General features: G+C 42.8%; 1 protein-coding gene across 1 annotated transcript; it reads right to left on the reverse strand.

The window, feature by feature from the left end:
- Positions 1-9,533: 9,533 nt before the first annotated feature.
- On the reverse strand, positions 9,534-106,858 carry LOC126412952 (juvenile hormone esterase-like). The gene is made up of 8 exons (XM_050082844.1): positions 106,775-106,858; positions 105,745-105,879; positions 93,752-94,037; positions 84,982-85,167; positions 66,824-67,044; positions 53,672-53,837; positions 51,399-51,577; positions 9,534-9,641 (listed from the first exon to the last, which is right to left on the reverse strand). Exons 1-8 carry the CDS (start codon positions 106,856-106,858, stop codon positions 9,534-9,536), a joined length of 1,365 nt encoding a protein of 454 aa, XP_049938801.1.
- Positions 106,859-144,179: the final 37,321 nt, after the last annotated feature.

The following is a 144,179-nucleotide window of genomic DNA, read 5'->3' on the forward strand; positions in this document are numbered from 1 at the left end:
GGCGTGAAGTCTGGAACAGTTAAAGGAATAGAGACTAGCAAAAAAAGGTATGTAGCTTCTGGAATACTTAACTTTAATCCGCAGTTGGTGAACATCGGTCTGACGGTACATGCATCACAAGATAAATAGCAAATGATAATGGCGCCTTGGTAGGTCGTAGCAAATGACGTAGCTGAAGGCTATGCTAACTATCTTCTCGGCAAATGAGAGCGTAATTTGTCAGTGAACCATCGCTAGCAAAGTCGGCTGTACAACTGGGGCGAGTGCTAGGAAGTCTCTCTAGACCTGCTGTGTGGCGGCGCTCGGTCTGCAATCACTGATAGTGGCGACACGCGGGTCCGACGTATACTACCGGACCGCGGCCGATCTAAAGGCTACCACCTAGCTAGTGTAGTGTCTGGCGGTGACACCACAACATCACACTTCATGTCATATATTGTCACATATTCCGGTAGGAACTGCAATGCAAATGTAAACAAAGACGTTTTCTGGGGTATGTCGTTCGTCATTTCTAAATTACTGATTCTGGTCATCATTCTGCGTACATGGTTGACTGTAATTGTAGCTTGAATAGTGTCCTTGAGCTCTAACTCTGTTAATTCGAGATCTCCATTCCTAATAACTCCCTGCCAATGTGTTTTGTGGTTTGGCATGTATGCTGCCATCTGTTTATGATGTAGCAGGTTGTCCTCCACAAATCTGTTCGCAGCCTCCTTCGTTGAGAAATTAGTACATATTCTGTTTTTCCCCACAACCGTTAGATTTGGGATTTTTGACTTGTACTCAGAGTCAGAGGTAAATAGTATCTTTATTAAGGCCACAGGGCGGTATTTACCTACATCCCAATTAAGTCCCTCAATAAATACATAAAATGGACCTACTGCATCACTGTGATATCTATTACCTTTGTTTTGACAATATATTAGCTGTAAATTTGTTTGTGAAGGAGTTTCCTTTGGTACACTACCATTTTCTTGTGTAAGTTGTGTGCTAAATGAAAGACTATTCAGTGCCAACCTCAAAGTCCCCCTGCAAGGAAGGGAACTTGATCCTTCATTTAAATTGAAAGATTCAGAGATACCTCTATTGAGTGTTGTCACACTCGTTACCTCCTTTGTATTTGTTGCTGGTGTTGAATGGTGACAGCTTGTCTCTTCTTTTTAATTCTTCCTTCCAATCCAGTGTGGATTTTGCTGCAGAGTTCGTTATTTGCTCGACATCCATACTCATGTGCAGGTGAGCTGCCTGCAATTCTCGATGAGGGGGGGGGGGGCTACTCTCTTCCCAAATGAGCCAGTGTCCACATTTACTGTACCACTAGTTCTGCTTGTGCAGCGTCTTGGTCTTTATTTATTTATCTAACACGCTCAACTTGTGTGTGTGCTATTACATTTTTCCTGCTTTTGTTCCCCAAAAAATCAAGCAATGAAGTATTGCAATCCTATTTACTGTGTTGCTAACCAAAGATCCTCAAAGAATCACTTTATCCTAAGACATATTTACACTGAGTTCAAAACATGTTCTTCAACATTGTTCACAGCTAGTACTAGACTACAGTTAGTAGCAACATGTTGGCAACACAAAATCAGTGTTCCATGACTGTGTTGGTACAGGTCAAGGGAACACCATTCGTGGCCCAATACCACTAAATGCCGATCTCTTCATCACCCACGTGGGTACCTGGAACACCATCTCTCACGTGGGATCTGCCTGGACCTCACATATATTTTTGGCGTAATCGCATTGGACGGGTCTCAAAACATCATAGAATGAATTCAGGGGTACTTACGAATATAATCTCAAAATTTTAAGCTCCAGGAAGCAAAAGTGCTGCTTGTAGGTCTGAAAATACATGGAAAAAGTGTTTCGTCATTGAAGAAAATCAATAATGCAAATAAATGGTGCTGAAGTGGGTACATCGTTGAATACCAAATGAAAAAAAAAAATGGTAAATATTTTATTGATACCAGAAAGAGATATAAACTTGAGTGAACACTGAATATGAGAACATGCGTATTTCTTGTACAAAAGAGATACCTGTCAAACTTCACATATTTTCATCGTTAATTCAGACTTGAGGCATGAAATACAGAAATTTCTTGAAAATTGCCTTCAAAAAGGAATTATAACCAACCAATTACATTCATTACGAAATCAGATCTAGAACAATATTCAAACTCAAAGTATTGTAGGCTTACTGAAGTTCAAAATATATGCAAACTCGAAGACACTTTGAATGAACCTGGAAGTATTTTGCAAATTGTCTTTTCAGAAATGAAGCAAAAACAACTTATATTACTGACTATACCAAAATCAGATTTAGAAAAATGTATAAACTTGAATGGTCCATAAACTTTGAAAATAGGAGTAATGAATTAATTTTCACCTGCCAAGATCGCTAAAATCATTTATTCATATAGATTACCAGTTTCGGCGCCTCTCTGTTTCCATCTTCAGATCTGTAAAATGTAGGACTGGAAATTCTAGGATACAGCAGCTAACATACTAACACGCATCATTATGTCCAAGATTTGCAGTACACAGAGTAACAAAATATCTAGGTTTACATCATTACACAGCCTTCTCTTTTAGTACAGTGAATGGTACTATACTATACATGTCCATGTTGGTATTATTAGCTGTACTAGAAGTTGGCGTGTCAAATTTGAAAATAACAACAATGTACACAGGTATACAAAACCACAATCAATGTGACAACCTACAGCTAAAGATATAATGAATAGATTAATTTTAATACATCCAGGAATAGCTCAATATCTACAGATACAGATCTGATGTTTCATCAAGAATACATTCAAAGTATATCTACCAACAAGGGAGCTATTTGGTGTTTGTGCTTTTGTTGTCAATTACAGTGTTTACATGACCTTATCCGTGACATCACATCGCTTGAAATCTAAGTGAGATCTTGTCATCTGACACCTGTGTGCAATCTGATCACCTGTTATCTAGGTGAACAGTCTTACAATGTTTAATACAACCAATGTATAGTTATTAGACCATGTGGGATTGCAATCGCTCCTAACCTGAGCCCATGGTCTAGCATTAGCAGCTCACTCTTACATGTACCTGTGCAAGAACAAATATGTTGATAAGATATTCACTTTAGGCGACTAATGTCAAAAATGCCATCATCTAACAGCATATCGTCAGTGTCAAAAATATCATAATTTAAAAAATGTTTATAACATTAGCTGTACTTAGAGAGCTTTTAAGTGGCTTTAGGTTATCACATTGATTGTGATTTCATATAAAAGGAAATTTTGTAAGGAATTATTAAGAATTTTTTATAATTTTTTTGAATAATTTCTGACATGACACAAAAAGGTTTATGTATAAATTATGTTTTATAAATGGTGCACATGATTTTATAGAGTTTTTGGAAAATGTAGAATACTGACTTAGCTTGTGCATTATGATAATAATTTAGGCACATGTAGTTATATGGAATTGATGGTGTAGGAGATCCATGCCTTAATCTAATGTGAGATGATAATATTGATTCGTACTACCTCTGCACCACCTGATCTACTTATGTGTCACTAAGAATGTTTACACTGGGATCTGTCAGTTGTAAAGTGTTGATGAATGCTACCACTTGTAATTGACGCAATAAAATGTGTGTGCACAGCTGTTATTTTAAAACTAATGTGCCAACTTCCAGTACAGCTCACAATACCAACATGGACATACATTGTGTAGCACCACTTGCTGTGCTGGAGGAGAAGTCTATGTGAAGATGTAAACATACATATATTGTTATTCCATGTGTTGCAAATCTTGGATATAAATGTGCGTTCTGTTATGTTACGTGCTGTATCCTAGCGTTTTCAGTCTCACCTTTTGCAGATCTGAAAATGGTAACAAATAATTGCCAAAACTACTAATTTATGTGAATAAATTATTTTAGCGGTCGTAGCAGTTGCATACTTATTCAATACTCATAATACTACAGATTATACTACTCTGTCAATGTAGAAGTGTATACTTGAAAATAAAAATGGAACGAATAAATACTGCAAACTCCCATCACAGAATTTCTCTTCTCTGGATTCACTTGTGAATCATTTGCATCAGTCAGCAGCTCATGGTCTCTCGATCGTGCACTCGCTTCCCGAGCACGGGGTCCCTGGTTTGATTGCCGGCGGGGTCAGGGATTTTCACCTGCCTCAAGATGACTGGGTGTTTGTGTTGTACTCATCGTTTCATCATCATTGATGAAAGTGGCGAGATTGGACTGAGTAAAGGCGCTGATAACAACGCAGTTGAGCGCCCCATAATCTGAAACATCATCATCATCATAATCATCATTTCCATCACACATCAGACATGACCAACTCAATTTTTCATGTTCTATGGAAATTGGATGGTTAAATTTGGCATATGTTTAGCATGATTTCTTCTATTTCATTTGCCATCTAATTTTCTTGAGGGGACAGGCCAGATACTGGGCCATTGTATCTTCTTTAGTTCCAACAACAACTCCTGTTTTGAGACATGGGGTTTCCCTAATCCTTACATCAGCTTGCCTATGCTTTATATGAGTATCTCTCAAAAAATCTTGTCCAGACAATTTAGTTCCAATGAAGGTGAATAAAACACAGCTGGTTGCTTCCATTATATCAAATAAGCCATAAAAATATTGCGAGGGCCAATGACAAGCATACCTCTTGGTTGTGTAAGAGTGACACATTCTGTTGAAACAATCAACTCAACCTTTTGCCAGATTATAGCATTCAATGACATCAGGTTCCGAAGTACCCGGATTTATGGTTCCTGAATCGTGTATGACGTTCTTGTTCTTTTTTTTCAGCGCAGAGGATGAGCATTATGACAGGCTGGTTATCAAATATGGATGTAGTAGGATCTAATTCATTCACAACGAGCATTCCAGGAGATATTTCTCTCGTTTTTCTGCATGGTGCCAACAAAAGTGAGTTTATGTTTAGTAAGCTCCTCAGCCAATTTGTACAATGCAAAACAGTTTTCGGCTGTTACAGTGCGATGGTATTTTTTATGTTTTCACACAAGTGATGAACGTAGCATGTTTGCAAAAGAAGGGAGCCATCCATCTGAAAGGTATTTTTACCTGTGTAGGGTATCCCACCACAAAAATAAAATGTGTGAGAGTTGCAAAGTGACAACCTTAAATTCATATTATCGTTTTTTAAGGATATGCATTTTGAAGGGACACTTCTGACTGAATCTAAGAAGAGTTTCATCAGTATCCACGTATTTGGAAGTGGTATAATATGTCCCACAGTTTGCACTGAAAATGTCCTACACTTTGCGAATGGCAGCTAATTTTTCATTTCTTCTTCTCTCATTATGTCTTTGTTTAGAACCATATCTCAAATGTGGAAGAAGGCATTTGAATCAGTTTTTGGACACTACACATATGAAAATGGACGACCAAATTTTTGAGAAGAAAGACCATTAAGACTCACATCAGAGATATTAGCAGTACCACAAAGAAAGGTAAATCAAGTAAGTTCTTTCAGCTTTACGTCATCAGTGGGCCCAGTGTATCTTTCTAACTTTGGGAGCAAAGTTTCTGTTTATCGTTTACTTCATTAGCGTGAAGTATAATTTTCTTAATAATATCTTCACTCACGAATAATTAAAAGAAGAAGAGAGCAGTTTTGGCTAATCTAGTGACCCCTTTTGCGTTAGGAAGGTGAGTAAGGGAGTTTTCGTTGCTGAATTTCTCAAAGTTGTCCAAATTGTCTCTCCATCCTTCCGCAAAACTAAGTCTAAATGTTCACAGTCGTCTAAATCTGGCTGTTGCAAGGGATCTAAGTTTCTTCAGGAGCAATGAAGAACTCATCAGACACTGTACCATAGTTTAGCAAAATTTCGCCCTCCACTTCACAGTCTATTTCTTCAATATTATCTTCTTGAAGTGAATTTTCTCTCTCCTTTCACTCCCAGTCTGCTATGATTTGCTCCTCACCGACGAACCAAGGACCTATCCAACGATTTGACATCTTCTCAACAAAGAAAAGTCTGAATGAGCAAAACGTTCCATTCAGATCATCTCAGTTTGATCAATGACGCAGAGAGTGAAAATAACCCTTAAGTAGCTCAAATAATTGAAAATCGAAGAGGAAAAATTATTTTTGCATGTGCCAAATTTTTCTACACACACCCCCACATGGGCTCTGCTCAGACACCAACCACGTTTTTTAGCAAAACAATCGAAAAAATAAGAGTTACTGACCTATAGGACCGATGTTGTCCTGTCAGCTTCTCAAGCACTACTGAGGAGAGAGCAGTGAAGGATGAGATGGGGATTGGGCAGGGAAAAAAAGTGTGTTTGGGTCCGCCAGGAACCCACATGGGCTTTGGAGGGTTAAGTCATTGATTTCTCAATATCACAGCAAGAGCAATGACAGCAGGATTCTTTTTGAGACTTTGGAAAAATTTGTCCTCAGCAAGAATGTGAGATGCCGCCCTACGAAAGGATGGCGACAAAAAAAAGACGTTTTATATGTGACAGAAATGAATGTATCTAGGAGGCAGCAGTGTTAAATGTTGATATGGCAGCGGAATCATAGACTGAAGATTCCCCTGTCACATTCACTAGACGTGTGAGTGAACTGAGGCTGAAGAAATTTTCTTTATTGAAAATAATAATTAGGGTTAATTACAATATGAAAATAAAAATAAATGTATGGTCAAATAAATTGATGTTACAATGCTAGTAACATAAAAGAATTATATTTACATAGTCCTTGAATCCTTCAACCAAAGCTTCACAAACTATAGTAACTATTGATTTGTGACATGGCTGGTTTTGAAATGTGGAATAAATATGCATGGCTTTGATAGGAACCTCCTGCTGTCAAAAAAAAAAAAAAAAAAAAAAAAAAAAAGCCGGATGTAACAGCAGTTGTTGCTTCACAGGAATTGCTTTTCTGAAATATATGGCTTTCTTTGGAACTACTGGTCCTGTAAAATTCATTATAATTTCAAAATCGGATGACAAGATCCGAGTGAAGTTACGGAAACCAGAACTGTCTTCAAAATTCCACTCACACAGCATGTAATTCCTGCCACATCTTCTGTAGCACCATATGTTTTTATCCACCAATGACAAATAAGTTGTGTTGTTTGTCTGCTTATTTAAAAAATGATTCAAATGGCTCTGAGCACTATGGGACTTAACATCTGAGGTCATCAGTCCCATAGATTTAGAACTACTTAAATATAACTAACCTAAGGACATCACACACATCCATGCCCGAGGCAGGATTTGAACCTGTGACTGTAGCAGCAGCGCAGTTTCGGACTGAAGCGTCTAGAACTTATACCATCCCCAGTGAAATACCAAGAAAAGACTTAAAAACATTATTTATAAAGAAGAGACATTTAAAAATTGAATAATAAGTGGACGCTAGCTGCTCAGGCGAACATACATCTTTCTCATGTATCCGTATTATAATACTTTCTCTGTGTAAGTTTCGAAGGCAGAGAAATATAACAAAATGATCTAAAGGGACTGCAAGATACGCTCTTTTGTTAATTTTTTTAGTCGTCTTCACTTCTTGTCTTGTCTTGGTTGTGTGTAGACAGACATCTTGCGAGTGCTGGCAAATGTAAGAATATTTGTACTAATTAAGTAGGTAATATATTGATTTAATATTATTGTTCACTTTCAATTTGTAAGAGGTGATCCCAATTTCATGTCCACCTTCCTTGAATTAACATGCATTCGATTAATTTACAGTGCAACAATCGCAGCGGCCGATGCAGCCAACGACGCCATTATGTAGCGGAAGTGAAAAACTCGCCCACTATTAACATAATATACTTTTTTCTCTACAGCCACCTGACGTTGCAGAAAATACGTAGCTTTAAGATTCTTACTTTCAGTGTAACAGCCGAGAGCCAGAGCCAGGACTGCAGCTACAATGCAATGGTTAATGGAGGTAAGGAAAAAATACTCTCATGCGTATGTGGGCCGCAATTGTAATTAATAAATAAAGATTTTTTGCTTTAAAGTGAACTGACTAGCTGAGGAAATTAATATACTGTAAATCAAAATTGAATGAAATATCATTTTGATTAAGGCCCACCACGTAAGTCGGCAACAGTCACCACTACCAATCTATTTCTGTAGTAAATAATAAAGTAAATTACGACGGCCGACGGACGCGAGAAACTGCTCGGCCACGACGGCCGGCTCTGCTTATTTCGTTGAGTATTATTAATACAGGATCACATATCATCAGTTCTTCCTCTTCAATTGTCATAGCACAGCTCTTGACGTGAATATACAGTGTAAAAGTTTCCTGTTGGTTGAGTGTTGTAGATGTTGTGAATTCATATGTAGAAATGTTTGTCGCTGGTGTGGATGGGGATGAGAAAAACGATAACGTAGCAACATGTTGCAGGAAAGGCTGCAAACAGTGTTGTAAACTGAAGCATGTTTCTAAATTCATTGTAAATGTGGCTTTACATGCATGGATATCTGAAAGAGTGAACACTGTTGACAATCCACAAGTTTACAAAATAATTCTAAATTAATTTCCTCAACTCGGATACCTAGGCTAGGTATGGATCTACTTTATACACGCCAGGGATGCTTGAGTTCACTCTATGCTTGAGCTCACATTTCAGTACATGTGTTGGTTAAGTTTCATGAGGAATGGGTGCAGTGGATAACAACAACTTGACAATGTCCTGTGTAAGACATGGGACACACCTTCTTGTGTTATAACCAGTTGTTGCTTAGTTCTGTACAAATGTTAAGTAATTCTAGAATGTGTGACATTACGCTCAAACGAAAAATTCAGTTGTTTTTCTCTTGCAATTCTCTGTCTATTCGATGTATCAGAAGTCCCTCATTCCATTCAAAAATTGCGAGTTGTTGGAAGATGGCGGTCTTCCAAATGGCCACCAAGTTGCTAACGTAACCTCATAAGTTTTCTCCTCTCCCATCTTACACTGCATTAAATTTCTATTCATCCACTTCTTTTTGTTTCAGAAAGGTGGCTCTACAGCTGCGGACCATCATTGCATACGAAAATTCGAGTTTCCCTGTCCATTTGAGTTCTTCGTATCTTCTCTAATCATATATCAAACAGTGATTCTCTAACTAGGAGGTATAACATGTTGTAAAGCGTTGGAGCAGACCCAGTTTGCAGTTAAACGTGTAACTTAACATTTTTATAAGGGAAATATTGATTTCTATAAACATTTATTTACAGTAAAATTGCTTAAATAGCTATGTGATTTTTGTATTGTCGACTGCAGACGCAACAAAGGTAACTACATAAAAAATCAGAGATGTTTGTGCTCTTCATTGAGTGTAGTAGTTTGCAATATTTTAAAAGATAAATTGTAAGTAAGAACCTTAAATGGAATTAAGGCTGATATTGTAAGGATATACTGTTCTATAAATTAAGCAGATGAAAGTTTATTTAGCACTGTGTATTGTGTGACAGAGATTCTTACAACATACAAATCATCAGGTAGATAGTATATCCCTCCAGAAATCCATCCGTTCCTTAAGCAAGTCTTGACGGGTCACAAATTCCAATTCCATATCCAGATAGTTGGAAGCATTCTCCGTCAACTTCTCCCACACCACTGGACTTCCAGACGGCGCTGGATCCCTGGAAAACGAAAGACCGGTCTGTGATCTAGCCTGTGTACCTACAGGAAGTATAACCAACAGTTAATGGAACGTTGCTTTATAATAACTTCAATATATGCAATTAACTTTTATGTGTGTGGGAATTGAAAATACACTTTTTACATACAGGAAAATATATTGAAGGGAGAAAGAAACTGGTATACCTGCCTAATATGGTGTGGGCCACCACGAGTACGCAGAAGTGCCGCAACACGACGTGGCATGGACTCGACTAATGTATGAAGTAGTATTGGAGGGAACTGACGCCATGAACCCTGGAGTGCTGTCCATAAATCCGTAGGAGTACGAGGGGTGGAGATCTCTTATGAGCAGTACATTGCAAGGCATCACAGTTTGGTGACCAGCGGAAGTGTTTAAATTGAAAAGAGTGTTGCTGGAGCCAGTCTGTAGCAATTCTGGACGTGGTTGGTGTCTCATTATCCTGCTGGAACTGGCGAAGTCCATTGAAACGCATCCTAAGAGCATGATCACTGTTCAAACAAATTTCGGACTTGCAGCCGGCCATCGTTTAATTCATTGCACGATATTTCTACTGGGCACCTGCCAGTCATCTTCACGTGAGCCATCGAAGACTGACGAAGACTTGCTCTGTTCCGCCTTTTTGTAGACCGTTGCGAGTATTATGCGCAAAAGTCAAAATTGGCAAGACAGACCACACTACCCGACTGCAGTGCCCTCGCTGGTGGAACTGCGTGACTCAGCTGTCCTCTGTGTTACCGCTCGCCGCGGCCATTGGCGCACTCTGTCGTTTTCGACTGGAACAAATCGTGGATATGATGGGGTGCCAAGCACTGTCCATCTGCTAACCGCTATCACGGTTCATCAGATTTTCCACCAGACGTATTTCCAAGGATTCTTTAATAATGGAGTCCCAAAAGTTGTTGCTGTGGTCAGTGTTGTGACTTGACAAGACAGCCAAGTCACTATGAGGTGAAGCCGAAATGCACGCTTTTAGCTCACGCAGACTGGCGTGAGGTCTGGAACAGTTAAGGGAATTTATAGTAGCAAATAAAGTACGATGTAATACTTAACTTTAATGCATAATTGGAGAACATCGGTCTGATGGTACAGGCATCACAAGTTAAATATCTATTGATAATGGCGCCTTGCTAGGTCGTAGCAAATGACGTAGCTGAAGGCTATGCTAACTATCGTCTCGGCAAATGAGAGCGTGTTTGTCAGTGAACCTTTCCTAGCAAAGTCGGCTGTACAACTGGGGCGAGTGCTAGGAAGTCTCTCTAGACGTGCCGTGTGGTGATGCTCGGTCTGCAATTACTGACAGTGGCGGCACGCGGGTCCGACGTATACTAATGGACCGCGGCCGATTTAAAGGCTACCACCCAGCAAGTGTGGTGTCTGGTGGTGACACCACAGTCAGAATCATAGTTCTATCGTACATCATTGAATGTCCAGTGGAAATAGTGTTCGGCAATAGCGGACTTGCAAGAGGTCAATGCAACGTTCATGTTCAGTTTAGCAGTCTTTCACAGAGCATGTAGTCTGTCTTATGTAAACTATACCACACTGACAAGATATTTTGTAAATTACCACCTTCCACAACAACAAGTTGTCCTTCATCGATCCCAAAAGATCTGAGATCTTAGATGGTGGACGGAAAATCACTTTCACTTGAAATTTGCAGAGGGTTCTTGATATTTTAAACGAAATATAGGCCACAAAAGGAAGAAAAGCAAAAGATTTTGCTGGCGTGTTCTCCTCTTTATCCACTTCCTGATTATTGATTTTAACTGAGAGTCTCCTGTTAATCTGCTGGGTGGAATACCCACTTTTTTCTGACCACTGTCATTAGTTGGACGACCTTTTTAGTCAAACTATCTAAATCTGAGACAGAATGAGCTCTGTTTATGGGTGTTTTAAACATGCTTACAGTTTGCGACTGGTGATAACTTACCGCTTGCAAATTCCGATCAGTATGAGTCGACTTACAGTAGTCTGAATGCTGCAGATAGCCATCATTCTTTCGTCTAACCAAGACATCCAAGAAAGACAAAACAACCATCCTTCCCTACTTTCAGGGTGAACCGAATGTTATTATAAATGGAGCTGACGTGGCGAAGAAACTCCATCAATTTATCTTCTCTATGAGGCCACACTATGAAAGTATCGTCCACAAACCTCCAAAGTACATTTGGTTTAAGGGCAGCTGATTAAAGCGCTCCCTCCTCGAAATCCTCCACGGATCAGTTGCAGTTAATAACAGAGGCACGTGTTCTTCAACATACTAATGTAGGTTGGTTAAATTTCTTATTTCTCAAGGCAGTGTAGGGTATGGACAGATGTCTGATGGGTCTAAAAAAATGCAGCACTAATGTAATTTGCAAGAAATTTATTCTTCTCCAGATAGCCTGTAAGTAATTTAGTCCATTCCTCTTATATTGCTCATTTTAACTGGAAGCCAATACATCATCTCAACGTTGTATCAGTTGTTGTCTATGTTTTAGATTCGTCTCTTAAACTACACATGTTTAAAGAAGTATTGGAAAACTAATACTAATACTCTGTTGGTAGCTACGGCTCCATCTGCTACCTTATCTCAAGAAGTGTGATGTGTAGCCAACAGTAGTTTCTGATTTTCTAAATTTTGCCTTGAAATTCTCGTCTCTTTCATTGCTGCCGTGTTACACTTGAATTTTTTGTATTTGGGCTTTCTACGTATCTGTAACATCTTTTTATGTCTGCATAAGTAGCTTTGTTAAAATAATGTGCACATTCATCTGCACCTGCAAAATCTGCATTTTCTTTAATCTACAATACCTTTTGATCTTTAAACAAATCTTCTTAATATTCATTTCTGAGTTGGTAGCTGATAAGGCTGATTCGTACTAGATTTCGTATTTATTTTTGTTCTGGAGCTTTTGAGTTTCAGATCACTTACAACTGTAAAATGGTTTAGGATTGTCACATTCTGCACAATTACTTTATTGTCTGATAAAATATAATTTCATTTCAATTCCATTTTGTCCCGATCTTGGTCAGTTTCTACAGGTTTCATTGTCGAAGAAATGATAACGACAAATATGCTCTTCTTTGCAAATTTTACGAACGTATGACCTCTGTCGACTGTAATATATATAAAGTTTTCAACAAAATAGTCGCTATTTAATATATGTCGTACTTTCTTATTAAGTTTCAATTTTCAACTCATAATGGAATTTCCCATCTTGGCTTCCATTTCCTGGTGAGAATGTAAACATCTTCGTGGAAACACTTGAATAATTTACATGGCATTTCTTTTGTTTACTTTTCAAACAAGTATTGCTATCTTGGCTGAAAGTCCTTCATTATGAATAATTTTAATTTTCAGTTTTGGAATCATACCTAGACCTTAATTTCCTCTTTTCTCTGTGTGACAGTAATAAACAGTATGTCCTAATTTAGGTTTTATTTTATCTTCATTTTATCTTCAGGTTGTATACATGGAAGAATCCTGGAGATACTAGAAGGTATCAGATAGATTATATAATGGTAAGACAGAGATTTAGGAACCAGTTTTCAAATTGTAGGACATTTCCAGGGGCAGATGTGGACTCTGACCACAATCTGTTCGTTATGAACTACAGATTAAATCTGAAGAAATTGCAAAAAGGTGGGAATTCAGGGAGATGGGACCTGGATAAACTGAGTAAACCAGAGGTTGAACAGAGTTTCAGGGACAGCATAAGGGAACAATTGACAGGAATGGCGGAAAGAAATACAGTAGAAGACGAATGGGTAGCTCTGGGGGATGAAGTAGTGAAGGCAGCAGAGGATCAAGTAGGTAAAAAGACGAGGGCTAGTAGAAATCCTTGGGTAACAGATGAAATATTGAATTTAATTGATGAAAGGAGAAAATATAAAAATGCAGTAAATGAAGCAGGGAAAAAGGAATACAAACGCCTCAAAAATGAGATCGACAGGAAGTGCAAAGTGGCTAAGCAGGTATGGCTAGAGGACAAATGTAAGGATGTAGAGGCTTATCTCACTAGGGGTAAAATAGATACAGCCTACAGGAAAATTAAAGAGACCTTTGGAGAAAAGAGAGCCACTTGTATGAATATCAAGAGCCCAGATGGAAACCCAGTTCTAAGCAAAGAAGGGAAAGCAGAGAGGTGGAAGGAGTATATAGAGAGTTTATACAAGGGCAATGTACTTGAGGACAATATTATGGAAATGGAAGAGGATGTAGATGAAGATGAAATGGGAGATACGATACTGCGTGAAGAGTTTGACAGAGCACTGAAAGACCCAAGTTGAAACAAGTCCTCGGGAGTAGACAACATTCCATTAGAACTACTGACAGCCTTGGGAGGGCCATTCCTGACAAAACTCTACTATCTGGTGAGCAAGATGTATGAGACAGGTGAAATACCCTCAGACTTCTAGAAGAATATAATAATTCCAATCCCAAAGAAAGCAGGTGTTGACAGATGTGAAAATTACTGGACTACCAGTTTAATAAGCCACGGCTGCAAAATACTAAAACGAATTCCTTAGAGATGAATGGAAATACTGGTAGAAGCCAACATCGGGGAAGATCAGTTTGGATGCCGTAGAAATGTTGGAACACGTGAGGCAATACTGACTTTGCGACTTATCTTAGAAGAAAGATTAAGGAAAGGCAAACCTACATTTCTAGCATTTGTTGACTTAGTGAAAGCTTTTGACAATGTTGACTGGAATACTCTCTTTCAAATTCCTAAGGTAGCAGGGGTAAAATACAGGGAGCGAAAGGCTATTTACAATTTGTACAGAAACCAGATGGCAGTTATAAGAGTCGAGGGGCATGAAAGGGAAGCAGTGGTTGGGAAGGGAGTGAGACAGGGTTGTAGCCTCTCCCCGATGTTATTCAATCTGTATATTGAGCAAGCAGTAAAGGAAACAAAAGAAAAATTCGGAGTAGGTATTAAAATCCACGGAGAAGAAATAAAAAATTTGAGGTTCGCCGATGACATTGTAATTCTGTCAGAGACAGCAAAGGACTTGGAAGAGCAGTTGAACGGAATGGACAGTGTCATGAAAGGAGGGTATAAGATGAACATCAACAAAAGCAAAACGAGGATAATGGAATGTAGTCAAATTAAGTCGGGTGATGCTGAGTGAATTAGATTAGGAAATGAGACACTTAAAGTAGTAAAGGAGTTTTGCTATTTGGGGAGCAAAATAACTGATGATGGTCGAAGTAGAGAGGATATCAAATGTAGACTGGCAATGGCAAGGAAAGTATTTCTGAAGAAGAGAAATTTGTTAACATCGAGTATACATTTAAGTGTCAGGAAGTCGTTTCTGAAAGTATTTGTATGGAGTGTAGCCATGTATGGAAGTGAAACATGAACAATAAATAGTTGGGAGAAGAAGAGAATAGAAGCTTTCGAAATGTGGTGCTACAGAAGAATGTTGAAGATTAGATGGATAGATTACGTAACTAATGAGGAGGTATTGAATAGGACTGGGGAGAAGCGGAGTTTGTGGCACAACTTGACTAGAAGAAGGGATCGGTTGGTAGGACATGTTGTGAGGCATCAAGGGATCACAAATTTAGCATTGGAGGGCAGCGTGGAGGGTAAAAATCGTAGAGGGAGACCAAGAGATGAATACACTAAGCAGATTCAGGATGATGTAGGTTGCAGTAGGTACTGGGAGATGAAGGAGGTTGCACAGGATAGAGTAGCATGGAGAGCTGCATCAAACCAGTCTCAGGACTGAAGACCACAACAACAACAACATTTATCTTCATTTTCGTCCTCATTTCAGGCGTCTGTATCCCATCTGATGTCAATTGATTTCTCTTCCCACGGCACTAAGTTATCTTTATATCTTATGGTTAAACAATTTATGGTCCCTAAAAGAAGAGTGACTGAACATGCGTTTTTCTTAGGGACATGTGATACTCATGTCAGGCGCAGCTTTAGCCGGTTTTGCGCCGTTGCGCGAATCTCTCAATCTACTATCAACCATCTCTCACTCGGGCGACGACTGTACCTACGGGTACGCTAGCCTGCCTGCCAGGGCGCGAGGAGTTTGGAGAGAGACTCACACTACTGTTGGCAGAGTTCCGCACACTGCAGTTACAGATCAGCCGTTAAGTGCCCCTAAACTCCAGAGCCCCTTCTTGCGATGTAGTGTTCGTCACTGATGATAGATTATCAGAAACGATCAGATATTGACAATTTGATAAATAGGAGACGCTGGATGAATTATGGATGAACATTATTCAGATTTCTGGGTTTAATTATTTTCTTGGCTTATGTAATACAGATACTTTTGTTGCTTTGTTGCCAGGCTCATGCAGTGTGAGTGTGTGTGTGTGTGTGTGTGTGTGTGTGTGTGTGTGTGTGTAGTGGGGTGGATCTGCCAAATATCACTACCTTTGTAGCCGAGATCGCTTACGCGCGTCATTGTTTCGGCATTCGACTCGGAGGTGACTATTTTGAATCCAGGGCGATGGATTGTCTGACCTAAGAAGAAAAATTCCTGATCACCACATTTTACTTCGATGTCTTGAGTCAAATTCGCCACTCATTGGTGGTGTTACGCTATTTGGTGCCGTTTGTGCCATTTGGGATGAGAAAGTTGCGTGCCAACGCTATCTTGCAACCTCTTCCTTCTCTTTCAACTCGATCAACAACACAAACACTACGTTATACACGCAGTCTGCCAGCCACCTACACGAAACAGCTGCACTTATGCGCCTTACACTTAAGGCTCCAACGTGGTGTCAAGTAAGGAAAAATAATGTTGGACCTAGGTCCTGAGACAGGCGAGTGAATAAAATTACTTGTATGAATGTTACCCCCTCTCTCTAGGATGTATCACACATTCAGTTCAGCAAAGACAGTTGAAGACGTCAATTGAATGCAAGTTGATAATACAAACACCAGTTCGCAATTGACTGTCGGGCTGTCCTCTACAAGATCTGACTGCATCAACGGCTATTGCAATAGCCAACGTTTTGTTTTCAGTGACCAAACATTATTATTTGTGATTATTCTGTAGTATCTGATATAGCCTTTACGACTTGTTCGGTGTAACGTTATAAATGCGACTGACTGACGCTCTTTTTAAGTGATTAATGATCCAGGGCACTATTAACAAACAAAATAAAAAAATCAGAATCATTATTGATGGGTCTTACCCGTATTTGGGGAAATTGGTCCACAGTGTTGCCAACTGACTTGCCACCTTTCCGTCGTTGGAGTTAGGATTCGTGATTGGTCCCGATGAGTTGCTCGGAAACAGATACAGAAGTTCCCCTGCATGAACCATACCTGAAAAGTATTTGTACATCAGACATAGTTGGGAATGTCTCAAGCTATACGAGGCGTAAATATACTTTCGTCAAAAGTACTACAAGAGTTAAGCAACTATGTAGTACTTTTGACGAAAAGTATATTTTCGCCTCAGGTAGTTTGAGACGCATTTTTAGTGTCGCTGCTGCAAATGTAGTGGAATGTACAACAATTACTCTAGCTGAGACTAACTGTTAAACCATCTAGTTCAGTTAACAACTTATATCGTGTTAAAGCTGCGGTTGGTAACGGATGGAACCGCAACGTAATTGTTTCTTATTGGCTGAATAAGTACCAAGGAGGATGATTCGATTACTGACGCAGATTATGTTGCCCACAGCTAAAAAAAGGGAAAATTGACATCTCTAACTCTTGTGGTAGGAATAATTTTACATTACGCTTGCAAAAGGTGATACGACGTGCAGGGGCAACAGCGACCGCTAGATGTGTAAGAAAAAACGATACGGCGTCACATGCAACTGCTGCTTACAGATACGTGTGGTGAGGGATTTAGTCAATAGTGAGTCCTCTAAATTTTTCACAGAAGCGTTCGGATTAAAGTCACACAATTAATTTCACTTGTGAAAAGTGCTATAGGGATGCAATAATTCGTACAGAAAGTGACTAAAACTAGACATAAATAAGAGCGAAATTTTAAATTTCAAATGCAATATACACCGGTAAGGTGGAGAGATACCAACAGTTGCGAAATATTCATTTACATGAAAAATTCAACACTGACTGATGAGATATAAGTAGAGTCAAAATGCCAGGTAATCTGGTTGAAGACAGGCGTTAAATATAGAACATAACACAGGAAAAGGATATCGAAATGGCGGCAGCGGACACTTTACATAAACTTTGAAAAATATAACATATAATGTTCTTCATCCGGATGAGTGTTTAACGTCCCGTCGACAACGAGGGCATTATAGACGGAGCACAAGCTCGGATTAGGGAAGGATGGGAGAGGAAAGAGGCTGTACCCTTTCGAAAGAATCATTCCGGTCTTGATCCGAGGGGGAGGGGGGGGGGGTTGTTCTGTTCCCCTACCGGGCGCAGGTGACGAACAGGGAAAGGCTCTGCAGACACACAGGATAGGTGGGAAATAAAATATCAGTCGCGGACCAACACAGAAATCGAAATCCAAAGGCAGCTGTCCCTAGACTCGGTGGCCCGTTGTCAGCGCCTGTTCCCCTGGTTAAGGGTGGCTGAAAAATACCTCCAGGGTTAACAACAGTGGTCGTAAACTAGAGCCTCTAACAATAAGAGCCATCCTATACATAATATTATCAGTCATGGAAGACTTTGATGTGAAAAAAATTACCCCAGGTGGACAATTCACTGCATCAAAGTGCACAAAAGCTAACAATCGGATTCTGTCGAGTCTGCAGCATTACACAAAGACGAGTCGGAGAGTCCTGGAACCTCAAGCAAGATGAAGTTACATAGGTACTTTGAGCGAAAATTCTCTTCTAAAAACTGGAAAATTAGAACATCTTACATACACTTTCAAGAATCACAAGATTCTCATAACGGCCCTACAATAAACCAGATTTATGATGAAAACAATTTTGATTCTGGAGGCTTCAGAATATACAAGGGGAAAGGTAGGCAAAAAATTATGGTAAACAGACCACAGCATGGAATTAGCTTCGCAATATTTTGCACTCCTTCTTCAACCTTGAATCACAATCTGAAGGACTCCCACACTTCTTTAAAATCTGCTGACAAAGCATACACCATCGTTACTGCACAAGCTCCCATAAATGAAGACAACAAAAAGGACAAAGAAAGGATGAAACGGTTTTTGGGACTAACTCGATTTTTTGCAAAAAATCCTGAAAAGCACAATGTCGTTTTATCAGGGACTTCAATGCCCAGAGAGAAAATAAAACTCCGTCCGAACAGGCCTTGGAAGGCCCAACGGTATGGACCGGCCGCCGTGTCATCTTCACCCCACAGGCGTTACTGGATGCGGATATGGAGGGGCATGTGGTCAGCACGCCGCTCTCCCGGCTGTGTGTCAGTTTACGAGACCGGAGCCACTACTTCTCAATCAAGCAGCTCCTCAGTTTGCCTCACAAGGGCTGAGTGCACCCCGTTTGCCAACAGCGCTCGGCAGACCGGCTGGTCACCCATCCAAGTGCTAGCCCAGCCCGACAGCGCTTAACTTCAGTGATATGACTGGAACCGGTGTTACCACTGCGGCAAGGCCGTATGCCCAGAGAGAAAAGGAGAAGAAATACAAAAAGAAAGAAAAAGTGGAAGCTACCCAGCACGTAACAGAACTAACCAAAATGGCGTCAGATGAGAGAATTATGCCAAGCACATGATCCTGAAATTCACATCCTTTAAGAAGCTATCTCGAAAACAGAAAACATGTGTCCCAACAAACCCACACCTAGGTGAATTTCAACTCTATCACGAGACAATCGAACTGAAGTTCCTCAAAGAAATACAAAATGTCAAAGTTCTTCGAGGAGCCGACCTAGATTCTGATCACTACTTTTCTAAAATAAAATTCAAAATTATCCCCAAAAGGAACAACGGAACCAACAACCCCAAAAGAAGGAAAAATCCGATCTAGAAAAGATAAATTCCTGGGATTAAAGACATGCAAAACAAAAACAGGGAAGAAAAGTATGACAACAGCGGTAATCACAAAAAAGTGATCACAACATACAAACCTTCTTAAACATGAGAAGATTAATGAACAAAAATATCAAAAGAATCTTCTCTTACAGATCAACGAAGACTTAATCAAAAACAAGACAAGGAACTCTCGTAAGACTTTTAAACAAGAACTAATCAAATATAGCCCACCGGCCCTACAGCTCCGAAACAAAAACGGAAATATTGCCCGCAACAACAGCGCTAATTGCAAAATATTTCAGAAACAATCTCAACTGTGAAGAACCCACAAAAAAAATGGACTTTAAGACCTCAACAACAATCAGACCTACCTAACTCTGAACTACCGTCCACCGAGGAACTATAGACAGTCATTTCAAATCTCAAAAAACTTTATAGCCTGAGGAGAAAACCAAATAGCAGCTGAAATTTGGAAAAATGTCAAAAAAATGCCATAGACTCTCTCCAAAACATCTTCGAAGACATCTGAATAACTGAAAGAATCCCAGATGAATGGAAGATGTCTCTCATGCAACCATTCCATAAGATATTCTCTAAAGTCGCACTACACTGGGCAGAACCCCAATCAACTTGGAGAATACCAAGCGGGTTTCAACAAAGGAAGATCCTGTCCAGGACAAAATCTAAACCTCGAAAACCTCGTAGCCTATCAAAAATCAAGAGCAAAATCATATGTTATCACTTTCATAGGCTTTCAGAAAGCACACGATCCAATAGGCCGGGGAATCCCTCATCTCTAGATAAAAAGAAGCAAACCACACATACACCTAATTAGAGAAACCATTACGAACGCGTGCTCCAAAGTAAAATTCATGTGAGAACTCTCCTATGCTTTTGAGATAAAAACTGTGGTACGCCAATGAGATGGACTCTGCCCATTGCTATTTAACTGCCCCCTAGAAAAAGTAATCGGAGAGTGGAATATGAAGATACATAGTGGAACTCGACTAGGAACATAAGACAAAGGCATCAAAGTTAATTGTCTAGCCTTTGCAGATAACATGGCCCTACTAGCCCGAGACCTACAAAATCAAGCTCAAGGTCTCAAGCAAAAGGTCTCAAAATCTCCTTTAAAAGACCAAGATAATGAAAAACATAAAAACCCACCAAAATGTTTTAAAGTGGGAGAACAAAAAAATAGAGATCGTAAAAGAATTCAAAGATCTTGCAGAATGAATCAGCTGGAATGCCCTCGAGAAAGAGGCAATGGAACCTAGAAGAAGTTACGTTGAACTGGCCTTCGAACTCACCAAAAACACATATAACAAACAGTCCCTCCCATGGGATGTAAAAATAAGGTATTATAGTACAGTAATCAAACCAGAGTCATTATGTAACCGAAACATTGTCCATCACCAACCATGGCCTAGCTGAGAGGCTGGAGATCAAAGAAAGGAAGATATTAAGAAAAATCCGTGGCCCCAGATTCCAAAAACTGGTTCAAATGGCTCTGAGCACTATGAGACTTAACGTCTGAGGTCATCAGTCCCCTGGAACTTAGAACTACTTAAACCGAACTAACCTAAGGACATCACACATATCCATGCCCGAGGCAGGATTCAAACCTGCGACCGTAGCGGTCGCGCGGCTCCAGACTGTAGCGCCTAGAACTACTCGGCCACCCCGGCCGGCCCCAGATTCCACAATAACAAACTAATTCACATAAAAATGAGACCCTTTACCAAACTACCGAGAAACTTCCATACACAAAGAGGAAAAGAGGAATTGATTTTTATGGACACATTCTCAGAACGAACTTAAATAGATTAATAATAACATTTGACTGCTTCCGCAAAAAACAACCAAATTGGTTTAATGAAACAGAGATAGACGTAAGAGAACTCTAAATCACAAAATATGCTCATAGATAAAACTGGAAAAAAGAACCACAGACAAGAAAGAGAGGTTCCAAGTCAAAGTGAAAACCAAACGAACAATGTAAGTCTCTGAAGAAGAAAGGAAAGCAATATAAGGAAGAATGAAACAATACCAGGCTAATCGAAAGGCAGAGAACGTTAAAAATTAATTGATTTAACATACCCCAAAGTAGGGCGCAACGAAAGAAGAAGAATGTTCTTGATCACGTGGAAGGGGCAGGGAGGATATTTTAGTCTGTCAGCTACAGATTGTTAGAAACACACATTTAGAGTACCTTTTAAAGTGTCTTGGTTAGGTATCTACTCAAGAGCTAAACAAATTAGATAGTATGGAAACTTTTCTGTTCACTGGAGGTAGTGATAAGAAACCACAGAGCTACTATAACGTTGCATTGCGTGTTCGGGGCCAGGCGTTGATTTAATTTCGAATAATACTAATCAGCACTGGTGGCGGCAGAATTTCGGTATAAGGAGTCATCCGCGAGGTCGGAGGAGTCGACAGTCTCAGGACAACCCATTGCCTTTGCGATGGGAGACTGTCCCTAAAAGGTGGAAGTATCAGGAACGATCTACGGCATGAGGATGCAGAAGGCAATGGGGACAACACATTAAAGACACACACTCTATTTCCACGCAACGTAAGACTAATCACAGAAAATGCCGATGCCAGACTGTGATTCATTGGCAGAATCCTCAGGAAATCTAGTGCATCAGCGAAGGAGGTAGCTTACAAAACCCTCGTTCGACAAATACTTGAATGTTGCTCTTCAGTATGGGACCTGTACCAAATAGGATTGATAAAGGAAATAGAGGCGATCCAAAGAAGAGCAGCGTGTTTCATCAGAGGTACATTTAGTAATCACGAAAGCATCACGAAGATAATCAACGAACTCCAGTGGCAGGCGCCACAAGAGAGGCGTTTTGCATCACTGTGTGATTTACTTTAAAAGTTCCGAAAATGTACGTTCCTAGAAGAATCAAGCAATATACAGGGCGTTCCAGAAATATATGAACAGACTTCGAGGGGTTGTAGAGGGTATCTTGAGGAACAAATCGAGGGTAGGAATCCGTGTCCGGAAACGTCATCCAAAGACGCTACAGAACGTCGAAGTTACATTTGCCTGAGCCTGCCATCAGACCACCCTTTCGGCAAGAAACGTGACTTCGTACACTGACGGACGGTTGGCGGAATGTCTCGCAATGTTGTTTGTTGTTCAGTGATCGTGGCTGGTTGACACGATCGCCAGTGGAGAAGATGAAGCTAGTTGCTGCGTAGAACAGCCTTGTCTCCTTTGAATGTGATGCTCTGTTGCCTCGATGGATGACGGTTTTGGACACGAGTTTCCACCTGCAGTTTTTTCTCCTGTATACCGAGAAACATTCGAGGTTTTAGAGGGTTCCTGGAGAAAAATAAACTGCAGATGGATACCCGTGTTCAGAACCGTCATCTATCGAGGTAACAGGGCATTGTGCTCATAGGAGACAAGGACTCTCTAAACAACAACTAACTCCATGTCTCCATTGGCGATTGTGGCAATCAGTTGCAACAACACCTCGAAGTTTGTCGCAACATTTCTTGGACACCTTGTATTGCTTCCTCCTACGTATATTTCGCGAAAAGAAAAAAATGGTTCAAATGGCTCTGAGCACTATGGGACTTAACATCTGAGGTCTTCAGTCCCCTAGAACTTAGAACTACTTAAACCTAACTAACCTAAGGACATCACACACATCCATGCCCGAGCCAGGATTCGAACCTGCGACCGTAGCGGTCACGCGGTTCCAAACTTCGCGAAAAGACCATGAAGATAAAAGAGATTTGAGACGACTGCTTACTGGCAGTCGTTCTTCTTGCGAATCACTTGTAACTGGAACAGGAAGGAGGGGAAGTGACAGTGATGCATAAAGTACCCTATGCCACACACAGCGGGGCTTGCGGAGTATAGATGTATATGAAAATATGTAGCCTTTATTTCACTAAGTGTCATGATGATCTCACCACTGGCAAATAATTCAAGATTAGTTCTCCATTCACATTTACAGAAGGAGACTGTAAAGGAAGATGTAACCAACGAGTCGAAGCGTGTAATGTCAGATGTTTTTATGTGGACGAGAAGCTAGAAAATCTTAACAGACAAATGCAAACGTCCATTAAAGATATAGGTGGTTTCAGTGTAGCGAAATGGAATGAAGCAAGGATTTATCGTCAGACAAATATAGGGTTATTGAAATAGCAGCAGCCAGCGGTATAACTAGAGTAAAATTCATCACAAATATGAAGATAGGGCAGAGAGTGAGTTACTGTGCACAGCTCACTGATGGTATTATCCTCGTCAGAATCGACAGCAAACTAACGCCAACAATAGTTCAGCCACTGCGAGATGATGATGGCACTGAAACAGAGGATGACACGCGTAAAGCTGAAATACTAAACACCTTTTTCCAAAGCTGTTTCACAGAGGAAGACCGCACTGCAGTTCCTTCTCTAAATCCTCGGACAAACGAAAAAATGGCTGACATCGAAATAAGTGTCCAAGGAATAGGAAAGCAACTGAAATCAATCAACAGAGCAAAGTCCACTGGACCTGACGGGATACCAATTCGATTCTACACAGAGTACGCGAAAGAACTTGGCCCCCTTCTAACAGCCGTGTACCGCAAGTCTCTAGAGGAACGGAAGGTTCCAAATGATTGGAAAAGAGCACAGGTAGTCCCAGTCTTCAAGAAGGGTCGTCGAGCAGATGCGCAAAACTATAGACCTATATCTCTGACGTCGATCTGTTGTAGAATTTTAGAACATGTTTTTTGCTCGCGTATCATGTTGTTTCTGGAAACCCAGAATCTACTCTGTAGGAATCAACATGGATTCCAGAAACAGCGATCGTGTGAGACCCAACTCGCTTTATTTGTTCATGAGACCCAGAAAATATTAGATACAAGCACCCAGGTAGATGCCATTTTCCTTCCGGAAGGCGTTCGATACAGTTCCGCACTGTCGCCTGATAAACAAAGTAAGAGCCTACGGAATATCAGATCAGCTGTGTGGCTGGATAGAAGAGTTTTTAGCAAATAGAACACAGCATGTTGTTCTCAATGGAGAGACGTCTACAGACGTTAAAGTAATCTCTGGCGTGCCACAGGCGAGTGTTATGGGGCTATTGCTTTTCACAATATATATAAATGAGCTAGTAGATAGTGTCGGAAGTTCCATACGGCTTTTCGCGGATGATGCTGTAGTATACAGAGAAGTTTCAGCATTAGAAAATTGCAGCGAAATGCAGGAAGATCTGCAACGGATAGGCACTTGGTGCAGGGAGTGGCAACTGACCCTTAGCATAGACAAATGTAATATATTGCGAATACATTGAAAGAAGGGTCCTTTATTGTATGATTATATGATAGCGGACCAAACACTGGTAGCAGTTTCCTCTGTAAAATATCTGGGAGTATGCGTGCGGAACGATTTGAAGTGGAATGATCATATAAAATTAATTGTTGGTAGGGCGGGTACCAGGTTTCGATTCATTGGGAGAGTCCTTAGAAAATGTAGTCCATCAACAAAGGAGGTGGCTTACAAAACACTCGTTCGACCTATACTTGAGTATTGCTCATCAGTGTGGGATCAGTGCCAGGTCGGGTTGACAGAGGAGATAGAGAAGATCCAAAGAAGAGCGGCGCGTTTCGTCACAGGGTTATTTGGTTAATCGTGATAGCGTTACGGAGATGTTTAGAAAACTCAAGTGGCAGACTCTGCAAGAGAGGCGCTCTGCATCGCGGTGTAACTTGCTGTCCAGGTTTCGAGAGGGTGCGTTTCTGGATGAGGTATCGAATATATTGCTTCCCCCTACTTATACCTCACGAATGTAAAATTAGAGAGATTCGAGCGGCACGGAGGCTTTCCGGCAGTCGTTCTTCCAGCGAACCATACGCGACTCGAACAGGAAAGGGAGGTAATGACAGTGGCACGTGAAGTGCCCTCCACCACACACCGTTGGGTGGCTTGCGGAGTATAAATGTAGATGTAGATGTAGAGGTATATATGTCGAAGACACAAGCAGAGGACGAAGGGTCAGAAGAAGTATATCAGGATGCACAACGTCTAATTCAGTATGTAAACTCTGTAGTAGGGGAAGGAACTGAAAATGGTGTTAAGGGAGAATATAGATTTGATAATAGGAATGAGGGAGGAGGAAGACAGTAAAGTTCTACATTAAATTTCATCTTGTAATAGCTAATACATTGCTGAAAGTGAGGAGGTGTACTGGGAAGAGCCCTGGAAACACGGAAAGTTCCCATCTGGACTAGATCACGGCCAAACAGTGATTCTGAAATGAAATAGTGAATTGTAAAGTGTACCCAGGAGCGCATATAGTCTCAGACTGCAATTTAGTAATAACGAATACTAAGCCAAAATTTAAGAGAACCACCGGGAACACTTGAAGTAAGTGGAATACTGAATTATTGAGGAACGATGGGGTGCATTTGAAGTTCTCCAAGGGTGCAGGTACCGCTATAATGAATAACAAAGTAGGCAGTTCAGTTGAAGAAGAATAAACATCTCTAAATAAATTATTTGATGAAATAGATTAGAGAAACATTACTTGCACCTTTAAGTGATGCTCGAAGTATGTATAGCAGCGGAGATGCTATTACGTTAGTGAGGTGAAGGAGACCGCTGAGTGAAATTCCACCAGACACATAGCATCTAGTGTTGTTTAAAATTCTAAGATCATAAGTTAAACACTGAACTTCAAATTGTCATTTGGCACCTCATTTGCTGTACATAACTTCGAGCAGACTGAAAGACACGTCAAATGTTTCCCTAATCTATTTTATTTCGTTGTTTCAGACAAATCGTTTCACAAAATAATTGATTCCTTTTTCAATTTTTGTATTTGCTAATTGTATTCCGAAAACATGAAATATAAGATATTTAAATATAAATCGGTAATGTATTATTGTTAAGAGTCCACAGATCACAAGAAAGTAGAGAAGTTTAAATTCATGCTGTGATTTGTTATCTTTGACACTTTACAGCACACAGTAGCTGTTTGTGAAATATTTCAGTTTTCACTCAAATCGCTATTTAAGTTTTTATTAATTACCATGATTGGTTCACGAAGTTAACCTTCTTATTCGGAATTAGGCTTCACGCTGGTCAATTTGATAGCCCAATTGCCCATTCCTCAGAGTTAGTTTGGCTATGAAAATTCGGACAAAAGTTTTAACTCAAATTATTAATGTTTTTCTTAATCACCCTGATTACTTGCAACCAAATAAGTTTTTTTTCGGAACTAGATGCATCAATAATCAGTTAGATGCGCTATTTGTCCATATCCCACTCTATATATGGCTACGAAAATTGCCCAAAAATTCTCCTTCAAATCATTAATTAAATTTTTTAATTATCGTGATTACTTTCAAACGATTGAAGCTTTTCTTGCAATACTAAACCTTACGCTGGTCAATTTGGTACCCTATTTGTCCACATGCCAAATTTCATTTGGCTATGTGTAATCGGACAGTAACCCGTTGTGTAATCTCTGGGAAATCCTTTATTTTCGATCCGCTCGAATGTTTTATCAAAAAAGACAGTCACAAAATTTGGTCAGAAAATTTAAGTACAAGGTAGGCAACTGTGAATAAATCATTGGGTAGCACAAGAAAGGCTTCAATCGATCGACTAAAAAGCAAGTACAAAAATGTTTATGAAAAGATTTGAATACTGAAACCCTAAATCGAAATGTCTGATGGAAAAAAGGGAGGAAATTGAGAAAGACATTATCGTCTAATGGACTCATTTAGCGTACAGAAAATGCAAAACAACTTTCGGAGAAATTAAAGCCAGAGGTGTCAATATTAAGAGTGCAAGAGGACCTCCACTATTAAACGCACAGCAGATAGGTGGAAATAATATCCTAAAAGCATCTACGAGTAGGAGGAACATCTAGGACGTAATGGAAGATGAAATGCTAGGTAATCCAGTATGAGAGTGGTTGTTGTTGTTGTCGTCTTCAGTCCTGAGACTGGTTTGATGCAGCTCTCCATGCTACTCTATCCTGTGCAAGCTTCTTCATCTCCCAGTACCTACTGCAACCTACATCCTTCTGAATCTGCTTAGTGTATTCATCTCTTGGTCTCCCTCTACGATTTTTACCCTCCACGCTGCCCTCCAATACTAAATTGGTGATCCCTCGATGTCTCAGAACATGTCCTACCAACCAATCCCTTCTTCTAGTCAAGTTGTGCCACAAGCTCCTCTTCTCCCCAATTCTATTCAGTACCTCCTCATTAGTTATGTGATCTACCCACGTGATCTACGTGAGAGTTAGACAGAAGAATGAACAACTTGAAATCAAATAAGTCAGTGGCACAGACATTTCTTCGGAATTTCTGAAATTACCAGGGGAAGTGGCAACCAAACGACCACTGAAGTTGGTGACTAGAGTCTGTTGAGACTGGGGCATGCCATCAGACTTCCTGAAAATTACTAGCCATACAATCCTGAACACAGAAAAGGTAGATAAGTGCGAAAACTATCGTACAATCAGCTTAAGAGCTCATGCATCGACGTATGTAGAATGAATAATATACACAAGAATGGAAAAGAAAATTGAGGATCTGTTAGATGATCAGTGGGGCCTTAGGAAAGGTAAAGTCACCAAAGAAGCAGTTGTGACGTTACGCCTGATAATGGAAGCAAGAAAAATCAAGACACCTTCTCTAGGATTTGACGAACTGGAATAATCTTTCGACATGTAAAATGATGAAAGATGTTCGAAATGTTCAGATAAATGCGTGCAAGATATAGGGAAAGACAGGTAATGTAAAATATGTACAAAAACTAAGAGGGAACAGTAAGAACTGAAAAACTACAGTACAATGGTCACATTAAAAAGGATGTAAGACAGGAATGCAGTCTTTCTCCTCTAACGTTCAAAATATACGTCGAAGAAGCTACGATGGATATAAAAGAAAATTTCAGAAAGAGAAGATTCGCTGACGACACTACCATCCTCAATGAGAGTCAATAATTATTGTAGGCGCTGTTCATGGGATGAGCCATCTAATGAGTACAGAGTATCGGTTGAGAGCAAACCGAAGAAAGACGAAGATAATAAAGAGTAGCACAAATGAAATTAAGCTTATCCATTACGGATATTTTAGAACCCGTGACTGCCAATTGAATGTAAATACATAAAACTGGAACCAGGCACTTTTTTGAATAGTTATTTATTATTCCATAAACCGGTTTTCGAAACTTTTCAGGTTCATCTTCAGATGGTTTTTGGATGTCACATCAGTGTTTCTAGCATAATGCTTGGTGCTAGCTTGCGACAGTATGGGCGGCTTTTTGTTTGTGTGTGAAGTGATTTACCAACTGGCCATCAAAATGGAAGCAGACACACGGGCATTAACGGAAAAAAGCCGCCCATACTATCGCAAGCCAGCACCCAGCATTATGCTAGAAATAGTGATGTAACATGCAGAAAACCATCTGTAGAGGAACCTGAAAAGGTTCGAAAACCGGTTCAAAAAATCATAAATAACTATTCAAAAAAGTAACTGGTTGCTGTTTCATGCATTTACAATTACAAATGAAATTAGTGATGAATATAACATCAAAATTGGGAACGAAGATGAAGATATTCGCTCCTTTCGAAACAAAATAATACAGGGACAAGAAAAGGACATAGACAGCGGACTAGTACAGGCAAAGAGGGCAATCCTGGCCAGAAGATGTCTTTAGTATCAAAACATCGGCCTTAAGCCATACATATTACAAAACTAGATGTATGTGTATACGTACGTAGTTACGTATGCATGTTCCATATCTCCTCCTAAATCGCTGCAGCGATTTCAACCAAACTTGGTACGCATCTTACTCCCTGTTTGGAAATCATCGCTGTGGGTTAAGAACTACCTACCTATCAAAGGGATGGGGATGGTGGTGAAAAAACACTGTAGCCCAGGACGAGCGAATATCCGTACTTTAGTCATCCAATATTTGAGAATGAGAACATTTAGTGACTCGCAACAAACTTAACACATAATTTCAAAACCTAAAGACACTTTTTCTCGCTGAGAACCCCACAAAGCAACAAAAGAAAAAAAGGTTTATCGGTTACATTTTCGCTGTTCATTCAGTAATACTTCTGCATCATGCATGACGTTTTTATTTATTACTCCTTTGCCACTAACTTTATTCGCAACACGTTTCACAGATAGTATCCACATACGACGCTGAATGTACCTAGAGAAATATTTCAGCGTACGGCATATTCACAATACACTTGAAACTTCCTGGCAGATTAAAACTGTGTGGCGGACCGAGATTCGAACTCGGGACCTTTGCCTTTCGCGGCCAACTGCTCTACCAACTGAGCTACCCAAGCACGACTGACGCCCCCTCCTCACAGTTTTACTTCTGCCAGTACCTCGTCTCCTACCTTCCAAACTTTACAGAAGCTCTCCTGCGGATGTTACAGAACTAGCACTCCTGAAAGAAAGGATATTGCGGAGACATGGCTTAGCCACAGCCTGGAGGATGTTTCCAGAATGAGATTTTCACTCTGCAGCGTAGTGTGCGCTGATATGAAACTTCCTGGCAGATTAAAACTGTGTGCACACAGGCTGTGGCTAAAGGCCATGTCTCTGCAATATCCTTTCTTTCAGGAGTGCTAGTTCTGCAAGGTTCGCAGGAGAGCTTCTCTAAAGTTTGGAAGGTAGGAGACGAGGTACTGGCAGAAGTAAAACTATGAGGACGGGGCGTGAGTCGTGCTTGGGTAGCTCAGTTGGTAGAGCACTTGCCCGCGAAATGCAAAGGTCCCGAGTTCGAGTCTTGGTCCGGCACAAAGTTTTAATCTGCCAGGAAGTTCCACATCAGCGCACACCCCACTGCAGAGTGAAAATCTCATTCCACGATACATTTCACAGACATATACCACACTGTTCAGCTGCGTGAAAATGTAACTACTCGGCAAAATTAACTAGAGGTACAGGTGAAATATATGGACAAGTAAGTATGAGATATTTTAAATATATGTGACGTGCATATGCACGCATAGCCACAGGTAGAAAGCTCATCCTAAACTCCTGCGAAGATTTCAGCAAATTTGGAAAACACGAGTTACGAGCTGTAAAGAAATATTGTGGGCTTTAGAATCACCAGTGTCCTGTTGGGGTGAGCACGATAACTTGAAGAGAGAAGGGGGGGAAGAAGAGGTGGACAGACAGCGAGGGGGGAGGAGGTGTATGGACATGAATAGTGTGAAGGAGGATACAGACACAGAGAGGGGGGGGGGAGAAGATGGACAGAGACCAGGGGAGGAGGGGATGAAAAAAGAGAGGGCGAGGAGGAAATGGACAGAGAAAGGGAAGAGGAGAAGACGAACAGGGAGAGAGGCAGGAAGAGATGGACGGAGAGAGGGGTGAGAAGTAGATGGACAGAGAGAAGGGAGGAGGAGATGGACAAAGATAGGGGAGGATGAGCTGGACGAAGATACGGGCAGGAGGAGTCGGACAGAGACTGGAAGGGGGGAGGGGGAGAGGCGGAGGAATACATACCCAGTCAATGCCACGTATTCAGCTGGTCCGTACATAAGAATGGATATACTTATTGTATGTATATCTGTATGGGCATTCCACATCTCTCCTAAATCAATTGACCAATTTCAACCAAACTTGGTACACTTATCGCTTACTATCTGGAAAGAATCGCTGTCAGGTTAAGAACCATTTACCTATGAAGGCGCTGGGATGACGGGGTGAGAAAGTAGTGTAGCCCATGACACGCGAATAGTCAGACTCTATTCATCCAGTATTTGAAAATAAGAGCATTTAGTGCCACGTAGTAAATTTTACACATAATTCCAAGAGTTTACGAAACTTTTTCTCGCTGAGAATCCTCAAATAAGGAGGAAACATAAAAGTTTATCGCTTACATTTTCAGTGTTCATGCAGTAAAACTGCCACATCATTCTTTGCTGCTATCTCTATACGCAACACGTTTTGCAGACAGATCCAAATATGCCGTCCAGTGTACCCACAAAATTATACCATTTTACGACACATCGTTCAGGAGATACTGTGTCATAAACACTGAGCTGCGTCAAAACGGAACTGCAGGAAGAAATTCGCAAGATATATAGGCTAACTCTGAGTACAAATATGTGTGAACTACGCGTCAAATGTGCGTAAGCGATAAAAGTCACGTGTAGAAAGCTTCTCCAAAACCACTGGGTTGATTTCAGCTGAACTCGGTATGCAAACTACTTACTACCTGGAAAGAGATACCATAGGGTTAAGAACCAGGGTAGAAGTGATAACGTAGAGAGATATGGGGGTAGGAGGAGATGGACATAAACTCTTGACCTTATCAGTTAAGTCCTATAAGATTTCACACACATCTGAACATTTTTTTTGAACACAGACAGGGGTGGAGCATATGGGCAGAGAGAGGGGAAGGGAAGAACTGAGAGAAAGGGAAGGGTGGAGATGGACAGAGAGGGGAGAGAGGAGGAGAAAAGAAAGAGGAGATGGACAGAGACAGGAAGGAGGAAGAGATGTAGAGAGAGAGGGGAAGGGTGAGATGGACAGAGAGAGGGCAGGAGGAGATCGCCTACAAAAGTCTGTTATAAATACATACCTAGGCAATGCCGAGTACTTAGCTAGTTAGTGCAATAAATTCCTGGGAATGTACATCCGAGGGAAGCATTGTACGTATGGAAATTAACCAAGGATTTGGAGAAAACTGGAATAGAAGAGGAGTAAAGTATTTGAGATGTGGTGCTGCAGAAGGATGTAGAGCATTCGTTGGAATGACACGAAATGAGAAGGTTGCTGACAAAAAACGCTGTAGTCATTATCAAGGGAACAGTTTCAGATAAAGAAGTTAGTGGAAGGACTAAGTCGTTTTAATAATTTTATGGCTGTTTCTAATGTACTAAATGTGATGATTGCGCTGCTCAGGAACACGTACATGTATGCAAAAGCAACGCTCTTGGCGAACACTTACCGTAATCTGAAGATCCGGTTCCATTGTACCCGAAGTAATAGAAGTGAATAGGTAGATTGCTGGAGTTAGCTACGGCCCTAGCGAAGGAGTCCGCTGGATGTATGAAGTACAAGTCGGAAAACAGCTGCAAATAAACAAGTACATTAGGGAAGTACATTGGAGACATTAGTAACGCGCATCAACAGATAAACAGTAGAACTTCAGAAGGATGTCTTAATCGTTTCTCGCAACAAGCACATAAAATGTTTCCCGATTGAACTCTCTCGCAACAACACTATTGGAAGAACAGTGTTTAGTCGCAGTGCTTAGACCACGAGATATGCGTTCGAGGGGAGAGGGGCTCAAATTTCTATTCTGTCATTCACATTTAGGTTTTCTGTGGTTTCCCAAAATGGTTAAAGATGGATACCGGAATGGCTCTTTTGCAAAGGACGCAACCGATTTCCTCCCCAGACTGCAGAATTCTAGGTTATGGCCGCCTGTAATGATATTCTCGTCGACGGATCGCTAAACACTTATCTTCCTCTCTTCCGATGAAGAGTTTAGTCGACAGCAGATAAATATTTTGCAGACCTTCTAGAATCACACACCATGGAAACTGCATGGACAACTTGCGTTCAGCTAAAAGACAGCTCAGTCAAAAAAATAAGTGCACTTTCGACTTATTAATTTTTGGGGGGGTGGGATTTTAGGGTGCAAAACGTCTAAGGTCATAAGCGCCCAGTATAGAACCATAGAATGCTGGGACCGCGAGGGTAAAAAACCGTTGCGAGGTCCAATACAGAAGGAAGAAAAAACAAATCTAAAACGTCAAGACGTTACGGCAGAGTATCTAAGAGACGTCTACAAGACACCGGAGTCTCCAGATAGAAATTAAATCTCTTTTGTCATATTACTGCTTTTTAAAAAACTTAAAACGCGAGCCACAGCTCGCACATCATCCGCGAAAATGTCCGACAAAGCGGGCGGCAGCCCGATCTTGAGACGTAAGTGGCTAAAATAGGGACAGAGGATCAGGAAATGTCTGACTGTTAATGGCTGGATACAGAAAGGACAGCTGGGTGCAGGATCGCTGCTCAACAAGAGGCGGTGACTAAAGCGGTAGTGCCCTACTCGCAACCCGGCTAACATTACTTCCTCATGGCGAGACGGCCGGGAGGAAGTCGACCAGACTTCTGGGAGAGGTTTGACTTCTCTGAGTTTGTTCCCATGAAGGGAGCACCAATGATCTTGCAAAAGTGACGTCATACACCGAGAGAGAATAGTACAAATATCTTGCGAGGGGCAGCGTCATTCGCAGGCACACCAACATGGCCACGAAGCCACATGAACTTCACTTAGGCTCCTCCATTTGGGAACAAATGGAGGCAGTCCTGAGTCCGTCGAACGCTGGGGTGGACTGGATCTGGATCATCCAGACTCTGAAGGGCACTGAGGGAGATAGAGCAGATCACACAGCGAGTGAACTGGTGCCTCTGGACGCAGTGAATAGCCTGATAGAGGGCAAAAAGCTCTGCGGTAAAAAATGCACTGGTCGAGAAACCGGTATTGAAACTTATCCGTCCCGACAACAGAAGCATAGCCAACACCATGGGAGGACTTGGATCCATCAGTGTACAAAAATATGCCATCGGCAAGTTGTGAGCGAAGTTCGAGAAATTTGCAGCGATAGGTCAGCTCGGGAGTCGAATCCTTCGGGAACGAGCTGAGATCAAAATTAACACAAACCTGTGCCTGAAGCCAAGGTGGTGAAGGGCTCTCCCCCATTTGGAAAGTGGCACGAAGTGTGAACTGCAGCTGCTGAAGCAGGTGACGAAAGCGGATGTCGGGAGGCGATAGAGAAGAAACGTGCATCTCGTATTGGCGGTCAAGAATGTCATAAAAAAAAGGGTCAAAAGTTGGGTGGCCTGGCATGGAAGAAAGCCGACACGCATCCTACTGAGTAGGATGTCGTGCTGGTATGGCAGTGGTAGTTCACTGGTTTCTGCGTAGAGACTCTCAACTGGGCTAGTATGGTAGGCACCAGTGGCGAGACGGATCCCCAAATGTGTATTGTATTTGGACGGCGTAAGATAGACGGCCGTGCAGAGGAGTAGACAATGCATCCATAATCCAACTTGGAGCAGACAAGAGATCGATAGAGGTGGAGGAGGACAGTCTGGTCAGCTCCCCAAGAGGTACCACTCAATACACGAAGGATATTGAGGGACCGGGTGCAGCGTGCAGCCAGGTAGGACACGTGGGGAGACCAACTGAGTTTCCTATCGAACGTAAGCCCTAAGAACTTCGTTGCATCCACGAACGGGAGACCATTTTGGCACAGTCGCCAGATGTTGACGCAAAACGGATTTGGTAGCAGAAAAGCGGAAGCCAGTTGTAACATCCACGAATAGAGACGGTCCAGACAACGCTGAAGACAGCGTTGCAGGGGGCACGTCCGATGGAAGGTGCAATAAATAGTAAAGTCGTCAACGAAAAAGAGAGCCGAAAGTGCCAGCTGGAAGGCAATCCATAATTGGGTTGATGGTTATGGCGAAGAGGACGACACTCAGTGCGTAGCACTGACGCACCCCGTTCTCGTGTGAAAAGGTGTGGGATAAGGAGGAACCCACACGTACCCGGAAAACTCGGTCTGTTAAAAATTCCCGTATTAAAGTGGGAAGACGACCACGAAGGCCCCATGTGTGCATAGTAGGTAGAATGCCTGTCCGACAACAGGTACCATAGGCTTTCTCCAAATCAAATAAAACGGCCACTGTTTGTCGCTTCTGAAGAAAATTATTCATGATGAACGTCGACAGGGTGACGAGATGATCAACTGCTGAGCGGCGCTTTCGGAATCCTCACTGAGCATTAGTGAGAAGATATTGTGACTCCAGCCACCACACTAATCGAGCATTGATCATGCGTCCTATCACCTTACAAACGCTTCTCGTAAGGAAAATTGGACGATAGCTGGAAGGAAGAGATTTATCTTTACCAGGATTAGGTAGGGGAACAATAATAGCTTCACGCCAAAGCGTGGGAAATACATCGTCAGTCCAAAGACGGTTGTAGGTATCGAGAAGAAAGCGTTTTCCCGCAGGAGAAAGGTTCTGCAGCATGAGGACATCGGGCCCAGGAGTAGAAGATCTGGATGAGGAGAGAGCACGCTCGAGCTCCCTCATAGTAAAAGGAGTGTTGTAGCATTCTCGATTCAAAGAGAGAAAAGAGATTGCACGAGCCTCCTCCGCCTGTTTCCGAGGAAGGAAGGCAGGATGGTAGTGGATGGAACTTGTAACCTCCGCAAAGTACTTGCCCAAAGCGTTGGAAACATCGACAGGGTCGACTATGACGTTTCCCGCCAAAGTCAGACCAGGGATCGGGGAGTGGGCGGTAGTCCCGGATGCTAGCGCAGGCCACCCCAAACGAGAGAGGACGATCTGCTGAACGATCTGGTGAAGGAAACCTAGCAGGCATTCTTGCTTTACTTAATAGTGCGACGGCACTGTGCTAGTAGTTGCTTGTAACGGATGCAGTTCGGTAACGTGGGATGACGGTGAAAGACATGAAGCGCACGTCGTCGGGCACGAATCACATTGCCGCACTTCATAGTCCACCTTGGGACCGAGACCCGATGGGGAGAAGTAGTAGTACGAGGGATAGAGGATTCGGCAGCTGAGAGAATAACGTCCACGAGGTGCTCGACCTGATCATCACAGCTGGGAAACGGCCGGTCGTCAAAGACTGCCATGGAGGAATATAGCCTCCAGTCAGGAAGAGAGAATTTCCAATGAGCGGGCCACTGTGGAGGGGTATGAATGCACAGGCGAGTCACACCAGAGAAGTGGTCACACGAGTAAGTATAGGAAAGAGCACACCACTCGAGATGTCGAGCGAGCTGGGCAGAGCAGATCGAGAGGTCTCAGTGGGAATAAGTGTATGTGGAATCAGGGAGAAACGTAGCTTCACCGGGGCTAAGGCACAAAAGATTAAGATGATTAAGAAGTCCGCCAAAGGAGAACCTCTCGGGCAGGCGACAGGCGAGCCCCAAAGAGGATGAAGGGCACTGGTGTCAAAATGGTTCAAATGGCTTTGAGCACTATGGGACCTAACTTCTAAGGTCATCAGTCCCCTAGAACTTAGAACTACTTAAACCTAACTAGCCTAAGGACATCACACACATCAATGCCCAAGGCAGGATTCGAACCTGCAACCGTAGCGGTTGCGCGGTTCCAGACCGTAGTGCCGGCGTCATTTTGTCACCGAGGAGCAGAAAGGGTGGAGGAAGCTGAGCAACAAGCTGCATCAGGTCCGCCATAGTGACAGCCAATGTAAGGGCGCACAGAGATGACTTCATAGCCTGCCTTTATCTTGGTAGGAACCATTAACCAATGGAAAGTCAGGAACGATGTGCGAGTGGGCACCAAATCGGCAGCTTCCTTCTTCATAACTCGATGAACAGCAGTAACGCCCTGATCCGATAGATAACTAGTTATTTCTTCCTCCGTCAAACCATCCAACAGCAGGGTGTAGATAACACTGTGCGACGAGTTAAGTGTCCTATGAGCCTCCACTTTTATAGGCTATTCGTGGAGGGTTTGGGCCTTGAGTAGCTTCTGGGCCTGGAGAGCACTATCAATTTCCAAAAGCAGAGTACCATTGCGGAGACGACAGCATGACTTCACAGGGCCGACAATGCCATCCACGCCTTTCTGTATAACAAAGCGGTTAACAATAGCAAAAGTCTGGTTTTCGTCTAAACGTGAGACTACTAGATATCGAGGTTCAACAGGAAGAGACACTGAGGTAGGAGCCTCATTTCACTTTCTTTTATGTGAAACACTCGGAGAAAGAGAAGGAAAATCAGTCATTGGGGAGATTGCCAGCGTCTCCGATGGTGCGCTCCTTCCAGCCAGGGGCCCTCCAAAGGGGAGCCCCCCGCCTTGGGTGATTGTCGTCACCTTAGGTCACATCTCCCTAATGACAGACGGAGGGACCAATCGACAGGGGAGGAAGGTAATAGCCCAGGCAATCACCCCTCCCTGGGCCTGGCCTGTACCAGGGGGTACGTGCAGGCCATACATACCAACCTGGGGCTGGGAATTATCCGTTACCCAAACGCCTGGGTGGCCGTCAGGCACACACAGGGAGGAGAAGAAGAGATAAGAAGAAAAGAAAGAAAGAAAGAATGGCCTCAAACGCCGCAGTGGAGGAAAAAGAGAACAGAACAAGGGAAGAGCAGAACAAGGAAAGAAAGGAACAAAGAAAGAGCAGAACAGGGAAAAAATTGAACAGAGAAAGAGCAAAATGAGGAAAAAGTAGTACAGGGAAAGGGCAGTACAGGAAAAGAGCAGTAAAGGGAAAGAGCAGTACAGGGAAAGAGCAGTACAGGGAAAGAGCAGTACAAGAGATAATATTGCTACAAGTAAACCAAAGCAAATGAGCTTCAAGAGCCCATGGAGGCACGAGACATCTCCCCAAGAGAGGGGAAAAGGACAGGAGAAGCACCAAAAGAGAAGGGTGCTGCGAGGGCAGGGCCCCTGAGGTCGCCAAGCACGTACTCAACAAGAGCGGTGAGCCCCCTGGGGGGACTTTCGACTTACATTACATTGCATATCAGAACTAAAAATTTGATCCTAGTCTTTGTAACATATTTTCGTTAGTAAGTGTAGGGGATAAACTACTATGTTTCAATTCCCGGCACCTCTCACTATTTTCGAATCTCAAATATTAGTCGAGGCTGATTCTAAGTCAGTCAGTCGTTATTTAGCTGATTTCACTTCCTATATGGTAGGCACCTAGATCTAAGACTGTGTCAGCGTGGTTAATAATATCATTTATAGTTCTTAACTGCGATGAATGAAAGCGTTGTACAGTTTGGTATTGAAGTTCTTACAGTAACTGGAAACTGTATTCGTGAACAGAAGGCGAAGATTATTACGTGAGATGAATGGTGCTTTGACCATGCTATAGTATCTTACTACACGGTTTTGACGAAAAGTGTTTTTGTATCACCAGTATCCGATATATCATTTTAGAATGTGTATCCTTTTTTGATTTGTTATTAATTTGACAACCCTACAGCTATTTCTAATACTGTACGGTTACTATTATTATTTACAGTATACAGGGCAAGACAGTTAAGATAGACTACCTCAGATATTGTATGTCCAGAATGAATAAATATATAGAGGTGTGGTTTTCGCCAGGTTATAGCGGACAATATGGAGAATTTCCTGACGTTCTCAAGTAATTTTTATAGTTTGTAGTCGCCGAATTACGACACCGATTTTTTTTCCTAGTGGAACTAGTCAACGACATAACATGTGCGGGACACGATCAAATAGTATTAAGGTAACAGCGCCGCCAGCCACTGTCTGACCTTCAGGAGAAGAGGTTCCACAAATGCCAAAGATAAGCAAACAGGTAACTCAGGTACAGTTCATGTCTTTATTATAACGGCTGTCATACCAAGTGCTCAAAATGTGCACCTCGAGTTTGCTACACGCTATAAAGTTATACTGAAGAAGCAATATTGCGCGTTAAATTTCATCTATAGTTAACGGCAGTACAGGTCCGTGTTATAAGGAATTTCATGCCTTCGTTAGTCGTTGGTGTTAACCTGGTATAACTCTGTTTCAATTTTTGCCACAGTTGAAATTCCAATGCTCTCAATATATTATCTTAAGGCATATGTCATTACATGCGCGGAATGGAACGGCCATCCGTCATTTTGGTACCACACTAATAGTCTTCTGTCCAGTGGGATGTTTTCCAACAACTGCGGCAGCAGCATATCTTAAGAACTCGAGATACTCGAGTATATTTAGATTGTCATCACTAATATAAAGACCAACGATGTGGGTCTTGAAAAACACGCTGCAAACGTTGACAGACCAAGAGTGTTGTTTTTAAACACTTCTTTGAATCAACGTGGATTTTCAACTAGTCAGTTATTGCATATTGCGAAGATTCACTTGCCCATGATTTGTAAACTATGCTTCGTCCTTAAGAAAATATTTGCGGAGATATGTCGCATCACTTTGCACTTTTTACGGATAACATTCGGACAACTGTAACCAATTTCGGAAATAATTGCCATGAAGCTGTAGATGCAACGAAATGCGAAGAGAATGAAATGCAATGGACTGCAGTGTTCGGAGAACTCTCGTTTGGTTGATCTCTCTCGTACTTCCGAGATGCCTCTAGTGACATTTGCATTGTATGTTACTGCTGCTAAAATGCTAATTTCGTTTCTTTCATCACTTGCTCTTCTTTTTCCTCGGTATTTCATTCTCCACCTCCAGTTTCTGGAACTTTTTCTCAATAATGTTTGTGAAGACAGATTGTGAGTGCTTGGCACGATTTGGACACTTTTCAATATACAACCAAACAGCTGCTCTAATAGTTTAGCGACATTCGCCATAAACGATATTCACGTCTTCGACTGTCTTGCGTACAGTGAATGTTTCAATAGCTTTGCGAGCAAGTTGTGTGATTGCTACAACAGCGGAACACAGACTGATGCGCCTCAAGCGTACAGATAAACGCAAGAACAATATCTGATTTCGTGTTTGTTTACCTTTGGCATAATAGGGCAGGCGTTTGTGGAACATCATCTCCCGACGGCGTTACAGTGGTTTGCGACGCTGTTGCCTTGATACTATTTGATCTAGTGCCACAAGTCTTATGTCGTTGAAATTCTCTTAGAAGCTTCTGTCAAATGGCACAGAAAAAAAGCATATAGCTCCAATAGAAAAAAAAACAAAGTCAGTGTCGTAATTCGGCGACTATAAACAATAAAAATGACTTTCGAACGTCAAGAGATTCCCAATATTGTCCGCTATAACTCGGCGAAAACCGAACCTCAATATGTTTATTCATTTAGGATATATTTGGGGTGGCCAGTCTTTGCTGTATATTGACAGTTGGGTAGCAGCTACTGAAAAGTCCATTAATAAAATAAATAGTAAATTTGACGACCAAGTAACAGATGTTCGTCTTCTACTATCTTTCGCAGTGAAAAGCTACTTTTTCTCTAAATGTATCTAAAAAGCAAACCACAATTGAGACACATGAAGAAATAGCGGAAATAACGAATGTGAACACAAATACAGAAATAAGAAAACACATAACTTAAGAAGTGCAGAGAGATTTGCAAAATTAAGGTTAGGTTTGGATAGGATGAAACACAAGGATTAAACTTTGTTTCTACGATATTGTCGAACTGTTGATTTTAATTGTCTGTTATGGTTTTATGATGATTTGCTATGCCCAGTTATTAGTTATTGCAGTATTGAGTGAACCATTCATCCCCGGCGTCGTTTCACACCACTGAAGCGAGGAAAAATTCATTTGCGGTTCAGTATCAGTAGTTGTTGTTACGCTGCTAGGCAAAATTGTTCACTACGGCACGACGCAAATCCAGAGATAATCTATAATGCTATCTTGCTTTCGTGCGTCGTAATATTATTTCGGGAAAACACTCCTTTCAGTGGTCAATGTTCATCAAGTAACTCTTTCAATTAAAATGTTCACAGATAATTAATTTTGATCATCAACTATCACGCAGTTCAATTAATGATGGAGCCAACACGTGAGATTTCCATTACTGATGAAAAGTTTTTATTGTTCCTTCTTAGGATCAGATCAATTACGATTCTTTCAAGTTCGGTGATCGTGACAATTACAACTTTTACAATCGGCGTATTTGTATTATCTTCGTGTGGTCGTATTAATGTTTCCTACTCAAGGCTAATCAGGTATTGCAGTCTTCGATACTATGTCCATTCTTCGTTGTAACTGTTCACTTTGATGAAGGCTGAGTCCAACAATAATATCTCCAATAATTAAAGTTCATTAACTCGTCGTACACTGTCAGAACATCACTACAGTTCAAGTTCTCATGTCAGAATAACTGAGAACAAAGTCCACGCATCTCTATCACGCAATGGTATTTTTTTTTTTAAATAGGAACAATCTCATAGCGTTCCATTTGTAGTACTGTAACAAACGGTACTCTCTCTCTTGATACCAAGCAAGCTAGCAAGCGACTAACATTTCCATGATCGAGCATTGTAGACGCATTGAATTTCCTTTTCGCAGCGTTTACAACTCTCTTTCACAATAAATATTATCTCTGACCGACACATTACTTTGGACCTAACTTTCGTCGTACTGATTTGCAGTTATTACTGAGATGTTTGATAGTGTAGTGTCCTATTTCTGACAATCGATCCCTACATGTGTACAGTGCTTCATAAACATTCCGTGAAGTGTTAATTTACGTGCAGTGATATAGTTATTCTTTGACTTAGCTTTAGCTAGTTATTCCGTGCTGTTCATGTCTACACAATTCATTCATGTGTGTAGTGTTCAGTTATTGCTAAATGTATGTGGGAATAAAGGAATTGTTTTCTCCAACATCCACATTTGGTGACACCCGACGAACTACGTTAACATACGCGTCGGCTTCAGCGTTTAACGAAGTTCCGCAACGTTAATTTTTGTAACTTCCGCGCTAGCTGCGTCGCGCTCGTTTCAGCACGATCATGACCGATTCGCCAGTCTCAATTCAACCTGAAGCCAGCAGTGCAATTAACAGGGTGACAATAAAACCTCCACCATTCTGGTTACATACTCCTCTATTGTGGTTTGCCCAGTTAGAAAGCCAGTTCGTCCTCGCACAAATATCGGCGGACGAAACTAAGTACAGCTATGTGGTTGCAGCACTTACAGAAGATCTAGCAGCAGAAGTACAAGATATCCTAGCCGCACCACTGGATACCGATCGTTATGCATCTATTAAAAACGCATTAATAACGCGTTTGTCACAATCAGAGGCAAATGGTTCAAATGGCTCTGAGCACTATGGGACTTAACTTCTGAGGTCATCAGTCCCCTAGAACTTAGAACTACTCAAACCTAACTAACCTAAGGAGATCACACACATCCATGCCCGAGGCAGGATTCGAACCTGCGACAGTAGCGGTCGCGCGGTTCCAGACTGTAGCGCCTAGAACCGCTCGGCTACACTGGCCGGCCAATCAGAGGCAAAACGGCTAGAGAAACTACTGCGCACTGAAGAACTCGGAGATCGCACTGCATCACAACTCTTACGATGTTTGCGCACACTGGCAAGTAACACTGTAACTGATGATGTGCTACGAAATATATGGTTGTCTCGGTTGCCGTCGGATACTCAAAAAATACTCACGGTATGCGCAGGCGATTTAAACGCACTGGCACAAACGGCCGACAGGTTAACTGAAGTGTATCCCAAATCCAGTGTCTCAACATTAACGCCACAACAAGAAAATTCGCCCACAGTGACGTTAGTCTCCCTACAATCACAACTGGCAGAGTTGACCGCACAGGTAGCTGCATTACAAACAACGCACAACCACCAACGGCCACGCCGCTGACGGTCACGAAGTCGCAATCGATCACAATCACTACAGAACTTATGCTGGTACCACAAGACATTTGGTAATGATGCACGAAAGTGTACGCCACCTTGCAAGTGGAAACATGAGGCAGACACCGTAGCAGCGATAACTTCCAGTGCAAACACTCGCCGACTTTTTGTGACAGGCCGCGAAACAAAACTACAGTTTCTCATCGATACAGGCGCAGAAGAGTCCGTATATCCAGCAAACCGCCTATCACGCCGGAGCTGCGACGACTGTTATCTATACGCCGCCAATGACTCAAAAATTAGAACATACGGTCGAGTAACATTATTCCTTAACTTGGGGCTATGCCGTGTGTTTGAATGGCAATTTACAGTGGCAGATATATCACAGCCTATTATCGGAGCAGATTTTTTGTCCTTCTACGACTTACTGCCAGATCTGCGACGTCAGCGACTAATAGATTTGACTACTAGTCTGCATACAACAGGAAAAGTCCGTTGTATCACACCACTAGAGTTACGCACAGTCACAGGCGACACACCATATATACGATTACTGAGAGGATACCCCGAGATCACACAGCAATCGCCTACTCTCCCACCAGTCAAGCATACAACCATCCACCACATTTTGACCACGCCAGGGCCGCCAACTCACGCTCGGCCTAGACGTTTAACGGCCGAAAAGCTAAAAGTGGTAAAGCAGGAATTTCGCAGCATGCTGTCACAAGGTATCTGCAGAGTTTCTAGTAGCAGTTGGGCATCCCCAATCCACATCGGGCCTAAAAAGAAGAATGGATGGCGCCCCTGCGGTGACTATCGCCATCTCAATGCAAGGACCATTCCAGACCGGTACCCAGTTCCACATATAGCAGACTTTTCTGCAAATGTTCACGGTAAGACTATATTTTCTACCATTGATCTAGTTCGAGCTTACTATCAGATCCCTATAGCTGCAGAAGACATTCCTAAAACAGCGGTGACAACACCATTCGGTCTATTTGAATTCACCCGAATGCCATTCGGACTATGTAATGCCGCCCAGACCTTCCAACGTTTTATGGATGAGGTTACAAGAGATTTAGATTTTTGCTATGTGTATATAGATGATTTATTGGTGATGTATGCATCGGAAGAGGAGCACTTACAGCATTTGGCACAAGTGTTTGACCGCCTACGCACACGTTGACTAGTAATTAATCCTGCCAAGTGTGTTTTTGGTGAGAAAGAGGTCCACTTTCTAGGATATTTGGTGAATGCACAGGGTATTCGACCGCCACACAGTAAAGTAGAGGCCATAAACAAATACCCCCGCCCTGTCACAGTCAGAGAATTACGACGATTCATTGGAGTAGTGAATTTATACCAACGCTTCATTCGCAATCATGCACTGATAACTGCACCATTGAATGAACTACTTAAAGGCGTACCTAAACCTAACCACAGTGTGCATTGGACTATCGAGGCGGACACCGCGTTTCACGCTATAAAAAAAGCTATAGCAGAGGCCGCGCAATTAGCACACCCGGTCGCGCATGCTCCACTCGCTCTCATGGTTGATGCTTCGTCCACTGCCATTGGTGCCGTACTTCAGCAACAAATTGATCAAACAGATCACCCATTGCATTTTATAGTCATAAGTTGTCACCATCTCAGCAACGTTGGGGAACATATGACAGTGAGCTGTACGCCGCTTATGCGGCAGTAAAAAAATTCAGACACGCATTAGAAGGGCGACAGTTCACGATTTACACAGATCATAAACCGCTTACCTATGCCTTTAAGGTAAAGCCAGAGAAAGCATTGCCCAGGCAGCTGCGACACTTAGATCATGTCAGCCAGTTCACGACCAGCATTGTGTATGTGGAAGGGAAGCGAAATGTTCCAGCTGATGCACTTTCTCGCATTGAAGCAGTGTCCACAGTAGCAGATGACATCGCACAGGTGGAAACAGTGACAAAGGCCATTGATTACGACGCCCTCGCGCATGCGCAACAATGTGATAGTGAGTTGCGTGATCTATTGCAACAAGAGAAAGGATTGAAGCTACAGCTCGTGACATTTCCTGAAGCAAGCATTGAGTTGTACTGTGACGTAGCAAGAGGAAAGATACGTCCATTTGTGCAACAGCAATTCAGAACACAGGCAATTGCATCAATGCACAATCTGTCACACCTAGGAGTAAGAGCCACACTCAGATTGGTGAAACAAAAATTTGTATGGCCATGTATGCACACAGACTGTAAAGGATTTGTGAAGCAATGCTTGACGTGCCAGAGGAATAAAATCACACAGCACGTCAGGGCACCATTAGGCACATTTCTTCCACCAAATCAGCGTTTTGACCATGTGCATGTTGACATCATCGGCCCACTCTCGGCATCGGAAGGCTACAGTTATTGCCTCACGGTGATTGACAGATTTACTAGGTGGCATGAGGCATTTCCAATGAAGGACATCACTGCAGAAACTATAGCTCAAACATTTTTTCGTGGTTGGATTGCCCGGTTTGGAGTTCCACAGAGAATTACAACTGATCAAGGACGACAATTTGAAGCCTACGTTTTCAAAGCATTGGCTACGTTACTAGGTACGAAACGCATACGCACCACGGCATACCACCCCGCATCAAATGGCATGGTTGAGCGTCTCCATCGACAGTTAAAGGCAGCACTGAGATGTCACACAACACCGCATTGGACAGAGACACTACCTATCGTACTTTTGGGTCTACGAACGTCATTCAAAAGTGATCTGAAAGCAACAGTAGCAGAACTGGTGTATGGACAAACGTTACGCCTGCCTGGAGAATTTCTGCACAGCATGGCAGGTGATACAATCACAGCCTCAGAATTCGCCACAAGATTAAGAGAGCAGATACGCCAATTGAGACCAACAATGCCCAGAAACCAGCTTGGAAGACACTCGCTCGTTTTTGCGGAGCTAGACAAGTGCACGCATGTATTCTTACGCAATGATACTGTGCTTAAACCACTGCAGCCACCATATGACGGACCATATCTGGTAGTCAGTAGGGATACCAATACTTTCCGCATAATGATTAACGGTACGCCCACCACAGTTGCAGTGGACCGTATCAAGCCTGTATTTCTGGACGCAACAGACACCACAGCTACCACTGAACACAAACCAGAGAAGACAGGAGAAGCTACAAGATGTGTTCTTGTACCTCATGAACACCACAACGCTCAGCTAACACCAGTCACTGCAGCACCAAGACCGACGTCGAGGACTACTACACCACTCCCTGACACAACCACTGATACACGTGACGTACCGCCCGGTTTCAAGAAAGAAGTAGTTACAAGAGCTGGACGGCGTGTGAAATTTAATCTGCGTTATCGTTAGCATTAAAGGGGGGAGTCATGTAGTGTCCTATTTCTGACAATCGATCCCTACAAGTGTACAGTGCTTCATAAACATTCCGTGAAGTGTTAATTTACGTGCAGTGATACAGTGACTTAGCTTTAGTTAGTTATTCCGTGCTGTTCATGTCTACACGATTCATTCATGTGTGTAGTGTTCAGTTATTGCTAAATGTATGTGGGAATAAAGGAATTGTTTTCTCCAACAACCCACAATAGCAAATTAAAAATAACCTTTCTTTCTTTCTACCTTTATAGCTTGGCATACTCAGTAATTATTGAAATTGGTGTTCATCGAAACTTTAAGGTGTTATATTATTGTCAAAGTTGTCGTACCTGTCAGGATAACACTGTTCCCTACTTTAAATTATCATGACATTCTTATTTGGGTTTTCTGGTTTCTTGGGGTGTTACAATTGGGCACTGAAAACTGATGTAAAAGAGTTAAAATGATCGTTATAAAACAGGGCAGGCACTGAGTAACAAATGAAAGATGGTGGCAATGGAGACGAATCTTTGAGGTGGAAGACAGAACGTTTGCATTCAACAAGGATGCATATCCTAATGAAGTAAAGCTTAAAGGAACGACTGTTTTGGAGCTTTGATTTCATTAAGAAATATTATAGTCTCCATGAATTTAATACGTAGATGTAAACTGGTAGTGTGTACGAGTATGATATGGGTCAGAGGCACGTGTGAGTTCCTAGACAAGGTAACGGTACAACACAGAGTCTTAACGACACGTAAATCACGTAAATTAAATGATGTCCAAGAATTCTGTTAAAGTGTATAATGTAGTATATGAGTGATTAATGAATCTGGTTTTCTGTTACAGGATTACAATACAGTTACTTGTCTCTAATTAATACATTTTGTTACAAATAATAATTCTGAATTATGTACCTGGTGGGTGAGAGAGAGACGACAGAGAGCTGAATCACTGAAATGAGAACGCATTATCGATGGAAGAATTTTATGGTACCAATAGCAAGATACCCTCACCTGCAAGTACACAACAACTGGATCCCATCGGAAACTAGTGAAATGTGAAATGTTAAAAAAGCAGGAAAATACCGGAAGATGGAAGCAGGTTTCGGTGCATTATTATTTGCTTAATTAGTGCCTATTTATTTTGTATCTATGGAAATGCACCAAGTAAAGTGAGAGAAGTGATAAGAGATAACGTTTACATGGACGGCAATGTGATGAGTAAACAGAGAGAAATGACTGTAAATAAAGAAATCTTAAAATTATGAATAAGATTATCTCGTAGTATATTGTGACTGCAACAATGCCAACAAGAAGACGAATTGTTAAGTAATGCATCAAGAAAGAAATTATAAATCAGTTAGATAACCTTGATGGAAAATATTCCGAAATGTGAAGGTACAATATTCGAACAGGAGCAAGGTAGTAATTAAGAATTTTCGAACTGAATCAGACCTAAGGGTGAGGTACTGTGTAAGATGAGTGGTTTGAAGTGAAGGTGAATTGGCATTGGTGTTTCTGGCTTAATTCGTAGTTTGAAAAATTATTAGTGTCTTTGAGAATGCCCCATTAAGAAAAAGAAAAAAAAAAGAATTAAGAACGGCAAGTGTAACACATACATTAAATTGATACTGAGTAAATCGTAATCTACATCTACATCTACATGGATACTCTGCAAATCACATTTAAGTGCCTGGCAGAGGGTTCATCCAACCACCTTCACAATTCTCTGTTATTCCTATCGTATCGCGCACGGGAAAAATAAACACCTATATCTTTCCGTACGAGCTCTGATTTCCCTTATTTTATAGTGGTGATCGTTCCTCCCTATATAGGTCGGTGTCAACAAAATATTTTCGCATTCGGAGGAGAAAGTTGGTGATTGGAATTTTCTTAGAAGATTCCGTCGCAACGAAAAACAACTTTCTTTTAACGATGTCTAGCCCAAATCCTGTATCATTTCTGTGACACTCTCCCATATTTCGCGATAATACAAAACGTGCCGCCTTTCTTTGAACTTTCTCGATGTACTCCGCAGTCCTATCTGGTAAGCATCCCACACCGCGCAGCAGTATTCTAAAAGAGGACGGACAAGCGTAGTGTAGGTAGTCTCCTTAGTAGGTCTCTTACATTTTCTAAGTGTCCTGCCAGTAAAACGCAGTCTTTGGTTGGCCTTACCCACAACATTTTCTGTGTGTTCCTTCCAATTTAAGTTGTTCGTAATTGTAATATCTAGATATTTAGTTGAATTTACGGCCTTTGGATTAGACTGATTTATCGTGTAACCGAAGTGTAACGAATTCCTTTTAGCACTCATGTGGATGACCTCACACTTTTCGTTATTTAGGGTCAACTGCCACTTTTCACACCATTCAGATATCTTTTCTAAATCATTTTGCAGTTTGTTTTGATCTTCTGATGACTTTATTAGTTGATAAACGACAGCGTCATCTACAAACAACCGTAGACGGCTGCTCATATTGTCTCCCAAATCGTTTATATAGATAAAGAACAGCAAAGGGCCTATGACACTACCTTGGGGGACGCCAGAAATCACTTCTGTTTTACTCGATGACTTTCCGTCAGTTACTACGAACTGTGACATCTCTGACGGGAAATCAGAAATCCAGTCACATAACTGAGACGATATTCCATAAGCAGGCAATTTCACTACGAGCCGCTTGTGTGGTACCGTGTCATAAGCCTTCTGGAAATCCAGAAATACGGAATCGATCGAAAATCCCTTGTCAGTAACACTCAACACAATACGAATAAAGAGCAAGTTGTGTTTCACAAGGATGATGTTTTCTAAACCTATGTTGACTGTGTGTCAATAGACCGTTTTCTTCGAGGTAATTCATTATGTTCGAACACAATATATGTTCCAAAATCCTGCTGCATATCGCCGTTAACGATATGGGTCTGTAATTTAGTGGATTACTCCAACTACCTTTCTTGAATATTGGTGTGACCTGTCAACTTTCCAGTCTTTGGGTTCGGATCTTTCGTCGAGCGAACGGTTGTATATGATTGTTAAGTTGGGAGCTAATGCATCAGCATACTCCGAAAGGAACCTAATTGGTATACAGTCAAGACCAGAAGACTTGCCTTTAATAAGTGATTTAAGTTGCTTCACTACTCCGAGGATATTTACTTCTACGTTACTCATGTTGGCAGCTGTTCTCGATTCGATTTCTGGAATATTTACTTCTTCTTCTTTTGTGAAGGCATTTCGGAAGGCTGTATTTAATTATTCTGCTTTGGCAGCAGTGTCTTCGATAGTATCTCCACTGCTATAGCGCAGGGAAGGCATTGATTGTATCTTGCCGCTAACATACTTCACATACGACCAGAATCTCTTTGGATTTTCTGCGAGGTTTCGAGACAAAATTCCGTTGTGGAAACTGTTATAAGCATCTCGCATTGAAGTCCGCCCTAAATTTAGAGCTTGTGTAAAAGATCCCCCATCTTGGGGATTCTGCGTCTGTTTAAATTTGGCATGTTTGTTTCGTTGTTTCTGCAACAGTGTTCTAACCCGTTTTGTGTACCAAGAAGGATCAGCTCCATCGTTTGTTAATTTATTTGGTACAAATCTCTCAACTGCTGCCGATACTATTTCTTTGAATTTAAGCCACATCTGGTCTACACTTATATTATTAATTTTGAATGAGTGGAGATTGTCTCTCAGGAAGGCGTCAAATGAATTTTTATCTGCTTTTTTGAATAGGTATATTTTTCGCTTATTTTTCGAGGATTTCGGAATTACAATATTCTAATCCATGAATCGGTTGTGATGCTCGTTATTAACTTAGGATTATTTCTTGCTTAGAGGTTAAGTGTGTTTTCACAACCGTTTACTATTCGCTTGGGCTCATGAAATAATTTTCAGAGAATGCGTTTAGCACAATTTCGGATGATATTTTATGCTTACCTCCGGAACTGAACATGTATTTTCGTCAAAATATCGAGGGTATATTAAAGTCAACACCAACTATTATCGTATGAGTCGGGTACGTGTTTGAAATCAAACTCAAGTTTTCTTTGAACCTTTCAGCAACTGTATCATCTGAATTAGGAGGTCGGTAAAAGGATCCAATTATTATTTTATTCCGGTTGCCAACAATGGTGCAATATGTCACAAGACTTGCTGTATGGCAAGGACGCCGGTGGCGTATTGGTGATGAGTCAAGGCTTCACAATCCACCTGGAAAAAACGTCGTCGCTTGCTATTGGCTGAACAAAACACCACCGCATATTGTAGCGCAGACTTCGTGGACGGTGATTGGTTGAAATCCTCGAGACAGAAACTCTCTTGTGGTAGCAAGCAGAGTCGGATGGAATCCAAACCCAGGTGCGATCGCAAAAGTTAAGTCATTGTATAACTATGTTATGAAACTGAGTCAATCTTTCTGAGATCATATGCTAAAACCTACCTTCAAGTTTGGTACAGAATCTACGTTCAACATCATTATTACTCACGAATGTCCAGTAATTATTTATACGAGTGAGATGTGTAATGCCTCATGTGTAACGTTTAAATTTGTTTCAAGAAGCAGAGCATTCATTAAAATCGTATCCGTTGTAACAAATTTTTGTACTCTTCTCTGAACAATATTCTTGTATTTTTTCATGATCGTAATAGCTACAGTCCCATTTCATGAACGTAATCGCAACCGAGTGTTGTATTCTGCAGCGAGAGGTTATCTTTAGAAGACGCATGGTAGTGCTACAGAAAACTCCAAGGTGTGCCTGACGTAGTACATCAACTACAGCCCTCAAGTGTACGGCTAGGCTGTTACAATCAGCCACCTGTGAAGGGCTCTCTCACTAAAACACATTTAAAGATTAAACAATCTCCTCTCTTGCACCACCTCTCATACGTCATCAGAAACAAATTTAGCAGAGCCTCAAGAGGAGACTTACACACATCTCTTTGTCAGAATCAATAACCTCAACTTGTTGTTCAGAAAACCGCCCTTCCAAGTGCGCAAACCAAGAATGCTTCTTAAATCGGCTCGGATCCTTCACGTTTGGCGAATGATACGGAACTCAGGCTGAAGCTATCCCAGTGTTTCCCTGCCACAGTGGAGCTGCGAATGCCGTATGCTTACATCAATAACAGCTTGCATCTGGTCCATAGAGAAGCCCTCGTCCCCAAAGTAGAATTGCTCCAGTTGTTCCGCTGCACGGGTCCGCTGTTCCTCCGTGGGGAGCGGCAGCTGGGAGCCAACCAGCGCCGTGAAGTTCTCCTTCATGTCGGCGATCCCCGCTTGTGTTAGCAGATTGGACACTGGAACATACGAACACTTTTCTACAAAGAGCCCGCTTTTGTGTGAATCATGGCGCTACATGACTACGCAACGTGTGTCTAACAGCTTCTAAAGCACTCTGCGATAAACAGTTTCTGATTTCTGTAGTGTGTTTGGTTGAAAATCCACACCTACCAACGTTAAACTGACAGGTTGGCCTCGAGGTTTTCTGGAAAGTTTGTAATGGCACCTGGTATTTTGCGTTTATCCTTTTACACAACTGGCCATTAAAATTGCTACACCACGAAGATGACGTGCTACAGACACAAAATTTAGCCGACAGGAAGAGGATGCTGTGATATGCAAATGAGTAGCTTTTCGGAGCATTCACACAAGGTTGGCGACGGTGGCAACACCTACAACGTGCTGACATGAAGAAAGTTTCCGACCGATTTCTCATACACAAACAGCAGTTGACCGGCGTTGTCTGCTGAAACATTGTTGTGATGCCTCGTGTAAGGAGGAGAAATGCGTACCATCACGTTTCCGACTTTGATAAAGATCGGATTGTAGCCTATCGAGATTGCGGTTTATCCTATCGCGACACTGCTGCTCGCGTTGGTCGAGATCCAATGACTGTTAGCAGAATATGGAGTCGGTGGGTTCAGGAGGGTAAAAAAATATGCAACGCCGTGCTGGATCTCAACGGCCTCGTATCACTAGCAGTCGAGATGACAGGCATCTTATCCGCATGGCTGTAACGGATCGTGCAGCCACGTCTTGATCCCTGAGTCAACAGATGGGGACGTTTGCAAGACAACAACCATCTGCACGAACAGTTCCACGACGTTTGCAGCAGCATGAACTATCAGCTCGAGGACCATGGCTGCTGTTATCTTGACACTGCATCACAGAGAGGAGCGCCTGTGATGGTGTACTCAACGACGAACCTGGGTGCACGAATGGCAAAACATAATTTTTTCGGATGAACCCAGGTTCTGTTTACAGCATCATGATGGTCTCATCCGTGTTTGGCGACATCGCGGTGAACGCAAATTGGAAGCGTGTATTCGTCATCGCCATATTGGCGTATCACCCGGCGTGACGGTATGGGGTGCCGTTGGTTACACGTCTCGGTCACCTATTGTTCGCACTGACGGCACTTCGAGCAGTGGACGTTACATTTCAGGTGTGTTACGACCCGTGGCTCTACCCTTCATTCGATCCCTGCGAAACCCTACATTTCAGCAGGATAATGCACGACCGCATGTTGCAGGTCCTGTACGGGCCTTTCTGGATACAGAAAATGTTCGACTGCTGCCCTGGTCAGCACATTCTCCAGATCTCTCACCAATTGAAAACGTCTGGTCAATGGTGGCCGAGCAACTGGCTCGTCACAATACGCCAGTCACTACTCTTGATGAACTGTGGTATCGTGTTGAAGCTGCACGGGCAGCTGTACCTGTACACGGTATCGGAGCTCTGTTTGACTCAATGCCCAGGCGTATCAAGGCCGTTATTACGGCCAGAGTCGGTTGTTCTGGGTACTGATTTCTCAGGATCTATGGACCCAAATTGCGTGAAAATGTAATCACATGTCAGTTCTAGTACAATATATTTGGCCAATGAATACCCATTTATCATCTTCATTTTTTCTTGGTGTAGCAATTTAAATGTCCAGTAGTGTACTTGTCTTGTTAATTCATGCAATACTACAGAAGGAGTCATCACAGCCAAAGGTAATCAGCCTCAACAAACAGAATAAAGGTAAAGTGTGAGGACTTGTCCTACGACTGTCAATCAATGACTTTGGGATTTTACATGCTCCATCGACAAATTTGTCAACTAATGCAGTCTGGAACTGAGACGAGCACTATTCTCGGACAAATAAATCACAGTGTAAGTTCTTCCGGAGTGTGCAATAATCGTACTTCTTTATAAATCAAGTAATTGAGCCAAAACGTAGCAAAATACTCTGAACTCGATGCAGAATGTCAAAGGAGGCAGGAGAATCCCCGCGCCACAGTACAGTGTATAGATGTAGAGTCTTACTGTAGTTTATAAAAAATGCAAGGAATCGTGTATGATAAAAGCAGAGGAAATGGAGCCAGAGAATTTACAGTCTTTTTACTTACACATGAGTACGACGGCCCCTTCTCCGGAAGTGACGCCCAGCATGATGGGCACCTGGTTGTAGCTGCCTGCCTCGAGAACGTCCGCTGGAGGCTCGACGATCACCGCTGAGTCCGACGGCGGTTCCACGACGGGCAGGAATGCCAGCGCCATTGGACAGCGCTTCTCCTGAACAAGGGGCGCAATGTTCGTAGAATCAAAGATATTGACTACTCATGGGTCCAAATAAGACCGGTTCAGCATAACTGTATACGAGGTATTGTGGTAGTTCTTTCACGTATTGTTATTTATATGTTACGAAACGTTGGAGTTAGTGTTTTGCTGGCCGTCTCACAACTGGAAAATTATTTACGCCAGTGACTCAGTTGTGGCACTTCTCGGAGTTAGTTTTCCCGACACGATGTTTTTGTATTAAAAGACACCACCCAGTTACAGAATGTCTGCAATTATTACTGCAGTTGAATTTTATTAGTTATTTGATTTACTTTAGTGAAATGGTACCGTGTATGGGATTCTCGTAGATTCCATTAAGCGGTAATCAAAATAATATACTGAAGTCATTTTACTAAAATTTGATTCAATATTGGAAAAACTGATTACTTTTACTGTATCAAAGGAAGAATCGCTAATCAAGACAGTTCTCCTAAGTTTACATTTGTTTTTATTTGTCAAAATTAGCAAATGTTAAGACATTTATTACGACTCTGGGCCGTTATCATTTAGAACAATGGCGTTGACCTCTGCACCAACGTTCCCCTATAAAATTTGCATAAAAACGTTGATATTGGAGCTTCATGAATATAGGAGTTGGTACATATAAAACTTTACATCACTTTTAAGTAATATTTGATTATATTTAGGCTACATATTAAATGAAACTTTACACGTTTTCGTGCCTCGTCACAAAATGGCATCTCACACTATGAAGAAACAAAAGGGAAGAAAAAGCGATCGTTTTGCAAAAGGTACAGAGATTGCAGTTACATTCGCAGATCATATTAATTGATTACAGTCTTTGTTGTTTTTCTGTGATAGTATTCATTTCGTTATGACATCCGTTTTGTTATATTTGCGAAGTTATTCAGTATCATTTTTATCACGTTATGTGATGTACTGCCACAGAATCACCTGAAACAGAAAACTTTCTAAAGTAATGAGAAAGCAAACACGTTATGTACGATACCGTATTACTATAACAAACTACAAGAAAGATATCATTTTTCAGAATGACCAATATTCATTGGTTAGCATTTACTCCTAATCTCGTACTGTATGGGATATTCCAGATTATACTATGAGATGTTTTGTAATCAAAATTCTAAGTAAGGAGATGTAGTGCTCCATTGTTTCTGATTTGGTTCCTCTGTTGTTTCTAATATGAAGCGTATATCTTCCACTAGTATTGTCAAAAGACGCAAATTGTATACTTTTTGCCAGGGATACAAGCTTGGGATTGTGAAATATAAAGCATTAGACCTGCCAGAAAGGAAGACAGCTAAATTAAACAACAATAGGAAAAGGACTGGATAAAAATATAAAATTTTACAGTCCGACGAAAGTATGTAAGCTAAAATGAATGGATGATATTAATATAAAATAAATGATGGCGCCTATAAGTGCCAGAAAGCAAATGGTAAGGACTGATTTAATTCAGTGTTAATTATGCATGGGGAATGCTGCTTTATTTTAGACTGCTACATATTTTTATATGTGTTGGAAGCAAAAGAATATCATTCAGAACTGGAAGAAGACAAATCTAACACCATCGTACGAATAAGAGGAGAAAAACAATTTGATATAATTAAGAGGAATAGAACTACTTGACGAAACTTGCAAACTATAATTTGGAATTATTAACAGCAGAGTGAAAGCAACAACTGAATATTCACTTACTGACGAACAAGTGATAGTCTGCAAAGTACATTTAACTAGTCACACTATTTTAATTTAACTACAAGTTAATGAAAAATAAAGAGAGTTTAGCCAAGGATCACAGTATTTTTAAAATTTGAGAAGACTTTCGATAATTTTTTAAGAATTATCTATGGTATATAATGGATTATAAACGATATTTCTGAAATTTTATGTCAGCAGTTCAGAGCCAGTCCGAAAATATATTGTGTGTGCAGGTTTTAGTTGGAAACTAAAAGACTTAATCCATACAAACAAAAGAAGTGAGATCGAATTTGGTGTATCTTTCATTCTATTTAATACTTAAACACTGTAGCATAGCTGACTGACATATCAGTATTAAAACCATTTGTTTACGCTGAATACCTTACACTTGTTTCAAGGGAAGAAAATGTACTGCAGCTAGCTGTTCATTAATTGAATAACATTTATTACAAATGTAATTTATAAATTCTTGTGCAGAAAACCTGAACTATAGCTTTTATAGGAAAGTACCCATCATAGATTAAAATTTGTCATTAAACTAAAATAATAGAACAAGTCAAACATTTCAAATATTTAGGATGTAATGTAACGTGAGATTATGACAAAGCAATATACAAAATAAAGTTAGTACACTTAGTAAAATTTGAGGAACAATCAGCAGCTTTTTAATAAAACTCTCAAACCTAGGGAAACCTACAATATTAAAGTGTTATAAGACTGTTTCCCTAGTGATACTATTTTATGGAAGTGAATCATGGAGGGCGAACAAGTACTAAGAAATGCATAATCAAATATGGAGAAGAGCTTTCTAAGAAGTGTCAAGAAACGTGAAATAATCAGAATGAAAAATATTGATAACAGAAATGAGTTAAACATTTGCAGTGTAAAAGAAAAGTCAGAGTAAAATAGGAGAAATTTGACTGAACATATACAATGAATGGGTCATGGTGGATTGCTAGTAAAAATAAATACAAGCAAATCGAAAGAAAAGAGATGGGAATAACGAGAAGCGGTAAATAAGCTAAAACAGAGAGTGAAGAAGCCGAGTTAAACGATAAGTATAGGGATAAAACGTTGGCCAGTCCTCTTACTGAAGAGACAGTTAATTAAATATTTGAAAGCATTGACAGATCGTTCAAAACAAATGGATTACAGCTAACTTTTATAAGACTGAGCATGTACCAATTCAACAATACTCATAGAACTTCTCAAGTCATTACAGTTGTGTATCCAAACAATGAAATACAAGAAATAGATAGGCGAAGTGTTAAGTTTTTGGGAAAACAATCAGGGCAAATCCTTAGATGAAAACCCACAGCGTGTTTTAATGAAACATCTTACATCAGGCACTTTTGCTGGCCAAATGATATTTATTAATGTAAATTCAAAACAGATGAATTCAGTGCATTATGTTATTTATGGATTCTTGCGATACTTTTTGGTAGAACAATGCCGTATTTAAGGTTAAATACAAGTACATTCTTTTTGCTCAACATGATCCTGTTTATTTCGAACTAGTTTTCGTCTTATTAGGCCATCTTCAGGAAACAGCTGGCTTGCATCTGGAAGGGACATTGGTTCTTGTTGTTGTTATGGTCTTCAGTCCTGAGACTGGTTTGATGCAGCTCTCCATGCTACTCTATCCTGTGTTAGCTTCTTCATCTCCCAGTACTTACTGCAACCTACATCATTCTGAACTTGCTTAGTGTAGTCATCTCTTGGTCTCCCTCCACGATTTTTACCCTCCACGCTGCCCTCCAATGCTAAATTTGTGATCCCTTGATGCCTCAGAACATGTCCTACCAACCGGTCCCTTCTTCTTGTCCACTTGTGCCACAAACTCCTCTTATCCCCAAGTCTATTCAATACTCTTAGGTAAACAAATATTATAGGCGAAGATGCAATCACCTGCATCTAACTTGTTTCTTATCTTTGAAAGTACACTTTAAACAATAAACAATGTTAAGGACAATAAATAATTAAACTACACAATATCACAGGTTAAATGGTTATAAAGCCTTTCTTTACACTACAAGTATGAATTAAAAATGTCTTCATTCAAAAATTTTCGTGTTTTATTAACTACACGATGCATTTCGGATGCCATGGGGCCATCCTCAGGCGTAAGTTGTCTTACTACAAGATTTATTTTTGCTCTTGAACGAGGTGAATTGCACGTTCCTCTCATGAAAAGGTTTGATGTTATGTTATGAATTTCCGACATCAAATACGGAAAAATGTGCAAAACAGTGTAAACTTACCACATAATTAAAGAAAAGCGTTTTTAACTTTTTAACACCACCATACATTGGTTTCTTCATCCTTTTAATGCATATCACTTCACTCAAGAGGTACATTTCCATAAACTCTTTTGTTAACTCTTCAAAGATATTATTGTATATGGCATGATCGAAGATGAATTTATCTGTAGTCAGTGCATTTGCAGAAAGAACTGAATAATGGTAGTAGCTCTTCAGTCTTCTCTTTTGTTCCATCAAAGAGCAGCAAGTTATCATCAACATATCTCTGGTAAAATATTATTTTCCTTTTGAGTCTTTTGTTTTCTTTACAGAACTTAATTTCCAGATGGCTGAGAAAGATATCAGCCAGGAAACTAGATATACTACTGCCCATGGCAAGACTCTCTTTCTGCTGGAACACTTTTACATTAAATGTTAAGTAATTGTTTGACAATATTAGCTGCAATATGTCCTTGATTTCTGATATTTCTGCAATTAACAATTTTTTATGTTGTACTAAGTTTTCAGTTGGCACATTTGGAAATGGTTAGTTACAACAAACGTGGCAAACCTGGCACCAGCAGGAATTTCAATATCTTGAATTTTATGTTCTTATCTGAGTGTGACTTATCAAAAGTATAGTACTGCTTCAGACTTTCATTAAGCAGATGAGAGACTTTGGAGGCAGGTGTACTGTTAGAATTAATAATAGGCATCAATGAAACATGAGGTTTATGTGTCTTAGGTTGTGCTCTCAGTCTTGTGGTTGTGGGACTCATTAAAATGCATGTTTTTGCTTGCAGTGCAATAGTATTAAGTATCTGAAGCTTTAATCTCATTTGTCACTCAAATACTGAAACACAGGTCCCCATGTAGCAGTTATGTAAGATGGCAAGGGCTATGCCCTTACATGACGTCATTAAAGATCACCTAACTCATGTTGAGTGAACAGTAGGCCTGAACAAAAATGACTGACAAGGCACAATGCATCTTGTAGAGGGTATAGTATGGACGTATTGTTATAATTAATGTTGGGTGATGGTTTTAAAGTAATTCACACGAGATGAAAACCTTGTGGAAACACATCGATTTACTGGAGGCTAGTTTATCCCAGGGAAGTATTCGAGTTGACCGTGGCTGGCTGGGGAGCGGCAAAGGGAAGTAGCAATTGGCAGCTTAGGGCGGCTCAAGTTCTGAGAAAGCGGTAATGGGGTGTGGCCTCCAGCTGCCTTAAGATGAGTGACAGTGAGTAGGTGGTTGACCCCATGCTGGTGTACCAGGAAGCAGACGGAAAACTTGTACGCCTGTTGATAAATATCCGTCATCCTGTTTTAAGTGAAACATGCGAGTAAGCCACACAAAGCTAAGGTGGAGCGGTCAATAGAGGCCAAAATATGTGTGTTCGTGACTATAGCAACTTCACACTGAATTCACGGTCCATAGAGTCTGAAGTAAATCAGGTGAAGAGCGACAGAATGAAATACGCCGGCCTCTGATGGAAACATGGGACCAAGGAATTTGAAGTACTCTCCTGGGAGTCAGAATTCCAAAAAAATTGGTGTTTTGTGCAGACTCTAACCTTGATGGGTGGCCTGGGAGGAGCTAAATAGCAGAAGTTGAGAGGAAGGGAAATTTTGTGGGAATTTGTTCACTTCCCAGAGCAGGCATTGGTCGGCACTGGGAAGTGATGCATAATTAACGCGACTTGCACTGCAATTGGCGTGAGTAATTTTGCTGGTGGGGAAACAGAGGCGAAGAGCAGACTGGGAGAAGTCCCTGTAGTGGTCTTCCATTCCCAGCTTGCCTAGAGTGCGGACGTGGCGTTCTTTACTCAGCTTGCCTGAGAAAGAGTGAGCATCTCTGCAGTTTAGGACTTAGCAAATGGAACGATTGAGCTTAGAGATAATAAGTTTTGGTTCAGCTATGTGATGAGCAAGATAGCTAGGAGTGAATAGATGAGCGCAGCCTTGCAGCACCACGAGGTCGTCTGACGTCCGCACAATGACGCACCTCTGCCACGCTGTATTCGGTGATATTGCGCCTGCTCCAGCCACTGATTAATTTGTTGGATCATGTCAGCAAAGTTTCCTCGAGGGTTTCATTGGCCGTGTATTGTAGAATTCTTCTCGCACCTCGCATTACGCCTGGGTCAGTCGATAGGAATTACTTTTGAGTTATCGCACTTTACTCCACGCAAATGCAATTTATTACCACTGCCTGATAGGAGAGTCTTGTAATGTGATGATTGAAGGTCGGGAGTTAAAATAAATTTGTGCTAATCGACTGCATCGGTTTTCAATCAAGTAGTTGAAATCCCAAGTCACTTTCTTAATTAATTTTATGTTCAACATTTGCATCTGGTGTTCAATAGCTGAATATAACATCAATGTTCACCCCTTTTTAATTAAAAGTGATCAATTCTGAATCAATTAATGTCAACACTGCCACCGCAGTTCAATCAGGAGTCACAGGGCCTTATTACTTTTTTTTGCGTTATCCGATATTGCGGCAGTTTTGCACTCTCTGTTGATCCGTTAGTCAATTAGCTGTGGAGAACACACGCCAAAACCGGATAAGTGACGGGTGGGGTGTTACAGTTAGGTAGTTGGGAGTTCTTCTCTCATACGTAATTACTTAAATAAGAGATTGGAAGTTACTTTTAAGTGTTTCTTGTTGCTGTACATATAAGTGTAATTACCTTAGTGTCAGTATTAGTACCGTGTGAAATAAGGCAAAAGAGCATAAAAAGTGTATTTTCTTAGTGTGCCTAGTCGTAATTTTAGGTCTGCATTTAGGTGCATCAATCTTATGAAAAATGTAACATAAATTTCTATTACATTTGTTTCAATCTGTCTATCGGTAAAATCGATCAGCCATGTGTGATATGTGCGGATTTTTTCGCAGATTATGTAAACAGTGAGTGTTTTGCGAAAATTGTATGTTAAAGTTTCATTGGGGTGGTTACAGTGGGGGAGAGAATGGAGTGATCAGTGGGTCTCTTCATGGAACTGTCTGTCATGCTAGGAAGGCCGGAAAATCGAGGAACAGGGGGCGAGTATTTGCGTCAGCCAGGCAGAGTTAGAAAAACGGAAATTTGAGTTACAACAGCTGAACGGAAAAAAGAGAAGGGGTGCTGGAAAAAGTGGTAAGATTTGAGTTATAACAGCTGAACGGAAAAAGAGAAGGGGTGCTGGAAGAGGTGGTAAGGAGAGGGTGAGCAGGGGAAATTTCGAAATGCTGCTAAGCAATAGATTTCTCTTGCTACCGAATTGGAGAATGGAGAACTTCACACCGATGTTGTGAAATGTAGGGTAGAGCAGAATAACGTTAAGAAAATTACAGATAAGTCACGTGAACACAAGTAGCAATCATGGGAGGGATGTAAAACAGCAGCTACAGGAAAAATTATGTTCTGAGTACCAGATCACAAGCTTTGTGAAACCAAGTGCTAGTATTGTACAGGCAACAGAAAATTTGGGACAAATGTGTAAGGATGTCAACAAAGAAGACCAGATGTTGTTAGCTGGGGGAGCTCGAAAGAGTCTGGCTAAAAACAAAAAAACAAAAAAAAAACTGTATTATGGGTGACCTGAACGAAACAGGAGCAGCTAACAGCGACAAACGCGGGTTCTGTGGAGGTTCTCTGGCGCCATGACCAGCCCTGGGTTTGCCATAAGGCGAGCGGTCGTAAAGCTGAGAGGAGTCCTTCGGATGGGTGAAAAATCTCGTACTGATGCTGTTCCAATAGTTGCTATATGAAGATGGGTAGATTCTTATCACGGTTTACATCTGAATGGGAAGAGTAAGAATAAATTAGTAGATCTATTAGCAGAAAACACAAGGGTGCCCTCCAGTACGCAGAGGCATATTCCTGTGGTCAAGTGAGACACTGAGTTTACATCAGAACAAAATTTAGACACAAAGCATTAAAGGGAATTAAATCGACAGAAACTACCAGTTCGTCTTGTAATAACTCAGGGAAAAGTGAACTCAATGTGCTTCATCATGATATTAGGGGGTAAAAAATAAAGTAAATGTCTTGTTAATTTGTTTACAAGATTGTAATAGTTGGAAAGGAATTCATGTCATATGCCTGTCTGAACACCATATAACTAGAGGGATGGAAATTACAATAGTAAGTGATTATGAGGTAACTGTATACCCATGTAGATACCATATGGATAAAGGAGGAGTTGTTGGATTCATAAGAAAAGGATGTAAACACAAAAATATAGAGATAAGTAAGTTCTGTATCTATCAGGATATAAAATCATGTGCTTGTGAGTTACTACTGGGAAATATAATATTTACTTTTGTGACAGTATGCAGGTCTCCACTAGTTACTTATGAAGTTATCATGAAAAAATGTTGATGAATTACTGTCCCTTCTGTCAGACAGAAAGAAGAGATCAATTCCTGAAGGATTCTAGCAGGAAAGTAATCTGGACGTGCTTTTAACCATTTATAAATAGGATACATAAAATTTACCTACCGGTGTTGCTCAAGATAGCAGCATGCTTGCAGGTAATGCATCATTCAGCTAGCAGAAGTTAAAGAGACGCATGCCTATCTGGAGGTAAACGACTGTCAGCGGTGTGGAGTATTGTTAAAAGAGAGAGCACTATAAAAGGAAGGATATGTATAACGGATATTTTTAACTATTACTTTTTAAAAATAGATGAGAAAATGGTGCAAGTAGTTCAGAAGAGAAAGCTAAATAGTAGACTGAAGAAGCAATACAGAGGACATTTTGTGAAATAAGAATTAATCTCACACATCCATATGAAGTAAGGAAGATAAAGGTGAATGTAAATAGGAAAAGTTCGCATTGGTGTGAGGGCACTGTTTCCAATAAGACACTAAACTGTTGTGTCTCTTCAATATGTAATGTTATTTAATGCATTATTAACTCAGGGTGTTTGCCCAGAAAGAGTGAAATACGCCATTGTTATGCCTCTCTATAAAAAGAGTGACTCGTCAGATGTCAATGACTATCGCCCGGTGTCACTCCTTACATAATTTTGTGTACCAATGTGATACCTGGCCAAACACAGTTTGGTTTTCAAAAGGACTATTCTGCTGAGTCAGCAATTTGTACACTAACTGAGTACATAATAAAATCTTTTAATGATAAAACATCACCAAGTGCGATCTTCTGTGACTTATCGTAGCCATTTAATTGTGTCAGTCATAATATTTTATTGAGGAAGTCAATTTTTTATGGAATATGTAGTTCAGCACATACCTGGTTCAGTTCTTATTTAGGAAATAGAATGCAAAAAGTTATCTTAGGCTGTTTGAGTAATACAAACACGGTCACTACGTCACCTGTACTGGGAGAGATTGCAATGGGAGTACCATAGTGTTCGATCACTAACCCACTACTGTTATTGTTTATGTTAACGATCTGCCATTTTATTTGAATCAGAAAGAAGCATTACAGTAGACCTTTTATAGATGATACAAGCATTGTTGTGAAGCTGAGCAAAGAAGTATTAACAGAGGAAATAGTGTTGCACAAATGGGCTAGCTTTAAGCTCTGATAAAACGCTAGGTACGCAGTTTTGTACTGTCAAAAATTGCTCACCTGTTGACCTAGTTTACCAACAAGAAGTAATAAAAAGGTTAGGTATGCTTATGTTAAAAACTTCGACTGTAAAAACCATGCAGTGGACCTGCTAAACGATTAGGTTCGGTTACTTTTGCCAAAAGAATAAACGCCAACTTTGGTGTAAAGAAATTGTTAAGTTATATGGCATATTTTCATTCACTGATGTCTAGTGAAATGATATTCTCGGACAATTCTTTATTCAGGCAAAAAAGTAACTGGAAACATTAACCACAGCCTCACAGTACGTTTATTCAGTTACGAAAATTTGTTTTCAGCGACACATGTAAGTCTCACAGTAACAGAGATATTCACAAGTTCGAATAGAGGGAAAAATAATTCCCCTTCCCTTATAATGGATTTAACCTTGCCGCGGAAAGGGATGAAATATGCAGCTATAAAAGTCTTTCACAAGTTACCCATGGAAATAAAATTCCTGACAGATAGCAGAAGTGCTTTTAAATGTGGATTAAAGAGGTTTCTCCTCAACGACTCCTTCTACACCATAGAGAAATTTATGATCAAAGGTAATGAGTCATTAATAAAGACCTGTAAATGGCCAGCATACGGCTACACATTTTTTTAAAACATTAATTGTACATAAGTACACTACTGGCCATTAAAATTGCTACACCACGAAGATGACGTGCTACAGACGCGAGATTTAACCGACAGGAAGAAGATGCTGTGATATGCAAATGATTAGCTTTTCAGAGCATTCACACAAGGTTGGCGCCGGTGGCGACACCTACAACGTGCTGACATGAGCAAAGTTTCCAACCGATTTCTCATACACAAACAGCAGTTGACCGGCGTTCCCTGGTGAAACGTTGTTGTGATACCTCGTGTAAGGAGGAGAAATGCGTACCATCACGTTTCCGACTTTGATAAAGGTCGGATTGTAGCCTATCGCGATTGCGGTTTATCGTATCGCGACATTGCTGCTCGCGTTGGTCGAGATCCAATGACTGTTAGCAGAATATGGGTTCAGGATGGTAATACGGAACGCCATGCGGTTACCCTTGACGCTGCTTCACAGACAGGAGCGCCTGCGATGGTGTACGTGTACTCAACGACGAACCTGGGTGCACGAATGGCAAAACGTCATTTTTTCGGATGAATCCAGGTTCTGTTTACAGCATCACGATGGTAGCATCTGTGTTTGGCGACATCGCGGTGAACGCACATTGGATGCGTTTATTCGTCATCGCCATACTGGAGTATTAACCGCCGTGAAGGTATGGGGTGCCATTGGTTACACGTCTCGGTCACCTCTTGTTCGCATTGACGGCACTTTGAACAGTGGACGTTACATTTAAGATGTGTTATGACCCATGGCTCTGCCCTTCATTCGATCTCTGCGAAACCCTATATTTCAGCAGGATAATGCACGACCGCATGTTGCAGGTCCTGTGCGGGCCTTTCTGGAACCGAAAATGTTCTACTGCCGCCCTGGCCAGCACATTCTCCAGATCTCTCACCAATTGAAAACGTCTGGTCAATGGTGGCCGAGCAACTGGGTCGTCACAATACGCCAGTCACTACTCTTGATGAACTGTGGTATCGTGTTGAAGCTGCATGGGCAGCTGTACCTGTACACGCCATCCAAGCTGTGTTTGACTTAATGCCCAGACGTATCAGAGGTGGTTGTTCTGGGTACTGATTTCTCAGGATCTATGCATCCAAATTGCGTGAAAATGTAATCACATGTAGTATAATACACTCCTGGAAATTGAAATAAGAACACTGTGAGTTCATTGTCCCAGGAAGGGGAAACTTTATTGACACATTCCTGGGGTCAGATACATCACATGATCACACTGACAGAACCACAGGCACATAGACACAGGCAACAGAGCATGCACAATGTCGGCACTAGTACAGTGTATATCCACCTTTCGCAGCAATGCAGGCTGCTATTCTCCCATGGAGACGATCGTACAGATGCTGGATGTAGTCCTGTGGAACGGGTTGCCATGCCATTTCCACCTGGCGCCTCAGTTGGACCAGCGTTCGTGCTGGACGTGCAGACCGCGTGAGACGACGCTTCATCCAGTCCCAAACATGTTCAATGGGGGACAGATCCGGAGATCTTGCTGGCCAGGGTAGTTGACTTACACCTTCTAGAGCACGTTGGGTGGCACGGGATACATGCGGACGTGCATTGTCCTGTTGGAACAGCAAGTTCCCTTGCCGCTCTAGGAATGGTAGAACGATGGGTTCGATGACGGTTTGGATGTACTGTGCACTATTTAGTGTCCCCTCGACGATCACCTGTGGTGTACGGTCAGTGTAGGAGATCGCTCCCCACACCATGATGCCGGGTGTTGGCCCTGTGTGCCTCGGTCGTATGCAGTCCTGATTGTGGCGCTCACCTGCACGGCGCCAAACACGCATACGACCATCATTGGCACCAAGGCAGAAGCGACTCTCATCGCTGAAGACGACACGTCTCCATTCGTTCCTCCATTCACGCCTGTCGCGACACCACTGGAGGCGGGCTGCACGATGTTGGGGCGTGAGCGGATGACGGCCTAACGGTGTGCGGGACCGTAGCCCAGCTTCATGGAGACGGTTGCGAATGGTCCTCGCCGATACCCCAGGAGCAACAGTGTCCCTAATTTGCTGGGAAGTGGCGGTGCGGTCCCCTACGGCACTGCGTAGGATCCTACGGTCTTGGCGTGCATCCGTGCGTCGCTGCGGTCCGGTCCCAGGTCGACGGGCACGTGCCCCTTCCGCCGACCACTGGCGACAACATCGATGTACTGTGGAGACTTCACGCCCCACGTGTTGAGCAATTCGGCGGTACGTCCACCCGGCCTCCCGCATGCCCACTATACGCCCTCGCTCAAAGTCCGTCAACTGCACATACGGTTCACGTCCACCCTGTCGCGGCATGCTACCAGTGTTAAAGACTGCGATGGAGCTCCGTATGCCACGGCAAACTGGCTGACACTGACGGCGGCGGTGCACAAATGCTGCGCAGCTAGCGCCATTCGACGGCCAACACCGCGGTTCCTGGTGTGTCCGCTGTGCCGTGCGTGTGATCATTGCTTGTACAGCCCTCTCGCAGTGTCCGGAGCAAGTATGGTGGGTCTGACACACCGGTGTCAATGTGTTCTTTTTTCCATTTCTAGGAGTGTATATTTGTCGAATGAATACCCGTTTATCATCTGCACTTCTTCTTGGTGTAGTAATTTTAAAGGCCAGTAGTGTATTTTATATTAGTTCTGTTTACATGCTGCACATTACAAGTCTGTCGTGATTTTGATCTATGGGAAAAGTAATTAATTATAACTGTAACTAACTGTGTATTTATTAATTGTGTGTTTGTTTCGAACATATGGTTCTTCAGCAATTTGCTGATTAAAATGGTATCCACGTTTTGCACTAGGAAACAATTCACTTACGAAATCCGTGAGTGCGATAGAGTCGTCATCGGTGAGGTCTGTGTAGTTGGCGGCGCGAAGGAAGGCAGCCAGCCGCGCGTCGTCGTCGTCAGTGTGGTTATCGCCCTGCGCCTGGAAGCCGAGCGCCTCCGCCATCCGGTACGCCCTCTCGCGGGGTTTGTCTGTCAGCGCCCAGGGTGTCGTTGCTACCCCACTTTCCATGCTCACTCCACTGAAGAGTCCTGCAGAGAAATTTCACCAAAGATAGAACACTCCCACAATGAAACAGAAACGAACTAAGGTAATACTATACTGCTCTGTATTAACTGCTCGGAACATTTTTAAAGGGCTAGACTGTGTTTGTCAGGCTATTGTATCAGAACAGATACCTACCTTTTGAGAACAACAGTCTCTTGAGATCGGCCTCCCTCGGAAAATAGGAACATACTTTATTTGCCCGAAATTTAAAAATAGAGACGGAGCACAAATCTCTTGATGTAGGAGGAAGTGGGTGTTGGTGAAGGCACCCACCCCAGCATTAACCACAAATGATTTAGGGAAATCGTCAGTAGCCTAAATCAGACTGACCAGAAGGGGTATGATCTACTCCACGTCTAGGCCCTATACGAGTTCAGCTGCGGTGTCCACACTCCAAACCCAGTTTACTCGATATGGCAGTTTATGTTGAGTGAGGAGGGGCTAATGCTGTTTTCAAAAAAGTTTCTGGATGTCGTAACGAAAACGTATTGTCATAACATGAGTCACTTATTTTATAGCATTTATTGTAATTTCTCATTTAATGTAAAAGATTGTGTTTTATATTTAACATAAATAACAGTTTTGATGTCTTTGAGGATGTAGTGGAATATAGTTAAGAAGGAGAAGTTCAAGAGCCTACTAGCAGAATCAGAAGCGACGCTCCTGCTCGTTGTCGTTATAGATTGCGATAGCGTCGCGTTGAGGGGGACGTACATGAAATTAAGTTTTCAGTTTATTTTTTATTTATTATTAGAACTCATGGACAATAAGTTCCCAAAGTTTCAATGCTGAAATCGCACCCGAATGCCTAAAAAATAAATAAATCTGCGACGCCACCTTCCTAACACGGCCACTTTTTGAAGCAATAACGATTCTATGGATTACTTTCAAGTAAACTTGGACAGCTTACATCTAGAAGGCTGTGATATTTACTCTTTGGTTTTATAGATCATCTGTGACAGTGTTCTGAATCTTAGAAACAGTGACAGACCATCTCCTTTGTTTATGAAGAAGCAATTTTTGTTTTGCTCCTTGATACTGACGGAGATTTATGTACGTGTATCATGGTAAGGATGTCAGGCAGAACCTATCCATTGTAAGTGACATGAAAAGTGCAGTATGGGCTAAATATTTCCGCATGGTGTCGACAGATGAACATCCCAGTCTTCATCGGTGCCACGTTAGTTGGTGTAAATACACTACTGGCCATTAAAATTGCTACACGACGAAGATGACGTGCTACAGACGCGAAATTTAACTGACAGGAAGAAGATGCTGTGATACGCAAATGATTAGCTTTTCAGAGCATTCACACAAGGTTGGCGCAGGTGGTGACACCTACAACGTGCTGACATGAGGAAAGTTTCCAACCGATTTCTCATACACAAACAGCAGTTGACAGCGTTGCCAGGTGAAACGTTGTTGTGATGCCTCGTGTAAGGAGGAGAAATGTGTACCATCCACGTTTCCGACTTTGATAAAGGTCGGATTGTAGCCTATCGCGATTGCGGTTTATCGTATCACGACATTGCTGCTCGCGGTGGTCGAGATCCAATGACTGTTAGCAGAATATGGAATCGGTGGGTTCAGGAGGGTAATATGGAACGCCGTGCTGGATCCCGACGGCCTCGTATCATTAGCAGTCGAGATGACAGGCATCTTACCGGCATGACTGTAACGAATCGTGCAGCCACGTCTCGATCCCTGAGCCAACTGATGGGAACGTTTGCAAGACAACAACCATCTGCACGAACAGTTCCACGACGTTTGCAGCAGTATGGACTATCAGGTCGGAGACCATGGCTGCAGCTACCCTTGACGCTGCATCACAGACAGTAGCGCCTGCGATGGTGTACTCAACGCCGAACCTGGGTGCACGAATGGCAAAACGTCATTTTTCGGATGAATCCAGGTTCTGTTTACAGCATCATGGTGGTCGCAACCGTGTTTGGCGACATCGCGGTGAACGCACGTTGGAAGCGTGTATTCGTCATCGCCATACTGGCGTATCACCCGGCGTGATGGTATGGGGTGCCACTCGTTACACGTCTCGGTCACCTCTTGTTTACATTGACGGCACTTTGAACAGAGGACGTTACATATGAGATGTGTTGCGACCCGTGGCTCTACCCTTCATTCGATCCCTACGAAACCCTACATTTCAGCAGGATAATGCACGACCGCATGTTGCAGGTCCTGTACGGGCCTTTCAGGATACAGAAAATGTTCGACTGCTGCCCTGGTCAGCACATTTTCCAGATTTCTCGCCAATTGAAAACGTCTGGTCAATGGTGGCCGAACAACTGTCTCGTCACAATACGCCAGTCACTACTCTTGATGAACTGTGGTGTCGTGTTGAAGCTGCATGGGCAGCTGTACCTGTACACGCCATCCAAGCTGTGTTTGACTCAATGCCCAGGCGTATCAAGGCCCTTATTACGGCCATAGGTGGTTGTTCTGGGTAATGATTTCTCAGGATCTATGCATCCAAATAGCGTGAAAATGCAATCACATGTCAGTTGTAGTATAATACATTTGTCCAATGAATACCCGTTTATCATCTGCATTTCTTCTTGGTGTAGCAATTTTAATGGCCAGTAGTGTATCTGCAGGCTCAGAGGGATGGCAAGGAGAGGGTTAAAAGTTGTATTCTGGATGTCGTCAAACACACTTACTGGTTTGTGGTCGTTCTTGAACTTCTAAAAAACCTAGAATCCAAATGAGTAAATTCATTCATACCGAAACGATGCCCTAAAACCACATTTTCATGTGCTACGGTTGTCAGAATTGCAACTTATGATGCAGTTCTAGTGCTTAATGATGGAAACGTAGGGAGGATGAAGGTACTATCTGTCCACGATAAGCTGACGGTTGGCGCGATGGCTGGCGGGAACGACCGTGCCCCCGCATTAGGGATGCTTAGGAGTGAGGAGCGGTGAGGGGAAGGCAGTGTCGGCTGCTGGGTGCAGTGCCGGAACCACTAACCTCGTTTTGCACCTGACACGAAATCGGAGGCTGCACGCGCGGAAATATTGCCAGCTTAGGTGGCACTTCTGTCGAATGGGAAATCATGTAATTTGTTGCTCGAGAGTTTTACCTGTAACTAATGTGTTATTTATGTATTGGTTTTACAGAGAGTACTCTACTACATTGGCTCCTTACTTAGATTTCATTTATCGCGAATCTCTTGCCCAACGTAAAGTCCCGAGTGACTGGAAAAAATCGCAGGTGACGCCTGTATATAACAATGGTAGAAGGACGGATCCTCAAAATTACAGACCAATATCCTTAACATCGGTTTGTTGCAGGATTCTTGAACATATTCTCAATTCGAATATAAAGAATTTCGTTGAGACAGAGAAGTTGCTGTCCCTGAATCAGCACGGCTTTAGAAAGCATCGGTCCTGCGAAACGCAACTCGCCCTTTTTTCACATGATATCTTGCGAACCATCGATGAAGGCTGTCAGACGGATGCCATATTCCTTGACTTCCGGAAAGAGTTTGACTCGTGCCCCACTGCAGACTCCTAACTAAGGTACGAGCATATGGGATTGGTTCCCAAATATGTGAGTGGCTCGAAGACTTCTTAAGCAATAGAACCCAGTACGTTGTCCTGGATGGTGAGTGTTCATCGGAGGTGAGGGTATCATCTGGAGTGCCCCAGGGAAGTGTGGTAGGTCCGCTGTTGTTTTCTATCTACATAAATGATCTTTTGAATAGGGTGGATAGCAATGTGCGGCTGTTTGCTGATGATGCTGTGGTGTACTGGAAGGTGTCTTCGTTGACTGTAGGAGGATACAAGATGACTTGGACAGGATTTGTGATTGGTGTAAAGAATGGCAGCTAAGTCTAAATATCGATAAATGTAAATTAATGGAGATGAATAGGAAAAAGAATCCTTTAATATTTGAATACTCCATTAGTAGTGTAGCGCTTGACAGTCACGTCGATTAAATATTTGGGCGTAACATTGCAGAGCGGTATGAAGTGGGACAAGCATGTAATGGCAGTTGTCCGCTGAAACATTGTTGTGATGCGTCGTGTAAGGAGGAGAAATGTGTACCATCACGTTTCCGACTTTGAAAAAGGTCGGATTGTAGCCTATCACGATTGCAGTTTATCGTATCGCGACATTGGCTGCTTGCGTTGGTTGAGATCGAATGACTGTTAGCAGAATATGGAATCGGTGGGTTCAGGAGGGTAATACGGAACGCCGTGCTGGATCCCAACGGCCTCGTATCACTAGCAGTCGAGATGACAGGCGTCTTATCCACATGGCTGTAACGGGTCGTGCAGCCACGTCTCGATCCGTGAGTCAGCAGATCGGGACGTTAGCAAGACAACAACCATCTGCACGAACAGTTCGCCGACGTTTGCAGCAGCATGGACTATCAGCTCGGAGACCATGGCTGCGGTTATCTTGACACTGCATCACAGAGAGGAGCGCCTGTGATGGTGTACTCAACGACGAACCTGGGTGCACGAATGGCAAAACATCATTTTTTCACATGAATCCAGGTTCTGTTTACAGCATCATGATGGTCGCATCCGTGTTTGGCGACATCGCGGTGAACGCACATTCGAAGCGTGTATTCGTCATGGCCATGCTAGCGTATCACCCAGCGTGATGGTGTGGAGTGCCATTGGTTACACGTCTCGGTCACTTATTGTTCGCACTGACGGCACTTCGAACAGTGGAAGTTACATTTCAGATGTGTTACGACACGTGGCTCTACCCTTCATTCGATCTCTGTGAAACCCTACATTTCAGCAGGATAATGCACGACCGCATGTTGCAGGTCCTGTACGGGCCTTTCTGGATACAGAAAATGTACGGCTGCTGCCCTGGCCAGCACATTCTCCGGATCTCTCACCAATTGAAAACGTCTGGTCAATGGTGGCCGAGCAACTGGCTCATCACAATACACCAGTCACTACTTTGGATGAACTGTGGTATCGTGTTGAAGCTGCATGGGCAGCTGTACCTGTACACGCCATCCAAGCTATGTTTGACTCAATGCCCAGGCGTATCAAGGCCGTTATTACTGCCAGAGGTGGTTGTTGTGGGTACTGATTTCTCAGGATCTATGCACCCAAATTGCGTGAAAATGTAATCAAATGTCAGTTCTACTATAATATATTTGTCCAATGAATACCCGTTTATCATCTCATTTCTTCTTGGTATAACAATTTTAATGGCCAGTAGTGTAGAAAGACAGTTGCAGAAGATGGATGAAATACACTGACGGAAAAAACCGCTAGCCAAGTAGGAGTTATGCCACATAAACGAAAATTGGTAGGCGGATTTCTACGTCTGACAGATTATGTCTGTTTGAATTTCGCGCCAGTTGCATAAGAGTGGCCCTAGTAGCGCAACTATGAGGATGCAAATCGGGTTTGCTTTAAAAAAGTGTCGTGAGTGTTAGTTACCTTTGAGATTGGCCGTAGTGAGTTGATGATAGCTAAAGATGCCTTTAAGATGTGGAAGATGATATTATCAACACCTCACTGAGTTAAACGAGGTCGTGTGATAGGGCTACGAGAAGCTGGATGTTCCATCTACAGTATTGCAGAATGACTTGACAGGAATGTAGCCATGTGTATGACTGCTGGCAGCTGTGGTCACGAGAATGTAGGCCCGCAAGAACACCAGGCTCCGGACGACCACGTGGCACTACCGAGAGGAGGGAAGACCAACGTGTTTGGGGTATGACTCTGGCGCATCGTACTGCGTCTGAAGCAGCAAGCGGAGCGCCAGTTGGCACCACAGTGACACAACAAAGTGCTACAAATCGATTACTTCAATGGCAGTTCCGAGCTAGGAGCCTCTTACCGTACATTCCACTGGCACTGAATCACGGCCATTTGCGAGTTTAGTGGCTTCATTGGACGGCAGGGTGGCGGTATGCTGCGTTTACTGATGAAAGTTGGTTCTGCCTCGGTGTCAGTGATAGCCTTGCGTTGGTTAGAAGGAGGACAGATGATAGCCTACATCCACTCTGCGTGCTACACGCACTGGACCTACACCTGGAGTTATGGTTTGAGTTGGGATTTCGTATGACAACAGGAGAGTCTAGTGGTCATCCCCAAGCATCCTGACTGCAAAATTATACGTTAGTCTGGTGATTTGATGATTCTGAAAGATTACCGTCAAACCTCCTTGCCTAGGGACGCCAGATGAAAGTTGATGTAGTCAAGCCCTGAATGAAAATTGCGCAACGGATAACTGGGGAGGGGAGCTTGAGAGCGCTACCTAGAGAGTGTGCCCTTTCTGTACGATACTAGGCAAGGGGCTGGAGGGCTCACACGCTGATGTGTGGGTCCCTGCATTCTATATATTTTATTTTAAATGAATTCCTTTAACTTGACTTCTTTGTGATTTTTAAGGTATGTTAAAGATTGATGACAATTGGTTACCTATTTATTTCAAACATTATCACTCGACTTTATAGCGATTGCAGCAACTGCTCCAGTTTACAAATACTACAATTTTACAACTTATAGCTGGGGTATATTATATACTAATCTGCACGCACATTTCTACGGGCAAGACGGAATTGCGTTGGCCAAATGTATACCACCAAAGTCTCCCAATATTTTGCATGAGACATCCACTATGTGAGGAGGATAACGGACAAACTTGGGACCAGATACATTAACACAGGGGGTCAAATTTCAGAAATTAAACGAGAACATTCATTTCCTTACACAATCCGAATCTGGAAATAACAGAATTAGTACAAATATTCAAATACCACTCTTCCGTGCGTGAGCATTGAGACAGACGCACTGAGGGCACGTCTGCTCCTCACTTACCCGTCTTCGGTAACACTCCTCAAGTATGGCGAGCACCCAGAGGTCTTCCTGGGCCCCGGCGGAGGGGATGGTCGAACCACTTTGCTGTGACCAACCTCTCCACCGCAAATCTTGTAACACTGGAATGTCTTTGACTTTTACCTGCCTGTGATGTCTCTCTGATCCCCTACCCAGGAGTGAGGTTGGCACTACTATTCTACAGAACTACTTCCCAACTAAGATTTGGCCACGCTTTACGGGAAGGTGTGCGGAGGATTAGGAAAGTTCATGTGCAGATTCACATTCAAGTACAAGAAATGCATAACACATGTCACATATAAATACGTATTATGAAGCCTGACACTTTTCTTCCCACCCGTCCACATGGGTTCTGTTGCACCCGCGGCCGGCCACGTCGTACAATAAAATTGGCGGCAGGGCCGCCTCTGTTTGTATTTCTCGGTGAAAGCGAGCAGCGAAACCTGCTGCTTATAGAGCAGAAACTACTGTACCGTTTCAATTCGATCTGTTGTGCTGTCATTCATGAACAGCATTCCACGTTTTTTTCCCCCTAAAGGATAACTCTCGTTCACATGTTGCTGTTGTAACCCAGCATGCTCCACAGAGTGTCGATATGTTGCCTTGACCCGCAAGATCACCAGAACTGTCTCCAATCGAGCAACATAGGACGACAACCCTAGCGTTGTGTCATGACAATACCATCCACAAATTTCTTTTTGTAATAACACGTGTATACCGTGTAACATAGACTTTCGGGCTATAAAGCATCTCCTGAAAAAATTGTATCGAATTTGTACACCAGAGGGATATAATATAGGGAGCATATACTGAAAGCCACTAAAACAAATCGTTTTACTGTTTAAAGAGTTTCTTTCTAACAAAGATATCAGTTATTTCAAACAATATGGCCTATTTAATACAAAAATGTTTCGAACTCAGACGAAATTTCTGATGGAGGTGTTCCGAAAGACCAGAACGAGAATTTGAAGATATCCACATACAACCAAATTTGTTATGACAAGAACACTCCTGCAAAAGTGATAGTAAATCCACATATTAATAAAGTCATTGAATAAACATTCAGTTTTCCAGATCCTGCTCCTGACTTGCCCACCAATTTGGCCTACCATCCAGAAAAAGTAAGCTTATAAATGTAATTAATGGGCATGCTTACAAATGTATAGCTCAGTGTTACGTTCTCATTCACAAGCTTAACTAAAATACTATATTAAAGCCTGAAGTAATGCATTTTCTAGCCATTTTTCATTCGTGCTCAGGTCTGAATCCTGATTAGTTCGTTATTGTTTTAGATTCTGATCGATATCAATCAAAGATATGAGACTAAATGTCCTAAAATCTCACTGGGGGAATAAGAAAACTTTTATGACACCATTTTACATTGGCCTACTGCAGAGGCAGAACGTGCTGTGGAGTTTGTTTATGAGGACTGGTTAGCTCCTACCATGATGAATCTGCATAGCTGATTATTTTATATTTTTAGTTATCTTGTATTAGCAGTGCAGCCTACAGCTGATTAAAATTCATCCTAATTCTAAAAACAATGGTTTCGTTACAAAATCCTAAAACAAGAATTATGCCATGTAATAGGTTTTCTTCTCTCTTTTACTGTCTAAAATAGAAAAAAAATCTTTCATTCTGTTTGCAGCAATGTTAAAATGGCTAAAATAATTTTGCTTTAGTACTACATTTAGAAAAATTATTGCAGTCAGTAAAAAAACGTTTAAGCTGCTGTTGCACAGCTTTTTGCCAAAACTGACAAACTTGATGCTTGACTATTCTTTGTAATAAACAGTTCAGAGCCAAAAACATTGGAACCACAGACATCAGAGACACACACACTAAAATCTTCAACACAGCCATCTTTTGAAGTTGAGGTAATTAGCTTAAATAAAAGTTTTTATATGTTGGAAAAGTGATTGAAGTTTAAGAATGTGTAATCATTGGACTCTGTGCAAAGATACTTCTTGATGAGGAAAATGCCTGCAATAATAATAATAATAATAATAATAAACATCAACATAAATCTGGGAACCTTATGCAGCAATATGTGTGTGTGTGTGTGTGTGTGTGTCTATGTAGAAATACAATCAAATATATATAAATATACAGTCAGACATATGACTATATAGCAATACAGTCATATATAAGTGACTGTATAGCTTCATTTGGTTTCTAGATTATGTTGAAGAGTTGAAAATACAACTTGGGAGTAATGATAACACGCTTCTTTTAAATAAGCAGCCATAGAAGTTCTTGGAAAATGATAAACTTGTCAATTGGTCTAGGGATGAGACGTCCCTGATGGCAAATTTAATTATAACTCTTATATCTGTGATACAAAGTAAGAGAATGTGGGCGATGCACGTAAAGTTATGATCGCTAACAGTTTGTTGGTCATAACGATTAAGGACAGCTTTTCAAGTTCTGAACAGCTATTAATCCATTTTGCTAAAGCATCAGCATGAGTCATAGCTTTTACATTTCCATAGTTAAAAGATATGGAGATTGGTTTTGAAAACCTGCATTTCTAGAGAAGATTTAAATATCAAACAAGGGAAAATCCAGGATGGAATGTGACACTATTAGAAAAGGAAAGTTGCTACTCACCATATAGCGGAGATGCTGAGTCGCGATAGGAACAACAAAAACTTTCCCTGCAATACATTCTATGTTCCCGTAACCCTACTGGCCTCAACCTTCGTTAGTCACTGTCCTCATCCATTCAGCCCCCTTCCTGTTCCCATACCAGCACTACACAGCCGTCATTTCGCCACCACACCCAATCTTTTAATTTCTTTTTATTTCTCTCCTTTCCGCTACTTACCCCCCCCCCCCCCCAACTTCTCTCCTGCCCTCCATCTAAACTGCAGCACTTCACTGTCCGCACCCCACCATACTGTGTCTCCCCTCCCCGCCCCAGCCTCCTTCTTACCCCAACCCAGTCGCCATTCGCATCACGCACTGGTGCTGCTGCTCGTAGTGTGGTTTCAGTTATCTGAGACTTGTGAGGTAATGGGCGAGTTGTGGCGCCCTGAAAATATTAATAGTTCGGAGTTGGTGTGGCCGCACAGGCCTTTCGGCGGGCCGCGGCTCGTCGGCTGCCACGTGTTGCCGAGCATCCGACAGTGCAAGAGGGGTAGCCCCAGCGCGTGGTCCAGGCCGACCGCGTGGCTGGGAATTCCATGTCGACGCGGTGTCGAGGACTGTGCTTTGTGTTGATGAAGGAGACGTGTATGCCGGGAGTGCCAAAGATGGTGGACTTCATGAAACCATAATAGCAGACATTTCACAGTTCATGTAGAAAATAATAGTATCCAGGGGAATCATGATACCTTAATAGGAAACATGTACATTACCATTATTTACACGACGGTTCTGATGGGGTAATCAGATTTTAGATATCTTTATTGGTTTAAAGTTTAGTATCTGACTGTCAATTATACAAGTAACACCCACCAACGAGTTTCCAAAATCTAAAAGGCTCATCCGATTTTGTCGATCGACGTGTGTTTAGAAAGCTGTTAGTGTAAAGCTAAATTGGTATGAATTGCAGGCATGTAACTTGAATAGCACATGAGTTATTGGAGGTCAAAGTGGTCGATTACTATTAATTGCGTCAGGCCATAAGTACTCCACAGTTACGCGAAAAAACGGTAGCAGCATGCTTATAAATATATCTATTTACCTTTGTCTTTATTTATATCCAATATATACTATTCATGAAGAAATTGGTCAAATATTTACTCTGTTACAAAGCACGGAGACATTAGGCTACTGGCCTACTTTTTGTTTCGATTCCTTTGATATACGTTTATTAATTTGTTTATATACTTAATAATGTGAGTTAGAGCGTGTTTATGGTCCAGCCATAGGAATATTTATTTAATTTCAAGTTCTTTAAATGTAAATCCAGTATTTAGTATGTGTTTCAATATGTTTGTGAGTGTGCATTGGTTTGAAGACATGGCGGGAACGCTATAGCCAATCACAGTGCTCGTTAATGGGGAGACTGGATGGAAGTGAGGGAGGAGCACTGGTTCGCACAGGACACAAGCTGAGTGCTGGACCAGACATGGGGGGTATTGAACAGGACTGCGCGGTGTACGGTCGCACAGGACTCTAGAGGGCTGGACGGCAAGCAGCGACGTATGGTCGCAGGAAGGACTTGGAGAGTGGAGCAGTTTGCGCGTGATCGCGGGAGACAGAAATAATTCCTAGTGCCGACTTGTGCACTTGTGAGATTTCCGTTGCTTCTGCAGTGAAGACGTAGTACGCGTTTGGAAGTGAATATCTCACGAGCTATGTTGTTGTTTATAACTAATTACGTGAAGTAGTAATGTTTCCTTGATATTCAACTTATATTTTATTTAATTTGCTGTACCATCGACACCAATAAGTGTTGTACAGTAATAAATGGGATTCTTAAAGGTTCAAATGGTTCAAATGGCTCTAAGCACTATGGGACTTAACATCTGAGGTCATCAGTCCCCTAGACTTAGAACTAATTAAACCTAACTAACCTTAAGGACATCACACACATCCATGCCCGAGGCAGGATTCGAACCTGCGACCGTAGCAACAGCGCGGTTCCGGACTGAAGCGCCTAGAACCGCTCGGCCACAACGGTCGGCTATTCTTAAAGGTACTTCTGCCATCGTACTCATAATTTAAAGTACCTGCAGATTTTATTTAATTGCAGTCTTTCATTTATGAATTTCTATGTCACATTCAAAATTCGCAATTGCCGAGTGATAGGAACCTTCGACCATTCGATTCAAGTGTTTATTCATATTTTTTACTGTAGACTCAGCAGTATTTGACCTGTAATGTGGCAACTACGTATACCAGCCCCTAGACAACGAAACCAACCACAACTTTTCATATTTCAACTCTGAGGGTACGTAGTTGAGGGCCACTCATCACATTTCCAATTCTAAAGACCGCAGACTGCAGACGTGTGTGCAAGTTGCGTTTGTGTGAGTGAGTGTGTGCTTGTGTGTACCGCTATACGAAGATTTAAATATTGTTTATATGAGGTAGTGACTAGTGGTTACTCAGTAGTTAGAATATACTCCATAGTTAGAACATGAAGGTAAAATCCGTTTTTATGACTGCTTTGATGTATCAGAAAAAGTTGGTGTACAGCTATTTCACTCTTCCTTTAATGTTTTGACTGGTGGTGCTTCGCTGAAGAACACTTATCAGAGATTGTGAAAGAACATACAAATCAGCCATCAAGCTCACCAAAAAATATTCATAAAAAATGAAAGTGAACGCTAAAGTTTGTATGTTGAGTGAGACAGTGGCTGCTAAAATTGAGACACTCGTTGCTTGTGGCACAGTACTGCCACCTGCTAGTGATACTGCAGACGTTTGACAAAAAGTTGACGATATTTACAGAACTTTGTTGCAAGTTATTCAGAACATTTGGAGATGTTAAAGGCATTGGAGCGATGCATGTAATCAAGGAAATTTGCACATTGTTATGGGAAAGGTTTTTCTCTAGCATTAAGTAATAAATAAAGCGAAAATAATCCCAATACATAAGAAAGTTAGTACTAAAGATGTACAGAACTCGCCTTATGAGCCTTCTGTCCATACTGCACAAAGTTTTTACTAGAATTTTTACTTCCAGGTTGAGCACTACATTTGACCTGGTTCAACCCACTGAGCTAGCTGTGTTCCGCCCAGGATTTAGTAAATTGAGCATATCCTCACTCTACACAAACAATTAACAGAACAAATGAGTGCCATCTTTTTCTTTGCTTGTCTTTATTGATTTTGAACACGCATTCGGTTCCATCAGTCACTCAGCTGTGTCTGAGACTCTGACAGAAAAAGATATAGAACGTGGTTATATTAAGTATTTATATAACATAAGCAAAACCTTCACAGCATTTGTGAGTGTTGTTGAGGAAACAAATGAATTTCCCATTTAAAATGTTTAAAAGAAGGCTACTCTTTACCTCCAAAACTATTTTCAGCAGTTCTAGAAAAAGCAATGCCTGAATTGGAAAATAATATCCCTGATATTGTTCTATTTGTAAATAGAAAGACTTCAGACGTTAGTTAGTGAACTTGCATTATTCCGATCTGAAGTGGTCTAAAAAGAAATATGATAAAACAAAGACCATGATGAATAAATGGACACCACAGGGATTTATACTTGCAAATGATCACAGAATATGTCTGTCTGGGTCAACTTGCAGTATGAAAGACTACCTAAAAACAGGAACAGTCAATGTACTAAATTAGGGCGACAAGCTTGTGGAAGATACTCTTCAGGTTTGAATTCTAAGATATTCGGTGAGCTGAAGAAAACAGTTGTTGACCAGTCTATACTGCCAGTAATAACTTATGGCTGTGAGACAAGGACATTAAATGAGTTCATTGTTAGAAAACTAATAGTAACCCAAAGTGGAATGGAAAGATCAATGCCGGGCTACACGAAGAAACAGGGAAAGAGAGCAGTTGATACCAGACGTACAAAAGATCAGTAGCTCAGTGGAAGGAGTGAATGCCTTGCAACAACAGTGGGCTGGTCATTTCGCTCGAATAAAAGACGGTAGACGGTCAAATGAAGTACTAGCTTTGAGTTCAGCTTACCAAAAGAACAGAAGGGACAGACCTAAGAAAGAAGCCAGACTAAATGGCAACGGAAAGTTCAAGATTGGTAGATAAGGAAGGATCTGCTTGCATCCTATGTTGCAAGTCAACTCAAACAGACCACATCACCAAGTGATCGAACTGGCTGACACCGACGATGATGACGACGATGTTGATGATGATAGAGCCTTCTAAGCAAACCGTTAGCCATTAAAATTTCAACATGTAACAAGCGCTACATGTTTCGGTACGCAAGTGATTAGTACACTGAATGACGATTGTCATGGGATAGCGGTATGTGCATATACAGATGGTGCTAGTATCGCATGCACAACGTATAAAAAGGCAGCGCAATAGCGAAGATGTCATTCGCACTACTGTGATTCAAATGAAAAGGTGTCGGACGTGTTTATGGCCTCACGATGGGAATTAACAGACTTTGAACGCGGAATGGTAGTTTAAAATAGACGCATGGGGCATATCGAAAATTATTAAGGAATCCAATATTCTGTAAGTAGGCTGTTTAGGTGTAAGTAGGCTGTTTAGGTTTTTATGTTGGTAACGCCATGTAGCGCTCTGTATGAAACTCACTGACTGTGCTGTGAGCAGTCTGTGGCTGGTTAGCATTGTTGGAATAGTCGCTATTGTAGTGCTGGGCAGTTGGATGTGAACAGCGCGTAGCGCTGCGCAGTTGGAGGTGAGTCGCCAGCAGTGGTGGATGTGGGGAGAGAGATGGCGGAGTTTTGAGAGCGGATGATGTGGACGTGTGTCCATCAGAGACAGTAAATTTGTAAGACTGGATGTCATGAACTGATATATGACTTTTGAACACTATCAAAATCTTTCATTTGCTAACTATGCCTATCAGTAGTTAGTGACTTCAGTAGTTACAATCTTTTATTTAGCTGACAGTATTGGCGCTCGCTGTATTGCAGTAGTTCGAGTAACGAAGATTTTTGTGAGGTAAGTGATTCATGAAAGGTATAGGTTATTGTTAGTCAGGGTCATTCTTTTGTAGGGATTATTGAAAGGTAGAGAGCGTTATGCTAAAAATATTGTGTGTCAGTTTATTGATGATCTGAATAAGTAAAGAGAGAAATGTCTGTGCACGTTCAATTTTGCTCAGCTGTTTGAAAATCAAATAACGTAAGGGGTTTATCAGCACAATAATTCATAAATGTTTCTAAGGGGACGGTTCAGTTCGGAGGTCTACAGTGTCAAGAGTGAGCAGACAATACCAAATTTCAGGCATTACCACTCACCGCGAACAATGCAGTCGTTACGGCCTTCACTTAACGACCGATAGCAACGGCGTTTGCTTCTACATCTACATCTACATACATGCTCCGCAATCCACCATACGGCGCGTGGCGGAGGGTACCTCTTACCACAACTAGCATCTTCTCTCCCTGTTCCACTCCCAAAAAGAACGAGGGAAAAATGACTGCCTATATGCCTCTGTACGAGGCCTAATCTCTTTTATCTTATCTTTGTGGTCTTTCCGCCAAATGTAAGTTGGCGGCAGTAAAATTGTACTGCAGTCAGCCTCAAATGCTGGTTCTCTAAATTTCTACAGTAGTGATTCACGAAAAGAACGCCTCCTTTCCTCTAGAGATTCCCACCCGAGTTCCTGAAGCATTTCCGTAACACTCGCGTGATGATCAAACCTACCAGTAACACACCTAGCAGTCCGCCTCTGAATTGCTTCTATGTCCTTCCTCAATCCGACCTGATAGGGATCCCAAACGCTCGAGCAGTACTCAAGAATAGGTCGTATTAGTGTTTTATAAGCGGTCTCCTTTACAGATGAACCACATCTTCCCAAAATTCTACCAATGAACCGAAGACGACTATCCGCCTTTCCCACAACTGCCATTACATGCTTGTCCCACTTCATATCGCTCTGTAATGTTACGCCCAAATCCTGTCCAAGTCCTCTTGTATCCTCCTACAGTCACTCAACGACGACACCTTCCCGTACACCACAGCATCATCAGCAAACAGCCGCACATTGCTATCCACCCTATCCAAAAGATCATTTATGTAGATAGTGTTGTGAGCCCTAACAGGCAAGCAACACCGTGTGAAGTAACCGGCAGAAAACAATATGGGACGTACAATGAACGTATCCGTTAGGACAGGGCGGTGAAACTGGCATTGATGGGCTATGGCAGCAGATGACCGACAAGAGTGCCTTTGGTAAAAGCACGACATCGCCTGCAGCGCCTCTCCTGGGCTCGTGACCATGTCGGTTGTTCCTTGGACGACTGGAAAACCGTGGCCTGCAAAGATAAGTCCTGATTTCAATTGGTAAGAGCTGATGGTTGTGTTTGAGTGTGGCGCAGATCCCACGAAGCCGAGTTATCAACAAGGCAAAGTGCAAAACTGGTGGTGGTTCCATAATGGTGTGGGCTGCGTTTATATGGAATGGGTCCTCTGGTCCAACTGAACCGATCATTGACTGGAAATTGTTATGTTCGGCTACCTGGAGATCTTTTGCATCCATTCATGGACAATAGTAATTTGAAGGTTGAACTTTTGGCAATGGGATTCCTAATCATTTGAGGAGAGAAAGATTTCTGGTATTGCTATTTGTTATTTTTCTGCTTCCTACAATACAGTCACAATGTTCCGGACTACTTGGCTTAGTTAACACCCGAATACTGTTTGATATACAACATATCTAATGTTGTTGTTGTGGTCTTCAGTTCTGAGACTGGTTTGATGCAGCTCTCCATGCTACTCTATCCTGTGCAAGCTTCTTCATCTCCCAGTACCTACTGCAGCCTACATCCTTCTGAATCTGCTTAGTGTATTCATCTCTTGGTCTCCCTCTACGATTTTTACCCTCCACGCTGCCCTCCAGTACTAAATTGGTGATCCCTTGATGCCTCAGAACATGTCCTACCAACCGATCCCTTCTTCTAGTCAAGTAGTGAGACAAACTCCTCTTCTCCCCAATTCTATTCAATACCTCATCATTAGTTATGTGATCTACCCATCTAATCTTCAGCATTCTTCTGTAGCATCACATTTCAAAAGCTTCTATTGTTTTCCTGTCTAAACTATTTATCGTCCATGTTTCACTTCCATACATAGCTACACTCCATACAAATACTCTCAGAAAGCCGGCCGGTGTGGCCGTGCGGAACCGCGTGACCGCTACGGTCGCAGGTTCGAATCCTGCCTCGGGCATGGATGTGTGTGATGTCCTTAGGTTACTTAGGTTTAAGTAGTTCTAAGTTCTAGGGGCTGATGACCTCAGATGTTAATTCCCATAGTGCTCAGAGCCATTTGAACCATTTTTAACTCTCAGAAACGACTTCCTGACACTTAAATCAATCTCGATGTTAACAAATTTCTCTTCTTCAGAAACGCTTTCCTTGCCATTGCCAGTCTATATTTTATATCCTCTCTACTTCGACCATCATCAGTTATTTTGCTCCCCAAATAGCAAAACTCCTTTACTATTTTAAGTGTCTCATTTCCTAATCTAATTCCCTCAGCATCACCAGACGTAATTCGACTACATTTCATTATCCTCGTTTTGCTTTTGTTGATGTTCATCTTAATCACTCCTTTCGAAACACTTCCCATTCCGTTCAACTGCTCTTCCAAGTCCTTTGCTGTCTCTGACAGAATTACAATGTCATCGGCGAACCTCAAAGTTTTTATTTCTTCTCCATGGATTTTAATACCTACTCCGAACTTTTCTTTTGTTTCCTTTACTGCTTGCTCAATATACAGATTGAATAACATCGGGGGTAGGCTACAACCCTGTCTCACTCCCTTCTCAACCACTGCTTCCCTTTCATGCCCCTCGACTCTTATAACTGCCATCTGATTTCTGTATAAATTGTAAATAGCCTTTCGCACCCTGTGTTTTGTCCCTGCCACCGTCAGAATTTGAAAGAGAGTATTCCAGTCAAACATATCTAATAGAATAGCTTAAGCTACCCGTAAACTAAGAAGAATTAAAAAAAATGAACTCTGTAATTAAGGACGAATTGCTTAACAACTACGGGAAACAAAACAGCAATCAGGGTACTCTAGCTAAGTCAAGTACTCCACATGAACACCGATAGCCTGATCAAAATAATTACGTTACTCGTTTGAGAGCTCAAATACAAACCTAAATAGAGTAAAGAAGTGGTTGGAGATTCAAAGATGAGGTTAAAGAGAAGAAGACGCACTGCATAGAAACACCGTTATAAAACAAAGACAGGAGGGTATCAGAACATGAACTGAAGCTTATCAACATATAACTATGGAAGTAAAAGAGAAGAAAAGCTAATATCGACAGAAAGATACGTGAATAATGATGGAAACTAATAGGAACTAACAAAAACAAAGAGAGAATGATATAAATTCCGTCAAATGAAGTGATATATTTTCTTTTCGTATCTTGTTTCGGAGTACTCCAGTTCTTGATTGATTACATCTGGCTTATAGGCCTGATAGCTCAGGAAGTACTCACCCTTGGTGGCCGGCGAGAGGAAGAGATGTGACGTGGAGCCGCCACCCGCACTTTCCCCAAATATGACAACGCTGCTAGGATCTCCGCCGAAGGCTGCGATGTTCCTCTGCACCCACTGTAGCGCCAACACCTGGTCCTTGAAACCCGCATTGCCCGGGATGTCGTCGTTCAACAGGCTCAGGAAACCTGACACATGCCGACAAGATGTAAATCCTCCACACACACAAACTGTCAGATGTCAACTGCCTTGTTTACTCGACATACAAAGTCACTTAACTTCCAGTGTCTGATTTTTCTGCTCTGAAACAAGAAAAAACACTATCCATCATAACAGACAGAACTCAACAGGATACTAATCATAGCGGTTCTGTAATCCGTATTTTGAGGATGACTCTTTAAGTTTTATTATTCACTGTACTCAGAGTCATCAATATAAAAAAAATGGTTCAAACGGTTCTGAGCACTATGGGACTTAACACCTGAGGTCATCAGTCCCCTAGAACTTAGAACTAATTAAACATAACTAACCTAAGGACATCACACACATCCATGCCCGAGGCAGGACTAGAACCTGCGATCGTAGCGGTCGCGCGGTTCCAGACTGAAGCGCCTAGAACCACTCGGCCACACCGGCCGGCGTCATCAATATCAATTTCCTAAAGCCGTTCCCTAGAGTACAAAGTGAAATGTGAACTTTTAGAAACAAATGTATCTGCTTGGGTATTCGAGTAAATTATACTACTGCCCTTAGATAGATGAAAGATGTTATTACTGTTAATATTATTATCTGACATAGAAGGTAAGGTGTAAAACAAGCTAGAAAATTTAGCTACACAACAGAACTCAGATATACACATTACAGTGTGAAACATAACAAATGATAAACGTCTTCTTTCAGCACCAAGGCTGCTGCTACAATGTATGGCCGCTAAATTGTTTGGCTCTTGGTTGTCTAAAGGAGGGAAGTTCCACTTGCACTCTAGTTAAACTCAAGTTCAAAGTTTCTGCTTTCAACAACAATGACTGATAACATACAGGAGGTGGGCGATCAGTAACCATAGGCGACACACGAGATTGTGAGTGATGTTCCATCTGGTTAGTAACATTGCACAGAGCGCGTACATGAGTATATAGCCCAGCCGAAGATAGAATTAGTGTGAGTTTACCTTCCAGATTTACGCTATAGTGTTTTGCCAAATGAATCCTCTGATATCCACACTCTTAAGCTGAAGACAATTACCAACTGAAAAGAAAGAATCAGAGTTACTTCGATTCATAGTAAATCGCTAAAGTTCATTGCTACTGCACGAAAATTTTGCTATGTCCGAAACTTGTGCTTTCGGACCGAACTGAACAAAGTTCAATGTTGCAGCGTTGTAGCGTCTGTCTCTGTAACTTGTACTACGATTTCTGAGTGAAATTATATGTGAATTCCACTCAGATAATACGCAGCTGACACACTGTCCCTTGCTCAACATTCCTACTTCTTCTCTATGTACTCACAGCCCCCATTCTGCCTCCGAATCTGGTAATTTTACTGCCCAGATTCAGAATAATGAAGGTGATAACTATTTCTTGTAATACACATTAAAACTATTTGCACCACAGTGTACTACAGCCACCAGAACCAATCACGGTGGTGTATGATGGTATTGTTTGGCATCAGTATTCATTTATTAAATTTATGTTGTCACGAGATAACTTGATTTTGATTAATTTAAAAGAAATCATTAAAATTAAATATTAGCTCATTCTTTCCAAAGGATTTTTCCTGTTATTTTCACTGGGGTTGACCATTTGTTCCTAACTTTAAAAATTTTTAACACTATGCTGTCCGGCGACACCACAGTGATGTCGTGTGTGAAACAGCGGTCAACGGCCGGCGACACTACGATGGTGTCGTGTGCATAGTATCGCACAGTGGCCGGCGACAACACTTTAGTATCCTTTGCATTCTGTTGGTGTTTTGTTTAGGTAACAGTAAGTTACACACGACAACAAGTACGTGCCCTTTCATCGTGGCAGACGAAAGAGACGATACGATTATTTACGACGAATGCACGGACGTCTTGTCTGACGTTTCGGACGACTTGACCGAGTGGGAAGAAGACATTGAATATCAAAAATATGAAGGTAAAGCAGAATCGTCGGAAGATAGTGAAATACGTCCAAGAAGAATTCGGCGAACGCTACGGTTGCCAACTGATTCGGATGAATCAGAAGAAGACGACAGTGCACAGTGGTCAGACTTTGATTTACGGGGGACCAATAATAAAGCTGAAGGATCTCCAGGTTCACACGTATTTCCCAAAGATACACAGAGCGTCGAGGATATCGTAGAATGGTATATTGGGAACGATCTATTTGAATATATTAGCAACGAAACCAACAAGTACTACAGTCAAAATTGCAATAGAAAAAAGTGGATAAAAAATGCCAAATTTGTCGACGTTACGGGACTCTAACTTAGAAAATGGTTTGGGCTTGCTATCCTTATGGAAATTGTAAAAAAAAGCAAGGATCGATGATTATTGGTCAACGAGTACGTTCGCGAAACGACGTCCTGCAACCGATTCAGACAAATATTATCATTTTTACGTTTTTTCGACAACAACAGTAAACCGGATAATGCCGACAGGCTTTTCAAAGTGCAATTCGTAATTGATTATTTTTCCAAATAGTTTAAAGAAACCTTTAATCCAAGTCAAAACATCTCAACTGATGAAGGAATGATACTGTGGAGTGGGCGGTTAAATTTTAAAGTTTACATTCCGTCGAAAATTACGAAATATGGCATACTCATTCGAATTCTGTGTGATGTCGAGCACGGGATACATTTCCTCATTCAAGATATGTAGCGGTGCTGGACAGCCTTTAGCAATAATAGTGATAGAACTATTGACACCTTCTTATGGGAAGTGGCGTCACCTCTACATGGATAATTATTATAACAATGTAGAACTTGCAGAGAAGTTACTTGAAAAGAAAATTCGAGTTTGTGGAACGATACGGCAAAATATAGGATTTCCGGAAAAATTAAAGTGCGTAAAAGTCAATATGTTTGAAGCTTGTCATTAACGGAAAGGTGAAGTACTCGCACAGGTATGTAGAGCTTCGAAAACTAAAACGATACGAATGATCGCTACAGTACATAATGCCACTTGGAGTGACACTCAAAGAAAATGTAGTAAAACCAACTGCGCAATAAAAAAACCCGAAAGTGTATCAGACTACAACAAATACATGAAAGGAGTTGATCGGGCAGACCAATATTTGAGTTATTACCCTGTATACAGAAAAACTATAAAATGGTCAAAAAAGGTTTGCATGTCCCTCTTTAATTGTGCATTATTCAATGCATTTCGTACATGGCACTATTTTAATACAGACCACAAGTGTCTCCGATTTCACGATTTTTTATTGAAAGTGTCTGATTCGTGGATAAAAGACCATGTACCTGCTTCTGAGCAAAACTTGGGGGTTGTCACGACATCGCGTACCAGCCAATACTTATTTCAGAAACGAATAAACGAAAACGAAGGAACTGCCTCGTATGTTCCAAAAACAAAAAAGGAGAACAACAAACTTAATGTGCAAGTCTTGTGTAAAATTTGCGGTGCATCTTGGAGACTGTTTTGCTGGATATCATACGAAAGAGAAGTACTAAGTACCAAAGACAATACAAATAAACAAGTATATGAAACAAACACAATTCGTATTTATTTACGTATGTATATCTTCGAAATTTTATGAAAGTAGGGGAACAGGGTTGTGAACGTATGAGAACCAACGACGAGATTAATAAAACTTAACAATTTATAATTTCCCGATAATGTCAAGAACGGCCGGCGACAAGCCAAGTGATCCGAACTTAGTTTACTCTAATGTCAGATACTTAATTATACTTACAACTATGTAAAATAAATACTTGAATTTTGTTGTGTCGTTGTTGTTGTGGTATTCAGCCGGATTATTGGTTTGATGCAGCTCTCTATGCTACTCTGTCCTGTGCAAGCCTGTTCATCTCTAAATAACTACTGCAACCTACATCTTCCTGAATCTGCCTGCTGTATAGATCTCTTGGTCTCCCTCTACGATTTTTGCCCCCCCCCCCTCACAAACACTTCCCTCAAACACTAAATTGATGGTCCCTTGATGTCTCGGAATGTGTCCTATCAACCGATTCCGTCTTTTGGTCAAGTTGTGGCACAAAATTCCTAGTCTCCCCAATTCTATTCAGTATTTCCTCATTAGGTGATCGACCCATCTAATCCTCAGCACTCTTCTGTAGCACCACATTTCGAAAGCTTCTATTCTTTTTTTATCTAAACTGTTTAACGTCTACGTTTCACTTCCGTACATGGCTACAATCCAGACAAATACCTTCTGGAAACACTTCCGAACACTTAAATTTATATTTGATGTTAGCAAATTTCTCTTCTTTAGATATGCTTTTCTTGCCATTGCCAGTCTATATTTTATATCCTTTCTACTTCGGTCATGATCAGTTTTTTGATGCCCAAATAGCAAACCCCATCTACTACTTTAAGTGACTCGTTTACTAATCTGATTCCCTCAGCATTCGACTACATTCCATTATCCTTTTTTCACTTTTCTTGATGTTCATCTTATATCCTCTTTTTAAAACACTGTCTATTCTGTACAACCGCTCTTCCAAGTCCCTAGTTGCGTCAGACAGAATTACAATGTCGTCAGCAAACCTCAAAGTTTTTATTTCTTCTCCATGAAATTTAATTCGTACTCCACATTTTTCTTGGTTTCCTGTACAGCTTGCTCAATGTACAGATTGGATAACATTGGGGATAGGCGACGACTTCGTCTCACTCTTTTCACAACCACTGCGTCCATTTCATACCCCTCGACTCTTATTACTGCCGTCTGGTTTCTGTACAAGCTGTAAATAGCCTTTCACTCCCTGTATTTTACCCCTGCTAGCTTCAGAATTTGAAAAAGTGTATTCCAGTCAACATTGTCAAAAGCTTTCCCTAAGTCTACAAACGCTACAAATGTCTTTGCTTAATCTAACTTCTAAGGTAAGTCGTAGTCTCAGTACTGGTTCGCGTGTTCCTACATTTCCTCGAAATCCAAAGATCACCCCCGACGTCTGCTTCTATCAGTTTTTTCATTTTGCTGTTAAGAATTAGGGTTAGTATTTTGAAACCATGACTTACTTAAATGTTAGTGCGATAATTTTCACACCTGACAGCAGCTTCTTTCTTTTGGAATTGGAATTATCACATTCTTCTTGAAGTCTGAGGGTATTTCGTCTGTCTCGTACATCTTGCACACCTGATTGAAGAGTTTTGTCATGGCTGGCTCTCCCAAAGCTATCAGTAGTTCTGACGGAATGCCGTCTACTGTTGGGGCATTGTTTCGACTTAGATCTTTCAGAGCTTTGTGAAATTCTTCTCGTAGTGTCATATCTCCCATCTCATCTTCATCTACGTCCGCTTCCCTTTCTATAATATTGCTTTCAAGTTCATCTCCTTTGTATAAACTCTCTATACACCCCTTCCACCTTTCATCTTGCCCTTCTTTGCTTAGGGCTGGTTTACCATCTGAGGTCTTGATATACATACAGGTGCATCTCTTTTTCACAAAGGCCTCTTAAATTTTCCTGTAGGCGGTATCTATCTTTCCCCTAGTGAAATATGTTTGTAAATCCTCAAATTCGTCCTATAGCCACTCCTGCTTAGCAGTTTTGCACTTCTCGTCAATCTCATTTCCTGAACGTTTTTTTTTTCGCTTTCTCCTGCTTCAGATGCTGCATTTTTGTATTTTCTCCTTTCATCAGTTAAATTCAATATCTTTTGTCCTATACAAGTATTCCCATTGGGCCTTGCCTTTCTACCTATTTGATCCTCTTCTAACTTCACTATTTTATCTCCTAAAGCTATCCATTCGTCTTCTATTGTATTCCATTCCCCTGCTCTAGTCTACTGTTCCCTGATGCTCCCTCTCAAGCTCTCAACAACCTCTGATTCTTTCAACTTATCCAAGTCCCATCTCCTTAATTTCCTACCCTTTTCCAGTTTCTTCAGTTTTAATCTACAATACATAAGCAACAAATTTTGGTCAGGGTCTACATCTCTTGCTGGAAATGCCTTATGATTTAAAATCTGGTTCCTAAATCTCTGTCTAAGCATTACTTAATCAATCTAAAACCTTCTCTTGTCTCCAAATCTATTCCATTTATACAATCTTCTTTAGTTGTTGTGGTCTTCAGTCCAGAGACTGGTTTGATGCAGCTCTCCATGCTTCTCTATCCTGAGCAAGCTTCTTCATCTCCCAGAACCTACTGCAACCTACATCCTTCTGAATCTGTTTAGTGAATTCATCTCTTGGTCTCCCTCTACCATTTTTACCCTCCACGCTGCCCTCCAATACTAAATTGGTGATCCCTTGATGCCTCAGAATATTCCCTACCTTCCGATCCCTTCTTCTAGTCAAGTTGTGCCACAAATTTCTCTTCTCTCCAATTCTGTTCAATACCTCCTCATTAGTTATGTGATCTACCCATCTAATCTTCAGCATTCTTATGTAGCACCACATTTCGAAAGCTTCTATTCTCTTCTTCTCTAAACTATTTATCGTCCAAGTTTCACATCCATACATGGCTATACTCCATACAAATACTTTCAGAAACGACTTTCTGACACTTAAATCTGTACTCGATGTTAACAAATTTCTCTTCTTCAGAAATGCTTTCCTTTCCATCGCCGGTCTACATTTCATATCCTCTCTACTTCGACCATCATCAGTTATTTTGCTCCCCAAATAGCAAAATTCATTTACTACTTTAAGTGTCTCATTTCCTAATCTAATTCCCGCAGCATCACCCTATAGAATTCGACTACATTCCATTATCCTCGTTTTGCTTTTGTTGATGTTCGCCTTATATACTCCTTTCAAGACCCTGTCCATTCCGTTCAGCAGCTCTTCCAGGTCCTTTGCAATGTCATCGGCGAACCTCAAATTTTTTATTTCTTCTCTGTAGATTTTAATTCCTACTCCGAATTTTTCTTTTGTTTCCTTTACTGTTTGCTCAATATACAGATTGAATAACATTGGGGGTAGGCTACAACCCTGTCTCACTCCTTTCCCAACCACTGCTTTTTCAGAATTTGAAAGAGAATATTCAGTTAACATTGTCAAAAGCTTTCTCTAAGTCTAAAAATGCTATAAATGTAGGTTTGCCTTTCCTTAATCTATTTTCTAAGATAAGTCGTAGGGTCAGTATTGCCTCACGTGTTCCAACATTTCTATGGAATCCAAACTGATCTTCCCCGAGGTCGGCTTCTACCAGTTTTTCCATTCGTCTGTAAGGAATTCATGTTAGTATTTTGCAGCCGTGGCTTATTAAATTGATAGTTCGGTAATTTTCACATCTGTCAATACCTGCTTTCTTTGGGATTGGAATTATTATATTTTTCTTGAAGTCTGAGGGTATTTCGCCTGTGTCATACATCTTGCTCACTAGCTGGTCGAATTTTGCTAGTAGTAGTTCTAATGGAATGTTGTCTGCTCCTGGGGCCTTGTTTCCACTTAGGTCTTTCAGTGCTCTGTGAAATTCTTCATTCTTCACGCAGTATCATATCTCCCATTTCATCTTCATCTACGTCCCATTTCCATGAAATTAGCCTCAAGTACATTGCCCTTGTATAGACCCTCTATATACTCCTTCCGCCTTTCTGCTTCCCCTTCTTTGCTTAGAACCGGTTTTCCACATGAGCTCGTGATATTCATACAGTAGTTCTCTTTTCTCCAAAGGTCTCCTTAATTTTCCTGTAGGGTGTATCTATCATAGCCGTAATGATAAATGCCTCTACATCCTTATATTTGTCCTCTAGCCATCCCTGCTTAGCCATTTTGCACTTCCTGTCGATCTCATTTTTGAGATGTTTGTATTCCTTTTTGCCTGCTTTATTTACTGCATTTTTATATTTTCACCTTTCATCAGTTAAATTCAATATCTCCTCTGTTACCCAAGGATTTCTATTAGCCCTCGTCTTTTTACCTACTCGATCCTCTGCTACCTTCACTATTTCATCTCTCGAAGCTACCCATTCTTCTTCTACTGTATTTCTTTCCCCCATTCTTTTCAATCATTCTCTAATGCTCTCTCTGAAGCTCTCTACAACCTCTGGTTCTTTCAGTTCATCCAAGTCCCGCCTTCTCAAATTATCACCTTTGTGCAGATTCTTCACTTTTAGTCTACATTTCATAACCAATAGCTTGTGGTCAGAGTCCACATCTGCCCCTGGAAATATCTTACAATTTAAAACCTGGTTCCTGAAGCTCTGTCTTACCATTATATAATCTATCTGAGACCTTCTTCTATGATTATTAATCCAAGTATTAGCTATTATTAAACTATGCTTCCACTGCATCTACTGCAGTAATAGCCCTTGGGCGGCCCTCCATCTAATAGGGCTGCTAATGCATGGTTGTTTACATCTTTGGGTGGGTTTAGTGACTCCTCTGAACAGCCAAAGGGACTGTGTCTGTGATACAATATCCGCAGTCAACGTCTATCTTCAGGAGTTCTGGGAACAGGTGTGATGCAAAACTTTTTTTGATGTGTGTAGTGCGCTTGGATCTATATCGGCATGGGACTATTCCACGTTGCCTTAATTTCGCTAGCTGTTTGCCCTTGGTTCGAAAATCTAAATTTCTTTCAAATTTTCTCATCTAAGACCTCACGCTAAATGGAATCTCAAAAAAAGCGAAAATGATGTGATTTACTTACCAAGGGCTCCGAGACGGTAGGCGATTGTGACTAGCACAACGCTCTTCTCCACGAAGCTGTGTGGAGTTGAACTCGAAGAACTGCCACCCTTGAAGGCTCCACCGTGGATGTAGACCATGACGGGGTAAGGACCACTCTCTGCAGCCGGCGCGTAGACGTTGAGGTAGAGACAGTCTTCGGAGCCGGTAGTGATAGGTATCAGGCCGAAAAAGAGGGGCTGAGCGCAAGCATCCGCGAAGGACAGCGCGTCTCGAACCTCGGACCAGGATGCTGCCGGCTGTGGGGCCTGGGAACGCCAACAGACGCTCAAGTGGCTTGCGTATTACCAGTCGCCCCAACCACACATGCTCACGGATCATTGTACGATTTATTTTTGGAAACGAAACATTTAAAATGAGATGACAAATCTTATCGAATATCTTAGATATCGTGTCGGACCTCCTATTGTCTGGCGTAGTGCAGCCTCTCAACTTGGCATGGACTAAAAATGTCGTTGGAAGTCCCCTGCAGAAATACGGAGCCATACTACTCCTATAGCCGTCCATAATTGCGAAAGTGTTGCTAGTGCTGGATTTTGTGCGCGAACTGATCTCTCGATTATGTCTCATAAATGTTCAATGAGATTCGTGTTGGCCGAATCATTCGTTCGAATTGTCCAGAAAGATCTGCAAATCAATCGCGAACAACTGTGGCCCAGTGACATGGCAGACTGTCATCCAAAAAATTCCATCGTGTTTTGGAAACATGATGTCCTTAAGTGGCTACATAATTATTTCCACTCAATGATCGGTTCACTTGGGCCAGATGACCCAGTCCATTCCATTTAAACATAGCCCACACCGCTATGCCTGATTGTTACTTGGGTCCATGACTTCGTGGGGGTCTGCGCCATACTCGAAACCTACCGTCAGCCCTTACCAACTGAAATCGGAACTCATATGGCCAGCCCACGGTTTTCTAGTCGTCTGGTGCCCAGCCGATGTGGTCACGAGCCCAGGACAGGCGCTGCAGGCGATGCCGTAATGTTAGCAAAGACACTTGCGGTGGTCGTCATAGCCCATTGGCGCCAAATTTCGCCGCACTATCCTAACGGATACGTTTGTCGTATGTACTACATTGATTTCTGTAGTTATTTCACGCAGTGTTGCTTTTCTATTATCACTGGCAACTCTACGCAAATGTTCTTGCTTTCGATCGTTAAGTGAAGGTCACCGGGCACTGTGTTGTCCGCGGTGAGAGGTAATGCCTGAAATGCAATATTATCGGCACACTCTTGACACTGTGGACTGAATTTTCTAACGACTTCCGAAATGGACTGTCCCATGTGTTTAGCCCCAGCTACCATTCCGCATTCAGAGTCTGTTATTTCCCGTCGTGCGGCCATAATAACATTGCAGACCTTTTCACGTGAATCACCTGAGTACAAATGAGACCTCCGCCAACACACTGCCCTTTTACACCTTGTGTACGCGACACTTCAGCCACCTGTGTATGTGCATATCGCTACCCAATGACTTTTGTCACCCCAATGTACTTTGGATCAGCTGGATATGGCATATCTGAAGAAACTTGTTTCTCCTGCATCCAGTTAATGCCATAATCAAGCGATGAGGCGATGTTATACGGCTTCAGACTGATGTCTCCTGTGGGTGACTAATATTGGTCTGGTGTGCATATACAGGGTGAGTTTTCCACCGTATACAAACTCTAGCGATTGATCGATGGGAGGATAAGGAACAAAAAAGGCCTAATGAACTTATGTCCGGAAACGCATGGTTTCCATGCTAGAGACCATTTATTCAATCAGATATTGTGACGTTTGTTAACATCGAGTATAGATTTAAATGTCAGGAAGTAGTTTCTGAAAGTATTTGTATGGAGTGTAGCCATGTATGGAAGTGAAACGTGGACGATAAATAGTTTAGACAAGAAGAGAATAGAAGCTTTCGAAATGTGGTGCTGCAGAAGAATGTTCTAAGACATCGAGGGATCACGAATTTAGTATTGGAGGGCAGCGTGGAGGGTAAAAATCGTAGAGGGAGACCAAGAGATGAATACACTAAACAGATTCAGAAGGATGTAGGCTGCAGTAGGTACTGGGAGATGAAGAAGCTTGCACGGGATAGAGTAGCATGGAGAGCTGCATCAACAACAACAACATTGTGATGTTTAAAGCTTTACCGGCGTACTGATTGTTCCATAAAACCACGGGAGAACTGCCGGATGTCAGTAACGTCCTGCCACGATATTTCAGCACAGAGTCTTCTGGCCATCTTCAGGCGAGTGCCACTGTAGTATTACTGGCGAGTACGCATTGAGCTCTGGTATTTAAAGCCATACCGAGGTGACATTGCGCATGCGCTGCTCAGCGTGCGCCTTCATAACAACTCCTTGCGCTGCGCCTCGCGTCCTCCACGGTGAAAGCTTGGCGTAGCTCAAATGGCTCTGAGCACTATGGGACTCAACTGCTGAGGTCATTAGTCCCCTAGAACTTAGAACTAGTTAAACATAACTAACCGAAGGACATCACAAACATCCATGCCCGAGGCAGGATTCGAACCGGCGACCGTAGCGATCTTGCGGTTCCAGACTGCAGCGCCTTTAACCGCACGGCCACTTCGGCCGGCCTTGGCGTAGCGATATCAGGTTGATTTTCATCTTTATGCAGACAACTACGTCGACTGCGAAGTTTCTCTGTAACAGGATTCCAAGCAGAGTTTAGCTGATAACCGCTATCTCGATTGACCAGAGTCTCGTTGTCAGACAGTCTCATTTCCACAGATTCATTCATAATCGAGCTCCAAAAGTTTGATGTATGGGCCAAAATTTTTGTGTCGTTGTAATTCATGGAGTGGTCTGTGGAGATACAATGTTCGGCAGTTGCGGACTTGGTGGGTTGGAGAAGGCGAGTATGCCGTTGGTGTTCCACAATGCGTTCCTGCACAGTTCGTCTTGCTTGCCCTAGATATGATTTGGCGCATATATTGTTACAGAGACTGCGATCTAATGCGCGTTGTACCACGCAGCCACAGTTACAGTATGTGTTGAAAATGGTTTTCATGTGCCCTCAACGCATGTGCACGCGCTGTAGCATGTTGTGTCTCGCACGTTCGCATCTTCCAGGCTGCATCCAAAGAGTGTCAAAGGCAGCATGAATACGGTGCTCCAGTGTCTCCACATCTAGAATGGGCTCTGCATACACGATAATTTTGATATGGCCCCAAATCGCACGTGTTGAGATCCGATGAACGAGCAGGCTATGCAACTGAATCCACTCGTATGATCCATTAACCAGGTAAGATACGATTGAGATGTGTCCGGACGTTAGTGGCGAAGTGGGCTGTAACACCATCATGTATCAGTCACATCACGCTTCGAATCATCATTGGTACTTCTTGCAGAGGGGAGGCAAAGTCACCCGCAAGAAATACCGATAGTTACGGGCTGTTAGGCGCCGTGGAAGGAAAAACTGGTCCCAAAATACGGTCACCAATTATGTCGGCCCATACATTCCGGCTGCACTAATGCTGATGATTCGCTGCGACCATACCATGGGGAAATTTGGAAATTTGTGGTAAGGTCTTATGGGACCAAACTCCTGAGGTCATCGCTCCCTAAGCCTACACACTACTTAATCTAACTTAAACTAACTTACGCTATGGACAACACATACATCCGTGCCCGAGTAAGCTTTGAAAGGTAAACATACGCCAGAAAAAAAACACAATAAAATTACGTTAAAAAGAAATACTTCTCTAACTATGTTTTCCAATGAATATCTATCACAAATTAAAGAAAATCCTAGTTCGCATTTAACATTTAAGAGAAAGGAAATTTCGGTATCAACCACTGCCTTGTCATACCACAAATAATATTTCTGTATTGCTTGAAGCTAGTAAACTGAAAATTATTCTCGCATTACATAAGGAAGAAAAAAACACATCGCAATGGAGAATCGTATTTCCAATGCCCCCCGCTGTTCCGTCATCCGCGTATGTCTTCTCATAAGTACAACGTATCCACCGATTCTTATCTTCCGTTCATGCTTTCTTCGCATCTATAATTTAACTTCTCCTACCCTGGACGTTCCAGCTATACGGGGGCTTTTGAAACGCACTCCATAGGAAGTTAGAGAAATACTGTCGGCATTTCGGATTGTTCACGATCTTTAGATGTCGTTTCAGTAGAAAACTCCAGAAGTCCATTACATTCTTTGGGCCTGCTCTGAACAAATAGAGCACCGTCTGGCCTCGAAACCACGTTACTGCATTCGTTTTGGTGCATGGGTAGTAAGTCCCGTCCTGGAAGAATATAATCCCTCGTTCAATGTTGTTTTATCCCATTCGGAGAAAGAAAGATCATTCGTGTCGCCAAACGCCAGACTTCTGCCGAGGGGCCGCATATGAGGCGGTGTTCATCGTTGACCAGAGTCTGGCACACAGGGCACAATGGTGAATCGTTCATATGAATCGCATGGAGTCTGGATCGGGTGACATTTTTACCATTTACTGTTAGGCACCAAGTTTCACGTGTCGCTGTGTCTAAGGAAACGTGGTGTATCGATCGCCTTACTGCTTGCCAATTGATATGTGGATGCTTCCTCTCAATAGGATGGCTGTGTCGTCCGGTCGTTAGTATCCGATATATGTCACGCGCCGTTGCAGGTCTGGTTCCCTGCAGAGCTGCCTGAACGTAGCTGTACTCTATAAAAAAAGTGCGTATATGCTGGAGTGACTGGGAGATGTGCTGGACCGTCACTGGCGCCATTCGAGACACTGGTTCAAATGGCTCTGAGCACTATGGGACTTAACTTCTGTGGTCATCAGTCCCCTAGAACTTAGAACTACTGAAACCTAACTAACCTAAGGACATCACACACATCCATGCCCGAGGCAGGATTCGAACCTGCGACCGTAGCAGTCGCGCGGTTCCGGACTGAGCGCCTTAACCGCGAGACCACCGCGGCCGGCGAGACACTGGTGCTAGTTCATCTATTACGATTCCTGTCCGACAAGTCTGACGTCTACTCCACAGTTTTAACATTGTGCTGAAATATAGTGCCACCGCCCGATCACGAACATGCACAAGACCAAGTCCATCCTACTAAGAGGGAGGGTAAGAGCGTCGTATCTTACTTTAAACAGTAGACCTGCACTCACAAAGGAACCGAACACCGCCAGTAATCGTCGTGCTGTCGTCACCGGCATTGGGAGTACTTGAGCGAAATGCGGAATTTGTGACACCAGGAAGGTTCGACGTAGTCCACACTGCTTGTGATAGAGAAGCAGATGCCAATCATATCTTGTGGTTCAACTTTAATTTCTTCACTAATAAATCGTTCTATTTCAATTGCCTTCGGTCGTGCAAAGTCATTATTTAAGCTGATCTTGATAGTAGATTGCCGATACGAATGAGCCATTCTAGTTAGAAAGCGCAAGCACTAGCGAAGGCTAACACGAAATAAACAACCGAGTATGAGCTAAGCACCGCGGTGGGGACGTAAACAGACGTCCGCGCCGCACGATTGCGGAAAGCAGACTGCCGCCCGTGGGTGCAGCGGGTCTCACTTTTACACAAGGCATAACACGATCTTCTCAAAACCATCAACATTCAAATGTGATTCCTAAAGGAGAAAGTCGCAGCTTCATCTTTACTCATACAGAAAATGCAGTTTCTAATTACTCTTGGTTTCATGCTAATCATATACATATTCAAGCAGTAGTACACTTCATTCCAATTTCTCTGCCCACGTCTGACTGACGCTTTGTTGGTGACCAGCTGTAAAGCTGAGTACTGATTCGTAGAGAGCACAGAGGTATGCTATATGAGTGGTAGAGCTAGCCTGTATTGTAGCCGCGCGGGATTAGCCTAGCGGTCTGAGGCGCTGCAGTCACGGACTGTGAGGCTGGTCCCGGCGGAGGTTCGAGTCCTCCCTCGGGCATGGGTGTGTGTGTTTGTCCTTAGCATAATATAGGTTAAGTAGTGTGTAAGCTTAGTACTGATGACCTTAGCAGTTAAGTCCCATACGATTTCACACACATTTGTAACATTTGTAGCCTGTATTGTTTTGAATTTAGCCTCACCAGTTCATGTAGTATTCTTTCTCCTTTGTCATTAGGCTTAAGTGTTCGTTGAAACTCAGTTCCTCATTTATGTGTACCAAAGGATAGCGTTAACATGTGCTTGTTAGACGTTTGTGTCCCCTATTTTAACTGAAGGATTTCTTTGGAGTGATTCTGTCAGTAATGTATATGTTTTTGTTGTTGTTTACTATCCCGAGTTTGTTTTGCGACACCGTTATGTATTATTTGTAGTATTGTACTGTTTTTATATTCTAAAAGGTCATTTGCGTGGGCGATAATTTCGTCTGATCTGTCATCCCCTTCTAGAAGTTGTAGGACTGGTTCGATTGTTATCCCAGAAGATGGGACCGCACATCGACCCTTGAACAGCCTTTGGTAATTCTTTTAATTACTTTACGGCTGTCCATCTGCCATTCGTCTACTCGGTCTTTACAGTAATATAGGAAACTGCTCTACAGGGACTACGGTACCTCCAGATATCTTAACCTTTGAAACATTGTGGGCCACCAAAGGTTATGGAATTTTCTTGGAATATCAATCATTATTGGCGTGGCGTATTTCTGTCTTGCAGTAATAACTACATGTAGAGCGTGGTTGACGGCATTGCCTATGGATTTGCCTGTTCTGGAGCGAAATTGTTGGCTCGTGCCCCTAAGAGCTCTGTGGGCTTGCAAATGCTTACACATTAGCTTTTCCTGAATATTTGCGAGGGTGTTTATTAACAATATACGATTGTATGTCTTAGGATCTGAAGGATCGCTGTCTACTGATTTCTTAATAATGACTGCTTTGGAGGTTTTCCATACTGTAGGTAACCTGGCCAGCATTAAGGCATAGTTCAGTAACTTTGTCAGGAAGGGGGTGATCAGTCTTTTTTTCAGTGTATCCGAATGGATACCATCTGGTCCAGGTTACCTTTTTTTTTTTTTTTTTTTTTTTTGGGGGCTCTGAGATTGCAAGCGTAACCTCTTCTTGCGCAAAAGGGCAGGTAACAGTGGCAGTGTTGTATGGTGTGTATAGGTCTTCTCTTAGAGTTGAGTTGCATGATATTATGTATCTGTATAGATGACGTCGTCAGGGAACAGTTTGTACAGCAGAAACACCGCTGTATTCCTACATCCCCACGTCACCGTGCCGTCATCCTGCCTTAGCGTTTCCAGAGCTAGTAGGGTTTTTATTTTCTGTGTCAGTATATTGTATGGTTCCTCCCAAAGTATTTTGCTCTGTTTGTGGAGTTATAAATCGTTCCCAGTGTTGTTTTCGAGTGTTGTACAGGATCTGTCTGCATAAGTCTTGTGCATGCCTATATGCCTCAAGTCTTACGCGTTTGTCTCTACCTGGTATTGCTGTTTGGTATAATTTTGTTTCGCTCTGGCATCTTATCTGAGTCTTGTGAGTTCGTTGATCCATAATATTGGTGATAGTTTTGTGTTCCTTGCCGTCGATATTGATGTGGTTTATGCCTGTTGTATTACGTGCTTTAGTTTGTGTGCTCTGTAATCGATCTCTCCATTGATGGTTTGTAGACCGTGTTGTCCGATAATTTCTGTTAATTTGTTCCAGTCTGCTTTGTGGAACAATAAGTGTAGTGGTGTGTGTTTTTGGTACTTCTGTTCTGAGTGTGTGTTAGTATGAATTTTCATAATATTGTGTTCACTACTGTTTATATTGTCGCGTACGGTCTAATTTGTTACGTAAGCCATTGCTGCAGTATTTGGTAGCGCAAAGCCGATATTACTGTTCGTAGCATCGTAGTCTGTGTTCATTACATGTAATTGTGTTCCTTGTATTAGGTGAGCAGTTATTCGTCCCCTGTCATCAAAATGGTTGGCTCTGAGCACTATGGGACTTAACATCTGAGGTCATCAGTCCCCTAGAACTTAGAACTACTTAAAGCTAACTAACCTAAGGACGTCATACACATCCAAGCCCGAGGCAGGATGCGAACCTGCGACCGTAGCGGTCGCGCGGTTCCAGACTGTAGCGTCTAGAACCGCTCGGCCACTCTGGCAGGCTCCCCTGTCATCCGTTCAGTCTGAGTTCCCGAGGGGAGACCTTGAATTAATATTAGCACTTATCACTAATTGTTTGCCCTTGGGATACACTGCTTGATCTCTGGTGTTATTTGCGTAAGGTTGTATTTGATGGCTGTACATGGATGCAATCGCCCATGGAACGTTCCCATAGGTTATCTCCGTGGTAACTAAAAGTTGGCTGCGTAACTGTCTTATCTTTTTACGTTATAAATTCTATTTAAAATTACTATAGCAATCTTACAATCATTGATGTCTGTTATTATGGTAAAATGTGTTGGTAGACATATTAGTTGCCCTTCTCTATAACAAGGCTCTTGTAAGCACGTGATTTCTGACTGCAGATCTTGTGCTGTTTTTGGCATTTTCGGGGTAACTGTAGTACTGTTTGTCTGCATTGCGTTGTAATACAGTGACCAAAAAAAACCGCATCACCAAAAAATAATTAATGTAGAGTATTGAAAATTCGGGAACACATTTGTCTATGTAGCGTGTTTAAGTGATTAACATTTCAAGAACACAAGTTAATGTAAGTGCGAGAGAACCGGTGTAACCGTCAGAATGCTGAATGCAAACGTGCAAGCATTGTGTTGTACAAGTGTCGGATGTCAGTTTATGGGATGGAGCTCCATGTCTGTTGTACTTGGTTGGCCAATACAGGGGCGGTTAATGCTGGTTGTGGATGACAGTAGTCGTCTGATGGTGTGCTCGATTGGAGACAGATCTGGTGATCGAGCAGGGCAAGGCAACTTGTCGACACTCTGTAGAGGATGTTGAATTACAACAGCGATATGTCAGCGAGAGTTATCCAGTTGGGAAACACCACCTGGAATGCTGTTCATTAATGGCAGCACAACAGGTCGAATCGCCAGACTGATGTAGAAATTTACAGTCAGGGTGCGTGGGACAACCACGAGAGAGCTCCTGCTGTCATTCTAAATCACACCCCAAACCATAACTCCAGGTGTAGGTCCAGTGTGTCTAGCACAAAGACAGGTTGGTTGCAGGACTTCAGCTGGTATCCTTCTAACCAATACACGGCCGTCACTGGCACCGAGGCAGGACCAGCTTTCATCAGGCTTCACCCTCCCCTCCAATGAGCTTTCACTTGACACCACTGAAGTTGCATATCGCAGTGGTTCGGTGTCAGTGGAATTCACTGTAATCATTTATTTGTCTGTACATCACATCTACCGATTTCCGTCCCATTCGAATGATTCTTTCGTGGTGCATCCTCTTTTTTGCCTTATAGTGTATATGATGATGACTGTGTTAAGAAGTACAAAACCGACTGAATGTGCAAAATGATGTGCTTCAAAGCAGAATGGTAATAACTATATGTCTATAGGAAACACTGCTTCAACTTCTTCTAAAATATATTACTCGTAATAAAAAAAAAAGACCATGGGAATCCTCAGACCTAAAAAAGATTCCATCATTTCATGAAGCCAGCGAGAGCAAGATGTTCCATAAGGGGAAATAAATGGTTTATACTGTTTTGTCCAGTATCCTCGAAAGCTTGATTATTGTGCAACAGTCAGAAGATAACTGTCCCTCATTCAGCAGAAACGAACAAGTAACAAGTCTTTCACACTTGGAAAAACTGAAGACTACCAGAAATAACTGGAACTCACCAGGAAAAAGGCTTTTGAAAATAAGATGTTAATTTATTGAGCAAAATCATTATTTTATAATTGTGTAATCAGGTACTATATGCAGGTAGAAAAAAAGCAATTTAATAAATACGACGGAAGCGTAAAATTTGTTACTACTTAATAGGCCGCACTATGTATTTATATAACCGTTTATTAAATCAAATGTAACAACGTACCTCACATTAAAGTTAGTTGTTACTCTGTCTGTAAAAAGTAACAACCTCAAATTACTGAAACACCAGGCAACTCAACGTAAAGAAAAACATTTTGACTTTGTTATGAGGATTCTACGTAATAATTCTACGTAATAACGTGTGCTGTACTGATATAGCTTCAAAAAATTTCTTGTACAACTATTTGAAACCGAACGTTCGTTTTAAAAATCAATAACTCAAACTTAACAAGTATTATTTGCAAGCTATTTGCAGCAGTTTAATTACAGCAAGCCCATGTAAACAGGGATCTGACTCTTATGTGTACCGAGCGAGGCGACGCATACTGAACTTGCTTTCGGGAGGAAGTAGATCCGACCATCCACATTTAGGCTTTCCGAGATTTCCCTAAATCACTCAAGGAAAATGCTGCCGCGATGGTACCTTTGAAAGGGCATAGCAGATTTCTTTCTCCATCCTTGGAACAATTCGAGCTTGTGCTCCATCTCTAATGACCTCGATATTGTCGGGAAGCTAAACCCTCATCTTCCTTCCTTTCTACTTTATGTGGTGAAAGCAGTTAACCTTCGCAAGCGCAACGGAAAACCAAGTCTTGAGTATCAGAAGGAAATGAATGATCGTGAGAATGGTTGTTTAGTCCCATGGAAACAGTAAGTGAAATATGGAGTGCATAATTTATGAAGATGCCCTATATGAAATCGCCCATGGCATGCAATTGTTTGTTCAGTTTGTATAATGTATAACAACTCTGAGCATTAATTAAGTATACAATCAATAACCTCTGAGTACAAAAAACCTTTTCCCTGAGAATTTGGTGAAAGTCGATCTCTGGCCATTGCTGGTTGTGTAGCTACATTTATCGGCAGTCATCTGTGTGGCTAATTATCTGAAAACGTTGAAGGTCACATAATAGGTGCTATTACTAGGAACATCGAGAATGTGCGAACTATTTGTGGCTAGTCGTACAGTTAAAACGGGACCGCGATCAAGGTATGTCCTGCTGACTGCAATCTTACATGAACACGTGGTTGAGGGGAAAACAAAGGACGTTTTGACTATACAATTATTGTTTGTTTTTAACCATCTATATTAGAAGAAAAATTTCTGTTGCAGAGTAAACAGATATGGGGTGAAGGTCGTTGATCAACATCGAAGTCCAAACTAAGTATCAAAATTTAGGTCACATTACAGAACAAATTAATAATGGTGTATGAAAAGTTTGACTTAGTTGTTACCGAATGTGAGGTAGGTTTAGTGTTTACTATGGACATGGATGCCAATAGAAGGCTTGGATATCCATATCCACGTGGGCACATGACTCAAAGTTCAACTGTGGCAGAAAGAAACACTCGCGAAAAAGCATTTGCTTGTACACTGCAACCAAAGAGTTTCCCGTGAGACATTTCACTTGTACATCTAGCTGATAGTCCAAGGAGCTCCGCAAAACAGTGCAAGAAACGAGGCGGAATGCGGACAAGTTGCATATTGCTTAAGCTCAGACTCTGTACAATTCATAGTTGTTCTCTTTCTAGAATAGGATCGTTGTAAGACAGTACAAGCCTCCGTGTATTTCATATGAGATTGAAACAGGTAACAAAAAGGACGGTTTAAATAATTAGCTAAATAAAGTGATGGAGAGTGCCTGTAACGTGTATTTATATGCCTAAGAACTGCTGCGGTCCAAAATCGAGAGTAAGTGTAAAGCTATTTAAATGTTTACTGCAGCTGTTTACTATCAAAAACAGTCTTGGTCACAGTTTATTTATTACGGTGATCGGTTTCGACCACTACTGTGGTCATCTTCAGACCAATGAGTAAGAACCTCCTTCTAGCGGTAAATCACTTGAGTAGTGATTTACCACCAGAAGCAGGTTCTTACTCATTGGACCACAGTAGTGGTCGAAACTGGCCACTGTAATAAATAAATTGTGATCAAGACTGTTTTACATAGTAATTATTTGTAACACATTGATCGCTGTTCACTCCCACAATGTATTTAAAAGTAATTTGCTTACTACAGCGGTTAGAACAATCATGTGTGGTACTCACACGGAATCGGAGATCTCCCAGAGGCGGTGTGGCGTACGGTATTCCCAGGAACTTGTTGTAGAGAACGCCGTTCAATGATGTGGCCACTACGCCCCTCAGAGCTCCGTCCTCTATATTCACAATTACGTCGTCTCCCTGCAACAGATTCTCCATTAACCATTGCGACAAACGGAAAATACTACACCTACAATTTACTCTGTCTGTCTGTCTGTCTGTCTCTCTCTCTCTCTCTCTCTCTCTTTCTCTTACACACACATGCGCCTACATGAGCACTAACTTCAGCAATAACTGCAATAAGATGCGATTCTGGATCAGATCCCTTAGGGCAGACAGGTCTTCATTAAGTGTGTGACTACAGGCGACACGTGAAGAGGTTTGAGGTTTAGTCCGACCTACTGGCGAACTGTCCAGTAAACGGTAACTATTCCCCAACAGAGTCAAATATTTAAGACATTAACTCATTTGTAAAGTAATCACATATTTGGGTTTACATGGGGGTGATCAGGAAACGACGTTACGAAACTGTATCAAACGCCTTCCGGAATCAAGGACTGTGGAAAAACGTTGTGGACAGTTGAACCATAATGACAATTCCTACTGTGGACAAGTCGTGAAATCGGAAAATTTTTACGTCCAAAACATAGACGAAACCGTCGATTAGCAATGCCTGATCTTAACAAAGAACGATTCGATAAAAGCTGCGGAATGTCGAGAAACAGGTTTATTATTGTTCTGTGGACTTAGAAAGCAAGAGCAAAGTAATTATCTTAGCTACTGCTCTGTCTTGTATAGATTCAATATTTACCGAGAAGTTAAACTGTATTCTCGGAGTCTTTCGCGGCGGCATGTCTGAATGAAATCCTGTCGGTTCTTAACCCGCGCCAATTCGAATAAAATTTTCGAGCTTTCATTGGCTGTCTCCGCCATCGAAACCTAGAGAATTTTATTCGAATTGTCTCGTTTCGAAAACCGAGAAGATTTTATTCATATTAAATTGCAGCTTTGCTTCCGGCGTCATTGATCAGCGTACCTCTTGAATGATGGGGTGACGAGGGACAGCCACAATCCGCGTGCCGAAGGCGGCAACGATCAGCAGAAGTGCGATGGAATACATGTTTATCTCTCCCCGGGCACGGCTTTACTGCCAATATATATATCCACAAATTACAGAGGAATTATTTGTTATCTGCTTTACGATAAAGCAAAGACAATCACTGACGTTCAAGTACCTTATATCCGGTTCCAAGAATACATTATCTCTGTTCTTGCAACATTACAGTCCGTGCCATATTTTTCAGCACTGGAGAACTCTCTATCTTAAGATATCGATAAAGTCATCGCCAGTATACCTGTATAATATCAAATTGTTGCAGAGTAAAAAGGTATTTTGCTGAAACTCCAACACCTGTAGCTGGTGCAAATGAGTAGGTACCAATCCATGTAGATGTCCTTCTATATCACACACATTATCGTCACAAATCGCTGAATCTATACATATTATAAAAATGGATGTACGTACACTATGTGATCAAAAGTATCCGGACACTCCCAAAAACATACGTTTTCATATTAAGTTCATTGTGCTGCCACCTATTGCCAGGTACTCCATGTCAGCGAACTCAGTAGTCATTAGACGTCGTGAGAGAGCAGAAGGGGCCGCTCCGTGGAACTCACGGACTTCGAACGTGGTCAGGTGATTGGGTGGCACTTGTGTCATACGTCTGCACGCAAGATTTCCACACTCCCAAGCATACCCAGGTCCACTGTTTCCGATGTGACAGTGAAGTGGAAACGTGAAGGGACACGTACAGCACAAAAGCGTACAGGCCGACCTCGTCTGTTGACTGACAGATACCGCCGACAGTTGAAGAGGGTCGTAATGAGTAATAGGCAGACATCTATCCACATCATCACAAAGGAATTCCAAACTGCATCAGAATCCACTGCAAGTACTATGACAGAGGCTGGAGGTAAGAAAACTTGGATTTCATGGTCGAGCAGCTGTTCATTTTTAAGCCACACATCACGCCGGTAAGTGCCAAACGACGCCTCGCTTCGTGTAAGGAGCGTAAACAGTGGACGACTGAACAGTGGAAAAACGATGTGTGGAGTGACGAATCACGGTACACAATGTGGCGATCCGATGGCAGGGTGTGGTATGGCGAATGCCCGGTGAACCTCATCTGCCAGCGTGTGTAGTGCCAAGAGCAAAATTCGGAGGCGGTGGCGTTATGGGGTGGCCGTGTTTTTCATGGAGGGGGCTCACACTCCTTGTTGTTCTGCGTGGCACTATCACAGCACAGGCCTGCATTGACGTTTTAAGCACCTTCTTGCTTCCCACTGTTGTAGAGCAATTCGGTGATGGCTATTACATCTTTCAACGCGATCGAGCACCTGTTCATAATGCACGGCCTGTGGCAGAGTGGTTACACGACAATAATATCCCTGTAATGGGCTGGCCTGCACAGAGTCCTGACCTAAATCCTATATAAACCCTCTGGATGTTTCGGAACGCCGACTTCGTGCCAGGCCTCACGGACCGACATCGATACCTCTCCTCAGTGCAGCATTCCGTGAAGAATGGGCTGCCATTCCCCAAGAAACCTTCCAGCACCACATTGAACGTATGCTGCGAGAGTGGAAGCTGTCATCAAGGCTAAGGGTGGGTAAACACCCATATTGAATTCCAGCATTACCGATGGAGGGCGCTGCGAACTTGTAAGTCATTTTGAGCCAGGTGTTCCGATACTTTTGATCACATAGTGTATATATTTATGTTCCACATTTCATCCAAAAGTACTGGGCCGATTCAACGAAACTTGGTACACGTAAAACTTACTGTCTGGAAACGCAGTGTAGTCCATGAACTGCGAGTATCCAGATTCCATTCATCCAGTATAAGAAACTGAGGGCACTTACTGCAGTAAATTTTGTATTGTGGGCATCCACAGCTGTAGAATTATACCATGATGAAACAGCTGCTTCATAAATAAAGATTTATCCTACAGTTGAAGCAATTATGGTCTTAAAACAAGCTTTACATATAATTTCACGTTTTTAACAATTTCTTCTCACTGACTGCCCCCACAAAATAGAAAGGAAAAAAGTTTCGGGCTTATTACATTTTCTCTGTTCACATAGTAAAACTGCCGCATGAAACATGGCGCTTTAATTCATTACTTATTTACTACCAACTGTACTGGCGACACAGACAGTATTCAGATGTACCACGGAATGTACTAGCAAAATTATACCATTGCACAAAACATAGATCAGGAGATACTACGTCAAAAAAACTAAGATGAGTGAAAACTTACTGCGCTTTGGATGACGTTTAAATTTATTAAACAATGGAGATGCCAGATAGGAATATCAACAATGTAGGAAAAAACATTGCTACTTACCGTAAAGAACTTGAAGTATCTTCTTTACAGTAAGTAGTATTCTGTCTTTTCCTACATTGTTTAAATTTATTACTCATTTGCTACTAACTCTATTCCCAGAAAGAATCCACATGTGACACGAATGTACCAACAAAATTATATCATTGTATGGAACTTAGTTCAGGAGATATGACGTCAAATACAGAGATGTATGAAAACCTTCCGCATCATGGATGACATTTTAATTTATTACCTCATTACGACTCACTCTATTAACAACACATTTCACGGACATTAGCCACATATACCATTCGTTGTACCTGCAAAATTATGTCATTGTCAGCACATAGTTCAGGTGATACGACGTTATACACACTGAGCAGCATAAAAGTAAAACTATAGGGCGAATTCCCTAGAGATACAGATGAAATGTGTGTACAAATATGTCTTAAATATGTTAAATACCTGTGTAATATATTTGACATGTGCATACACAGGCAACGCCAAGCTCATCCTAAACCCCTGGAAAGATCTGAAGCAAATTTGGTACACAAATTATCTACGACCTGAAAAGAAATACTCTGGGAGTAAGAACCACCAGCCTCCAAGTGGGGTAGTGGTGATAATCTGGAGAGAGAAAGGGGGCGAGGAGGAAATGGTCAGAGAGGAAAATGAGGAGATGGGCAGAGAGAAGGAGAGGGGGAGATGGACAGTGGTGGAGGAGGAAATGGACAGAGAAAGAGATGTACAGAGAGAGGGGAAATAGAGATACTCAGAGAAAAAAAGAGGAGGAAGTACACAGAGGGAGAGGGCAATGAACAGTGAGAGGGGGGAGGTTGGCTGCGAGAGGGGGGAAGAAAGAAATGGACAGAGAGAGGGAAAAGAGGAGTTGGACAGAGAGAGGGGGAGTAGGAGATGGACTTAGCGAGTGGGGAGGAGATGGACAGAGGGGGAACGAGCAGATGGACAAATGGGGAGGAGTAGATGGACAGAGAGCGGCAGGAGAAAGTGGACAGAATGGGGTGTAGGAGGAGATAGAAAGGAGAAGGAAGAGATGGACGGAGATAAGTTGGTTCAAATGGCTCTGAGCACTATGGGACTTAACATCTGAGGTCATCAGTCCCCTAGAACTTAGAACTACTTAAACCTAACTAACCTAAGGACATCACACAAATCCACGCCCGAGGCAGGATTCGAACCTGCGACCATAGCGGTTGCGCTGTTCCAGACTGAAGCGCCTAGACCCGCTCGGCCACTCCGGCCAGCGGACGAGAGAAGGAGAGGGGGAGATGGACAGAGGTGGAGGAAGAAATGGACAGAGAAAGAGAAGAGAAAGAGATGTACAGAGAGAGGGGAAATAGAAATGCTCAGAGAAAAAAAGAGGAGAAAGTACACAGAGGTAGAAGGCAATGACCAGTGAGAGGGGTGAGGTTGGCAGCAAGAGGGGGAAGGAAGAAATGGACAGAGAGGGAAAGGAGGAGTTGGACAGAGAGAGGGGGAGTAGGAGATGGACGTAGCGAGTGGGGAGGAGATGGACAGATGGAGAACGAGCAAATAGACAGATGGGGAGGAGTAAATGGACAGAGAGCAGCAGGAACAAGTGGACAGAATGGGGTGTAGGAGGAGATAGATAGGAGATGGAAGAGATGGATGGAGAGAGGTTGGTTCAAATGGCTCTGAGCGCTATGGGACTTAACATCTGAGGTCATCAGTCCCCTAGAAGTTAGAACTACTTAAACCTAACTAACCTAAGGACATCACACAAATCCATGCCCGAGGCAGGATTCGAGCCTGCGACCGTAGCGGTCGCGCGGTTCCAGACTGTAGCGTCTAGAACCGCTCGACCACTCCGGCCAGCGGCCGAGAGAAGGAGAAGGGGAGATGGACGGATGTGGAGGAAGAAATGGACACAGAAAGAGATGTACAGAGAGAGGGGAAATAGAAATGCTCAGAGAAAAGAAAGAGGAGAAAGTACACAGAGGGAGAAGGCAATGAACAGTGAGAGGGAGGAGGTTGACAGCGAGAGGGGGGAACGAAGAAATGGACGGAGAGGGAAAAGAGGAGTTGGACAGAGAGAGGGGGAGTAGGAGATGGACGTAGCGAGTGGGGAGGAGATGGACAGATGGAGAACGAGCAAATGGACAGATGGGAAGGAGTAAATCTACAGAGAGCGGCAGGAGCAAGTGAACAGAATGGGGTGTAGGAGGAGATAGATAGGAGAAGGAAGAGATGGCTCTGAGCACTTCGAGACTTAACATCTGAGGGCATCAGTCCCCTAGAAGTTAGAACTACTTAAATCTAACTAACCTAAGGACATCACACAAATCCATGCCTGAGGCAGGATTCGAGCCTGCGACCATAGCGGTCGCGCGGTTCCAGACTGTAGCGCCTAGAACCGCTCGGCCACTCCGGCCAGCGGCCGAGAGAAGGAGAGGGGGAGATGGACAGAGGTGGAGGAACAAATGGACAGAGAAAGAGATGTACAGAGAGAGGGGAAATAGAAATGCTCAGAGAAAAGAAAGAGGAGAAAGTACACAGAGGGAGAAGGCAATGATCAGTGAGAGGGGGGAGGTTGACAGCGTTAGGGGGAAAGGAAGAAATGGACAGAGAGGGAAAAGAGGAGTTGGACAGAGAGAGGGGGAGTAGGAGATGGGCGTAGTGAGTGGGGAGGAGATGGACAGATGGAGAACGAGCAAATGGACAGATGGGGAGGAGTAGATCTACAGAGAGCGGCAGGAGAAAGTGAACAGAATGGGGTGTAGGAGGAGATAGATAGGAGAAGGAAGAGATGACTCTGAGCACTATGAGACTTAACATCTGAGGTCATCAGTCCCCTAGAAGTTAGAACTACTTAAACCTAACTAACCTAAGGACATCACACAAATCCATGCCCGAGGCAGGATTCGAGCCTGCGACCGTAGCGGTCGCGCGATTCCAGACTGTAGCGCCTAGAACCGCTCGACCACTTCGGCCGGCGGCCGAGAGAAGGAGAGGGGGAGATGGACGGAGGTGGAGGAAAAAATGGACAGAGAAAGAGAAGAGAAAGAGATGTACAAAGAGAGGGGAAATAGAAATGCTCAGAGAAAAGAAAGAGGAGAAAGTACACTGAGGGAGAAGGCAATGAACAGTGAGAGGGCGGAGGTTGGCAGCGAGAGGGGGGAAGGAAGAAATGGACAGAGAGGGAAAAGAGGAGTTGGACAGAGAGAGGGAGAGTGGGAGATGGACATAGCGAGTGGGGAGGAGATGGACAGATGGAGAACGAGCAAATGGACAGATGGGGAGGAGTAGATGGACATAGAGCGGCAGGAGCAAGTGGACAGAATGGGGTGTAGGAGGAGATAGATAGGAGAATGAAGAGACGGACGGAGAGAGGGGAAGGAGGAGTCAGACAGAGAGTGGAGGGTAGGAGGGGACAGATGGAGAGAGGGCGAGGAGAAGACAGACTAATATGAGATTCAAATAAATGGAACCTGGGCAACGCCGGGTATTCAGCAAGCATTTTCATGATATTAGAATTTTTACCAACATCGAACGTAAATACTCTTACTTCCACACATTTAAAGTTCTTCGAGATACATTGTGTCATAGCGACACAATGCAGACTAACCTATAGGGTAGCAACGTTAAAACATGAAATGCAAATCATTTAGCTTTCTTGCAAAAAGCTGTCTGGACAGAGGTCACGTGTAGTGATTTGGAGCACTGATGAGCAGTGATGGACTGCAGTGACACCTTGATCAGAGAGGTACGCTTCGATTTTTGCCTCAGTCAGACCATCAAGCAGCCTAGTGTAAACAACATTGTGGGAAGAATTCAGCGCTCAATGGGCCTTGACACAAACAGGATAGCCGTTAATGAGCGAAGCTGCAAGCAGTTGTGCTTGAGAATCACATGTAGCCTCCAAAAAGAGAGCGCCATTTCGTAAACGAGAGCAAGATTTCACAGGGCCATCAACTGCATCGACACCTTTCTGAATAATAAACTGATTTACAATAGCAAAGGACTGACCGTCTTCAGTACGTGAAACCACAAGGAACCACGGTGGAGCTAGGATTGCCTTTGAATAGTTAGCCTCATTCCATTTACATTTGGTAAACGCTAACTTTGAAAAAGATGATTGGCTCATTGCGAGAAAATCCCCCATGACTGGCAGTGTCTCCGACGGCAAGCTCCTTCCAACTGGGAGACCCCTCAGGAGGGGACGTACCCGCCTTAGGTTATCGTTCACACCTCAGGTCACACCTCCCGAACGTCTGAAAGAGGGTAGGTAGCAGCTCAGGCAATTACCCCTCCCTGGGCCTGGCCTTTACCAGGGGGTACGTGCGAACCCTAACTGTCGACTGGGGCAGGGAATTACGCATTACCCAGTAACCTGTTATGCATCAGACGCCTGGGCAGGCTTTCAGGAGCGCACAGGAAGGAAGGAGAAAAAGAGGAATCTTAAACGCTGAAGGGAAGGATAGGAGAAGAGGGGCGAAAAAAAGGAGGAAGGAACGAGAGACAGTGGAGAGACTGATCTGATATCAGCGACTGAATGTGCAGAACACATTTCAAACATCTCCGACATGTTCCTCAAGGGAGAGGTAAAGGAACAACAAGAGGATAGATATGCGGCACGGAAGGGGAAAGATGCTGCAAAGGCGCAAGTCCCTTGGTATCCAAGCACGAACCCACCAAAGAACGGCGATCCTTCTGGGGAGGGGAGGGGGGGGGGGTGGTGGTGAGGAAAACAGCAGGCAAGTTGGGGAAGAAAGCCAGTATTGACTCTGCTGGAGGGTAGTCTTGTGCAAAATCGTAGCTTATCTAGGCACAAATGACACTTACTGTCCAGGTTCAGAGTTCATCCTCGGTTCCTATAGATGGTTGTCTGATTTGGTGAGAGAGCTAGCTTCCACTGCCGGGCGGAAGCAGAGCTATCGTTTTGCCACATAGTTCCCAGAAAAGATCGTGGTCGTCCCGTTTGGAGCAGAGTGGAAGGTCTAAAACAGGAGCTCAGACGGTTCTGTGACGGTATAGCATGTGATGCCAGGTGTTTGCGGGTTCTCATAGAATACTGTTGTTATGCAGTCCCTGATGGTAATATTTGTGGGTCACCCTTTTGAAATTTTTATTGTTGTTGTTTCTTTTTCCTGTTCCAACTAGACCTGAAGATATATGGATATGGTGTCTGTTCTTTCGGACATAACCGAAAGAACAGACACCATATCCATATAAGTATATAGTTCTGGCAATACCGGCCACGGCCTTCTTCTTCTGTGCAGATGCACACATATCACCCGAACTCTTACGGGACTTGGTAAGAATGTCTTCCACGAGTAATGAGTGTGTTGGATAGAGACACTACGAATGTAGTGTGTGGACATATAAGGTAAGAATGTGAGTCTGGCGGGAGGCATGCGCGAGATAGTCCCTGCAGTCGCACTAACCTGTGTTCTTGCCGGCACGGTAGCTCAGCGTGTTCTGTCAGAGCATTAGCTATCCTCTGTAATAAAAAAAAAAAAACTGATTGAACAGATCAACGATGAACCACAACGGGTGTCATCGGACGTCCGCCCCGAACAAAAAAAAAAAAAAAAAAAAAAAAAAGATGGATAGAGCGTCTGCCATGTAAGCAGGAGATCCCGGGTTCGAGTTCCGGTCGGGGCACATATTTTCACCTGTCCCCGTTGATATATATCAACGCCCGTCAGCAGCTAAAGGTATTAATATATAATTCTAATTTCGATTTAGACCTGAAGATGGTCTGCAGCGATGGTGGAAGCCGGTATTCCGTAGTAAAAGGAGTGGTCAAGACGGTGATTCTTGATTTATTATAACAACAGAGATCACTGTTTACTACGACATGGCGTCAAATATGAGACAACAATCTTCGTTCCTATTGCAGCTGCAGTCACAGCCAGGAGAATTTCAGCAAACGACGAAAGAAACGTCCTTTCTTGATGTAAATATGATTCCCGCTGCATTACCAACTATGATAAATTTCCGATAACCATGGAAACTCTGAAGTGTGTGATTACATAAGTACTTAAAGAGATATCATCAGACAATCTGTGGAAAGTTGCGTCTTAATCTCAACCGGATACGCATCAGAGACTGTTGAGAGCGCCGGCCGGAGTGGCCGTGCGGTTCTAGGCGGTACAGTCTGGAACCGAGCGACCGCTACGGTAGCAGGTTCGAATCCTGCCACGGGCATGGATGTGTGTGAGGTCCTTAGGTTAGTTAGGTTTAATTAGTTCTAAGTTCTAGGCGACTGCTGACCTCAGAAGTTAAGTCGCATAGTACTCAGAGCCATTTGAACCATTTGAACTGTTGAGAGCTAAACGGGTCCTGGCTTCATAAGAAGGTGTTATTTACAAATAAGAAGCAAGAAAACAACAAAAAATTAGGAAATTAAGTGAAAAACTGGATATCTTTCGATGTCAGTTAAAAGTAATACGAGGACGAATGCACTCGTTAGCTGCCCCATAACCAGAAAGTAAAATTGCACCCCTGGACTTGCGTTTTGTTCCAAACATTGCCTGGACTGAATACGTCTCTGCTTAGGTGACAATAATGAATAAACGAAGAAATCGTTTAGTTACTATGCAGGATATCTTCTACTACCTAAGAACGTGAAATGTGGGAAACAGATGTCACTGTCGAATTTTTGCAGGAACTGTGCTCTCCTGACGTTGCAGACACCACAGAATTGGTCCTGTTCAGGCAAGGAATACCGTGCACACCTACAGATTGGCTTCCATCTGGTAGAGACATAACATGCCCATTCTTTTAAATACAATCTCTAAGCATTTAAGTCCCATCGGACTCGAGGGCACGGTGCGAGGGAACAGATTTCTTTAAAGTACAGCTATCCCAACTTTTCACTGGTTTCGCAACACATATGATTATAGTGGGATATTTTAGCTATCTTGATAAGGTACATGCTCACGCGCAAACCCTACGGCATATAGCAGCCCTGTGAAATACTACCTTTTAGTTTCTCGGATCACTGCGCCTTTCTTTTTCCGTGGCTTCATTCACGACGCCCTATTTACACAGCTAGAAACTTATGGCGGCTAAACAAAAGCGGCCTAACAGACGAGGAACTACAGCATGGGGTGATATCACTATGGTAAAAGTACCTTCCCGCCCAAGATACATAAGCGGAGCTGAGTGGTGGATCAACGGTGCCAAGCCGAAAATCACTCAATTTTTAAAGGATTATATTTCGGCGAAGGTTCGATAGAGACGATCAGCTCAAAAGTATCATTTTACAGCACTCAGACGACTGTATCAAGATTCTGACACACTGCAACAAAAGCAAGCACTTGTCACAAGATACAAGACTGCTGTTCTCCGTTTTTTTTTTCTCCCATCAGCCTTCCAACTGGTTTGATGCGGCCCGCTACGAATGTCTCTCCTGTGCCCCAGCCTCTTCATCTCAGAGTAACTCTTGTAACATACGTCCTCACTTATCTGCTGGATGCATTCCAATCTCTGTCTTCCTCTGCGGTTTTTGCTCTCTGCAGCTCTCTCTAGTACGATGGAAGTCATTCCCTGATATCTTAACAAATGTCCTATCATCCTATCCCTTCTCCTTCTCAGTGTTTTCCACATGTTCCTTTCCTCTCCGATTCTGCACGGAACCTCGTCATTCCTTGCCTTATCAGTCCACCCAGTTTTCAGAATTCGTCTGTAGCACCACACCTCTCTTGTGTTCTGATTTTCCCACAGTCCAGGTTTCATTACGATACGATGCTGCTCACCTTCTCAGAAATTTCTCCCTGAAATTAAGGTCTGTGTTTGATATTAGTACACTTCTCTTGGCCATGAATTCCCTTTTTGTCAGTTCTAGTCTGCTTTTGATGTTCTCCTTGCTCCGTCCGTCATTGGTTGTTTTGTTGCCTAGGTAGTAGAATTCCTGAACTTCATCTACTTCGTGACCATCATCTACTTCGTGACCATCAATCTTGATGTTAAGTTTCTCGCTGTTCTCATTTCTGCTACTTCTTATTACTTTCGTCTTTCTTCGATTTACTCTGAATCCGTATTCTGTACTCATTAGACTGTTCATTCCATTCAGAAGATCCTGTAATTCCTCTTCACTTTCACTCAGGATAGCAATGTCATCAGCGAATCGTACCGTTGGTATCCTTTCACCCTGAATTTTATTTCCACTCCTGAACCTTTCTTTTATTTACATCACTGCTTCTTCGATGTACATATTGAACAGTAGGGTCGAAAACCGCATCCATGTCTTAAACCCTTTTTAATCCGAGCACTTCGTTCTTGGTCGTCCACTCTTATTATTCACTCTGGCTCCTGTACAGGTTGTATATTTCCCGTCTCTCCCTATAGCTTGCCCCTGTTTTTCTCAGAATTTCGAATATCATGCACAATTTTACAATGTCGAACGCTTTTTCCAGGTCGACAAATACTATGAACATGTCTTGATTTTTCTTTGGTCTTGCTTCCATTATCAACCGCAACGTCAGAATTGCCTCTCTGGTGCCTTTACCTTTCCTTAAGCCAAACTGATCGTCATATAACGCATCCTCAACTTTCCTTTCCATTCTTCTATATATTAGTCTTCTCAACAACTTGGATGCACGAGTTGTTAAGGTGATAGTGCGATGATTGTCGCACTTGTCAGCTCTTGCGATGTTCGTAATTGTATTGATGATATTTTTTTTGAAAGCCTGATGGTCTGTCGCCAGACTCATAAATTCTACACACCAAAATTAATATTTGTTTTGTTATCACTTCTGCAATGATTTTAGAAATTCTGTTGGAATGTTATCAATCCTTTCTGCTTATTTCGTCTTGAGTCCTCCAAAGCTCTCTTAAAATCTAATCCTAATATTGGATCCCCTATATTTTCTAGATCGACTCCAGTTTCTTCTTCTATCACATCAGATAAATCTTCCTCCTCACAGAGGCCTTCAGTGTACCATACTCTTTGCACTTATCCGTTCTCTCCTTTGCATTTAACAGTGGAATTCCCGTTGCACTCTTAATGTTACCACCCTTGATTTTTTTTCACCGAAAATTGTTTTGATTTCTCTATATGCTCAGTCAGTCCTTCCGACAATCGATTCTTTTTCGATTTCTTCATAACCTTCATACACTGATTCTGTCTCAGCTTCCCTGCACTTCGTATTTATTTTATGCATCAGCGACTTGTATTGTTGGCTATAACCGGGCTTAAGGGGCTTCCTGTAGCGACACCGTCCGTCTGTTCATAGAAGTCTTCGTTACCTTTGAAATACGTGGTTGTGAGGCAATATTTAAACAGTTCCGCAACATCGGGAGGAAAAATCTGATTCAGCTTTTGCAACACTTCATTGAGTGGAACCATAGTGAATAGCGACACCACATCAAAACCAAATAATACGTGTGGTGTTGCATTATGGTTACGTGCACTGCGTAGGTTAAGTTTGGTGATGGTGCTGCTGCATGGTGTAATGTTGCTGTTGCAGATAACATTGAAAGTCCAATATGCGCAGAGTGGCTTTGGTAATCGAGTACTTAATAAATTGAGTCACGCACAAAGCGTACTGCGGTGTTTGGTTCCTGGGAATACGTGCCAGTCAAGCTAGATAATGGCATTCAGTTCTGTAGTTATAATGAAAACCAATTTATTTCCTGCAATAGACCAAATTGCATTTTGGTCTCAACAAATTAATCCTTGCGAGAGGGTCTCAGTAGAGACCTCTGTAGAGAGAGTCTGGTGTTATAATGATGCTGCACAGCTTCCTATAGATCCAAGTGCATCTGACAACTGAAGACAGGAATTTTTGATGAACATTTTGCCAAACCCCGCTCCTCTCTATCGATGGGCAATTCCTGCAAAGGTGGTGTACTAGTTAGTGCTTGACAGTTTGTAAGTACGTAAAAACTGTGGAACGATGGATGAATTCCTCGCCATTACAACCTGCCGTAATGAAATGCGACTGCACAGAAAGCGGCTGGAGTTCTATTTCAGGCATGAATATTGGCGGTGACGTGTTGACTAGCCTAAAGGTGTTGAGCAGGGAATCAGGCACAGAATATCTACTGACTGATAAGAAACTGAAAATAGTTCTGGCGTAAGAGGATTGCGCAAACCCAAACCGTCTTCGGTAATGGATGAGGCTGTCGCTAGATGGGGTAACATCAAGATCCTAGGCCACCAGATTGGTCGAGCAGTGGCTGCCATAATTTTTTTCGCTGTGTTGGCCGCGACGGTGTAAACTGATGCGACGTGGTGCAGCTTACGGAAAGTAATGGTATTAATGTAAATGTGACCTTTGCAGTCTGTAAAATACCGTAGTCTGTGCTCTTGTAGTGGTATCCAAAATGACTGCATTTCATTCATCCAGCTTTTGGTTGACGAGATGCTTATCCCCAGTTGGTTACGGAGCGTGACTTTTGGGAGACACTGCTATTGAGCATGGGTTGTTCACTGCCCACCTGTAGCACAGCGCCGCTGCCTTATTTATATTTCTGCACAAATTGTTATGTGAGACAAAGATATTTTTCGCCAATAAGGATAGTTTGCATATGCCTGCACTCCATATTTATGCTAGAGTATTGTGAAGTACTGGACATTTGAAGAGAGGCATCGCATAAATGGTTCAGTGGCTAACGCATACAATGTTGCTGATAGCATCGATCACTGTCGTAGACCTCGATGGAAGGTTATGTGAGATGCGTGGGACTCATAAATACTAATTCTTGTTTTAGTTTGTGAAACCTACAATTATGGATAAAGGGCTGTAAGGCGTAAGGTTAGGCCCATATACCATCATGTGTCATGTCCTATTATTACCTTATTGAAATAAATACCTCTGAAAAAGATAGGCCTTTGTCAATAACAATTTCAGTTAATTACAACACTGATTGAGTAACATATTACATCTCAATAATTCGGCAATAGAAACCTCCAAAGCCAATATAATTAACAGAGCGGTGTCATATGCAATGTTAAGAAATCGCAATGGTCGCAACAGATAAATAATAAATAAATAACAGTTATGACGTCAAAATGCATAAATTAACTGAAGTTCACGAATTGAAGGTGAAGCTCGCCGTTTCCAAAGGGGCCCCAGAATTCAGCACAGTGAAACTGGCTTCAACTCTCTCATCGATGTGCAACGCCCTGAGCTGGCTCGCCAAGCTATGCACGAAGACGACATTCGAGACCAGCCATAGATTCAAATCGGCTCACAAATTTGTCCAGCAACCACGCGCTGGACTCCGTGCCCAAGACGCTTGCGCAAGTGCCCGTCTTATTCGTTGGGCGGACCTCTCACACAGTCCTCCTCGCTTCGATACCACGAGCCAACTCGCCACTCCACAACACACCCGTCCCCATCAACAAACTTGAGCAAAGGTCTTAGTGGCCTCAAACCAGACGGGCATTACACGACAGATCGAGCTATTGGCTCCAGTAACTCGAAAGACAACGCCACAACCCCGCTACGGCTGAATCTGCAACATGCGTCTCATGACAGTCTGAACGAAATTGAACTCGAAGCTGTAATTCAGTAGACAGTGTCTCGATGCGATCCTGTGGCCTAAAAATGCGAAATGCAAGGAAGTGTCCACATGCCGCGCAACTGATACAGCTTCTCTATGTAGTGCAGGACCCTCTCCCATGAGTCGACCCGGTATCGCTAGATTCACCCTCTCCCATTGTTAGGTGTGGTAACTATCCGCATTTGTCCTTTAACTTTCCGGGTAAACGGCTTGAAGTTAGCATGTAAGTAGGTGATGGCTAGATAATTCTATAAGATTCTCGGTGTGCTTTGCGTGGTTCTAAGGAAGGTGATTCCCCAGTGAATGTTTCCGGTAAGGTTACACCATTAATATTTTCACTGGAAATCAGCAGGTGCTGTTGTCCATAAGTTCCAAAACCTCTTTCAAAAAATCGTGGAAATACTGCTCCAGGTGCTTATTACTTGGAGCGTGACGTAAAATTTGCGGTCGTTTTTCTACGTTGATGGGCTTGATAGTCTAGGGTTTGGGTCCTCCATATTCTGCATATGTTCAGAGGTTCGAGCAAGCCATATCAGGGGCAACTGGGCTGGTGTACAGGTTTGTTACTGCTATATTATACATTCTTTAATTGCGTTTTGTGTGTTATGTATTTGGCCCTTTGGAATCGCAAAGGGGCCGATGAGTTGTAGTATGCCTGGATTGCATTACGTGGTATATAGTTTGGTTTGATTCAACTCCAACGCTGTGTACCCCGATCTAATTGTATATCGTCTTGTAGGCGGAGAAGGAATGAGAGAGAGGAGGAAGACCAATTGAGTTCTGCAATAAATTTCAGCTAGTAACAGCGAATACTCTGTTAAGGAGTCACAGTAGGGGAGGTATACATGGAGTGCGTGAAACTGAATGAATTTTGGATTTCGCTGCTGAAGAGATGTGAACCAGTCTTCCGCCATGGGATGATAGTAACTGCGGACGACGACAGTCGACAACGGCCAGTTGCGCCCACCTATTCAAAACATGTGGCTTCACGCCACTGCGCGGAATCTCACTGAAGTGGAATATTGCTGTAGTCAGTGGCGAGCCAGTGTGTGAATCGGACATTCAACAAAGCTACGATCCTCCTTGTAAATGTCCTCCGCAGATGGGGACGAAACGTCGGGATTAGAAGCGAAATGCCTTAGACCACGGTAATAGCCCGAACGTATTATTAACTGTGACAGCATCCTAACACCGGAAAACGTACGTTTTTCTATCTTCCATTTCAAAAATTAAGAATTTTAATTTCAAGAATTAAGATTAAAAAATGGAAAAGAAGAATAGAAAAAAGGAAAGCAAATACACTACTGGCCATTAAAATTGCTACACCAAGAAGAAACGCAAATGATAAACCGGTATTCATTGGACAACAATATTATACTAGTACTGACATGTAATTACATTTTCACGCAATTTGGGTGCTTGGATCCTGAGAAATCAGTACCCAGAACAACCACCTCTGGCGGAAATAACGGCCTTGCTACACCTGGGCATTGAGTCAAACAGAGCTTGGATGGCGTGTACAGGTACAGCTGCACATGCAGCTTCAACACGATACCACAGTTCATCAAGAGTAGTGACTGGCGTATTGTGACAAGCCAGTTGCTCGGTCACGATTGACCAGACGTTTTCAATTGGTGAGAGGTGTGGAGAATGTGCTGTCCAGGGCAGCAGTCGAACATTTTCTGTATCCAGAGAGGCCCATAGAGGACCTGCAACATGAGGTCGTGCATTATCCTGCTGAGATGTAGGGTTTCGCAGGGATCGAATGAAGGGTAGAGCCACGGGTCGTAACACATCTGAAATGTAAGGTCCACTGTTCAGAGCACCGTCAATGCGAACAAGAGATAACCGAGACGTGTAACCAATGGCACTCCATACCATCACCAACGTCAGTCGCGTAGTGGGGCCCCTTAGGGATATAGCAGCAAGAGAGGGGAAGAAAACCAATGTGCACTCCGTGTGCATACCGGAGGGAGTCATTCCAGATGTGGAAAGGGTCCTTCCGGATGCCATGAAGGGTACAGGGTGCACCCATCTGCAGGTGGTCGCTCATGTCGGCACCAATGATGTGTGTCGCTATGGATCGGAGGAAATCCTCTTTGGCTTCCGGCGGCTATCTGATTTGGTGAAGACTGCCAGTCTCGCAAGCGGGATGAAAGCAGAGCTCACCATCTGCAGCATCGTCGACAGGACTGACTGCGGACCTGCGGACCTTTGGTACAGAGCCGAGTGGAGGGTCTGAATCAGAGGCTGAGACGGTTCTGCGACCGTGTGGGCTGCAGATTCCTCGACTTGCGCCATATGGTGGTGTGGTTTCGGGTTCCGCTGGATGTGTCAGGAGTGGTGGTGGTTGTTGTTGGATGTTTAAGGGGGACTAAACAGCGAAGGTCATCAGTCCCCCAGGTGTCAGGAGTCCACTACACGCAGCAAGCGGCTACACGGGTGGCATGGGTTGTGTGGCGTGGACTGGGCGGTTTTTTAGGTTAGATGGCCTCGGGCAAATACAGAAAGGGCAACAGCCTCAAAGGGTGCGGGGCAAAGTCAGGACATGCGGGGGCCAAGCAGAAATCGGTATTGTAATTGTAAACTTTCGAAGCTGCATTGGTAAAGTACCGGAACTTCAAGCGCCGATAGAAAGCACCGAAGCTGAAATCGTTATAGGTACATAAAGCTGGCTCAAGCCAGAGATAAATTCTGCCGAAATGTTTACAAAGGCACAGACGGTGTTTAGAAAGGATAGATTGCATGCAACCGGTGGTGGCGTGTTTGTCGCTGTTAGCAGTAGTTTATCCTGTAGTGAAGTAGAAGTGAATAATTCCTTTGAATTATTATGGGTGGAGGTTACACTCAACAACCGAGCTAGGTTAACAGTTGGCTCCTTTTACCGACCTCCCGACTCAGCAGCATTAGTGGCAGAACAACTGAGAGAAAATTTGGAATACATTTCACATAAATTTTCTCAGCATGTTATAGTCTTAGGTGGAGATTTCAGTTTACCAGATATAGACTGGGACACTCAGATGTTTAGGACGGGTGGTAGGGACAGAGCATCGAGTGACATTATATTGAGTGCACTATCCGAAAATTACCTCGAGCAATTAAACAGAGAACCGACTCGTGGACATAACATCTTGGACCTATTGATAACAAACAGATGCGTTTTAGACAGGTACGTGCCGAGTAAAACTGTGAGCGACGGGAAAAACCCACCGTGGTTCAACAACAAAGTTAGGAAACTACTGCGAAAGCAAAGAGAGCTTCACTCCAAGTGTAAAGGCAGCCAAAACCTCTCAGACAAACAGAAACTAAACGATGTCAAAGTTAGCGTAAGGAGGGCTATGCGTGAAGCGTTCAGTGAATTCGAAAGTAAAATTCTATGTACCGACTTGACAGAAAATCCTAGGAAGTTCTGGTCTTACGTTAAATCAGTAAGTGGCTCGAAACAGCATATCCAGACACTCCGGGATGGTGATGGCATTGAAACAGCGGATGACACGCGTAAAGCTGAAATACTAAACACCTTTTTCCAAAGTTGTTTCACAGAGGAAGACCGCACTGCAGTTCCTTCTCTAAATCCTCGCACAAACGAAAAAATGGCTGACATCGAAATAAGTGTCCAAGGAATAGAAAAGCAACTGGAATCACTCAACAGAGGAAAGTCCACTGGACCTGACGGGATACCAATTCGATTCTACACAGAGTACGCGAAAGAACTTGCCCCCCTTCTAACAGCCGTGTACCGCAAGTCTCTAGAGGAACGGAAGGTTCCAAATGATTTGAAAAGAGCACAGGTAGTCCCAGTCTTCAAGAAGGGTCGTCGAGCAGATGCGCAAAACTATAGACCTATATCTCTGACGTTGATCTGTTGTAGAATTTTAGAACATGTTTTTTGCTCGCGTATCATCTCGTTTTTGGAAACCCAGAATCTGCTCCGTAGGAATCAACATGGATTCCGGAAACAGCGATCATGTGAGACCCAACTCGCCTTATTTGTTCATGAGACCCAGAAAATATTAGATACAGGCTCCCAGGTAGATGCTATTCTCCTCGACTTCCGGAAGGCGTTCGATACAGTTCCGCACTGTCGCCTGATAAACAAAGTAAGAGCCTACGGAATATCGGACCAGCTGTGTGGCTGGATTGAAAAGTTTTTAACAAACAGAACACAGCATGTTGTTATCAATGGAGAGACGTTAAACTTCCCTCTGGCGTGCCACAAGGGAGTGTTATGGGAGCATTTCTTTTCACAATATATATATATATATAACCTAGTAGGTAGTGTCGGAAGTTCCATGCGGCTTTTCGCGGTTGATGCTGTAGTATACAGAGAAGTTGCAAAATTAGAAAACTGTAGCGAATTGCAGGAAGATCTGCAGCGGATAGGCACTTGGTGCAGGGAGTTGCAACTGACCCTTAACATAGACAAATGTAATGTATTGCAAATACATAGAAAGAAGGATCCTTTATTGTATGATTATATGATAGCGGAACAAACACTGGTAGCAGTTACTTCTGTAAAATATCTGGGAGTATGCGTGCGGAACGATTTGAAGTGGAATGATCATATAAAATTAATTGTTGGTAAGGCGGGTACCAGGTTGAGATTCATTGGGGAGTCCTTAGAAAATGTAGTCCATCAACAAAGGAGGTGGCTTACAAAACACTCGTTCGACCTATACTTGAGTATTGCTCATCAGTGTGGGATCCGTACCAGATCGGGTTGACGGAGGAGATAGAGAAGATCCAAAGAAGAGCGGCGCGTTTCGTCACAGGGTTATTTGGTAACCGTGATAGCGTTACGGAGATGTTTAGCAAACTCAAGTGGCAGACTCTGCAAGAGTTAACGCTCTACATCGCGGTGTAGCTTACTCGTCAGGTTTCGAGAGGGTGCGTTTGTGGATGAGGTATCGAATATATTGCTTCCCCCTACCTATACCTCCCGAGGAGATCACGAATGTAAAATTAGAGAGATTCGAACGCGCACGGAGGCTTTCCGGCAGTCGATCTTCCCGCGAACCATACGCGACTGGAACAGAAAAGGGAGGTTATGACAGTGGCACGTAAAGTGCCCTCGGCCACACACCGTTGGGTGGCTTGCAAAGTATAAATGTAGATGTAGATGTAGATCACGCCGGGTGATACGCCAGTATGGCGATGACGAATACACGCTTCCAATGCGCGTTCACCGCGATGTCGCCAAACACGGATGCGACCATCATAATGCTGTAAACAGAACCTGGATGCATCCGAAAAAATGACGTTTTGCCATTCGTGCACCCAGGTTCGTCGTTGAGTACACAATCGCAGGCGCTCCTGTCTGTGATGCAGCGTCAAGGGTAACGACAGCCACGATCTTCGAGCTGATAGTCTATGCTGCTGCAAACGTCGTCGAACTGTTCGTGCAGATGGTTGTTGTCTTGCAAACGTCCCCATCTGTTGACTCAGGGATCGAGACGTGGCTGCACGATCCGTTACAGCCATGCGGATAAGATGCCTGTCATCTCGACTGCTAGTGATACGAGGCCGTTGGGATCCAGCACGGGGTTCCGTATTACCCTCCTGAACCCACCGATTCACAATTCTGCTAACAGTCATTGAATCTCGACCAACACTAGCAGCAACGTCGCGATACGATAAATCACAATCACGATAGGCTACAATCCGATCTTTATCAAAGTTGGAAACGTGGTGGTACGCATTTCTCCTCCTTAGACGAAGCATCACAACAACGTTTCACCAGGCAACGCCAGTCAACTGATGTTTGTGTATGAGAAATCGGTTGGAAACTTTCCTCATGTCAGCGCGTTGTAGGTGTCGCCACCGGTGCCAACCTTGTGTGAGTGCTCTGAAAAGCTAATCATTTGCATATCACAGCATCTTCTTCCTGTCGGTTAAATTTCGCGTCTGTAGCTCTACACTAGAGTGTTTCTCTCAATGCAATGAACATTGACTAAAATAGTACTACTTACCTTCTCATATGCTTAACTGGTTAAGACGGTTAAATTTTATTAAGTTCGAACACCTTTGCGTTATCTCAGACTATGGCTTGAAGCAACTGATAATATCAACTAATCAAATGGCCATCATCTCAGTGTCTGTGATAAACTTGGTGCTATAAATGTTTCGTGTGCCAGTACCTCGCAATACCATAATCGATGCACTCTTACACAAAGTATCAACTAAAATTAAATATGCATAGTTATACAGGGTGAACCAGAACTCCCTCGACCAACACTCAGTAGTTGTTCAGGGGTACCTCCTGAGTATTTTGATATAAGGGGCCCACAGTCTCTGGCGACTTGTTACACCGTAATATTGTAGTTATGGTTTATCCAGTTTGTTACCCCAGCGACCCTTTTTTCTGGGTAATACATACACAACACAGAACATGGCTGCTGTATGGATTCGCCAAAACGTTCGACCAAACAAACAAGATTAAGTTCTCATAGGCGACTACGTACAGTCGGTGAGAGAATTTGTGGGACTCCTCGCCTCATCGTCATGCTGAGCCGCACAACTTTACTATTATCAAGCATAGCGTTCAAGCAGACGAAGTGCTGCCAACATATTGTGTATAGACATGAAGTCGAAAAACTATCCGAACACTGTCAAACGGTTTTAGATAATGTGGGATACTGTATTGCTGCTGATTCATTTATCGCACAGTCGTACAGAAGTAGCGTTACAGGACTCCACATGTAGCAGTAGTGGTATATTCATAACAAAATACCATTAACCAATAATTAATTGCCATAATGAACTCAATACAGTTGACAGGCGCAGGATAAACAGGCACTAACCAGAGTGCAATTCAGCTAGTTTTTCATCCTTAGATCTACAGAGTACAGCATCAAGGTAGACATATAACTTCTGAAGGAGACGTTGTCTTGGGATTTATTTAATGGTTTTCGATCTGATTGCTATTGGCTCTTTCACAGAAGAGCTAAAAATATTGTCTCGAGTGAGATTATGACGCATTCTTCCACATGAAGGGTGAATCATTTATCAAAACTAGACGTGATTGGCTTAATGGGATTTCCGCAATCGTTCTTTAAATTAAAATATGGCATTTCAGTCTTTGATCGCTATTTTTTTATTTTCAATGACCGGTTTGAGGCTAGCTGCCAATCTTCAGATATGTTAGACGAAGTTAAAAATATAATTAACAAGAGAGATACATTTACTGATAGAAATATCGTAAATAACAGGAAGAAATTTTTTGGAATGTATTACATACCAACATAGCATATGTTGCAGTTACAGAGTAACTTGTCAGTACAGAACTATCAGTTCACTACAGGTTGCAGAAACTTCATATAAAAAGTTCTAGCAATGATGACGGAGGATAATCCAAATTTTGTTAAAGTGCGGTTTAATGTACCACAGAATAAGCCAATACCCAAGCTCTCTATAGGTCAAGTACTCTATTTAAGACAAGTATAACTAAAAAATTTGTGCTTTATGACTTATTCCTGAGGACAGACAAAGAAAAGGGTTGCTTTTTATACTTGAAGCAGAAAGACTGAAATGGTGCAACCCGGTAGCCTTTGCTCTTTCGGATTTTCTCAGAAGCCTTAAGACGTCCCAGCCAGAAATAGTCCAAATGAAATTCGTTTATCTTCTGATTGCTATACCAGTCAAAATTAAGATACAGTAAAATGTGCACACTAACGGCCTTCATGGAAGTGAGCAGAAAATTTAATGAGCCGGTCCATTATTTCCCTTTTGGGGTGTGGTCACAGCCACAAGCCTCCTGACAAAGAGTTTGGTACAGCGAAAAAAGACTACAGCAAAAAGGAAGATATTCTTTCACCGACTGAATACTATACTGGCAAAACGCGGCGTAGTGAAGATTCTAAATAAAGATAGAGAAGCAAAGGTTCTCAAGTCCAGTGCATTAAAAGCCATGCGATCTGAGATGCCTTTCGAAATAACTGCTCAGTGAGGGATGGTTTACGAAAAGTCTAAGAAAAAGTTACTTAGGAAACAACAATATCTGGCTATTACGGCTTGAATGTTCATCTTATTAGGTTTAACATGTTCATTCGTCTGATTTGACATTCGAGTTGCAAATAAATATAATTTGGCAGTTTCTCCGTTGGTCATGTCACAAAACATCAATGCACAAGTGTTTCCAGATCTATAGCACTGTTTTCGTACAGACGTCTGTGCCGTAAGTCTGTAGAACATTGTAACAACCAGAGGAAAATTTTGATAGCAGGCTAGTTTCAGCTGTTTCTATAAAGCGGTGGAGGATAGTGAAAATTCTGATGTTACATCGACAATGTGAAGTCAAGTCATTAAATGAAAGCACGTTATCTTAGATGAATTATTTTTGCTAACAGAGTATGTGTGGGAATTAAGTGAACCAATGGAGTAGAAATACAAAGTTTGGGCGTTTGAAGGGCACGCAGATAAGCGATAAAAGAATAATGAAAGGCAAACGTTCCTCTCAGCGCGCTATCAGTCCCATGCAGTAGAAAGATTGCTCTTGTTGGCCACACATTCTGATTTTCTGTGAAACGATCATCATTTATCTTAAAGCCACTAACAGATTTAGTGTTCTAGTAGCCATCTGTATCACCATATCTGAGTGCTATATCATGCGATTAACGTAATAGTTGTTGTTACTTATCTATATGTGAGTGTGCGTGAGAATGTAAGACACGTAGCAAAGTAGAGATGAATCATTTCCTGTCTCGGTTACGAGTATTCTCATTATGGTCTAAGTTCATGGAGACTGACTAAGGGCATTTCGTTGACTGCAGCCACAGTGTGTAATGATAGAAAACGTGGTTAATTCTTTTGGAGGTTTGTGTTGGCCACTGAAACACACAACTGGGATCGTAATACGCACGGTCCATAGAATTCCATCAGTTGCGATCTGCATCCTTTATTATTCAGCTGCGTATCACTCTATTTGGCTCGACTGTTGTTTCACTAAACAGTTAAACAAAGATCTGCTGTTGGCGAGACGCGTCAAATATTATACATCCTCTTGGCCTTTTAACAGTACTCTGTGCACGTTTCCTGAAACAGGGTGTTCTGTGGACGCGTTGAAGTACTTTTAGATACGTCGGTGAACAGAAATAGGCTTCTTGATGATCGAACTTATTGTTTAGGCGTAATGGGTACAGTTGGTGTCTTGAGAGATTATAAAGTTATAAAGAGCAGTTTACCAAATAATGCTTCACTCTCCCCACAAATTTGCTGTGCGGATGGTGAACTGCTCAAGGAAGGGGGCTTGCAGAGATACAGATCTGGGTACAATCAACCTGGTTTAGGTTTTCTATGGTTCTTTATAGATCCATTATGGGAGATGTCATGATGGATCACTTGAAAAAAACACAGGCAATTTTCATCTCATCTTTATCCAATGCTGGTATGTGCTCCATGCCGGCCACTGTGGCCGAGCGTTTCTAGGCGCTTCAGTCCGGTACCGCGCTGCTGCTACGGTCGCAGGTTCGAATCCTGCCTCGAGTATGGATGTGTGTGATGTCCTTAGGTTAGTTATGTTTAAGTAGTTCTAAGTCTAGGGGACTGATGATCTCAGATGTTAAGTCCCATAGTGCTTAGAGCCATTTTATGTGCTCCATGCCTAACGACTCTGCCGTCAATGGGACGTTGAACTCTAACGACTTTTATAGAACACAAACAACTTCTCCAGAGTGCTCATCACGATTTCCACAATTACCGACCTCGTAAACGGTAAAACTAACCTTTTTCTTGATGAGGTCCAGGAGGTTTCTCAGAGTAATTTTTATGGACTTGCATAAAAATGTACACCACGTGCGGGATTCTTAATGGGGAGGCATCTTCATTAGAGGTGAAGGTAATTCCTGGCGTACCAGACGGTGTTGCGTTAGGAAGGCTGCTGTAAGTGATAAGGGCGTGTAGGTATGATGTAGCAAATAATGTCCGTAGCTCTGCGGGGCTCCCTGCAGAAAAACTGTTAAGAAATGCCGAAGACGTACTCGTGCTTTCTGTAGCCAAATGAGTAGGTCTGAAAGGGACCAAACTGTGGCGTTCTGAGTGGCGGGGTGTGGAAAATTCTCACACCCGTAGACGAGGTTCTGGTCGTCTACGCAGCAGAGACGATCGCTAGGATCGTAGAAACGTAAGGGCAGCACAGCTAAGTGGGCTTGTGAGCCCAGACATGTCAACCCGCACTGTTGCGACCCGGTTAATAGCAGTGGGACCACAGGCAAGTGCATTTCTAGCCCGTCTTTCACGCACCTCACAGCTTCGATGGCACCGCTTGTCTGCTGCCGTCAGAGGATCACTTGGAAGGTAGAAGGGCGCTCTGTAGTCTTCAGGGATGAAAGATTCTGCCTGCAAGCAAGTGACGTTTGTTACGCGTACGACGTACACCTGGTGAGCACCGTCTCGTAGAGTGCATTTGTCTAAGACACATTGGCCACACCACGGACGTTACCGTCTGGGCCGTCATAAGCTACAACTCACGCTCATCTGGAGGGGACGCTAACCAGCGCTCAGTACTTGCAGAATATTGTTATACCCCTTCTTTCGCCGTTCTTGCAACAGGAAGGTGATGTGTGGTTCCAACAGGATAATGCTCGCTCACACGCTGACCGTGAAACTCAACGTTCTCTGCAAGGTGTGCAGGAGCTTCCCCGGCCATCACAATCTCCGGATTCGTCTCCAGTCGAGCACTTGTTGGATATGATGGGACGAGAAGTGACTCGTGTGACTCGTCAACCAAAAACCCTTACAGAACTACGTGAATGGTCGGGCAGGCGTGGCATAACGTATCCCAGGATAGTGTTCGCCATTGGTACGATAGACTGGATGCCGCCTTCATTGGAGGCTACACCACGCACTAATGTGGGTGTTTCAGCATTGGTCTATACCTGGTACCTCAGAACTGCTTGTGCTAATGAACTCAAAATCTAATCATTTCATGTACTCCACATGCACTGTTGCAGCAATAAATCTTGCGTGAATTAGGAACCTCTAAAAGGGTGTACTAACTTTTTCCGGCAGTGTATAATGAAATGTCATGTAACGCTTCTAATAAACTAAAATATCCGATACTGGGTGATTGTGTGGTTGACAATGAGTGAATTTTTATTTATTTTATATGTCTATTACACAAAACAATAAAACTACAATACAATAAATAAAAATACAATTCAGTAATACAAAATAATAACAAAATTCTGCAAGACATTGCGGATTCTAATTTTATATTAGATGGACAGCTAGCTCCAGAATTCCGATGTCTTTGCGGCCTTATCAGTTGGTTAACGAAGGTTTTGCGTGGTGCAAAGATCGGTCAGGTTTCTGTAGACCAGGAGATGTTGTAGGTCCTGCAGTTCACCACACTCGCAGAATACGTCGTCATTCATGAAGCCCCACTACCTAAGGTTTGTCTTGGATTGTGACAGTCCTGTCCTCAATCGGTTCCGTCTATGTCACGTACGACAGATGAAATACCGCGGCGGGTTTCTCTTTGACTTCCTCCTCACTTCTTTCGGTTAATGAATTTCGCCATATATCTGTTTGGCTATTTCAGATGCTGATAGTATTGCTGATGCTGTGTGGATGAAGCTGCTCCTTGACGTTAGATTAGGTTTTGTGGTTCATGTCTGAAAAGGAGGTGTCTGGGATCGATTTCCTGTTACTTTTTTTTCGTTTTGTGGCTGTTGTTCTGTGGATGAGTAGTTAGTTTTCCACCCATGAAAGTTATGCGGTGGTCAAATCCTTAATCTGATTCAGAACATAGAAGATGGATATGAAAGAGGACAAATGATGGAAATAGCATCCATAGATCTGTCAGCAGCCACAAGAAGTTGAGTAGAAACATATATTCAGTCACAAAAGACTTCCGTTCAACACAGTTCACTCAGTTTTTGCTGCAGACCGGGAGGTTTTTGTCACACTGCATAATAACAAGAGCCGATGATGGACGTTGAAGACTGGTCTCTCTGGGGTAGTGTACCGCTGCACATCGTCTCCACTAAAGACCAACCAATCAACCCTGGAACAAAAAAATTTATACTGATCAACCAGAACATTATGACCGAGAAAGAACTATTGATATAAACCCGCCCAGGCGATAACAGAGTCAATTGGTGAGGACTGACTGCTACTCAGAGACATGCACGGTGGGTGTAGTATCAGTGAGCGTGTTGGGGAAGGCGTGTGATCTATCTGAGTCTAACAGAGGGCAGATTTTGATAGCCCAGAGTCTCGACACGAGATTTCAGAATCTCCACGACTTGTCGGGTGTTCGAGGAGTGCTGCGGTGAGTATCTTCAACACTTGGCAAACCAAAGTGAAACCATGTCCAGATGTCGAGGGTGCTGGGCGGCCACCGTTCAGTACAGATGTCGGACGTCGTAGGATGGGCAGACTAGTAAAACAGGACAGGCGGCGAACGGTGGAGGAACTAATATCAGACTTTAATGCTGAGCAGAGTGCAAGTGTGTCTAAACACACAGTGGAAAAAATGGTTCAAATGGCTCTGAGCACTATGGGACTCAACTGCTGTGGTCATAAGTCCCCTAGAACTTAGAACTACTTAAACCTAACTAACCTAAGGACATCACACACATCCATGCCCGAGGCAGGATTCGAACCTGCGACCGTAGCGGTCGTGCGGTTCCAGACTGTAGCGCCTTTAACCGCTCGGCCATTCCGGCCGGCCACACAGTGCACTAAGCACTCCTAATGATGGTCCTCCTCAGCCGACGACCAATGCATGTGCCAAAGTTAACACGACGACATCGACAACTATGACTGAAAAGGGCACGTGACTATCGGCACTGGACGCTGGCGCAGTGGCAGAACGTTGAATGGTCTGATTAATCCCGATACCTTCTTCATCATGCTGATGGGAGGGCGCAAATCCGTTGTCTTCCAGAGGAACAGCTCCTTGGCACCTGTAATGCAGTATGGAGACATCCTGGCGGCGGCTGCGGAAGATTCACGTGGGTATCCACGGGTACAGTGAAGTTCGTGCATGGTACCTTGACGCCCAATGTGTTTCAGTCCACGTACACCAATCCATATGGTCATGTTTCCCAACGGCAGAGGCAGTTTTCAGCTAGAAAACACGCCGTGTCACAAGGCCAGGAGTGTGATGGGATGGTTCGAGGAACAAAATGGCGCGTTGCGGTTGATGTGCTGGTCCCCAGAATCGCCATATCTGGACCCGACCGCACACACCTGGGGTGTGATTCAACATGGCGTCAGAGCTCATCGCCCCTCCCCGGAATTCACGGGAATTATGTGACTTGTGTGCACAGATATGGTGTCAGCTCCCTCCAGCGACCAACCAAGGCATCACTGCTTCCATGACACGACGCTTCGACGCTGTTAATCGTGCCAAAGGAGGACTTCTGGCCATTAGGCAGGCGGTCATAATGTTCTGGCCGATCAGCGTATTCGTGCAGATGACACAGCAACCGCAGCTCAAGGCAAAATCTTTGAAGAGTTGGAGATGAAGTTTATAGCGGATTCCGAAGATCTCGGCAAATTTTATAATGAAAACCACCTCAAGTCAAACCCCGGAGAGACGTGGGTCCACGCCTTTCATCTAAGAAACCGGAAGAGGGCAACGACCAAGCTTCTACGATACTCCGAAATGCCTGAAAGTAAAGTTGGATTCTAGTCTCATATTCAAAGATCACTGCCAAGAAACAAAGCTAAATACTGGCACACCTGAGGCTCACGGCTACACGTGCTCCGTACATCTGCCACGACAATATGCTTCTCTGCAGCAGAATACGAGGCACCAGTCTGGTGAAATTTCACACCTGCCAAACAGGTGGTACAGCGTTGAATGAAACTGTATGCATTGTGACTGGCTGCCTACGACCAACTCGTGTCACCAGTATTTATCCGATGTGTCAATGGAAACAGCTGTAATGGTGAAATACCTCCGTGTACTTAGCTATTTAATGTGCTATGGCCTCCTACATCTGTTTATGGTGAAGCAGATCCCAGACTCAATATCTCAACTGAAAATTTCAGAAATAATTAGTTCGAGGAATGTTTGAGTAACACTGGAAGATCTGACATTCTTATACGTTGGTTTAATGGGACAGAGAGAGAGGGACAGAGGGAGAGAGGGAGAGAGAGAGAGAGAGAGAGAGAGAGAGAGAGAGAGAGAGAATTCAGGGAAGAGGTATGTGCTTCACCTTGCTAATCATGTGGGAGTGAGACTGAGATACTCAATAAACAGCAACAGGAAAAGCTAGTATGCAGGTTCAAATGGTTCAAATGGCTCTGAGCACTATGGGACTTAACTTCTGTGGTCATCAGTCCCCTAGAACTTAGAACTACTTAAACCTAACTAACCTAAGGACATCACACACATCCATGCCCGAAGCAGGATTCGAACCTGCGACCGTAGCGGTCACGCGGTTCCAGACTGAAGCGCCTTTAGCCCCACGGCCACACCGGCCGGCTAGTATGCAGGTATCGTGCATTATGCAGATCCGTAAAAATTCTGACCGTGTACTTTCTAAACAGACTCAGCAAACGTTACATACTCCAGCATGTATTCTACGTGCTAACCACGACCCCAAAATAAGAGAAATTCGAGCATATGTAGTCTGTCGACAGTCTTCCTCGGCGGTTATGGATGGAAAAAAAAGGTTCTGTGTGCTGCTATGGATTTTCTGACCCTCCAAATTGCTGAAGGATGCAGATCGTTAAGTTATATTCGCACTTACAGATAAATTGTATAAAAGACGAAGTTTTGGTATAAATATGAAAGATAATTTGCGGTTTTTTGAGACAGGCAACTATGTATTATTTTTATTACCGTGAATGATAACGTGATATCTGAAATACGGCAAAATATGTGGGATAATTGTGATGTTGAATTTCCTCTGCAGGAAGGTGTTGCTCTTCTCACTTTAGCTTCCTTGTGTGTTTCCTCGTTTTCGGCTCCAAATTGAAAATGTGGAGTGTTAATGTATTCTTAGAAACTTTTGCAACGCATAGAATTGCGAATGCGCTAATTCTAAATGCAGCAGTTAGCGCCATTGAAGAACAAATGTTAACGTGTTTGTGTTTCTGCTCATTTTGTTGTAAATATATTCCGAGGACACAAGCAAGGCCTATGACTTGGAAGAACTTTTTGATTCCAAGTAATGCCAAATTACAGGCAGTGTGTAACAAGTCAGACAACAGCGTCTGAAATGTTCGGCGATGCACATTGCTTTACGGGATTACAAAAATAAACCATAGCATGATGTGAAGGTAGAGACAATTAATCTTGCAACCAGCTGCAACACTAGATATTTTGAATCCTTAATACCACCATCGGGACAAAAGTGGCTCATCTCTAGTCGAAAATTTTTAAAATTTTAAGGCATGAGTTTTATCTGTAAAAATGTAGTCACTTTAGTGGTCTGTTGCCTTGTTTCAATTCTAAACATTAAGTTCAGTCACGCTACATACTTATAACTCATTTAAAAATATTTTCATGTAACAAAATAGACACTGAATATTTCCTTAATTATCTTCCAAATCATCTCAAATGCAATACGAAAATACTTGAAAGTTTTTCATGAAATCACGAATAAATCTTACATTTTTGTAGTAATACATCAAATAAAAAATTTTTCAGCACAAAATGATATTTTCTACAAGTAAGCAATACATAGAATCAATACGTTACTGTAGTCTAGTACAGATCTACACTCTGATACATATTATCAAAAGGTAAACGTTTTAGTGAAAGTAAATATGTTCTTTAGTTGTCTACAGATTCTCGTTGTCTGTAGATTGAGCTTTGCAATTTACGCAGACATAGGAAACTGTAACAACACATTTCTTGCAAATTAGTTTGGCACACGATGAACATTTGTATGAACTTTTCCCTTCTTTGCAAGATATTTGCACCTTACAGTGGCAATGACTTCCACCTATGTCTGCCGATTCAACGTGAATAGCTAGAGCTCTTACCATGGTTTCCGTACAATCTCTGGGGAGCTCCTCCGCCAGATTTATAAGGAAATCTCGTTTTCTGGTTTTGATCTCTATTACTTGTCTGTAGATTATCCAGTCACTGATGCGTGCTTATAAAAAGTACAAACAGGCCACTTACTGCCAGTGGCATCCACTGAGTGCTTGCAGACCACCTGCTTAACAGCACCTACTCTATACATTGTTTCATTGTAACATTTCAATGTGTCAGGCTTCGATTTTTGTCAGTTTCAATTCATAGTACTTTGTAACCAATTGTTATTTGTTTTTATATACTATGTATGGGACGTGAATCACAAGAAAACGCAAACATAGGCTTGCAGTTCACGAAGTTTTATTACACATACCCCAAAAACAGTTGTACAAAATCTTATACAAACCGACCTTCCAATAGCCACCAATAACAAATATAATAAAAAACCTTATACAGTCTTTGTAAGATTATACGGAATGAAACACTTTAAATGAAAATACTTCCTTTCAGCTAAGTAAAAATCAGTCCCAGATAAACGTAGATGACAAGCATAATTGTCCACAAATTTAACAGGAATTTACCGGGACGAAATCCTCATTGGTAAAACAAGCAACAGTAACGAATATTAAGTAAAAAATTTCAAGTAAAAGAGCAAAATCCCCAACGGGAATCTTAGACCAATAAACAGATCATAGAAAAACGGAATTCCACCAATTACATAGTGAATTATTCACTGCACTAATTCGTGAAACCCCTTTCAAGTATAACAATAATGTTTAGGCAGGAAACAGTTATCTTAATAGTCAGTTTAAGTTCCACGCAACAGCAGGCACAGACCAACGGATGATCCACCCTAATACGAGAGTGACCAAGCTACTAGGAACAGGGGACTCGCCTTGGCGCAGCCCGAACACATTAACGAGAGGAATCTCCAAATAATTACAAGAGAGAATACTCACCTTATGTCAACCACTGGGGCGAGCAGGTGAACAGCGACAGACACGATAGACCGCAGAATTGGGGGATAGAATAGTTTAAAGGAGCTCTTATTACACTATTTTTTTGTACAGATTGCCTGAGGATGCACCGGTAGCAGATTTAATAAAAATCTTTCATACAGCCAGTGCAGAGTTTTCTTTTAGAAAATGACAGGATACAGCCAAGTAGCGCCGAGTGTCACCAAAACATAGCTGGCCGAGATAACGGCATCCAAACATACACTCCTGGAAATGGAAAAAAGAACACATTGACACCGGTGTGTCAGACCCACCATACTTGCTCCGGACACTGCGAGAGGGCTGTACAAGCAATGATCACACGCACGGCACAGCGGACACACCAGGAACCGCGGTGTTGGCCGTCGAATGGCGCTAGCTGCGCAGCATTTGTGCACCGCCGCCGTCAGTGTCAGCCAGTTTGCCGTGGCATACGGAGCTCCATCGCAGTCTTTAACACTGGTAGCATGCCGCGACAGCGTGGACGTGAACCGTATGTGCAGTTGACGGACTTTGAGCGAGGGCGTATAGTGGGCATGCGGGAGGCCGGGTGGACGTACCGCCGAATTGCTCAACACGTGGGGCGTGAGGTCTCCACAGTACATCGATGTTGTCGCCAGTGGTCGGCGGAAGGTGCACGTGCCCGTCGACCTGGGACCGGACCGCAGCGACGCACGGATGCACGCCAAGACCGTAGGATCCTACGCAGTGCCGTAGGGGACCGCACCGCCACTTCCCAGCAAATTAGGGACACTGTTGCTCCTGGGGTATCGGCGAGGACCATTCGCAACCGTCTCCATGAAGCTGGGCTACGGTCCCGCACACCGTTAGGCCGTCTTCCGCTCACGCCCCAACATCGTGCAGCCCGCCTCCAGTGGTGTCGCGACAGGCGTGAATGGAGGGACGAATGGAGACGTGTCGTCTTCAGCGATGAAAGTCGCTTCTGCCTTGGTGCCAATGATGGTCGTATGCGTGTTTGGCGCCGTGCAGGTGAGCGCCACAATCAGGACTGCATACGACCGAGGCACACAGGGCCAACACCCGGCATCATGGTGTGGGGAGCGATCTCCTACACTGGCCGTACACCGCTGGTGATCGTCGAGGGGACACTGAATAGTGCACGGTACATCCAAACCGTCATCGAACCCATCGTTCTACCATTCCTAGACCGGCAAGGGAACTTGCTGTTCCAACAGGACAATGCACGTCCGCATGTATCCCGTGCCACCCAACGTGCTCTAGAAGGTGTAAGTCAACTACCCTGGCCAGCAAGATCTCCGGATCTGTCCCCCATTGAGCATGTTTGGGACTGGATGAAGCGTCGTCTCACGCGGTCTGCACGTCCAGTACGAACGCTGGTCCAACTGAGGCGCCAGGTGGAAATGGCATGGCAAGCCGTTGCACAGGACTACATCCAGCATCTCTACGATCGTCTCCATGGGAGAATAGCAGCCTGCATTGCTGCGAAAGGTGGATATACACTGTACTAGTGCCGACATTGTGCATGCTCTGTTGCCTGTGTCTATGTGCCTGTGGTTCTGTCAGTGTGATCATGTGATGTATCTGACCCCAGGAATGTGTCAATAAAGTTTCCCCTTCCTGGGACAATGAATTCACGGTGTTCTTATTTCAGTTTCCAGGAGTGTATTTCAATCAAGGCGCCGCCCCTTGTATTGGTCAATCCGGAACTGATTGTGCCCGCCGCCCGTAGTACACTGTAATATTTAAACGCACACACACACACGGACACAGACACACACACACACACACACACACACACACACACACACACACACACGCAAAGGACAGAGAACCAAACCAAAGCACACTACCCCCCCCCCCCCCTTTAAATTAAAAAATTAAATACCCTTAACACATGCAAGACCTCAAAACACATAGCATAGAAAATCATTCGCTCATATTTCTTTACTCTTACAGGCAGACCCCAATAACAAGCATAAGTCTGGAGAAGTTAACAGCCTGCCGAAAGAAGAGCATAAAAACCCATAATACAAGACAACAAATTCACAGCCCCCTCAAACGGAGACCACGAAATAAATCATGAGACACTCAAGCACACTGTCTTAGCGATAAAAATGGCCTGCGCACTATCCTAGAATGACTCATACGGCCTTCACGCTACTCACGCTTAGTGCCCCTGTCACTGAGCAATGTTTTACAATCTTAACAGCACTACTCAACATATACGGGAACCAAGAGTGATTTCCTTATTCCCGCCACGGCGGGGATAATCACATACAAATCACTATTTCCGGCTGTGAGCACAAGTAACGATAGATGGATCACAAACAAAACTTCAAAGAAATAGCTCATGACGAGAATCCACGTAGCATACTTAAGCATCCAGCATCAGGTAATACAATATGCACACTTCATAGAGCATTGTAGTACATCACCACCATCTCGCCGCCGACGCACTCCTCGAATCATAACACAGCATCGCGGGCAACCAACGCTCCTCCGTAACAGTCACTCCAAGACTCGCCAACACAACATATCCCCAAGCAACGGGCAAGCACGACCACGAGGGACCCGTAGCGGAAAACCAAGAGAGCCATAACCGGAAGCGCCGCGCTTCAATAGCGGCCAGAAGAGGAAAACCAAAGAGAAAACGGGCGTGCCAGAACGAGTGCGATTACTGCCCCTACTAGAGAAGGGAATCACTGGGGCAAAGACTCCCCACAGCTCATGTAAATTGAAGGTGGAGCAGGAAGAAAGGAAAGGAATGGGAATGAACTAATGATATCAGCTGCTTTGGGACTTTGGGTGGAATCAGGGTCGACTCATGAAGATGTATGCCAGGTCGGGGCTCCAGCTCGGGCTCTCCTGCTTACTAGGCAGCAGCGTTAACCCCTGCGCCATCCGGACACAGTGTTTATCACAGATGCACTGACTGTCTCGGCACGCTCCCTGGCCGACTCAAATTCCCACCCAGCGCAACCTATCCGCAGTCCCCATCCATGTCCTCAATGCTTGCTACTTAGAGTTTCGCGCTTGAGGTCGAATGTGAAAGTGCAACTGCACTGAAGGTTGAGGATTCATTGTGCATCGAGATAAATAAATTATATGAGTGCGTGATGTCTGTTCTTTCAGACATTCCCTTTACACGTCGAATGTAAATATGCATCTGCGCTGGATGTTGTGGATTCATTGCCCGTCGAGGCAAATCAATTATATGAATGCGTGGTTTGTTCTTTTGGAATGTCTGAAAGAACAGACACCGTGCATTCATACACACATCAAAAAAAGTTTTGCATCACCCCGCTTCCCAGACCTTCTGAAGACAGACATTATGGATATTGTATCACAGACACAGTCCCTTCGACTGTTCAGAGATATCACTAAACCCGCGCAAAGATGTATACAATCATGGATGAGGAGCGCTTATTAGATGGAGGGGGTCCGACAGCCGTTCAGTTCCAGCCGTTCCACCAGGATGGAGGTACACGGCTCGTGTTGTCTGAAGTTAAACCATGCCTAGACGGTCAATACCGCGGTTCGATCGCGTCCGAATTGATACTTTGTGCCAGGAAGGGCTCTCAACAAGCGAACTGTCCAGAGTCTCTCAGTGAACCAAAGTGATGTTGTTCGGACATGGAGGAAATACAGAGAGACAGGAATTGTCGATGACATGCCTGACTCAGACCGCCCAAGGACTACTACTGCAGTAGATGACCGCTACCTACGGATTATGGCTCCGAGGAACCCTGACAACCACGCCACCATGTTGAATAAAGCGTTTCGTGCAGCCACAGGACGTCATCTTACGACTCAAACTGACCGCAGTAGACTGCATGATCCGCAACTTTACTCCCGACGTACATGGCGAGGTCCATCTTTGCAACTACGACACCATGCAGCGCGGTACAGGTGGGCACAACAACATGCCGAATGGACCGCACAGGATTGGCATCACGTTCTCTTCACCGGTGGGTGTCGCATATGCCTTTAACCAGAAAATCGTCGGAGACGTGTTTGGAGGCAACCCCGTCAGGCTGAATGCCTTAGACACACTGTCCAGCGAGTGCAGCAAGCTGAAGGTTCCCTGCTGTGGTCATGGAAGGCGCCGTAACGGCTGTACGATACGTGAATGCCATCCTCCGACCGATAGTGCAATCATATCGACCGAATATTGGCGAGGCATTCGTCTTCGTGGACGACGATTCGGGCCCCCATCGTGCATCTCTTGTGAATGACTTCCTTCAGAATAACTACATCGCTCGACTAGAGTGGCCAGCATCTTCTGCAGACATGAACCCTATCGAACATGCCTGGGATAGATTCAAAATGGGCTGTTTATGGACGACGTGACACACCAACCACTCTGAGGGATCTACGCCTAATCGCCGTTGAGGAGTGGGACAATCTGGACCAATAGTGCCTTGATGAACTTGTGGGGATAGTATGCCACGACGAATACAGGCATGCATCAATGCAAGGGGATGTGCTACTGAGTATTAGAGGTACCTGTGTACAGCAGTCTGGACCACCACGTCTCGCTGTATGGTGGTACAGCATGTAATGTGTGGTTTTCATGAGCAATAAAAAGCGCGGAAATGATGTTTATGTTGATCTGTATTCCAATTTTCTGTTCAGGTTCCGGGACAACCGAAGTGAGGCAAAACTTTATTGATGTGTGTATAGCTGACTCACCTTGATGCGCAAAGAATTGACTACCTTCAGCGCTGATGCAAATATGTGTTCGACCTCCAGCAGGAATCTAAAATTAGTTAGAATGGAGGACAAGGATGCGGACTGTGGATAGATGGGGTTACGTGGGAATGTGAGACGGCCGGGGAGTTTTCCGAAATAGTCTGCACATTGGTGATGAACACTCTGTCAGAGTGGTGCAATGGTTAATGCAGCTGCCTAGTAAGCAGGAGCTCTGGGTTTGAATCCCAGTCCGGCACACATTTTCTTTCATCGGCGTTGATTCTGTATAAAGTCCTTATGCAGGTGATATCATTAGTTCCTTCCCTTTCTCCCCCCTCCACCTTGAATTTGCATTATATATATCACAGCTGTTGATCCCGTGCAGTGGCTGTTCTTTCAGACACGTCCAAATGAACAGACACTACAAATTCATATAACTGTTTTCACAAGTGAGTCAAAACATGTGATACACAATGGTAATTTGTTGCTGCACCAACTCCTTCCCTAGCAGACTTCACAACCTGTGGACAGACGGCCCACTATGGTGCCTGTGAAGGCCAGCGCAGTAGCGAGCTGTGTTACCTTAAGCTGTGCTATCTCGCCCCCTGTACGTGACTGAAAATGGTGCCTTGTCATAATGGAACCAAGCTGAGCGAGTATAAATAGTGGCCACTGTGAAGCACAAGGTCTTTCGTCGACTACTGACTGTGGAGGGAAAAACTCCCCACCAGCTGCTGACCCGATATACGCCACTTAGCCTTCCGTACAACTAGCCACTACATCCGCCAGCTGTTGGTGTGTGAGCCACTGTAAGGCCTGATGCTGCCGATGCCTGATCAGGCGCCATTGACTTGAGTCTCCTCCCAGCTGTCTTCAGTCAACTACTGGACGTCTCTGAGGCGCCCTGGGTAGAAAAGCGTGTGTCAGAGTGTACTCCTGGAGCTGCTGACTGTTAGGCGCTTCCTCTCCTTGCTATTAGCTGTAGGCCTGTCATAGAGACAAGCTTGCAAGGACACTGGCACAGCAACTCTGCTGATGCCAATGTGCTGTCTACTGTAATAGTGTGGTGCTAACACATTGCCTTGTATTATGCTGAAAGGGCTCTCGTGCCCAAGTCAATGCACAATATCGAAATGCTCCGCCTGGTGTACAGGTTCTTGCTAAATGAAGTTTGATGTTTATATCGGTGCATTTCTCTATCCTTAGCTGCTAGCGAATTGGTTCACACCCATCGCCCATCGCATCATCCTGAGTTGCTATCTGTCAGTGATTAATAAACAGCCGGCTGCTGTGGCAGAGCGGTTCTAGGCGCTTCGGTCTGGAACTTCTTGACCGCTGCAGTCGCAGGTTCGAATCCTGTCTCGGGCATGGATGTATGTGATGTCCTTAGGTTAGTTAGGTTTACGTAGTTCTAAGTTCAACGTGGCTGATGACCTCAGATGTTAAGTCCCATGGTGCTCAGAGCCATTTGAACCATTTTTGGAGTAATAGGTGAACCTGATGATCATGAGGCTGCTCACATCTAACATTATTTTGTGGCCCAACGAAAGTGTATAATAATCGTAACCAACATGCGTGTTGTAGAAAAAACAACCTGAATAAGATTTGTCGAAAAAAAACTATACAAGTAAATGTTCCAGGTGGACATTTCATGTAAGTTTCATTGTAACAAATTTGAAGTGCAACTATTGCTATTACATTTTTACAAATGTGAATTAATGCTTATCGTAGGGAAACTCAGCTGAAAACAAATGTACCGTGCGCTTTTACAAACGCGTGCAAGCTGTCTGTTGACGAACTTATAATTCGAAATCAGTAGTGGTACTTTCTCAATAAAGTAAACCAACTCCCATTTGTGGTTGGTTCCTGCTGTGCAACATTAGCGCCATTATCAGGCATCGCTTCCAGTCGCGCCTTTATTTGACAAAATCGCATTTGGAATCTGCT

The sequence above is a fragment of the Schistocerca serialis genome, chromosome 7 (assembly GCF_023864345.2).
Source record: "Schistocerca serialis cubense isolate TAMUIC-IGC-003099 chromosome 7, iqSchSeri2.2, whole genome shotgun sequence".
Classification (NCBI taxonomy): Eukaryota; Metazoa; Arthropoda; class Insecta; order Orthoptera; family Acrididae; genus Schistocerca; species Schistocerca serialis.

Excerpts from the sequence above, each read along its gene's own strand:
- LOC126412952 (XM_050082844.1), bottom strand. The coding sequence starts at position 106,858 with ATGTATTCCATCGCACTTCTGCTGATCGTTGCCGCCTTCGGCACGCGG. Across the intron at positions 85,168-93,751 it reads CTACCGTCTCGGAGCCCTTG|GTTTCCTGAGCCTGTTGAAC; the intron begins GTAAGTAAATCA and ends GGCATGTGTCAG. Across the intron at positions 51,578-53,671 it reads AGGGGCCGTCGTACTCATGT|TGTCCAATCTGCTAACACAA; the intron begins GTAAGTAAAAAG and ends CGTATGTTCCAG.